The sequence below is a fragment of the Canis aureus genome, chromosome 19 (assembly GCF_053574225.1).
Source record: "Canis aureus isolate CA01 chromosome 19, VMU_Caureus_v.1.0, whole genome shotgun sequence".
In the NCBI taxonomy this organism is placed as follows: Eukaryota; Metazoa; Chordata; class Mammalia; order Carnivora; family Canidae; genus Canis; species Canis aureus.
The window spans coordinates 49,820,240-49,960,719 of NC_135629.1; the positions used below are offsets into that span (position 1 = coordinate 49,820,240).

The following is a 140,480-nucleotide window of genomic DNA, read 5'->3' on the forward strand; positions in this document are numbered from 1 at the left end:
TGGTGGTCAGGCGGCACTTGGCTGGGCGGCCCAGGTTGGCGGCTGGCGCTGGGCCCGGCCCGGGGAGCCTCTGCGGAGAGTCTGGGCCCATTAGGCAAAGCGTTAGTGACAGGCTGGGAGGGCGGGCGGTGGCGGGCAGGGCGGGGCCTGCAGCCCTTGGTATTTTCCGATCCCAGCTGCTCCGAGAGGGTGGAAAGTATTTGGGGACCAGGCTTGGGGGCGGTGGTGGTGGCGCCCCCGGCGGAAGCTGCCCCTGATTCATTCTCGGAGCGCGGGGTGGGGGGGCAGTACTCCCGCCGGCGTCTCCTGCCCCCACGCCCTGTCTGCAGAGCGCACTCCGGCACACACGCGTGCATCCATCCATCCGTCCGTGTGCCTTGGGGCCTGCTTTGCTCCCCGGCCCAGGGGCCCATCTTCTCCCCACGCCTCCAGCTGCCAAGAACTTGGCCTTCCCTGGACACCATCTCCTGTGGGCCCGAGGGGCGCACCATTGGTAACGGGGGTCCTGGCTCCGGGGCACCTGCGTGGCGGTGCCCCATCCATGAGAGACCCGGGCCTTTTGTGCCTTTGGGGATGGGGAGTGGCCTTGGCCCCGGCCCGGGGCTCTGTGCAGGGGAAACCCCACAGGAAACGGGCCTGGCCAAATGGCCGCCCTTCCCGTTCTCGTCCCTGGGACACGAATGTGCTGTCTCACTTCCGGAGGCGGCCCAGGGAGGCCGGCCGCCCTGCAGGGCCTTGTCTGCTCCCGGTTGGTGCCCCCAGACCCCGAGGGGACAGGGTTGGGCTGGAGCCTGATGGGAAAGCGGGTGGCCAGTGTGTGTGTGTGTGTGTGTGTATACGGGAGGGATCGGGGGATGGAGCGGGACCCCTCGCTCCACCTGTCTCCCAGTGGTGGGCGCCACCAGCTCTGGGCACTGGGGTCCCACCAGTGTTCGGAGTCTTCGTTTCCACCATCTTTTCTGTTTCTGTGTGATGACAGCGTAGCCCCGTCCTGAGTACACGTATCACTTCTGAGATCCTTGCCACGACATTATCCCCGCTTTGCGAACGAGGAAAGGGAGACCCAGAGAGGCTGAGTGACTTTGTAGGAGTCGCCCAGCTACAGAGCTACAGAGCCAGGGTTCAGATCTGCCCAAACTGGCTTCAGAGTTGGGGTGTCCTAGCCACAGGGCTCTTACCATTACGGAGATCTCCATTTACTGAACACGGAGCAGCTTCATGGCCTTGTAATGTGCAGCTCACAGGGTCTCTCCTGCTCAGAAGGACCTGAAGCTTGGATTAATGCTCTGCTTCAGCCTCTTGACGTTCTTAGCTTGGGAAGGGGCCCCACAGTTGCATTTTGCACTGAGTCCTGGAAGTTCTGGAAGGTGGTCCTGGCGCTGGGCACTTGCTAAATGACACATACACTCTTGGCAAAACCTCCCCGTGATAAGCAGTTGAGGCCCTTGGCTCTGTCTTACAGAGGGGGAAACTGAGGCTTGGAAGGCATTTGGGAGATGGCCGAGTGGGGATTTGCACCTTAAGCCCAGTCTGATACTCTGCAGTTGCGTGTACCCAAGGGAAGAGCGGGGCACCCACTGCTGGCGTCCGCGCTGGTGGGGTGCAGGCTGAGGCCTGGCCACTGAGGAGACCAGGCCATGGGGGGAGGCCCTGGTGGTTTCCTCCTGCCCTTCAGGCTTCTAGGAAGTGGCGCCAGCTGGGGTGAGATCACTTCCTCACCCGCCTGCCCGCCACCCCCTCGACTTCCTCTCCTCATGGCCCCATTTAGCCCGCCCAGGGCTCGCTAGTGGCGGGGAAGGGGGGGACCTGGCTCTGGGAGTCCCTGCAGCCTCCTTAGCCCAAAGGGATCCTTTGGGCATCTCTACGTCTTTGGGCCTGGGACTGAGCGCGTGGCCGTGTCGGGGACGTCCAGTCTGGTGGTACAGCGTTCCCTGCGTGTGGTTCTGGAGAAGAGCTTCCCTCAGTGGGCAGTGGCAGGCAGGGGACCTGGAGGACAGATGTCTTCAAATCTCATTACCTCCTTTGCTCTCTCTCTCTCCCCCAGGTGCCAGCTGCTGGCCCCACCCGGTGCCCCCCCACCCCTGTGCCATGGCCGGCTGGGGTTCCTGGGGATGGGATTTGCTGCCTGTCACAAATCACATTGCCAGGGATTTCCAACCGACCCTGAGCCCTGCCTCTGGGGCTGCCACCACCACCACCACCACCACCAGCACTGCTGCCGCCACTGCTGAGGACACTGCCTGGGGATGGGGTTGAGGCTGGGGTGGGGGTGGATGGCAGAGAGGCCCCTGCTGTCTTCGTCTGGCCTGGGGAGCAGGGCTTAGCTGCTTGTGAGCAGAGTCCACACCAAGTCGTGTTCACAGTGGCTAAGTTCCGCCCCCCGGGACCCCGCCTCCTCTGGCTCTGCCGCTGCGCCTGTCTGGGCCTCCCTGGGCTCTGCCTCCCGTGCCTACTGAGCTGAAACACAGTTGATTTGTGCAGACTGGCTCAGTTCAGCAGGAACAGGAGTCGAGCCCCCTCGGAGCCTGTGGCGCCGGCCTTCCTTGGGTGGGCTGCTGCCTGGGGGAACGATGAGGACCCTGACCCAGATCTGTGTCTGGAGGTGGGACTTGCGGGGAGGGACGTAGCTTGGGATGGGGTAGGAGGGCCCGGCTGTCTGCTGCAGCCTTCCACCCCTGTGCAGTCCTACCTATCCCTGGATCTACCCTGGGCAGAATATACAGGTGGGTGGTTGGCCCTTTCCATGGGAAAGGAAAATCAGCTGTATCTGCCCCCACCCAACCCCCCATCCCCCAGATAGACCTCCCAGCCTGGAGCCTTGGCACTCTCTCCCCCAGGCCTGGTGGGGCATGGGCCAGGCCTATAGCTTCCTGGCAGCCGGTTACCCAAGAGGAAGCTGCCTTGGCCCCCAGACCGTTAAATGCCAACTCCAGCTTCCGGAACCAGGCTGGCCTGACCTGAGTGTGCCTGGCCCCTTCTCCCCGAGCCCAGCAGCTTCCTAACTTGGGGGTTGGAGCTGTGACGTGCTCCTGGCACGTAGGGCAGGGAGCAAGGTCCCTGTGGGCCCAGAAAAGACACAAATCACATCCTGGGGTGTCTAAGAGTTGAGGCTCTGTCCCATGTCAGATGGGATGGGCTCTTTTTAGAGGGAGACTGGGGAAGCAGAAAGAAGCCTCCTAGGCTGTCAGGGGTGGCCCACCCAGGGTGGGGACAGACACAAGCTTGGGGCAGGGTCTGTATTGTGTGTGGCTCCTGTTGTCCAGTTAAATAAAAGCTGCTCCCTGCCTCATTCCTGAAGGTCTGGTAGTTTATGGTTTACTCCTTCCTCCCATCCCCGTTTTGGGTGGGGAGGGTGGGTGGTCCTCATTTTACTGTTCTGCAGCCTGACCTTCTGACCTCACAGATCCTCATCCCTGTCTGGTGTTCTGAGGAAGGCCACCGTCTAGTCATGTGGGCAGAGAAGGCTGGAAAGGTGACCCTGAGGGAAATCCTTACTTTCAGGGCAGATGCAATGACAGGTAGCACTGTTCTGGGAAGGACCCCAGACAGAGGCCATATGAGGAATGTCCCAAGCCCAGGGCTGAGGGGGATTGAACCCAACCCAACCTGGCAGTGGTGGCAGTCGAGGGTGACCCTGAGGGAAACGCTGGGCATTCAGAGATGGCTGGGACCTGAGGATGTTGAGCTAGGGATAGCTGGGGGTGGCTGAGACTCAAGGGACAGCTTGGGGTGCTGGTATCTGAGAATCCTGGCAGGGAACTTGGGTTCGAGCTGTGCCTGTGTCCCGAGAGAATCCCTAGGCCCAAGGGGGACGTTTTTTGGAGGACTTTGAGAGCAGAGGGGCACAGCTAATGGGGGGACCCCCTGAAGCCCAAGGACCGCGTCTGCAGGCAGCTCAGACAAGGGTGAAGGAAATGCCAAGCGCTTCGCGCCCGCCGCCTCTACCCGGTCAGGCCTCTAGGCGGCGCTACGGAGCTCGCCGGCCAGCTGGAGTCCGCCGGCACATACCTGCGGGAACAGGCGAGGCGGGGCAGATGGGCCCGCCTCCAATTGGCCCTCTAGGGCGGAGGGCGGTGCCACCAGCCAATCGCTGTGGCCAGCGCTGCCGACGCCCCGCCCACGAGTGCGCGCGCCGCCTCCGCTCCCGCTGGCGGCCGGCCCCGCCCCTCCGGGAAGCCTGTCCTCGCCTGCCCCGGCCCGGAGAGTGACCCAGACACGCTTTGTTCGCCCAGCCCGTCAGTCTCCAGAGGCAGGCAGATCCCCGGGGAGGCCCTGCGTCTCAGGGAGCCGGGGAAGGCAGGCAGCCGAGGGCCTCCTCCGCAGCCCCCAGGGCCTCGCCGCGCCCCGTTTGGGGGCTGGAAGGCCTCCGGTGCAGCGGAGCCCCGCCGCGCCCCGGCCGCGCCCTCCCGGGCCACGCCCGCCCGCCCGCCTTCTCGCCGGAGCCCGCCCACCAAGGCCCAGCCCCAGCCCCAGCCCCGCGTCCTGTGTGCGTGTGGTGGTGGCGGAGGAGGGGGCGTCTTCCCCACCAGGTGCACCCAGCACCTGACACGGCCTCGGGTGCTCAGCAGCTCGGACGCAAGCACCCCCAAGAGCGGTGTCTGGAGCCAGGGCGCCCCCTAGTGGCCATTCCCAGCAGTGCGGGGGCCGTGCAGCCCGACGTGGGCGGGGGCCGTGGCTCCCGCACAGCTCTGCCTCTTCCTAAAATGGGTAGCTTTTCCTTAAACTTTGGCACCTGTCTTCTCGTCTGTAAAATGGAAAGGATGGTCTCCCGTCTTGTAGGGCCGTTGGGACAGGTGTTGTAACAGGTGGCAGGTATAAAGCGCTTCTCTTGGGGTTTGCCCCACGTGCTAATGTCTACGCTACCGCCACTGGGGGAAACCAGCTGCTCCCATTCCACCCCTCGCCTGGAGTTAGCCCTGAGCAGCGAGCTGAGGCTAGAGGTTTTCTATGGAGGGACCAGAGGGCCTTGGTCTGGGGTCGGGACACACCTGATTCTCAAAAGCCATGTTCAGTATTAAAAAAAAAAAAAAAAAAGGAAAAAGGAAATACAATATACGGTTCAATAAATAGAAAAAAAAAAGTTACAAAATGACAATGATTTTGTCCTTAATTACAAGAGAAGAAAAGACAGGGGGGTGATGGGGGTGGGACACTCCCTCCTCCCCGGGCCAACACAGGGCAAGGGAGACCCGAGAGACAGCAGCTGATATTCAGAGCCACAAATAGAAAGGAAAAGTAGAGGGAAATCCGGGAAGAGAGAGTAAGATGAAGGGGTGGATCAGGGACACAAAGGAGGAGAAAGACAGAGCCAGAGCCAGAGCCAGAGCCAGCCAAGATGCCGACCTCTCTTCTTTCCAGATCTGGGCTGGGGGTCCCTGGCTCTCCTGGGCTTGTCTCCCCCAACACCAGGTTTGAGGACAGCATGAGCCCGGCTCAGTTCCTGAGCTGTATGTCCAGTGACTAGCAGGTAGGGGGTGGGACAGCAGTGACCCCTCGAGGCTGCCCTGGGACCCTGGCATCCTCAGGATTGGGAGTCCTGGCCGGACGGGGTGGGGGTAGGGGGGTGAGGTATGTGGCTGAGGCCTGAGGCCTCTTTAGATCCTTCAGTGGGGATGAGCCATCGGTACCAACTGGGCAGCCTGGCTCGGGCACAGGGCTGCGGAATGGGGCCCCTGAGGCAGTGAGGGGAGGGTATAAAAGGAGATGTAGACGCCCTAACCAAGTCCCTAACCAAGTCCGCGGGCCACTCAGAGTGGGGTGTGGGGAGGGTCTGCTAAACTGACTTTTAAGAGCCAGTTTTTGGAGAGTCCTGCCTCGCAGCCCCCACCCCTAGCCCCAGTCCAAGCCAGGCCTGTGAATTTGGGGAGGGAGAGCTTGCCTATTGCTTTTGGGGTGCCCAAGGCGGGGTCATACCGGCTGCCCAAGCACACACTCCCTTCCAGGCCTCTGGGTGGTGGTATGGCTTCTGATCCTTGCGTCTCGCACACTCGCTCGCACACTCTTAGGCACGCATGTGGCAGGACGCGTCACCCCCCCCCACCCCATGTCCCCTCCTCCAGCAGGGCTTGGGGGGACAGCAGGCAAGACCACCTAGCTCCGGCCGGGCCCCTTCCCTGACATAATACTGAAATGCCACACAGGCCTCCAGCGGTGAGGCCCCTGATGGAGAGAGCTGGTGCCACAGGAGCAGGGGCGAAGGGGGTCCCCGCCGCTGCCGCCCGCGGCCCCTCAGCCGAAACGCTCCCGTACCAGGAGCATGAGCTTCTTCTTGCCCTTGTAGGTCTGTTTCAGGTTCTCCAAGAACTGGGCGAACTGCAGGTGCCCATCAGGCGCCAGCAGGAAGGTCTCACGGGCCTGGCCCAGGAACTCGATGAAGTCGCCATAGTGCCGCGGGCTGATGTGCGTGAGGCGGGAGTGGCTGGTGGCGATGTAGGCCGCCACCGCGGCGTCCAGGAGCTGACAGAGCGGCGCCCGGTCGGCGCCCAGCGGCTTGGCGGCCCGGCGCGCCCCCAGGGGCCCCAGGCCAGGTGCTGAGAGGGTCCAGCGGCGCAGGATGTCGGAGAGCATGGGGGCGCAGTGGATGCTGCGGATGATGAGGGGGACGATGGCCGAGAGCTCGTGGCGGCCCAGCGAGTGGCTGAGCGAGCAGGCCCAGAGCACGTCATTGACGGCGGGGTGGCTGTCCTGGTTGAAGGCGATGCTGAGCTGCGCCAGGGCCAGCGTGGCCAGCTTGTAGGCCCGCAGCGGTAAGCCGCGGTGCTCCATGTAGCGGGCCACGGTGAAGAGGTGGGCATGGCCCAGGCCGCCGGCCGCGGCGTCCAGCACGATCTGGTAGGCTGCCTCGAAGGCCGCGTGGTTCTTCTCGCAGAGGGTGAGGGCGGGCAGGGCGCAGTTCTGCGGGTCTTTCATGGCGCACTGCAAGGCCAGGGTGCGCGCACAGGCCCAGAGCTCCTCCCGCCGAGGAGCATCCAGCTGCAGCCGCGACAGCGTGGCATGAGTGGTGCCCGTCACCGCCACGATGGTGGCAGCCTCCACTGGTGTGAATAAGGAGTACCAGTTCTGCATGATATTCATCAGGGCTTGTGGGCCTGGGGGAGGCAGGAGGACAAAGCTGGCCTGGGGACCGCATGGGTGTGCACGGGTTTGTCCCTCCCACCGCCATCCCCACCAGCCAGGGCTGAAGACATCACCCCGCCGCTTCCACCCCAGGCCTGACAAAAACTGCACTTCACCTTGCCAAATGAGCAGGGGGCAGCTGGGAGGGGTGGGAAGAGCATGCATGGGACTACACTTCAGGGTGACTGTCCCTTCTCCAAGCCACTTCAGCCTGGTTAGCCTCCAGGCCTCTGTCCAGCTGACCCCCCAACCTGCAGCCCTGCCAGCCTAGCCCTGAGCACGGGCCTGAGCCAGGGCAAAGGCCCTGCTTCTCTCTCGTGCCTGCCTGCTTCCAGGGTCACTCGGGAACTCTCACCGATCTCTGTGGCGCAGCTGACCAGCCAACGCACCATCTCCCTCCGCCGCCAGGTCATGGTGTTCAGGGTCATCCTCATTACCTGCAGGACAGAAGGGAAGAGAGAAGGGCGTTACCCCAGAACCTTGCGCTGGCCATCGGAGGGGGATCGAGGGGGATCGCCATCGGAGGGAGATTGGGATCCCAAGGGGCCCAGGAGACTAGGAAGTTAAAGCCATGTGATCTGGATAAGTGGTCCCACCTCCTGGGACTGCAATTTCCTCCTCTGTAAAATGGGGATTAAGAGTCTCTACCTCCAGGCTCTTCTAGGAAATGAGTGCAGTTTTTCAGGTAAAGAGTCTGCACAGTACCTGCTGTTCCATGCTTCGTGTCAGCAGATTCCCTCGTGGCCCCAAACAAGGCACCTGCCCTGTCCCCACCTTCTTCGGGTCCCACCCCCAACAAGCCCCTACCCTACTTGCTCCCCCAGACCCCCTCTCCAGGTCCTGTCTGGTGGACTCTGCCTTCTGGAAGCTCCTAAGGAGGGAGGAATGGGTCACCTCTCTAAAGGACCCCTCCCTTGTCTCGCCTCCCACATACGCCTGAGGATGGTTCCACGCCCCCACAGGAGGTTCTTTGGGAGGAACTCCCTAATTCCACCTTCTGCAGGTCCCCTGCCTGCCGGTTCTCCCTGGGCAGGTCCCACCCTATCCTGCAAGCCTGCCCCAAACTGTTCTCCCTTCTCTTCCTTCACTTTGGCCTCACTTGGAGGTCCCGCCCCCTCCGGGTCCCACACCCCGCCGCCGACGCCCCACCTACAGGCAGCACCCGTGCTGGTCTCTGACTTGCCCCAGCAGGAGAGCCCTTGCCCGGCCCCTGAGGATGGCCCCAGCTCGCAGGCCCTGCCTCAAGGACTTGCAACCACAGACCTGGTCTGCAGAGGTGCTTCAGAGCACCCCCCGCCTCCGCCCCCCCCACCCCTTCCAGCAGCACCCTTTCCTAGGACCTTTCCCTTCTAGGCCAGTTCCTGGGCAGCATCCCCCCTCCCGTCCTCCCTCTGTCCCTCACCTGCAGGCCCAGCTCCAGCGCAATGCCCAGCAGCGTGGTGTCGGGAGGCGCGCTGGCCGGGGTGGCCGTTTTGCAGGCGTCCTGCGCCAGCTTGAAGAGCAGGGCAGGCGAGTGGATGTTCTGCTGGATGGAGCCCAATACCGCATGCAGCCACTTGGGGTCTCCTGGGGTGCAGGGAGGGAGGAGGGCTCAGTCAGCACCCCTGGCGCCAGCCCCTGCTGCTGCCTGACCTGTTCACACAGGTTCCTCCACCCAGGTGTGCGCGTGTGAGGCGGAGGCACCCGGCAGTGGTTCTGGGAAGATCCAGACCACTCTTGGCACTCCCTCTCTTCTCTCCTCTCCCCACCACCCAGTGGAGAAGGCCACCTCGGGACCCCTCATGTTAAGGGCAGTGATTCTGGACCCAGAACACCGGGGTTCAATCACTAGCTATGTGATGGCTAGCTGCCCTGTCTGTAAAATGGGTTATACTGATGCAATGGTGCCTGCCTCACAGGGCCTCGGTGAGCCCATACTTGAAAGGCTTTAATGTGCCAAGAGCTATAGAAATGTGAACTTTTCTTGCTATTATCACTGGCTCAGATCCTACAATTATCACGTCAGCCACACAGGCTTTCCTCTGTTCCTCAAACTTACAAGGCACAATCCAGCCTCAGGGTCTTTGCACTGGCTCTTCCCTCTGCCTGGAAGGCTCTCCTAGCCTGGACTGAACCCTCCCCAAAGTCATGGGAAGCCCTAATCCCCAGCAGGGTGGTATTCAGAGGTGGGGACTCTAGGAGGCTTTTGGGTTTGGGCGGTGTCATGAGGGTAGGGCACCACGATGGCATTAGTGTCCTCCTGAGACGAGGAAGAAATTGGGAGCTCTCTCTTCCTCTGCATTGTGAAGACATGACAGGAGGGTGGCTGTCTGCAAGCCAGGAAGAGAGTCCTCCCTGGGAACCCACCATGCTGGCACCCTGACCTTGGGCTTCCAGACTTCAGAGCTGTGAGAAAATAAATGTCTGTTGCTTAAGCCACGTGGTCCGCAGTGCTTTTATGGTGGCTCAGGGTGACTGGATGCCAGACCTTGGCAACAGCTCTGCTCTCTTGGCTTAAGCCAAGCTTGCTTCTCCCCCTCCGTGGCCCTTGTTTCCTCCTTGCCTACTGCGTGACATCACTAAGTGTTTGACCTCGTTTAGGGTCTGTCTGCCTCCCCCTAGAATGAAATGCCACAGGGCACGGAACCTGGAACAGTGTTGTTCAGTCCTCAACACCTGGGACAGTGCCTGGCCCATCTAGAAAGTGCTCAAGGAAAACTGAAACTTGCTGAAAGGATGAAAAGAAGAGGAAGGGATGAGGGAGAGAAGGAAGGAGAAGGTAGAGGAGGATGGTGGGGGAGAGAAGGGGCAGCCGCCGTCCTCACCCTTGGCAGCTGTCAGCATGGCAGAGGCCAGCTCGCACTGGCGTGTCTCCAGGTGGCCAAGGATGAACCAGCGGGGGAAGCGGTTGCTCATGATGGAGTCCAGTGGGTTGGGGTGAGGTTCTCCAGCTGGAAATGCTGTCTCCAGTACAGGCAGCCTGGTGGGGGCAGAGGAGGGAGAAGCAAGCCCATGGTGACAGGAGGTTGGGGTCTCCTGCCTCAACTGGAGGAGCCTCTCTGCTTGGGCAAGCCAACCCGCAGGCATCCAGGAAGGCGGAAGATGTGTGTGCAAGATGTTCACTGGAGTACTGTTTGTGCTTATCACTTGGAGGTTGATTAAATAAACAATGCTCTATCCATGCATCAAGGACTGATAAAAATGTGAGGAGACTGCTTGGGTCCTGATGCAGCCCCCTAGTGGTCCTTCTGTCACCCCCACTTTCCTTTCTTACTCTGCTCCAGCCACTGTTCCCCTCAATATCCCTCAAATACAACCCGGCAGTCCTACGACAGGGCCTTTGCATATGCCTGGAACCCCCTTCCTCAGACATCCTTGCAGCTTTTCCCTCACCTCCCTCAGGTCTTTACTCAAATATTTTTCAGTGGGTTCTTCCTGGCACTCCCACCTGTGAAATTCCCACCTCCCAACTCTTCCCATACCTTTTTTGTTGTAGGTCACCATCTGACACACAATAGTTTACCTGTTAGTGAATTTATTTAATAATTATTTAAAATAATTTATTATTTTATCTCCCTTACTAAAATATCAGCTCCACGAGGGCAGGCATTTGTGACAAGTTTGTTCACTGCTTCATCTCCAGCAGCCAGAACAATGCCCAGTACACAACGGGTGGTAGGACAACAAATGTTTTTGGAATGACTTTACATGCCCGCTAGGGTATGTTGCTAAACGGCTCAACTCTACATACGTATTTTGTATTTAGTAAGTTCCTCAAATTCGTTAGATATGATCAACAGCATTCAATTAGCAGCAAGACTATGCTGGTTTCAAATATTATCGAAATCTCTTCGACATGTGACTTTGGACACACCTTAAGCGCATCTATGTGTAAAATGAGGGCAAACATGTTTATTTCTCTAGGTTGGTAAGGTTACACAAGGTAATGTGAGTCATAGATTTGGACCAGGGGTCAGCACCATCTTAAAAATTTTTTGCACCGGTTCAGACAGTTAATATTTTTGGCTTTTCGGGCCCATTTGGTCTCTGTCACAATCACTCAACTTTGCCATTACCACGCAAAAATAGACAATACATAAATGAATGTGCGTGGCTGTGTGTCGATAAAACTTTATTGCTGGACACTGAAAGTTGAATTTCATATACTTTCCATGTGTCACAAAATAGTCTTTTATTTTCAAACGCTTTATATAAAAAGCCACTCTTATCTAAAGGGGTAACAAGTGCCAAATCTGGCCCATGCACTGTTATGGGCTGGTGCCTACCTGCTTTAGAAATTGGAGCTCTTCACAGATTACTCTTTCTAAATATTCTGGAATGATGCACTCTAAGTGGTTAATAGAAATCTCTGGGTGATGAGATCAGAGACTGGGGACAGAATTCATCTTATTTGTTGGGCATGGTGTACTACCCAGAGGGCCTTTTAAAATTTTGCTTCTGTGATCCGTTGGTATAAATGAGAAATTATAAGTTTATTCACTGCAATATTTTTTGGGAAATAGCATCAATTGTCTATCAACTCTAAATTGGTTCTTTATGGTACATCCTAACAACAGTTCACATGCTGTGCAATACAACCAAGCCTTTAAGATGCACATTCAGTGAAAATAAGGTGCAAGACAGACACAGAATGTATCATGGGTGTAAAAGGGAGACCAGCCTTCAATTTCCAGATTACGGGTTTGCAGAAATCTCGATTCTTATGGGATAGAGAAGACGACAGTGGTGACACTGCTTGTTTTTAGAGAGATTTGGCTAGGTTGGACAAAAGTGTTTGGAGAACAACTCTGAATCCTGTGCCATGTGGCGCTCTCTCAAATTCAAAATAATAATACTCGTGTATATTTAATAATCAAAAGCACGGGGCAACTTGGAATGCCAGCCTGAGGGCGACTGAAGTAACCAAGTTGTGGGTTCAGGTGGGAGGATGGGGCTCCAAGGGCGACTCTCTCCCTCCAGTGCTGCCCATTCCCAGGGCCGGGTTCCCAGCTGCACATTCTCACCTCATGGCTCGCAGGGCCAGGCGGTAGGCCAGGTCGGGGTCGTGGGGCAGCAGCGCGGTGAACAGGTAGCGGGCACAGGTGTGCATAGGGACGCTCTCTCGGAACAGCACCTCACCGAAGCCGCTGAAGGGACCCCCTGCAGGGGCATGCTGAGCTCAGCCCCCAGGTGAGAGCTCATCTCCACCCCTCCCAGAGTCTCCTGACGCCCCAGGCCGAGTAGAGGATGGGCTGGCCCCGGGATAGAGCGGCTAGGGCTAGGGGCTAGGGAGCTCCCGGAGGGTGAGGGGCTGGGACAGAAAAGCGCTGGAAAATCCTTAGGAGACCCTGGGCACCCCTTGGTGGCGGACAGGACACAGAAACAAGGCGGACCGGAAGGCGGAGGAGGGGCTACACTTGCTCCAGAGGTGGGGCCTCACAAGGACTAGGCTCCTGGACTCCAAGGGGGGCAAGAGGCGGGGCCTCTTCCCAGCCAACAGTATTGGCTGCCAGCACTTTCTAGGGAGCGGAGCCAAGGGCTGATCTCATCTGTCAGGCACTGCCAAAGTAGCAGCGAATTGTAAGGACCAGGAGACGAAGCCTCCGGAATCCAGCAGCCACCGGCCACCAGAGGAAGGGGCAGACCCCGCCCCCCGGGGAGAGCCAGCCCCGCCCCCGGGGAGAGCCAGGCCCGGGGGCGGGCCCTCACCTTCCAGCAGCAGCCCCGCCTGCTTGCGCAGCACCTGCACCAGCCGCTCGTCCAGCTCCACCTCCTCCAGCAGGGCCAGCAGCTGCTCCTCGCTGCGCACCACCTTGTCTTGGGCGTACAGCCCCTCCGGCAGGGCCCGCTGCTGCCCCAGGCCCAGCAGAGCCACCTCGAGGGCCAGCGCCAAGTAGGACTCCCCAGGGCTCCCGGGCACCGGCACGTGCTGGTAGGCCGCCTTCCGCTTCTCGGGGCCTGAGTCTGTGGGAAATGGGTACCAGGGCTGCTGGAGGGGGATGCTGCCTCCTTCTGGCAAGCGAAGTCTGTCAGCTCCTGGCACTGGTCAGGGTGCTCTAGGCACTGGTCAGGCCTCTGCGAGGCCAAATGTAGGGACGTGACCAAGGGTAAGAGTGTGGCCCCATTTTCTTTTCTTGGGGCACTGGGCTGGGGTGGGGGAGGGGAGGGGGAGATGTCCCATGTCCACCCAGGGGCCCCAATGTGGGTACCTGGGTAAAGGGCGAGGGTCTCCTCCTCTAGGCGGCAGGCTTCCAGCAGCGCCCTGCAGAGGCAGCCGATGGGGTCCAGGGGGTGGCCCACCCATCCTTCCGTGTTGGTGATGCAGGTGTTACCTTTCTGCAGCAGCTCTGCACCCAGTATGAAGGGCTCAGTGCCTGCCCACCCCCAAGTCTGGGGCGGGGGGGCTTCTCTCCTTGAACCTAGCCCAGTCTCCCAGCACCCGCCCAATGCCCATCACCCAAACACCCACCCAGCAGCCGTCCTGCCTGCCTGCCCCGGTAAACTGTAGCAGCCCTCACCTCCACAGCCTTGGCCTCCTGTCCCACAGCCAGACCTCGGGTGGGCAGTAAAACTGGGTGCTTTCTACAACATCCCCCCAGTGCCATTCTCTTCTTAATCCCTTCCATCTCTCCCCAGTGCTAGCAGCTTTCAGGGCACCATGTGTCCACTTGTCCCTCTCTGAAAGCCCCATTCTCCAATCTCCTCCCATGAGCCATGCTCTCTCCTGCCTCTGGGCTCCTGCCTCTGCTGTTCCTTCTACCTGGAACACTGTTCCACCCTCCCCTTCTTCTGTGAGAAACTCCTATACATCTGTAAGATCTCAGCATAGCTCTCACCTGCTCTGGGGACAGGGGGACTTTCCCTGTACCTGTAGGCCGGGACAGGACTCTGCTGGGGTCCCAGGTCCCCCAGGGTTAATTTCCTGACTACTGACCTATCAGCCCAACCCATCACCCTGACCATAAAACTGGTGGCCTCCTTCCTTTGGTCCACAAAGATTTTTTTTTCCTAATACAAATCTGAATTTGTTGCTCATGTTTAAAAATGAGTAAATTGCATATCACCTAATCCAGATTTCTGACCTGTCTTGAAAACTTGGAAGATCTGGCCAGACTGGGTTCCTGAAAGACTTGTGATTGGCACCCGCCCTGTACCTCAGGTCTGGAAGCCTAGAAACTGCGAGTCCCAGGCCCCTTTGTGGGAGGCCGGGAGGCTGGGATAGGATGAGGCCCTGATTCTCCTGCAGCCTCCGTGAGCAGGTGTGTGGCTGTCTGCAGGGCACAGACATGAGGTTTTGCTAGCAGGTTCTGAGTGCCCTCTTGGGAGTGGCCCCCCAGTGGGGGCTGCAGCCTGCTGAGCTCACTGGCACCCCAATCCCTGTGCTTCTGAGGTTCAGGCTCTTGAACCTGAACAGTGGCTTCCCTAACTTTCAATCCCGCAGCCCTTCTGGTACTTTTGTGAGCCCTCAATCTCCTGTATTAAACATTATTTTTAGGCACACCTGGGTGGCTCAGGGGTTGAGCGTCTGCCTTTGGCTCAGGTCATGATCCTAGGGTCCTGGGATTGAGCCCCACATTGGGCTCCGTGTTCAGTGGGGAGCCTGCTTCTCCCTCTCCCTCTGCCCCTGCTTGTATTCTCTCTCTCGCTTGCTCTCTCAAATAAATAAATAAATAAATAAATAAATAAATAAATAAAATCTTAAAAAAAAATCTTGTTGGCTCAAGACTCCTTCAGGTGGTCTGGTTTTCCTGGTGGGACCCCAAGAGGAACCCACAGATGCCAGGGTTGCCACAGTGCCCCACAATCAGCATTGGTGTCTACAGCCCCGGGGGGAATAGGACAGTCGTGGCACCCACCTTTTTTTTGCTGCTTGTAGCTCTCAAGCTGATGCCGCCGCTGGAGCCGGAGAGTGTTGACGATGGCACCTGCCAGCCGCAGGGCCTGGCGGGGGTATCCGTGGGCACGCAGGGTGTCCACTCGGGCGCAGGCAGTGGGGAAGGGCTCGCCCAGCCACAGTGGACGGCCCTGGGGATCAAAGGTTGGCTTTTCACCACTGATGGTGCCCGTGAGACTGGGGCCGTACGAGTCGCTGGCCAGGATCCTCTGCAGGTGGGCGTCACTCCAGTGCAATGATCCCGCCTGCAGGGCGCGGCCGAAGACGGTGTGGCGGGAACCTGTGGCCACCGCCTCCTCTTCTTCCTCCTCTTCCTCTGGGCCTGCAGGAGAGGCGCCCACATGGCCTGGTGAGGGGGCCCTGGCTGAGGCAGGCTCCCCTTGACCGAGCGCCAGCTTGGGACTGGACTCTGGGTACAGCAATGGGGGCGGGCATCATCTCCCTAAATCCTTTAAACAGCCCTCCAAAGATGTGTGTTCACATATGCGAATGTGTTGGGGTAGCTATTGTAGCCCTTTGTGCCAATGGACCATGGAGGGTGAATAACTGTCCGTGTCTCTCTGTCCATCTTGCCCCCTCCCCAGACTCTATTCCTCTCCTCCTCCCTCGGTCTCTGTCCCCATCTCCCATCCCTCTTTCTCCTGTCTGTGTCTTTCCCTTTCCCCAGCTCTGCCTCTCTCTTCTTGATATCTTTTTCTTTTTCTCTCAGTCCCTCCCCCCCACTCCAACCCCACCCCCACCTCCATGGCCAGGAGGAGGCTGAGTCAGGAGACCAGTCCAGAATTACAAGGCGTAAATCTTAAGCATTTCACTTCATGTGCTTCACACTGCCCATGGCCCCTGCCTGGGCACTCCCTCCCTCCCGGTGGGGAGGATAGGCAAGGCTGGGGGCCGTCTGCTCTCCCCTAGAGCACCATGATGGTAGGTGAGGCCGTAGGCCAGTATTCTGGGGGGATGGCAGGGACCCTCTCCTACCTGGGCTGACTGCCACGGTGGGCTGCAGGCTGGGTCCGTCGAAAGAGTAGTTCCCCTCTTCCAGCGGGCACACATCCAGCTTGTCCCACTTGCCAAGCAGCTGGAGCCAGCTCGCCCGCTCCTCTGGTTTGCAGTGGGGGCTCAGGACGACACACACCCACAGGGCCCCTGGACAGGGAGGAGGCTCAACAGTCATTCCAACAGTAGCCGCACACACTCGTGGAGTGCCTACCATGCGCTGGCAACTGGTCTCTGCTTAGCCCTCATCTCTAGTCTCTGAGGTTGGAACTGATAGTCTCTTCACTTTACGGCACAGAGAAGTAAAAGTAGTTGCTCAAGGTCACACAGCTGGAAAGTGGGAAGCCAGGATTCGAACCCAGGCTTCCAGACTCCTCTTGCTATTTTTTCCCCCTATAGCACTCACCACCCTGTCATTACAGGGGTCAGTAGACCTCTACCTGTGGATAAAATTGAACCTGCCACCTGGTTTTGAATTGTCTGAAAGCTAAGACTTACTTTTGCATTTTTATTTTTATTTATGTATTTATTTATGTATTTATTTATGTATTTATTTATGTATTTATTCATTCATTCATTCATTCATTCATTCATTCATCCATCCATCCATTCATGAGAGACAGAGAGGCAGAGACACAGGCAGAGGGAGAAGTAGGTTCCATGCAGGGAGCCCGATGTGGGACTCGATCCCAGGACTCCAGGATCACGCCCTGGACTGAAGGCAACGCTAAACCACTGAGCCACCCGGGCTGCCCATTACTTCTGCATTTTTAAATGGTGGGGGAAAAATACATCAGAGGAATAGTTTGTGACCTGTGAAAATTATATGAACTTTCCATAAATAATGTCTGTAAATATAATTTTATTGGAATGCTGCCCTGCCCAGCTGGTGGCATGTCTGTGGCTGCTTTTCTGCGGCAAGGGACAAGATTGAGAGGCCCTGACGGAGACCAGTGGCCCACAAAGCCAGAGTGACTAGAGGCCATTACAGAGAAGGCAATAGGACCTCTGGACTAATGCGTCTGTACTTTTTTTTTTTTTTTGTCTGTGTCCCCTACTGGAGTGTCAGCTCCACAAGGGCAGGGTTTTAATCTCCCATTTCCCAAAGCCCGGCACTCAGGACAGCACCTCCTGCATCCGAGGTGCTAATGACCACAGGAAGGATCCAGGGGCCCGACGCTAATGTCGCGGTGAGCACGACCCGGTAGCCAGAGCCCCCAGGTCCACTGTGCGCCCGGGCCAGGCCTTACCCAGCTCGTCCCACAGCTGCCGGCACTTGTCGGTCATGCCCGCGCCCTGCTGCCGCCACAGGGCCAGGCGCGGGTCCTGCAGGAACTGCTCCGTCATGAGGATCAGCATGCGCGCCCCGTTGGAGTCCCGCATCCGCAGCATCTCCCGCACCTGTGCCGGGAGGGGACGGGGACAGGGGTGGTGAGGAGGCGGCGGGGCGCCGCGCCAGGGCCTTAGGTCCCCGGCCCGCGTGCCCGCTGTGCCCGCCGTGCCCGCTGAGCCTCGCAGCACCTTGCAGAACATGGAGCGCAGCTGCTGGCTGGCGCCGTAGTAGCCGCCGTTGGACAACAGCTGCTTCACCTGCTCCTGGATCTGCTCCTCGTCCAGGTGCCAGCAGTTGGCGTCCTCGATGCCCGCGCCCGCCGTGGGGTCTGGGGCGCCTGCGCAGAGGGAGGAAGCGGGAGGCTGGGGTTTCCCCTCTCCCAGCAGCCCCATCTGCCCCCAGCCTGGATCCACCTCGGTTCCACCTCGGTCCCACCACGGTCCCAGTCAAAGCCCCTCCCACTCGACCCTGCGGTCAATTACCGTCAAGGTCAATTACCGCCAACTCCACATTCACCCCCCGCCCTACTTAGCCATCCATCGGCTCACCCCATCCACCTTCCCACACCAGCAGTTCACCCCAACACCCCATCATCCACCCATCGCCATCCTCAACTATCCATCCGTGCCACCCACCGCTCCCCCACGCCCCCACTTCCATCCTGCCCCATCCTCCCACAGCCTCTTAGAGCTCCAAACCCTCCCAAGAGCTCACACCACCTCCCGGATTATCACCCACCTGTACCCCACCCCTGACACCCACCAACATCCACACATACCCTTCATGCCCTCCCCACCTACACTCCTGTGCTCTTGGGGAACCCCCAATGATGATGATTTCCGAACATTCATCTGCCAGGGGCCAGGTCAGGTCCAGGATTTGCCACTTAGTAGGTGGGACCTTGACTTCAGGCAATGGCTTCCCCCCCACCCCCCACTCAAGGATCAAGGGGCCCTGAGGATTCCAAGACGGATGCCCCGTGCTCAGGCCCCCGGGTGCCCTTACCGTGCACCAGGTTGATCTCAGAGCCCAGCAGGAGGATCTCGTCTGCCAGGCGCTGGGCAGTGGGCAGCACCTCGGTGTGGTGGGCGCTGATGAGGTACTGCACGAACTTCTGCAGCTGGTCTCTGTTCATCTGGGACAGCGTCTCGGAGATGGGCAGCCGCAGCTCCACCTGGCGGGCATGCCGAATTCGGTACAGCGACAGGGCCACCACATGGGCACAGTAGAAGAGGTCACGGTTGTCACAGCCACAGCTCACAGACGTGATCTTGCAGCGGTCAAAGCTGATGGAGACGTGGTAGAGGCGCTCCGGCTCTCCGGGGCCCCCCAGCTCCCGGATGTTTCCGCTCAGATGGAACCCTAAGACCAAAGCCAAACCAGTCGCCGCTGTGTCAGCCCAGAGATGGGTGCTCGTCCACAGTGCGCGGCAAGACCCAGGTGCAAATCCCATGGAGTAACCTGGCGCAAGCCGCTTAACCTCTGTCCAATGTGAACCAATAGTGACATCTTCCTCATGCGTTTGTAAAGGATTAAATGAGCTAATATTTGGTAAGTGCTTAGAGCCCTGCAGGCATACAGTAAGTCTTAAATAAATGCTTATTCCTGCTCTAATTCTGAAGAATATCACAGTGAAAGGGGCGCCTGGGTGGCTCAGTTGGTTGAGCCTTTGGCTCAGATCGTGATCCCAGGGTCCTAGGATCTAGTCCCGCATCTGGCTCCCTGCAGGGAGCCTGCTTCTCCCTCTGCTTGTGTCTCTGCCTCTCTCTCTGTGTCTCTCATGAATAAATAAATAAAATCTTAAAAAAAAAAAAAAAAGAAATCACAGCGATGTTGTTGAAGGTGGTTTTCTCAGCCCTTGGGTTACCATGGATAGGGCCTGGGCTCTAGGAGCCCGGTAACTTCCTGGGAAGATGCCCAAGGCCTATGACACTTGCGGGTGAGGGGCTGATGTGGCAGGCGAGGGGCCAGGCCACCCCATCACCCCCTGCCCCTCCCTGGCCCCTGGGGAGCCCAGATGCCAGGCTTATCCAACTGGTTGGGCAGCTCAGGCCCCAGCCGGCCCTGGCTGCGTCATGCCGAGAGACGGCGGCTTCCTCATACCGGTTGAAGATGGCCAAGCCTGTGGCGGGCTGGGCCATGTCCAGGCAAAGGGGGCCCCCAGGCTGACAAGGTTCAGGGAGGGTCATCTTGGCCAAGCCCCTGCCTCCAGCTAGGAGACGTGGCATTTCCACATGGGAGGTGGAGTGTTCCCTGTTTTCTGGCGCAATCTTGACATGTCCCCTCCTGAGACCCACTACCTGAGGTCTAGAATCATCTTTCACCTCTAGCTCCACACCTCTGCCCCCTACCCTCATTTGGACACCACTGCTTGAGGTCTAAGACCACCCCTCACCCTGATCCAAACTTCTGCTCGAGGCTCCCACCTACACCTCGTTGCCTTAGGTGTGAGACCATCCCTAAACGTCTGATCCCAACTTCTACTTGAAATTCTCTGCCTGAGGTCTAAGACTCCTTCTCATCTCTGGCTCTAAATCTTTGCCTCCAACCCTCCCCTAGGCCCCTGCTTCCAAAGGTCTGGGGTCATTTACCTCTGGTTCTCGACCTTGGTCCCATAGCATCCCTGGGTCCCTCTGCCTGAGGTCTGAAATCTCTTGCTTCTGGTTTGCAACCACTCCTCGGCGCTGCTTCAGAGCTGCCCTCCTCCGTGTCACCACCTCTTCTCCCACCCACCAGTCTAACTGTCCAAGGACTCTAGGACCACCTCTGCCTTTAGCTCAGAATCCTGTACCCAAACCCCATAGTGGCCCTCCACCTCGGATCTAGAAGTAACTTAAGTCCTCCACCCTTCCCTGGTCCCTGCCGCCTAAATTCTGGAACCTCCTCTCCCCTGCTTTCTGGTTCACCATCCTTCCCCCCCGCACCCCATCCCCAGCCCCATTTAAGTCCGCTGCCTGAGGTCTAGGCAGATCTCTGATCCTAGGCTCACAATATCTTGTAAAATCTGGGCATGGATGCCAGAGGTCTGGAACGTCCCCTGACCCTGGCCCAGGCCCTCCTTTACTCCTTCCTCCTTCAAGCCTGCTCTGGACCTCCTGACCTCCATGGCCAGCAGGGGTGGGGGGCGAGCACTCACCCACTTGCAGCACGCGGTCCACAGCCCCGCTCTGAAGCAGGTGCAGCCCTCGGGTGAAGGGCACCCGGGCATCATGCTCGCCCTCCGGGGGTTGGTAGCCCAGCGACGAGTACATACAGATCTCCCGTTCGCTGCGCGGGAATGACCAGAACACAATGCGCTTCTGGACCGGCTCTGGCACCCGGGAGAACCGCTCCTCAACCTGCGGGGAGGGCGGTGGGTTAGAAACCAGCTTGAATCCTAGCTTTGCCAATTAGAGGCAGTATGACTTTGAGCAAGTCACTTTGCCTCTCTGAGCTTGTTTTTTTTCAAGTGTGAGGTGGGGATTGTTAACAGCACCCGCCTCCGGAGTATCATGAGGATTAAATATGCATTAATATACATAAAGCGCTTACAGTAACACCTGGCCTGTACTTAGTGTTCTAGAACTTTCTGTGACTTCCCTCCTGGATGTCAGGTCCCAGGGTCCTAGTATAATGTAGCCCCACTTCCTGGGCTTTGAGGGGGCAGGAGAAAAGGAGACAAAGTGGTAAGAATAGTGATCAGGCCTCTATACTCTCCGCCTACACAATGCTAAATGCTTTGAGCCTGTGATTTCCCATAATTTTCATAGCAACATTTCAGTAATACTAGTTATCACCCCATTTTGCAGCCCAGAGACTCTGAGGCTCAGAAGTGGGGTGAATCCACTTGCTTAGTCTCACAGCTGGTGAGCTCCAACACCCAAGACAGGCTTCGTTCTCAGCTTCCAAGGGCCTGCAGGAAGGGAGGGTGTCCTCACCAACCCTGTGGGCTTCGAGCAGTAAACCAAGCTGATTGAACCTATGTTCCAATCAGCTTGCTACTCACTGGCTGAGTGACCTTAGGCAAGTTGCTCAACCTCTCTGTGCTCTAGTTTCTTCAAAGTGGGAGGGATAACAACAACTCCAAAGGACCCCAGAGGATTCTGTGAGCTTCTGAGGAGCAAGAGCTGTCCTAGCACCAGGCCTGATCCGCGCAGGTACATGGGAACCATCAGAGATGGTTTTAGGATTATGCTGGGTGTCTCACACCACAATAAAGGGGCAGTGACCTCCCAGAACTCCCAGTCCTGGGTTTCTGGGGGAAGTGGGAGGACCAGTGACTACTGGCTCAGGCCTCAGGGACAGTTGGCAGATGACTAAGGAGGGATTTTCCAGGCCATGAATCAGAGCCTGCCCCATCCACACTTGGCCCAGACTCATCAGTCCCGGCAGACTTCCTAACTCTGGAGAAGCCAGGGAGCAAAGACACCCCCTCAAAGCTAGACAGAGGCAGAGCCTATGGGGACTGCAGAGGGCTTGGTCCAGGCCAAGCCCCATCTTTACTCCTCAGAAGTCCACTCTGAGGCTGGAAGAGGGGATTCTAACCACCCCAGCCCTGGGGCATTGGGACAGAACCCCCAGAAACTACAGAAGTAGGTTCCAGGTGCACCTGTCCAGGTACTATGACCCAGGCCGTGCCCTTGCTGCGGACCTATGGAAGGACTGGAATGGCTGGGGGGCAGAGAGAGGATGAACATGGGGGAAATGGGGAATGTGAGAAGTACCCTGACACTGGAGGGGTTGGGCAGTCTCAGGTGGGAGGTGGTCCCAGAAGTACTGAGGGAGGGAAGCAGGACTCCAGGGAAGGATCTGGGGTGAGGGGGTTCCCCAGGGAATAGGTGGGTTCTGGAGGCACACATCAGGGACAGAAAGGAGTATTTTGAGGCTGGGATCTGTAGAAATGGGGGAGTTAGGTCTCTACTGGGGGTGTGGGGCAGAGATCTAGAGTCGCTAGGGGATGAGATCTGGGGTGTCCCCCAAGTGGGGGCGGCTTGTAGGAGTGAGGACTGAATGGGGTGCCTTAATTGGGAGCTGAGGATGAGGTGGTAAAAGAGGGTACCCAGGGTTGTGAGAGGAGGAAGTTCCTGAGCTGGGATCTAGGGAGCCGAGGGCATCCCTGTGTCTTGTGGGCTGGAGGGCAGAGATGGCAGGAGGAATGGGGGAGTGAAATGGGAGGATAAGGGGGTGTTTCAGGGCGGACTTAAGGACCCCGGAGACCTCTGGGAGTGTCTCGTATGGGGGCAGGTTCCGAGGCCCGGGGTTGGGCAGGGGAGGAGAAGGCAGGTCGGGAAGAGGCTGGGGGTGCGTCCCTCCCCCACCTCCCCTCACCCCTCGTCACCTGCTCGAAGGCCCAGCTCTCGGCTACTCGCTTGGCGCTGAGGTCCAGCAGCGCCTCGGGCCGGCCCCGGCCGCGCACGGCCCCGGCCCCGGCATCGCGCTCCTCCGGTCCCGCGGGGCAGCCCCGGCTCCGCTTGGCCGCGGGGGGGTCCATCGGCCGGGCCGGGGCCGGGGCGGGGCCTGATCGGGGGTCGGTCCGATGCCCGCTTGGCTTCGCCGGCTCCCGCGCCCCCTACCCGCCTTCCAGTTCGTCTTCTGCGCTCTGCCGCCCCGGGACCCCAGCCGCACCCACCCCCGCCCCGCGCCGGGCCGGCCGGGTGATGCGGCCCCTTTAAGACTCTTCACAACAATGAAGCTGCCTCAGTCGCCGCTTTATCCTCCGCCGTCGTCCCGCCCCCGTCGCCCGTCCCCATTGGCCCCCCCCTCGGCCTCCGAGGCTCTCCTCCACTATTGGCTGCACCTCCAGACTCGTCAGCAAGCTCTCGCTTTTCACTGGTCGGAGGTGCTGCCTGTCTTACGGCGGAAGCCCAATCAGAGTGCTCATCGGGCTGCGCTGTCCATCATGGGGCGCCGGTGGCCAATCAGGACGGGAGGACCCCCGCGGCGCAGGCCTTATGCGGAGTTTCGGGGCGGGCCCTGGGTTCATTCACAACATTCCTCTCCCGCCCCCCTCCGGCTGGACAGCGCGCCCCGGGCAGCTGGGGCTGCGCCCACACACGGCTTTGTTTACTGAGGGTCGCTTCCGGGCTCCGCGAGGGGACAATCAACACGGCTCGGCCGGGGAGCGAGACTGAGCGGCGGGATTCCAAGGCAGCAGCTCAGCCCCTCCTCCCTTGGGCTGTGTGCGGCGAGAAACCCTCTCAGCGTCTCTGGGCGCGGAGTCCAGTTTTGTTGTTTGGGGGGTGGGGTGGGGGATCACAGACCCCCTCGGTAGGGCTCTTGGGGGCTGCAGACCTCTTCTCTAGAAACGGAGCCTCACCCAAGCCCCAAGCTAAAAACCCTTCACCCATTCTATGCCCTGGATACTACGTTGAATCACAGGAAATTGCTGATTTTCGACCTACTAAAATTTGAGGCAATTTCCTAAGATTCAACTAATAGTTGTCAAATCTGATCAGCTCCGATTGTTCTCCTGACCCATTTCGTCCAGGCCACCCTCTCTGGCCCGGAAGCCGCCCGTGGTCGCGATCGGCGGCCACGCCCCCCGCCCCCTCCCGCCCCGCTACCCACGCCATCCTTCCTCTCCACTGTCCTTAGAAAACCCCACATTTCCCCTTCGCCATACTTTTCTCCGTGATCACATTTCTTTATCGAGTTCAGCAGTTGCTTAATATCTGTCCCTTCCCCTCTCCACCGAGACCCCCAGTGGCAGTAGTTTGTGTAACTGGTAGCACAGGAGCAGCATCAGGCATACAGCAGTCACTCAGCCCTTAACTTACTGCCTGAACCAACTCGTCCGCGGCTCCCACTCCGCTGAAATGTCTACAAAGCAGGAACAACCCAAGCTGGTCCCTAAGTGGCCTGATTGCTGCTCCCAGTCTCCCCACGGCATCTGGGAACTCCGGCTTTTTCCTTCCAGGAATTTCCAGCTGCACTTTCTGGCTGGTCCCCAGCCCACCATTCAGTAAACTGCCTCCAACCTGTGCTGTCCAGTAGGGTCACCACTGACCACAAGTGGCCTTTGAGTCCTTGAAATGCGGCTGGGCGGAATTGGGTTATGTTGCCAATATAATTTTCAAGGACTTAGCAGGGGAAAAAAGGGAAAATAGCTCATTAAGAATTTTTAATATTAAGGGCTGCTTGGGTGGCTCAGTTGGTTGAGCCTCTGCCTTCGGCTCAGGTCATGAACTCCCAGTCCAGGGATCCAGCCCCACATGGAGCTCCCTGATGAGTGAGAGCCTGCTTCTCCCTCTAAGTCTGCTGCTCTACCAGCTTGTGCTCTCTTGTTCTCTCTCTCTCTCTGTCAAATAAATAAATAAAATATTTAAGACAATTTTTTAATATTAAAAACAAATTTTTGTGTGGATTACATGTCAAGATGATAATATTTTAGGTAAGTTTGAGTTTACATTATCAAATTAATTCCACCTGTTTTTATTTTTATTTTTTATTTTTAAAGATTTTATTTTATTTATTCATGAGAGACAGAGAGAGAGAGAGAGAGAGAGGGAGAGAGGCAGAGACACAGACTGAGGGAGAAGCAGGCTCCATGCAGGGAAGCCCTATGTGGGATTCGATCCCAGGACTCCAGGATCACACGCCCTGGGCCCAAGGCAGGCGCTAAACCGCTGAGCCACCCAGGGATCCCCCTATGTTTTATATTTTATGTGGTATCAGAATATTTAAAGTTAGAGACGTGACTTGCACTGTAATTTCTATTGGACAGCAGAGGTGTTAGAAACCACAGCCTGCCACAGTGACAGCAGCAGAAAGGACACAGATAATAGCCCACTGACTACCTTCGAGGTGCTCTGGTGGTTCCTGCTCATTATCACGCATAAGCCTTCCAAACCAGTGCGGCAAAGTGGGGATCGTGGTCCCCATTTCTCAGATGAGGAAACTGAGGCTTTGAGAAGGAAGTGCTTGCCTGAAGTCACCCAGACTGGGAAGCCCTAGACTTATTGCTGCGTGCCTTTAAAAGACAGACTGGGGACGCCTGGGTGGCTCAGGGGTTAAGTGTCTGCCCTTGGCTCAGGGCGTGATCCTGTGGACCCAGGATCGAGTCCCACATCGGGCTCCCTGTATGGAGCCTGCTTCTCCCTCTGTTTGTGTCTCTGCCTCTCTCTCTCTGTCTCTCATGAATAAACAAATAATTAAAAAAAAAAAAGATAGACTGATGGGGAAGGAGTAACTGGGGTGTGGGGAGAGTCCAGGAGGACTTCAGCAAAGCCTGTGTGTCAGGTGCTCCCCCTCGCAAACTGGACCCCGGGGGCGCCCTTACCAGCAGTCCTCCTCGGCATCTGGTGCATGGCTGTGCCAGCTAAGCCTGGGTCCCGGTCCCCAGAGCATGCTTCAGTGGGCGTCCTGAGATGTTGAAGTCGCTCTAGGCTGTTCTAGTTCAGTGACTACTTGTCGGAGGAACTGAGAATGGGTGATAACAAACACAGTGAGGATGTTTATTGTCCAAAAATAGATACTAACATCGTCATCATGCCCATCTCATGGGTGAAGACACAGGCACAGGAAGGTCAGGTGAGGGGCACCTGGGTGGCTCAGCATTGCGTGTCTGCCTTGGCTCAGGTCGTGATCCCAGGGTCCTGGCATTAGGCTCCCGGTGGGGAGCCTGCTTCTCCCTCTGCCTGTGTCTCTGCCTCTCATGAATAAATAAAATCTTAAAAAAAAAAAAAAGTGACTTGCCCAAGGCCCCCAGCAGGGAAGGGTAGGGCCAGCATTCAAGCCCCGTGGGCAGGCTGGTTCTGCCGCCTTGGCTGGGGATCAAATCCACAGAGTTTGGGAAGCACCAACATTCTATTCCATTTTCCTGATTTTAAGGATGAGGGGAATGAGGCCCGGAGAAAGAAAGCTGCCCAAGGCCACCCAGTGATCTCAGGAGAATATGTGAGGTCAGAAAGGCCCTGGGAGTCTCTAAGCCCGTTCTTCGCCTTAGCAACACTTTGAGGAGAGGTTGGGAGCGGGGTTCCAGCCATACACACGTCTTCCCGTCCTCCCTCCTCGCAGCCAGGGAGCTTGGGCTTCAAGGAGATGGAAGCCACATTTATCCGCCAGGCCGCTGTGAGCTCACTGTCTAGGCATCCACAGCTCCTGACCCCAAACCCACATGTCCTCGAGACCCATGGGAAATAGGGTGGCCCTGGAGGCTCAGTTGGAAGGGGATAGGGCCCCTGGCTCTGTGGCCACCCCCCAACCTTCCAGGGTCCTCGGTGGCTGCCAGCCCCTTGCACAGCCCCTACCCTTGCTGACTCAGGCGGGAAACCAGCCGGGCAGTTTCACTTCCCGGTTCCGATGCAGCCCCTCTGGCCTGCCCAACTGGCAAGCTTTACTTCTTACATGTCTTTTCTTCCCTTTTGGAACACACTTCACGGGCTCAGTGTCAGGGCCCCCCCGGGACGAGTGGGCATTCAGGCCGAGGGGGATGGTGGAAGCAGGAGGGGAAGGCATAATTGTGTCTGAAAAGGCGCATTTAGTGACTGCTCCAGCCCTGCAGAGAGGGCCAGGGTGAGAGGCAAGAGAGGCCAGGCTGAGGGGCTAGTCTGGGGCTCCACTCTTTGAACAAAGGCAGCTCTCCCAGCCCTCATGTTCCAGAATTTTCCATGCTGAGTGAGGGGTGTCAGGATCCCCATTTAATAGATGGGCAAACAGAGGCTCAGAGAGGTGACAGGACTCGCTGAAGGTCCCATAGCCGGAAAGTGGCAGAAACTGGCACTGAACTCAAGGCGTAGGTATTTTCCAAAGTCTGGGGCTCTTGGCTTCAGCACCAGTGGTGGGCTTCTAAGTGGGCAGGGGGTGGGGGGACAGGCATAGAGGGAAAAGTCATGCGGGATGGTGAGGCTATTTGGGGAGGCCAAGAGGTGGGGGGGAGGGGGAACAAGTGGGTTGACATTCCAGACCTCATACCTGTTGCGCCTGAATGCCTTTCCTCGCCCCTGGGGTCCTCCTCAAAAGGGCTGGCGTCAGAGGGACAAAGACGGCTGGTTTACAGGAGTCCCTGGCCCGCCTGGGCGCCGCCGGCCTCAGTGGGGTTGGCCTGGGTTCCAGGTGCCTCCTGGTGGCCGAGGGAGGGACCAGGAGGCACTGGGAGCCCACCCATTCCCAGTCCTCGCCCTCCTTAAAATTCTAGATGAAGATGAACAAGGGATTTAAAAAAACAAAACAAAACAAAACACACACACACACACACACACACACACACACACACACACACAAAAACAAAAAACCCCAAGGGATTTCCAGAAGAGGGAGAAATCATGATTCTCGCAGACACACAAAGATGGACACGTGCTAACATTTTTATTGAACTCATGTGGGAACCAGGCAGATGTTATAGGCGATTCAAAAGAGTCTGGAGAGCAGGCACTTTCACATTATCAGACTGTTTGCACAAACAAACGTGCAGATGGGGGCAACTTGTTTTTTCCATAGGGGAGGAGGGTTGTCAACGAAACCTCTGCTGGCCGGGATGGAATTTGCATGTCTACAGATAAGTGGTTTTATATTGCTAGCAGTTGCTTACAAATCTCCAGAGCTGAGAGTTCAAAGACAATGCTATGAATCAGATAACCCGGAAGGGTGTGTTGTATAGAGATGATGCACTGAATAATCAGAACTGATTCATTGAAATGCAAACTTTTCCTTGCAAAAAAGGGAAAACAATTCATTACTGCCTTCATTCAACGAACACCTGTTCATTAAGCACCTCCTGCGCACCGTCCTAGGTGTGGGGAGACACAGCAGTGAACAAAGACGCAAAGGAGAAAAGTCTATAGAGTGGTGCCAGCCGAGTGACCACTCCTGGGGTGGAAGTGCGGGAGGGCAGAGGAAGGCTCTCCAGGGTCACATCCGGGAGGGGCGGGAACCACAGCAGGAGGTAGGACACAGAGGATGGGGAGGTGGTCCGGAGGGGGCAGACTGGGCTCTCCTGGGTTTTCCCCACTAGAATGCCAGTTCTCAGCTCTACCTAGCAGGTGGAGCATAAATGCCCAGTGGGCAAAGTGGCTCCGTCTCAAAAGGCAGAAGCCACTTGCTTAGAGGAGACATTGCTGTGCTGTGGGCCGATGGCAGGGAAGTCTGGGATGCCTGAGGGGCGCGGGGCTCAAGGAAGGGTGTGCACGCCGTGTGCGCATGCATGAGACACCACTGAACTCAGACCTGCCCTCCCACCCCATCTCCCTGCCCCCTAAAGGTGAGCATTGGGGCTGGGGAAACCCCAAACCAGTCTTTCCATCAAATTTGGGCTCTGCTGCCACAAGTTCCGACTTTTTTTTAAGATGTAAATTAGGAGGTTTTTTTTTTTTTTTTTTTTTTTGCGTGAAATTGCTTATACATTAAATCCGTTTAAAAGCATACATTCAGAAGCACCTGGGTGGCTCAGTTGGTTGAGCATTTGACATTTGATTTCCGTTTGGGTCATGACCTCAGGGTCCTGGGCTCCAGCCCTGCATGGGTCTCTAAGCCTGGTGGGGGGAGGGGTGTATGTGTCTGCTTGGGATTCTCTCTTCCTCTGCCCCAGCCCCTGCATGCTCTTTATTAAATAAGTCTCTATTTTATTTATTTCTAAAAGATTTTTTACTTATTTATTCATGAAAGACACACAGAGAGGCAGACACAGGCAGAGGGAGAAGCAGGCTCCATGCAAGGAGCCTAATGTGGGACTTGATCCCAGGTCTCCAGGATCAGGCCCTGAGCTGAAGGCGGCACTAAACCGCTGAGCCACCGGGCTGCCCCTAAGTCAGTCTTTAAAAATATATTTTTAAAAGAGTACAGTTTAGTGGTATTCAGTATTCACACTGTTCTGCAACCACGTGGGTCTAGTTCCAAAACTTACTCCAAAAGAGGACTCCAGCATCCATTACCAATCACCCCCTCCCCGACCCTACTCCCTCAAAACACTGGTCTGCTCGCTGGCTCCCCGTGGATTTGCCTGTCTTGGACATTTCACACAAATGGAGTCCTGGCACCACACGGCCGACTTCTTCCATTCAGCCTGCTTTTGAGGTTCATCCATGGTGTAGCGTGCGGGCGCATCGTACCTTTTGATGGCAGGGGCATACTCCCCTGCACAGGTACACATGCTACCTGCCGTCTGTTGAGGGATACCTGGGTTGTGTCTCTTTAGGGGACTGTAACTAGCACCGCTGTGAACATTCATGGACAAAGCTGTTGGTCAAATCCCTGTTTTCAATCCTTTTGGGCATGAGATTGGGTCATGTGATCTTTCTAGGCTGAACTGAGGAGCACCAAACTGTTTTCCATAGTGGCTGCCCCCTACTTTGTAGGAAAATTTTAGTAGTTTAAGGACTTTTCACCACCACTGTGTGGGACCAAAAAAAGCTGTCTGGGGTGGGTTCAGCTGGCTGGGGAAGGGGAGGCCAGCAGGGGATCAGGGTGCAGCTGTCTGTACCCACAGGTGCCACTGCATCCCCCAAAGGTGGCAGTTCAGTGGCACCCAGAGTGCAGCCCTGTTTCTGGAGCTGCGACTTGCTCCTCACACCCCAGTAGGGGGAGGGCAGGAAGGCTGTCAGGGTCTTGAATGATTCACAGGCACTGTTCAGTCCAGCAGACTGCAGACAATGATGGAGGGGCCCAGGAGGGAGCAGGAGAGAGGCTCTACAACATGACCTAACCAGGGCATTGCAGGGGCTGAGGTGGTGTGGAAAGCACTAGAACAGTGCCTGCACCACTGGCAGTACTACATAAATAGAAGCTGTTTGGACTTTGAAGATCAAGCACCCCCCCCCCCCCCCCCCCGCAGTTTCTAAGTGCATTCTGGTTTAGTTGGCACTCAGATCAGGTGGTGTCAACATCTGTCATATGGATGGAAAGTAGCTCCCTAAGACGCCTGGCTCATCTCTGGTAAAGGTGGTGATCTGGGCATCCTTTGGAGGGTGTGCAGGCAAGTTAGGAGGCTGATGGGATCACCTGGGGCCGGAGGGGCAGGAGACTCTCCTCTGGCTCCTGGGCTGGAGGTACAGATGCCTATTCATCATTCCTCTCGGGGCAGGCGCATGGCTGGTCTCTGATGAAAAGTGCTGGGACTCACCTGGTTGGGGCACACCTGGTCTGCAGCCCCAACACTGGCCCACTCACAGGAGCATGGGAACGCAGGAAGAATCACAGTCAGGTTTATTGCTCTGGGTTAAACCAGTGGAGACAAGACCTGGGGAGGGGGAGGGGAAAGCAGGAAGTAGGCAAACATTTCCTTCCCTTCTGGAGTCCTCGGCACCCTGACAAGCTGACCAGTGCCTTCCAGATCTGCTGATCACCTGCTCACGGGCTTTGCCTCCAATGAAATCTGAGGTGTGTGCCACCTGAGGCTCTGGAGAGCACGGCCTCTCCTTGCAGTGCCACCTGTGGGGCCACCTGCAGAGGTCTGAGCACGGAGGCTGTGGCGATGGCCTCCAATGGGCCAGTGCCCTTAGGAAGGTGTCTTGGTGGAGGAAGAAGAGGCTGCCTCCTTCTTGGCAGTGGCCTTCAGCAGCGCCAGCTTCTTGGGCAGGCTGCTGTTGGCCTTCATTACAACGTCATGTTCAATCTTCTTCCGGATGCTGACCTCCAGATCCTAAGGGGGCAACCACAGGGCAATGAGACTGGGACCTGAGGTGGGGGGTGGGATGAGCAACTCCCCCTGTAGCAGCCCCTGAGAGTCTGGGGTTTATGTCTTTCTTCTGCCCTGCACTCTTTGGGGTGTTACATACAAAAAATCCTGTTCTTGTCTCTGGACCTCAGCTTTTAAACCTCTGCTCATCCCCATTTTACAGATGAGGACACAGGTTCCTGCAGTGAGGAGGCACCTGTCCAGGGTTCCCCCAACAGGTGAGGGATGGGAGACTAGAACCTGGCACCTGGCATGCCCAGAGCCTTTGGTCCCAGCTTCCAGGGAGCAGTCCTCTCCTGGCCCCTGCCATTTCCACTTGGCCTAGGGCGAACTGGGGCCCCAAGACACAGAGATGTGAGCAAGCAAAGGCACAGGGATTTGGGTCCAAATTTAATTTAATTTAATTAATTTATTTATTTAAAAAAAATTTTTTAAATAATTTATTTATGATAGTCTCACACACACACACAGAGAGAGAGAGAGAGAGAGGCAGAGACACAGGCAGAGGGAGAAGCAGGCTCCATCCACCGGGAGCCCGACGTGGGATTCGATCCCGGGTCTCCAGGATCGCGCCTCGGGCCAAAGGCAGGCGCTAAACAAACCGCTGCGCCACCCAGGGATCCCGGGTCCAAATTTTAATCAAATTTCCCGAACTGCCCTGTCCTACATGACTTCCAACAATCATGACCACCGTGACTATCACACACCTAGAGGCAGGGGACACAACAACAAACAAGACACAGAAAACATCTGCCCCCAGGGAGCTAGCACTCAGCATGTGTGTGGTTTACAGATGACATAAACGCCCGTGACCCACTAGGTTTAAGTGAAGGTAAGCTCTGCTATTGATGAAAAAACATGGGACGTGTGAGGGGTGGATGTTATTGGGGACAGCCAGAGGCACTGCCTGCTGTCAGACTAGACCCTGAGAAACGGAGCTGTGTGGACTTCTGGGAGAAGAATCTGGGCAGAGGAAACAGCCAATGCAAAAATGCTACGGTGGCATAAGGGGCAGTTAAGGGGCCAGTGAGCAAGGAGGAGAGTGGGAGATGACAAGGACAGATCACGCAGGGCCGCCCTGGGGAGGATTTGGGCTTTTCCTGAGGTGGGAAGACACTGAAGGCTGGAGCAGTGGATGGAACAGCCCAGACTCGGTTGCTCACTGGTGCCCTCTGGCGGCTGTGGGGAGAGACAGGAGATGAGGAAGGAGGTGACTGCACTGGTGCAGGTGGTAGTTGATGGGATGGGACCCGGTGGCGAGGGTCATCGGAGGTGGGAAATGAGTGGATTCTAGATTAATGCTAAAAGCAATAAAGGATGGGATTAGACCCAGATGAGAGAGAAGGGGGAATCAAGAATGATCCCAAGTCTCTGGAGTCTTCCTGAATCAAGACTGTGGAAGGGTTATGTCCGGGAGGGAGAGGGGAGGATCAGGAGCTTGGTTTGGGATATGCTGAGTCTGAGATGCCCAAGAGGCAGTCTGCCTCCCGCTGCCGGTGAAGGTATGAAGACCACTGGGTGCCCAGGTCTCAGAAAACCGACATTCTCGGGAACCTAAACAAGTTGCTCAAGGTCATACGCATTAATTAGCGTGGAGTACAATCTGAACTCAAGTCAGACTCCAGTAAAACCAGTTTCAAATCTCTTTAAACTTCTGAATAAATTCTACGCCATCCACTTCTGTAAAGAAGCTGCATTTAGACACAACCACAAAAACGAAGAGCAACGCAGCTAACGTTTCCTTGTGTCCCGTGCTGTTCTCAGCGCAGGGCGTTAAGTCCTTGCACTTCTGGGAGAAAGGTGCTGGCACTACGACCATTTACAGGTAAGAGACGCAGGGGGAAGAACTACTAGCTGCTGATGGGAGCTGCGAGCGCACGCAGCGCTGCCTCTCCGCAAAGCCGGCGTTTCCACTTCGCCACGCCTCCTCCCCTCCCGACTCCTACTAACGCTGAACGCCCAGAGCGGCTGAGGTGCCTGCTGAACACTTTCTGCACGTCAGGCCTTGCTGCTGCGAGGCCTGGGGAACGGTACGTGACGTGCGGGTATCCACGGCGCAGGGGCCGAAGCGGAGGCCCACCGGGTCCGGGCGCCAGCCTCCGCCCCTCGCCCCCTCCAGGCCCCTTCCCTCGCCGCTCGCACGCCCCACTCACCTTCTTGAGCTTTTGCTGCTGCACGATGCGCGCCTTCTTGGGGGCGATCACACGACCTGGGAAGAGATGCGCTCGCGTGAGGCCGGGGTGCCCCAGGCCCCCTCCGCCCCCCAGACCCTTGATAGCTCCTCACCACCCTTCCTGGGGCCCCGGTTCCGCTCCGAGGCCGCCGCCGCCGCCGCCTTGCTCTTCCCCGGCTTCCGCGCCTGGAACTTGCGTTGCCCCTGCGCCATGATCGGGGATGCGCCGGAAAAGGCGGGGCTGTGAGTAATGGCAGCCGGAAGGCGAGGGGCACGACGGGACACAGCGAGGCGGCGGGGCGCAAAGGCTCACGGGACACAACGTGGCAAAGCGTTAAAGAGACAGATGCCCCCAGAAGGCGCGGATCGTAGGCAGCGCTTTGCAAAAACTTCAAGGTTGTAATGTAAGAGAGTATTTACAAGGCGCTCACTTGTTTTGTAAGACTTAGTTTTATGGGCAGCCCGGGTGGCTCAGCGGTTTAGCACTGCCTTTAGCCCAGAGCGTGATCCTGGAGACCTGGGATCGAGTCCCACTTCGGGCTCCCTGCATGGAGCCTGCTTCTCCCTCTGCCTGTGTCTCTGCCTCTCTCTCTCATGAATAAATAAATAAATAAAATCTTAAAATAAAAAAAAGACTTCGCTTCATGCTTTGTACATAAAATTTAATCTAGCACTAGGGTGAGACGAGTGAGGCACTCACTGGTGCAAATTTTAAGGGTGCCTAAAATTCCGTAATCAGTTATCAATAGTATTTTCAACATTTAAAAATAAAATTTCAGGGGTGCCTGGCTGCTTCAGTCAGTGGAGCACGTGATCCTTGGTCCCAGGGCAGTGAATTTGATACTCACGTTGGTTGCAGAGATTACTTTAAAAAATCAGTATTAAAATATAAAATTAAGGGGACCTGGGTGTCTCAGTTGGTTAAGTTTCCACCTGATTTCAGCGCAGTCAGGTCATGATCTCAGAGTCGTGAGATCTAGCAGCATGTCGAGCTCCATGCTGACAGTGGGGTCAACTTGGGATTCTCTCTCCCCTCTCCCTCTGCCCTGACCCCCAAGTTGCACTCTCACTCTTTCTCTGCCTGTCTCAAAGAAGAGCCAGCTATAGCCTACGGACCAGCTGCCTACTACTTTAAACAAGGTTTTATTGGAACAAGGGCCAGTGTCAGGGGTTAGGTAAGGTCAATTCGTGCAAAGGCAAGTGTCCAGTCCGTTTAATATCTTGATCTTTTGTTCATCATGGATATCGTTTTGCATTTTTGCATTAATTTTTAGTTTTAAAAAATATTCCATGAAGCTATTATTTATCTTGATTACTGAGCTTTTCAGTGTCCCATTGAAAATTCTGTATCCCACGCACCACCCTGGTTCTAGCCCTGAAGCAACCTAAGAGGGCAGTACTAATAATATCCGTGTTTTATAAATGAGAAGCATGGGAAGGCGAAGTGGCTTGGCCAAGATCACACTGCAGAGAAAGTGGCCGAGCTGGGTTCTGAACTTGGGCACACTGGCTCCTGTTACAGGGCCCCTAAGAGCCATGCAAAGGTCCTGTGTGCTCTCCCTGGTTTGGGGAAGGAGTGTTTGGGGGAACAGGTAAGTTTGGGGGCAGGCCATTCAATAAGTTTATTATAAACCCTAAGAGGATGGGGGCTGGATATGGAGAGTCAGGTTGATTACTTCTGGGGTCCGTATAGGGTCCCTACCCTCAGGAGGCGGTGGTGCTTAGGGCTGCCTGGAGGTCTTCAGGAGCAAAGACGCCCAGCTCTGTGATGATGCCGCCAGTGATGAGGTCATGGGGGGTGACATCGAAGGCAGGATTCCAAACCCCAATCCCTGAAGGAGAGAGAGGGGAGGCAAGAAGGCAGGTATGTGGCTCTGTGGAGGTTCTCAAGCTGTTGTCACCTCTCTCCCCCGTGGTGGTCCTTGAGAGTCTGGGGGTGCTCATTCTCTAAGTGCATGAAAACAGGAGCTTTGGCACCTAGTAATGAGTTTAGACCCCGCATGCTCCCCCACCATTCCTGGGCTGTCATCATCCAAGAGGCTCAGGAATCTTACGTACATCTACCCCACTTTTGCTGGCTCTGAGGGTCTCCATAAGAAGCTCTAAGAGCTTAGAGCCTTTGCATGGGCAGTTCCCTCTGCCTCTGGTGGGCACATGAATCACTGTTTCCTTTCCTTTGGATCTTTGCTCAAATGTCATCTTCTCGGCAAGGACTTCCACTCTGTCCACATCTCCCTGTGTGGACACTCCCCATGCCCATCCTTGTCTTGTTTCTTTCTCCTCAGCTCCCACCTGCTTCTAACATACACTGTGGTTTTGTTATTTGTTTCATTTGTTTCCCGTCGCCCCTGCTGGATTGTCAGCCCCACGAGCCCAGGGATGTTCATGTCTTTTTTACTCCTGTATCCTCAGCGCCTTAGCATCGGTCAGGTACTCAAAAATATTTGCTGAATGACTAACAACCTTTTACACCAGAGGTGGCAAATGGGTGGCCTGTTTTCTCTGCTCACAGGTCTTTGAAGACCACTGAATTAGCTGCCAGCTTTCAAAATGTAGATGTTGGAAAAATCAGAATACCCGTCCCCCAGGTTCTGCATTCCTGTGACCACTGGCTGGAGCAGGCTGTACATGGCCTGTGTCTCTCATCCTTGTTACCCTGCAGTCCCTAGTTTTATTTCAGGGGATGGGCAGGTGTTGCCAACACTGCTTTCCACAGTCTTATGGATTTTGGCTAGTGTTCCTTCTGCCTCTGGGAAAGCAGGGATATTAAAAAAAAAAAAAAAAAAGAGAGAGAGAGAGAGAGAAGAAGAAGGAGGAAATATATTTATAGAATTAACATATCTGTTTTTTAAAAGCTGTAAGGAATTGGCAGCACAGAACAATGTGGACTGTTAGGATGTCCCTCTGTGTAGTTGTATAGCGTGATTTTTACCTTGGCTCCATACCTGGGGCTCTGGGGTGGCAGCCCCATAGTACTTTCAGAGCCTAGGGATTTTAATGGGATCGCTTTTATAAAATATTGTCAATCATAATTGTTACTATCTAATGAGCACTAAGCAAGGGTCAGGCACTGTCTTCCACGTCACATGGGTGAATTTACTGGTCACCCTGGGGTTTGTCAGGTGGGTTGTAGAGAGGGCTCTTCTTACAGATGCAAACGACTGGGGTCCTGGGGCAGGGGGTGGGGGGGTGGGGGGGTGGGGGAGGGAACTCAGGCATCTGGCTCACAGCAGCAAGGTGGAGTGGAGAAGCTGAGAACATCAGTGTCTCTTCATAGGCACTAGGTGAAGCAGTATTCTTATTTTTTCTTCAAGGGAGGAAATCCAGATAGAGACTAGCAGGATAACTTGCCCTAAGTCCCCTAACTCTGACCTTGAATCTGACCTTCAGGATGCTTCTGTTCCAAGAAATGGCTTGAAGGAGCGGTTTATGCCCCAGAAGGCTGGTTCTACCCTAAACCTAAATCCACCTGCCTCTGTGATAGGGCCAGGGTGCTTAAAGGGAGGTGCCTGGGTGCTCTGGTGCCTGTCTTTAAGGGGATGGCTTACCGGGGGCTGCAATCCTGACCCCGTTGACATCTGTCAGCTCCTGCCCTGGGCGCTCCTCAATGACGATCTCCTTTCCTGTCTCCAGACGGAGGTCACACGAGGAGCTGGGGGCAGCCACGTAGAAGGGGATGCCATGGTGCTTGGCAGCGATGGCCAGCTGGTAGGTGCCCACCTTGTTGGCCGTGTCACCGTTGGCAACCACTCGGTCGGCTCCCACGACGACAGCTGGGGAGCAAGATGCTGGGGTCATAACCTGGCCCTGGATGTTTGGAGCCCTGCCCATTGGCGCCACACCTGCTGACCTGACACGCCCCGGTGGGCCATGGCCGCTGCTGCCATGCTATCGGCGATGAGGGTGGCGGGGATCTGCTCGTAGACCAGCTCGAAGGCTGTCAGCCGGGCTCCCTGGTTGTAGGGCCGGGTCTCCGTGCAGAAGGCATGATCCAGACGGCCCAGGGTGTGCAGTGAGCGGATCACACCTGTGGGGCCCGGCCAACCAGAAGGTCAGGATGAGACAGAAAGTGACACATGGACAGGGTGGCTCATTGTTTAGGAGCACAGCTCAGGGGTGCCTGTGTGGCTCAGTCAGTTGGGCGTCCAACTCTTGATTTAGACTCAGGCTATGATCTCGGGATCGTGGGATCAAGTCCTGTATCGGGTTCTGTACTGAGCATGGAGCCTGCTTGGGGTTCTCTCTCATCCTCTGCCTCTGCCCGTCTTGCCCTCTCTCAAAATAAATAAAGTATTAAAAAAAAAAAAAAAAAGTACAACTCACCAAAGGCTTACCAGGCACAGTGCCATTTCCCCAGGCCCTTGCAGTGATGGTCTCCTCTGCCAGGCACATGTGTGCAGAGAACACCTTCCCCGCAAGGCCTTCCCTGATCCCTGATCTCTCATAGCAAGCCCCCACACCTCTGACCCCTTCCTGGCTCTTTCTCTTTAGAACTCATCACCTCGGGACCCAGCATACGTACTTATGGATTGGTTGTGTTTGTTTCTCCTGCTTTCCTGTTCCTCAGGGCAGATTTTTGTCTACTGTGTTCACTGGTGGGTCTCCAGTGCAGGACTGTGCCTGGCACACGGCAGGGGCTCAGCAAGTGTTGAATGAATAATGGAATGCACGTCTGCAGGAATGGTGGGGCTGTCGAATTCTTAATTGATGTTTGTTGAGTGAATAAATCGGTGTCTTGCCATCAAGGCCTCAGTCCCCAGGCACAAGGGCAGGGCCCGGGCAGGTAGGCAAATCTCCTGGGGAATTCAGGGTCAAGAGGAATCTGTTTCCTTGACTCCCAGGACCTCTTCCCCACTCTCCTGGTCACAGCTACCCCAGTCTTTCTTTTGGAGGGCCACTCCCTTCTCAGCCCTTTTGGAGTTCGCATCCTGCCGTTTCTGTAGGCACATGGCTTGGGCTGGGCCCACTGACTAATTGATCCTGGATAGGCAAGTGACCCTATCAGAGCCCCTGAGATACGAGGAGACTTTTCTGGCACTGTCAGCATAGAGACCCTTGGCTCTTTTCCTCATGATCTGAACCCTAGAAGCCTCCCTACTAGCCTGTGGGGGCATGAGAACGATGCCACCATGGAGGACAGAACTGAGGAACAGGGACAGGTGGATCCTGATGTCACTCTTTGACCCCTGGATCCAGCCATACCTGAAGCTAACACCCTAAGCACTTCTGTACAAGAATACATTCATATCTTTTTGGCGGGTAAAGTGGTTAGGGTTTCTCTAGTGTTCAAAAGGCCCTTCCCCGTTCCCATGGATGCCCACTCACCCAGAGCTGTGCCATAGCCAGCAGTGGCCAGTGCACCGGTGTTACAGTGGGTCAGCACGGTCACCTTGCCGCCCCCAGGAGCTGCCCGCTCCAGGAGGTGGCGGGCTCCTAGGTCCCCAATGCTCCGGTTGTCCTTGAGGTCTTTCTCCAGCATGTCCTCAGCGCAGCGGATCACTCTGGGGCCAACAAGGGGCTCTCAGCTACCAGGCTTTGGGCCCAGGCTAGCCCCTCCTCCCTAGCCAACAGCACTGTACAGGAGCCCTCCAGCTCAAAGCCTCTCCAGGCTGTGGGGCCTGCACTCTTCTGCCACTGTCACCTGTCACACCACTGGCTCACACAGCACATTTACCTCATGTGTGTGGGAGAGCACGGCAATAAACAGGACAAAAATCTGGCCCCGTGGAGTTACCTGAGGGGGTGGGGAAAGCAGGTATCTGAAACCTGATGGGGAGAGTTAGCTCTGTGGAGAGCTGGCCTGCAGAGAGCACGTGCAAAGGCCCTGAGGCAGGAGTAAGCTTCGTTGCATCAAGGAACATGGCAAGCATCGACTTAGCTGCAGCGCAGAGGTGTGTAAGAACCAAAGGGCAGGGGCGGGATGAGGACAGGAAACAAAATTTCTCAAAAGCAAAACCAGGAGAATGCAGTGGCTCTGAAAAGGACCTCCACGGTAGTTGGGGCTGTATACGGTCTGGGGAGGCAGACAAGGGATTGAGAGCAAGGATCTTGGGGCGGTCTCCAGCTGCCCCGGGGTGGGCTCTCAGTCCTGCTTGTGTGGTTTGGGGCTGATGCGCCGTGCCTCAGTTTCCCTATATGTCAAAGAGGTCACTCTGCGAAAAAGTGAACTCCCAGCCTCCCCATGGGGCAGCGCAGGGCACAAGGCCGCCTACCTCTCCCGGACCGCCTCCTCCGTGGCGCCGTCGCGCTCGGCCTCCAGGGCTGCGGCGTCGGCCAGGTGGCGGGCAGCGCGGGCCATGTTGACGGCGGTGGGCCGAGCGGTGACCAGGAAGCTCAGCGCGTCGCGCACGAAAGCCACCAGCGCGGCGGGTCCCGGTCCCCCCGCGCCCGCCTGCAGCTCCACGGCGAGGCTGAGGCAGCCCACGAGCGCGATGGCCGGGGCGCCGCGCACCTGGGGTCGGGGTGGACGCGGCGTCAGGCGGGGGCGCCCTCCTCCCGCCCCGGCCCCGCCGCTCGGCCGCGCGGCCCACCTTCATGGCGCGGATGGCCTCCCAGGCCTGGCGCACCGAGCCCACTGGCTCGTAGCGGCTGCGCTGGGGCAGCAGCAGCTGGTCGAGGATCTCCAGGGAGCCCCGGGAGTAGCGGATCGCCTCGAGCGCCATGGGGCCGCCGCCTCGCCCGCCGCCGCTCGGGAGGTGCGGGGTCCAGCCGCGCACGCGGGCGCTCGGAACGCGGAGGGGCGGGGCCGGGGCGGGGGCCGCCCCCGAGGCGCGTGCGCACAGCGATCCCGCAGCACCGGCGGCCCGCGGGGCCAGCCCCGCTTTACCTGCCGCGTTAAATCTGGGCAGTTGGTCGCCTCCCGGAAAGCACAGATGGCACCGCTTATGGGACAGCTATTGGATTCTGGGCCCTGTGTTTAGCGTACGGCTGACCAGAATTAGGGCCTCATCGCATGACCCCCAAATGTCCGGAGGGCTCCCTTTGGCGCCCGAGTTCAGCCAGAGCAGTGCTGAAGGTGGTCTGAAGTAGAGAAAGGCCCGAATTGGGGGTCCCAAAGACTAAGGAAGGCGTCTTACTGTTTGTTGCCTTGAAACCTTCCCATCCCTGCAGGGAGCAAAGACTGGTGACGCCCGAGCCCTCCCCGCCCCCCCCCCAGGGCCAAGTAAGAATTTGGCCAGGACCTCAGTCCCTAGAGGGCCCGGGTCTGTCTGGCTCACGGCTGTATCCCCAGGGGCTAGACTAGTGCCTGGCATACTGCAAATACTCCCATCAATATTTGTGAAATGGGGGGACTCCTGGGTGGCTCAGCAGTTCAGCATCTGCCCTTGGCTCAGGGGGTGATGCCGTAGTCTGGGATCGAATCCCACATCCGGCTCCCTGCATGGAGCCTGCCTCTCTCATGAATAAATAAAATCTTAAAAAGAATATATTTGTAAAAAATAAAAAATACATATTTGTGAAATGATCTTCCTTTTCCACAGTTTAGGGGGAGGTGGCCGGCTGGGTCTCTGGGTGGATGCCCTGCTGTTTCTGAGCCATTTTCTGCTTGGTTTACCAGTTCCTTTCAAAAGATGCATCAGGACAGGAAGGAGGGGAGCTCTTCCACGACCTTGCGGGGCATCCCCACACATGCATGCTCCAGGCCCAGCTGCTTCACGCACCTCCTATGTTCCCAGCCAGGCCTGCCCTGTGTGGATCCTGCCGCCTGGTTCCCTTTCCACCCTTCACATGCAGCCTGCATTGCCTCCTCTGGGAAGTCTGCTCTGACTGCAGACCAACCTGAGCCACCACCCTGAAACCCTCCTCATGCTGGGTGGGGATCAAGGCTGGGGCCACAGCTGTGGCAGCATCACACTGACTGCTGAGTGTCCAGGGAAACTCAGTGGGGTGGGGGTGGGGGTGGGGGAGTCAGCCCCTGGGCCCATCTAGCAACCTGAGGCAGGGACAAAGCAGCAGGGCTTTAATGTTGGGATGTCGTCCCACAAGGCACAAACACCCTCTCCAGGACCAAATAAATAACTCCACCGTCGCAGGAAGGCGAGGTCTGGGGAGGGGGGCGGCGTCTGAGCTCTCCCAGGGGTGGTGGGCAAGCAGGGCTGCAGTCTGAGGGGCCTCCTTGGGGGCGTGTAGCAGCCTCTGGAGCAGGTCTGGTCCCCAGAGCTGCTCATTCACTCTCTGAGTCGGAGTAATCAGCCACAAGAGAGGAGCTGAAGGTGCATGGCTGTGGTGTGTCCTGGGGGGTGGCTGCCTCCTGGGAGGAGCCTGGTGGGGACTGGGGCCTGTCCTGACATTTCCCCTCCTGCATTGGAGGCCCCCTGCTTTTGGGGGTCTCAGCTGTCTCTGCAGAGCAGTCTTGGGGGGATGTGGGCCCGTCCTGGGTGTTCCTCTCTGGCACCCATGGCTCCCCAGACATGGGGGTCTCTGTTGTGGGCTGGGGGCTCTCTGAGACCTCCCGGGATCTCCGCCGCACGATGCCCAGGTCCCCTACAGTGATGGGAGAGCTGGCCGGTGCAGATCGGCGGTTCTGGGCCAACTTCTTCAGGACACTTCCGGCTTTGCTGCTGCTGGTGGCAGGTCCCGGGGTAGAGGGGAACCAGGAGCGGCTGATGATCTCTGACCGCTTGAGTTTCTGCTTGTCCTCGTAGGCTGGGGGTTGGGAGGGAAGAGAGGGAAGGTTCAAAGCTGTTCTCTGCCTGGGCCTGGCACAGCCTCCGCAAGGCTAGGGGCCCCCATCTCTGCCCACCCAGTCCGCCATGCCCGCTAGCTCCCCACGCACAGTCCAGGGTGTGGAACTTGAGCAGGGCGGCCAGCCTGCGGTCGTCTTCCGTCTCAGGTACCAGTGGGATGGCCAGGCTTGCCTTAGCCTGCAGCGCCTGGTCCCTCTCTTCCTCCTCCTGCATGGCTTTTTTCTTTTCCTGTGTGGTGGGGGACAGGAAGGGGGGAAGGCATGGTGGGTGTCAAAGACCTGCCTCTTTCTTGCCCACTACCCCGGGGTGTGTCACTCCACTCAGCTTCCTCCTCTTCGAGCCTGTTTGAGGGAAGGGCCTCACACAGTGCCCAGGACACAGAAGTCACTCAGCAAATGCAAGATGCAAGTGTCATTCATACGTGTGCTGTTCAGTCCTCTGTTGGTTCATTCCATGAATATTTACACAATGGTCAGCTTGTACCAGGCTTTGTTCTAGACACTGGGGACGCAGCAGTGAGTAGACACAAACCCTTGCCCTCACAGAGCTGACATTCTAGTAGGTTAGAGAGACAGAGTAGTGAGGAGCAAAAGAACGCAGGGAAGGGGATAGGGAGTGAGTGAGGAGTTCAACTGTAAATGTGGTGCAGAAGGGAGGGAAGGGGCAGGCAAAGTCTCCCTGAAAAGGCCACATTTGAGAAAGGACATCTGAGTGAAGAAGTCAAGTGAGCATCTGGTGGAAAAACATTCCAAGGTAGAGGGAACAGCCTGTGCAAAGGCCCAGAAGCAAGTGTGCTTGGAGTGGTGGAGGAAGTGAGGAAGCCAGTATGGCTAAAACAGAGAGAGTGAGGGGAAGGTGGAGACAGTGGGGAAGGGGAAGGTGAATCATTTGGGCTGTGGGCCATGGAGAGGACTTTGGGTTCTATTTTAAGTAGGAACCATGGAGTGTTCTGAGCAGAGATGTGAAATGACTCAGGTATTCCCACGTGCCTCCTGGTGGCCACATGTGGAACAGATGAGGGGACGTGGGAGCCTGGAGACCAGGGCAGAGAGACTGTGCTGGTCCAGGCTGGAGATGATGGAGGCTGTGGGAGTGGTAGGACCCCAAAAATTTGCCAATGGGAGACAGGGATGAGGGGGAGTCAAGGTCGACTCCAGGTTTCGGGGCTTGAGTCCCTGCAAGGACAGAGATGCCTCCATTGCTGAGAAGGGGTGGCTTAGTGATGCACAGGGGCTTCTGGGGGTGTTAGGCTTGAGTGTCCTTAGATACCTCATGGGGAGATGCCCAGAAAGCAGGGGACACACAGCTCAGGGCACAGGCACAGCTGGAGGAATATGTTTTTGGTTATGAATAATTAGTGAGAAAACTAGCAGTTTTAGTCCTAATAATGACCACAGAATGATCAGAAAAGGAAGCAGGAAGGGACAGGAGCTGTGGGATGGTGACAGCTTGTGTTCCATGGGGGTAGCTGGGGAAGTTCCTGCCTGTCGAGAGTGGGCACAAGGCACAGGCACTCATATGACCCTGGGCCCCGACTCCCTGTGACGTGTGGCTCCACCGGGTATCTTTCAGAAGCCACTGCAGTCACTGACAGCAGTGTCCCTGGGGACAGGGGTCAGCGTTTGCACCTGGACCCTCAGTGACGCTCCATGCCAGGGCAAGTGTCTTGCTCAGGCATTCCTAAATATGCATGATTACTTTTATTTTTTTTCCTTTTTTTTTTTTAAGGTTTTATTTATTTAATCGAGAGAGACAGAGACAGAGACAGAGGGAGAAGCAGGCTCCATGCAGGGAGCCTGACATGGGACTCGATCCCCGGTCTCCAGGATCACACCCTGGGCTGTAGGCGGCGCTAAACCGCTGAGCCACCCGGGCTGCCCCCCACGATTACTTTTCATTGTAGGTGACTTTCCCTTTCAATTTTTGTTTTCTTTTAACCACAGGGCACTGCAGAGAGGGTTTTGGCAATTATGTAGGGGTGCGTTGATGATATCTGGACTTCATTTTGGGATGGTTGAGTGGACCTATGAGGTGTGTGTTAGGAGCTGAGCAGCAGAGGGGTGCCCGGTGAGCTGGGGCTCCCCAGGAGACAGAGGCTACTCCTGAGGTAGGGATGTGGTCAAACTGAGGCTCAGAGGGCCAGATGACCCACCTGCAGATAGGACATGGTGGGGAGAGGGCTGGCCCTGCATGCTGCCCCCCTTGTCAATGACCCCCTCTTCGAGGTCCTGACACTCCCCCCATGCCCTGCTCACCCGGAACCTCTTCCGTAGCATGCTATTGAGCGCGAAGTCATCCTTCCAGGCGCTCTGGGCCTCCTGGATGTGGCTCAGGGTGGGGAGGGCCTTCTTCAGTGTGCTCCGGTCGGCCTCGCCATGCTCCAGGCGGAACATGGCATCCGTCTCCAGCTTTTGCTTCTTCTCGTGCTCTGCAACAGCCAGAATGCGGCAGGGCTGGCAGGCTCCCGCTCGGGGCCGGGGTTGGCCTCGGGGCCCACCCTCCACGCTCACCTGTCGTCAGCACCTGCTCATTGTCCGCCATGTCCCAGCGCTCCTCCTTGCGCTGGGCGCCACTCACAATCACATAGTCACAGTTGGCGGGGTCCGTCTGCATCTCGATGTAGTTGACGCAGAGGTGGCATTTCATCCGGAACCTGGGTGGGCAGAGGGTGGAAGTCAGGACAGCATGGTAGCCCTGGTCCACCCGTCACCCCTGCTTCCTTCCCTTTGTGTGTGTGTCACTTGACAGGTGTTCACTGAGCACCAACGACACACCAAACTCTGTATCTGGGGTTATGGCTGTGGGTGAGACAGACTGTCCCGTCACCCCGGAACTGATATTCTATCTGTTCTCTGTTCATTTGTTCACTCATGTATTCAACATGTCCTGCTCTCTGTGGCAGGCTTGGCAGCAGCTGGGGACACAACAATGAAGAATGCCAGCCTGCTCTCGGGGGGACTGACATTCCAGCAGGGGCCATACTGGCAGCAAATGCACAAGTGACCACTGTCAGGTGGTGAGCGCTGCTTTGGAACAGGCCTGAGAGGTGGTGTTGGAGCAGAAACCCAAGGAGGGAAAGGGAGCCTTACAGATATCTGAGAAGAGAGTTCCAGGCTGAGAGCATCGAGGTCTTCCTGGGGTGTGTGAGGGACCTTGAGGGGGAGAGTGGGAGGAGGCGAGGACAGGGAGAGGACTGGGCAGAGTGTGCAAGGCCTGGTGGCCATGGGGAGGGCTCAGGAAGTGGGAGCCATGGAGTGTTCTAGACAAAGGGATGTGCACTGATTGACAGATTGGGGCCATTTCGAGGACAGGACTGAGGATGTGGCCATCAAGGAATGGCTGCCCATTCCACTCAGACTCCTTTGTGGCCCTCTCACCCTGCAGCTACCTGATGTGTCCCTCTGAGACACCCACCGGGCTGCCTATACCTGTAGATTGGGGTTGTGTAGTAATTGCCAACCTTCTTCTTTTCTGCATTGTAGCGAACACCTAGAAGGAGAGGGAGAAGATGGGGGCTCAGTGTCTTTTCCCTGGGTGGAGGGTGGACAAAGGGGTATTCCATCTCCCCAGAGGGGAGACACCTCTGGAGAGCCCTAAAACTCAATGTGGGAAAGAGCCGTGTGCACGCTTGATGACAGGTCCTCAAGCCACAGAGGAGGGTGGGCAGCAGGAGGGCCCAGGTTCAAATCCTGACTCCACCACATTCCAGCTACAAGACCTTAGGTTGGCTACTCTGGCCCTCTGGGCCTCAGTTTCCCCATTTGTTCAATAGGGATGACTACAATGCCTACCATGTAGCGCTGATATGAGGACCACAGGAGCTAACTACATATACAGATCACTTAGCACAGGGCCTGGGATGTGGCAAGTGCTCAAGGGTCAGCTTTTATTATTTACATCTGTGTTTTTTGTTTTTTCACTGATAGGTGATAGATACCCTTGATCTGTTTAATCATGCTCACTGGTGCTGTGGCCTGAGTTTTCCTTTCCTGGTGGCTACTTCAGTTCCTGGCCTTGAGGGTGACCTGCCTCTGGTGTCAGGCTGTGCCCTGCTTTCTGTCCCCTGAGGACCTGGTGGCCCCAGATGCCCCTGGCTGGGTCTGATCAGGGGGACCTACTGGTGGGGAGTGTGTGTGTGTGTGTGTGTGTGAGAGAGACTCATCCTCCTCAGCAGTGGGGTGGCCCAGCTCCTCCTTCCTGCTCTTCCATGGCCTCTGTGGGAGGGGCCCGACCATTGTGCCAAGAGCTACCACTCTGGTTTACAGAATGGGCTGCTGCCTGGGGCCAGGTGCTGCGTGAAGAGCTGAGTGTCCTTGGTGTCACGGAGTTGGAAATGGAAGTCAGGCGGGTCAAGTCACCTGCCTGAGTCTCAGAGCTGCCCACGGGACCCTATCTGTCTGTCTGTCCATCTGTGGCAGGCACAGGGGTCCAAACGCTAAAGGTAACAGCAGTTTGAGTTTATAAGCCTTCACGTGCTACATAATTTGTATGTTACACAGGTGGGAACTCATATCATCTGAATTTTATGGATGGGTAAACTAAGGCCCATAGAGACTAAGTCATCTGTTGTAGGTGACCCAGCTCAGGAAGTGGCAAAGCCAGGCCTCCTGACTGCTCTGCTGTGAGGTGTCCACAACCCACTAGTCACTGGGGGTGCCTGTCTCCTCTCTGATTTCTGATCAGGGGCCGGTGGTGGAGACAGCTTCTCACAGGCCCGGCAGTTAAGGGTTCACCATCTGCGGGGCTGAAAGGTCGGGGATGGGATGAGGAGCAGAAGGGCAGGTGAAGCTCACCCATGCCGATGTGGTTCTTGCAGCCTTCACACCAGATGTTATAAGGCATCTCAAACCTACACAAACAGAAAACGGTTTATTGGCGCCCATCTGCTTGGGCTCTCCCTGGATCTGCATGCCCGTGCCTCCAGCCACAGCCACGCTGCAAAGGGCATGTGCGTGGGGAGGATAGAGTGGTGGGCATTCTTACAGCCAGGCCAGTCCTGTCATCCTGCTCTCCCACGGGCTCACTCTATCGGGGTGAGTCTCCGCTGGTGCTGCCCCGCCTTCACGTCTCACTTATCAGCTACACAAACTAGAGTGGAGGAAGTGAGCTGAGGGGAGCAGTGGCCCAGCTAGAGTTTAGGAGAGGTGCTGTACTATTACTACCTTTCTTTTCTGTGGTTCTATTCGGGACATGTGATCTGGCTGTCCACGTGCAGGAGTGACAAAGCTTTTGTCTGAAAATACCATTAAGTGATGAATAGTGCGGTGAAGTAAAGACGCTCTCCATATGAGCCAAGGGCTCTGCAGAGTGGGAATGGGTGGTGTGCACAGGCCTGGTGGCGGAGCGTGGTGGGCTCTGGAGCTGGAGGTACGGGGTGGCGTGTTTCCAGGTGACTTTCAGTTCTGTGCTTCCTAAGGCGGGGACTCAGATCTTGATTCTTTTTCCACAGATGTTTTTGCCCCTTGTGATTGGCACTGGATCCTCTGCTCAGGCCCAGGTTGGACCGCAGAGACAGGTCAGAGTCCACGAAGCAGAGAGGGGCTTGTCCTTCTGAGGCAATGCAGGCTGGCTTCTGCTTCCTGTCGTGGCTGACCCACTGGGGCGTGGGCCACAAACAAAAGGGGAGCCCTGCAGGTAGGGCCACTGTCCTGGCTCAATGGCAGTCATGGCTGGGATTCTTTATCCTCTCTAAACCCGTGCCCTTTGCCCTGTGACTCTGCAATGCTGCCTGCCAAGAGGTGGGATAAATACCCTCCCAGCTCCCTGCAACATGACTGGCTTTGGGCAATCAGTGAGACAGAAGTGACAGTGTGCCGGCTCTGGGTCTTGGCCTCAAGGGTCCTTTCCTGCCTGTGCTCATTCTCTTCTGGAACCTGGGTGCTGCCATGTGAACCAGCCCGGGCTAGCCTACTGGAGGATGAGACACCTGTGGAGTGGAGTCCAGTCGTACCAGCCCAGCCAGTCCCTGGGGACCAGCCAGTCCCCAGGTGACCCTCGAACATGCCAGAGAGCCCAGCCTGGGTCGGCCAAGCCCAGGTACGGCCAAGCCCAAGTATGGCCAGCTGAGCTGCAGAACTGTGAACAGCACACAATACATGTTTATCATTTTGTTACATGGCAAAAGCTGACTGATACGGCAACTTCCTGATTTCTGGAATTAAGACCCTGCAACACTGGGCAAAATCAGGGGCACTGAATTCTCCCAAAGACCCATGCCAGGTAGCACAAAGTGCAGGGGTCCTCAGGTGGTGCCAGGGCCTTACCTGATGATGAGGATGCCTTGTGACAGCTTCCGAGCCCGCTCCCGTAGCGGGTGGCTGTTGTGGTAGCGGTTAAGAGAGCCATGCTGTCGGAAAGGACAAGGGAGCAGGTGAGCACAGCCATGCCAGCTCCCCCAGATTGAGAGGCCGCTTGCTCACGTCCTGTGGGGGTTGCTAACAGCAAACTGCAAGGCACTAAAGGTCTTGGGGCAACAAGTGGGGTTGGAATCAAAAATACAGAAGTCTGAATCTATGCTCTTCCATTTAGAATATGCGAGAGCTGAAAGAGCTTAGTGACCCTGGGGAGTGACATCACTTTTTGTTTGCTGAGCCTGGTGTCCCCCAACCGTCCACCAAGGACGGTGACTGTAATGGCCTCTGGTGATGGGGGGAAGACAAGGTGAGGGGGCAGCACTGGTCAGATTACTGGGTACTCCATGTGCCTCCTCTTGTTTTTTTCATTTCAATTTATTTATTTATTTTTAAAAAAGATTGTATTTGTTTATTCATGAGAGACAGAGAGTCAGAGACACAGGCAGAGGGAGAAGCAGGCTCCATGCAGGGAGCCCGAAGTTGGACTCGATCCCGGGCCTCCAGGGTCACGCCCTGGGCCGAAGGCAGTGCTAAACTGCTGAGCCATCCAGGCTGCCCTGTTTTTTTTTTCATTTTAAAGGTTATTTTGAGATTTTATTTTTAAGTCATCTCTATGCCCAGCATGGGGCTTGAACTCACAATTCTGAGATCAAGAGTCACAGCTCTACCTACTGAGTCAGCCAGGCGCCTGCATCATCTTGTTTTAACCCCTCCAGGCCCCTGGAATGTTGAGGCGTTTTTTTATTTCCCCCTTTTGACATATGAGGAAACTGTGGCACAGTGAGGCCAGTCATGTGCCCGGGACGTGTAGCTGGGATGCATCGCTTTGTTCCCAGGCCCTTACGGAGTACATATGGTGTGGGCCACAGAGTACGGAGTGCCACAGTGGTGAATGAGAAAGATGGACATCTCTGCCCTCAGGCAGATGTTCTAGATGGGGAGATGGGCAACATCCAAACAAATGAATGGCACATCAGGGAGTTACAGGGCGACAAATAAAAATAACATGCTAGGTGATGTGACAGAGAATGAGACAGTGGTCAGGGAGGCCCTCTGTGGGGAGAGATCCAAAGAAAGGCAGTGCCCACTGCCCTTACCTTTTCTGGACTGAAATCTGGAGGGTAGTACTTGTTTACACCTTTCCTTTCACCCTGGGAAGGAGAAGAGAGAGGTGACTCAGAGAGGATGTCCTGGAGGAGACCCTGTCGCCCAGCCTTGCAGGGTGGGACCCAGATGAGGGAGCCTGGGGGACATCCTAGAGAGGCCCTAGGCTCAGAGGGTCTGAATGGGGACAGAGATTTGGGGACTGGAAAACCACTGTTGTCACTCTGGAAAACTCCATGAGAATCAGACTCTCCTGAAGCAACGGCTTTCAGTGTTTTGGGGACTATGACAGACAGTAAGATGCATTTAACACCTGCCACTGCAAATGCACACATAATAGAGCTGAAACATGGCACAGGTTTCATGAAAGAATGCTCACCCTAGCTGTGAGAGTCTTGGTTTTTATTTATTTATGTTTTAAAGATTTTATTATTTATTAGCGAGCAAGAGACAGAGTGGGCATGAGCAGTGGGGAGAGGGGCAGAGGAAAAGGGAGAAGCAGGCTCTCCACCTAGCAGGGAGCCCGATGTGGGAGCTGGATCCCAGGACCCCGGGATCATGACCTGAGCTGAAGGCAGACACTTAACCACCTGAGCCACCGAGGTACCCTGGGTCTTGCTTTTTCAATGCTGGCAGCCACCCAATAAACTGAAATAATGACCCACCAAAGGAGTGGGTCTCAGACTTGGCTGAATGTTATATCCACCTGAGGAGTCTCTAAAACACTGATGCCTGGGCCCCACCCCCAGAAGTTCCCCTGACAGGGTCTGCTCTGGGGTGTGGTGCCTGGACTTTTAAAAGGCATTGTGCAAAACAGGTGTTTGAACAAATCCTTGTGCATGCGTCTTCATGGCAGCACTAGTCACAACAGCCAGATGGTGGAAACAGCTCAAGTGTTCACGAGTGGATGAACAGATACACAGAATATAGCAGATCCAGCCGGGGGAATATTATTCAGTAATAACATGGAATGGAGTTCTGATGCCTGCTACAAGTTGGATGAACCTCAGTGGAAGAAGGAACCCACAAAAGGCCATGTATTGTATGAGTCCACTTATATGGAATGTCCCCAACAGGCAAGTCCATGTAGGCAGGAAGCAGGTTGGTGGCTGCCAGGGGCCGCGGGAGAGGAGCTGGGGAGTGACCACTCGAGGGGACAGGATTTCCTTTTTGGGACGATGGAAATGCTTTGGAGCTAGATAGAAGTGCTGGCTGTGCCACACTTAGTATGAAAATACTAAGTGTCATTAAATCGCACACTCTCCAACAGTTAATGAATTTCACTTCCTTAAAAAAAAGAAAAGAAAAAAGCTGCCTAGGTGATTTTAGCACATGGCAAAGTTTGAGAACCACTGCACCAAAAAGATCATGATCCAGAGTTTGGAAATACCACCTATCAGGTTGGGGGTGGGGAGGGGTGGGGGGAAGGGCTCCTTCCCTGACACAGACCAGAAGAGAAACCCAATAAGCACAACGCTGTCCACTTACCATCTTGGGAGTTGCCTACCGGTCCTCTCCTTCAACACGGCTGGACTGAAAAGACGGTAAGACACGGACTGTGCAATGTTAACTACCCTGGCCAGTCCTGCCCTCCTGGGCAGCCTGGTGGAGGGGCCACGGCTTTCCGGTGAAGATTCCGTGGGCTATGTGCGGTGGCAGCGGCTCAGACGATCCTCCCAAGAGCGGTGTTTGTCTGTTTAGAAAGACAGTATCCTCTTCACTCTCCATCCAACATATATCTCATCTTTCTGCAGCCCTCATTATCTCTTACCTGGACCAGCACAGCTGCCTCCTCCCTGGTCTCCTGGCTTGCCCTTGACTGCCACGCTCGGTTTTCTCCACAGGAACCAGGAAGAGATCTTAAAATATAAATCTGAAATACTGTTCTGCCTAAACCCCTCCATTGATTGCCATTGGTTTGAGAAACAAGTCCAGCCCCTCCCCATAGACTGTGGGGCCCCCACCTGCCTCTCCAAGCCCGCCTCTTACCCCTCTCCCTCTCCCTCACTCTGTTCCAGTCATGTTGGCTCCCTGGATGCGTTCAAAGGCTCGGCAGGTGCAGGCCAACTGCCTGAATGCTCTTCCACCAGCTGTCTGTTCTTTGTCACTGGTCTCAGCTCAAACATCATCTCTGTCAGAGGCCTCATTTGACTACCCGATCTAGTCACTTCTTCCCTGGGGTTCCTATCACACTGTGTCAGCTGACTTGTCTACAGTCTGACTCCTCCGCCAGGTCACGCTGTGCTGTATCTCCAGCACCTGGGATAGTGCCTAGCCCCTGATAAATGCTGACTGCACAAACCACTCATAACTGATTAAAGTTTCCTAAGAATTAGTGCAGGTGACACAGGTATCAAATGCAAGTCTCCTTAAGCTGGGAGTGGGCGACCTCCCTCCTCTTGTATGTTTGGAGGAGAGACTTTCAGGTCAAACAAAAGGAAGTTCTACTTGACACCAAAGAGAGACGCTACGAGACACTGAAGTATATTCTAGAATGGAGACTGGCAGATTTTCTCTATCAGGGACCAGAGAGTAAATATTTCTGGCTATGGGGACCAAACTGTCTCTGTCCCAATGACTCTACTCTGTTGTCATAGGTAGAAAGCAGCTGCAGGCAATATGTGAGCGTTGGCTGCATTTCATCAAAACTTTATTTATGGGCACTGAAATTTGAATTTCACATGGTTCTCACCTGTCACAAAATATTATACTTGTTTTTGTTTTTTTCCAACCATTTATAAAGTCAAAACCATTCTCAGCTGGCAGGCTGTACAAAATCAGGCAGTTGCCTGGTTCTGACCTGTGGGGGTGGCCTGCTGGCTCCCTGTGCTGGAGTCAGGAAGCATCTAATGGTTTCTGCCAACTTAGCTGTGCACTCTCTACCAATTACTGAGCGCCAGGTGTGTACCCAGTCTAACATCACTGCCTCGTTCGCTCTGTATTATGTTACTATGATCTCTAGTTGATGAACGAGAACACGGGGGTTCAAGCAACTCCCTCAGGGTCAGAGGCAAGCTGAGGTGCAAAGCTCCAGATGTAAACGTTCCGCCATGACCTTGAACATCTCTTTACCTCAGATCCTCCATTTTTAAAGTATGCCCCTGGACCAGATTTTCCCAAGGTCGTTTCCAACCTAAAAACGGTTTTGCTAACGAACGAAACAGCTAAGTGCCTACTTAGGCTCTGGGGCACAGTTCCCTGGGCCTGCATCCCAGCTCCATTCCTTCCTAACTGGGCGACTTCAGCCAGCGTCTGAGCTTCCCTGAACTTGTATTTCCTCACCTGTAAAGAGTATATGTTGGCAACAGGACTTCCTGGGGTTGCTGGGAATGAAATAAGACATTGGGAAGTGTTCGCAGGGCACCCCATTTACAGGAGCTGGGGCTCTTACAGGGGTCTTACCAGCCCAGTGACTGGCACTGGTGTGGGGCTATAGGATGAATGTACAGAAATCTCTAGTCCTTGGTGTCAGGAGTAATGATAAATCCCACTGGCTTAGGGCATCGTGCTCGGTTTGCAACGTGACTGCTTGCCAGCGTTTTGACTTTGGCAAAGCATATCTCTCTGAGCCTCAGTTCTCTCATCTATAAAGAGGGTTTATAAAAGTATCAATCTGATAAGGTTGTCGTCAAAACTCAGTGAGCTGAAGCACAGTCCAGCGCCCGACGCAGAGTTAATTATCTCTCATGCTAGACCGTTTTACAAGCATTAAAATCTTCACCATAATCCAATTAGGTAGGGGCTCACCAGTCCCATTTTTCAGATAAGAAAGCCCAAGGGCCCTTCAGGCATAATATGGCCCGGGGGCGGGGGGGGGGGTGCGCTGGGACTGAGGTCGCGGCTGGGGCCGGGGGATTCCAATCAGGGGTCGCGGCTGGGACGGGAGCCGGCTCCGGACATGGGCCCACAGCCGCAGAGCCCCGCGGCCCTCAGCGAACTCGTCCCCCATCGGGCCGCTCCGAGGTCGGGGGAAGCAACGACCAGACCCCGGGCCCTCTGCGGGCCTCACCGCCCCTCCGCCCGCGCGTACTTACCTGCCCTCCTCCTGACGTCACGCCGTGCCAGTGCCCGGAAGTGAGGGCCGGGCGCGCAAGGGGGCGTGGCGCACTCGGCGCGAACGTGGACGCTGGCGCGAGGCGGAGCTAAGCGGCACCGCTGCGCTGATTTGATTGGCTGAATGCCAAAAGGAGTAGACCAATCCGGGCTTTGTCTTCCCAACTGTGGGGCGGCCCCGCGCCTCCCAGGCCCCGCCCACCCCGCCCGGCCCAATCCCAGGCCCGCTTCCCCGGGGGCGCTGGCTGGCTGGGTGCCGCGGCAGCGCGAGGCTGTGTCCACTGCAGCCTGCCGGCCAAATCAAACCCGCTCCCTGCCTTTGGACGGCTACCGATCTAAGACTTATTTTTCCATTTTTATTTATTTTTTCAAGAGAGAGCAAGAGGTGGGGGGAAGGGAGAGAGACAAGCAGACTCCTCGCTGAGCACAGAGCCCCAAGCGGTATTCGATCTCATGACTCTGAGGTCAGGACCTGAGCTGAAATGAAGAGTCCCACGCTTAACTGAGCTACCCGGTGCCCCTATTTTTCCATTTTTGAATGGTTGTGGGGGGAAAAAAAATCTAAAGAATTACCTTTTGTGACCTGTGAAAATACTATGAAGTTCAAATTTTAATGCCCATGAATAAAATATTGGAAGACAGCCATGCCTATTCATTTACCCAATTGTCCATGGCTGCTTTCCCACTACAAGAGCAGAGTTGAATGGTTACAATAGGGAGTGTGTGACCCATACAGCCTAAAAATCACTATCTGGAGAACAGTCAAGTGGGCTGGCCCTTCCCTTGGAGTCTTCAGGCCAGCCTGGATGTGCCTTTTGCACAGGGGAGTGGCTTTTGAGTTTACTTTCATGCTCTGTAGGATCCATCAATCTGTTTCTTCATTTGGTTATTCAACAGCCCTTTAAATAGGTGCCTGCGGATGAGACTCAGAGAGCAAACGACACACCCTTTCCTCTGATGAAGCAGATGCTTCAACTGGCAATTGACCAAGGGCAGTGTGAGAAATACTGACAATACTACTACTACTACATTATCCGCTGCCAGGCCTTGTTTTAAAGCCCACACAAGTTGGCTGTCATGTAATCATGTTGCTGAATACTGAGTGCTCTTAACTCTCCAGGCATCCATTCATCAGTGCTCACCACTCATATGTATCATCATCTCAGGGAATGCTGCTCCTAGGAATCAAAGACTATATTTTACCCATTTTACAGATGAGGGGACAAGCCCACAGCTGTTAAGTAAGTGGCCCAAAGTCACACAGCTAGTGAGGGGGTGGAGGATTTGACCTTCATCTGCTGATGCTACACCTTGTTCCTTTAACCTCTGAGCTATGCTGCTTTGGGTTTTATGCCTTAAACCTAAGGGCCTTGGGAACCCAGAAGAGTCTTTAACAAGAGTGGAGTGTTTGGGAGTGGGCAGGAGTGAGGCAAGACCACTGGGAAGGGTGACTCCTGAGCTGGACGAAAAGGAAAGAGGCAAGGAAGGGAGAATAGGGAAGAGTAATGCTCACAGATCCTTTATTTTTTTCTTTCCTCTCACAGATCCTGATGGACAAGATGGAACTGAGGAGCGGCATTCGACCCCAGGAATCTTGCTTACCACATCTGGATTTTGCTTGAATCCTTGTCTTGTACCTGAATGAAGAGATACATTGGAAAAGCCACAAAACGCTGCCTTGTGAGTTATATTTAGAGGAGGGGAGGTATGAGAATCTTTGGCTATCAAGGGACATGAAGAGCCTCTTATCATTCACACACAAGGCAGATGATGGAACCCACACATCAGCCTGAGATATGAAGAGATTGTTCTATAAAGATGTCAAATGCAGGCCAGTTCCTGTGGGGCCTAGGGAACCGACTTAGGGAGAGGAAGGTAATTATCCAGTCTGGGCAGAGTGGCAGTAAGGGACCTGAATTCTAGCTCTGGGGATCTCATCTCTGTTTGCTCAAATGTAAAGTGGAATATCTTGGCTCTGACCATGGGAATGAATGCAATAAATGCTTATAAATGTATTTGCAAAACATTTTGAGTAAGAAGAGAACACTGTGGGCTGGGAAAGGCATTCCAGAATCATGCAGGTTTTGGGGACAAGGGCAGAATGCCTGCGGAGGAGGCAGGCTCTAAGTTAACAGAAAGTTCTTGACATTAAAGCTGAAGCCCGGGGCAGCCCGGGGTGGCTAAGCGGTTTAGCGCTGCCGGGGCCCTGATCCTGGAGACCCGGGATCGAGTCCCATGTCGTGCTCCCTGCATGGAGCCTGCTTCTCCCTCTGCCTGTGTCTCTGCTTCTCTCTCTCTCTCTCTGTATCTCTCATGAATAAATAAATAAAATCTTAAAAATAAAAGCTGAAGCCCATTTCCCTGCTATTGGCACCCACCAACTCTATTTCTAAGGTCAAGGGCCACAGAGAACCTCTTAGTTTTGGGAGTGGGGACAAGTTGTTAACTACTGTGTGGCCAATTTCATTATCCAAGATGGAGATAATGACTTTTAATTGGTTAGAGAGGTTTCATGGGATGACATTGGGAATGCACTTAACATGATGCCTGGTCCTTCATCTAGATTCTGCGGATGTTGAATTGGAGGAAGTCTTTGGCTCAGCAAACAGGCTCCCCCCCACACCTTTCCCATTGTATAAATTAATTGATGTTTATCAGAGTTTATTTTTTTTTAATTTTTTATTTATTTATGATAGTCATACAGAGAGAAAGAGAGAGAGGCAGAGACACAGGCAGAGGGAGAAGCAGGCTCCATGCACCAGGAGCCTGACGTGGGATTCGATCCTGGGTCTCCAGGATTGCGCCCTGGGCCAAAGGCAGGCGCCAAACTGCTGCGCCACCCAGGGATCCCTGTTTATCAGAGTTTAAATGAGAAGACCAGCAGTTTTAACTTTCGGTCTTCTTCTTTTTTTTAAAGATTTCATTTATTCATTCATGAGAGACACAGAGGCAGAGGGAGAAGTAGGCTTCTAGCAAGGAGCCCAATGCGGTACTTGATTCCAGACCCCAGGATCATGCCCTGAGCCAAAGGCAGACGCTCAACTGCTGAGCCACCCAGGCGTCCCTAACTTTTGGTCTTCTGCATCGAGGACACCTTGAGGTTGAGTCAGTCAGTGCATGAATTCATGATTGTAAACATTGGTCTGTAGGAGCAATGACCTCAGAGAAAAGAATTGTTTCCAGGATATCACCAGGGACATACTAAAAATCTTTTGAAAATGTATGGGAGTTTGATATAGGTTTGATATAACTGTTACGTTCAGGCAATTGAAATTTGAAAATTTGAATATCTCCCTACCTGTATCACCCCCTGTGTCAAATACAGATTTTTACTACAGATGGTTCTTCTTAAGAAGTGGTTGTCCAAAAGAAATGAATACTGTTGACAAGTTTTTAAAAAAGACTTTTGTTTATTTATTGATGAGAGACACAAGGAGAGGCAGAGACATAGGCAGAGGGAGAAGCAGACTCCCTGAGGGGAACCTGGTGTGGGACTTGATCTCAGGACCCCAGGATCACAACCTGAGCCAAAGGCAGACACTCAGCCACTGAGCCATCCAGGCACCCCACTACTGACAATTTTTAAGAGGAAGTCTATCCCTTCGTTGCTTCTGTGATGGATTCTTTTTTTTTTTTTAAGATTTTATTTATTTATTAATGAGAGACACAGAGAGAGGCAGAGACATAGGCAGAGGAGAAACAGGATCCCTGTGGGGAGCCCAATGCGGGACTTGATCCCAGGACCCCAGGATCAAGACCTGAACCAAAGGCAGATGCTCAACCACTGAGCCACCCAGGTGCCCCTCTGTGATGCAGTCTAATAAATCATGAAGATGCTAAGAAATAGAACCCTTGGGATAGAAAGCCTCAGCACGAAGTTCACTTTTAAGTTCCATTTCCTACTGACATTTCTTCATTGCGTCCACCTGTTCTGAATTGTCTGTGTTCAGGTGATGTTACCAAAAAGCAAACTACAAGCATACAGAACAAACTTCTGGGGTAAGATGAGGTGCAACATGGCGAGGGCGGGGTGCAGGAATCAGGTTTCGGGACCACAGAACTGCCCCCACTCCCACCCCAGCTCCACGTAATAAATCCCTTCTCCTGCTACCAGCAGCACATAAATAAGCACCCTCCAGAAAGGTGCTGCTCATGAAGAGCGGACCCGGTGAGGAAGGAGATGCTTTATTAAATGAGATCACTGGTGATGGTAAGAGACAGAAAAAGGTGTGAAATGGGATGCTTGGGTGGCTCAGGGGTTGAGTGTCTGCCTTTGGCTCAGGGCGTGATCCCCGGGTCCAGTATCGAATCCCACATCGGGGTCCTGTGAGGAGCCTGCTTCTCCCGCAGCCTATGTCTCTGCCCCTCTCTGTGTGTCTTTCATGAATAAATTAAAAAAATCTTTAAAAAAGAAAAAGGCGTGAAATGAAGGGAAAGGGGGAAAAGAGAGGGAAACTCTAGTACTTTCTAGAACATGATCTCACACTCCAAGCAAAAATGTGTAGATCGCCTTTATTCATTACTTATCCAAATAAGCCAGGTTCTCTTCCTTCCTTCCTTCATTCAACACATATTTATTGAGTGCTACTAGTTTTCTTTTTCTTTCTTTCTTTCTTTCTTTCTTTCTTTCTTTCTTTCTTTCTTTCTTTATTTATTTATTTATTTATTTTTTGCTGCTAGATTTCTAACATTGTTCTAAACAGGAGGATGTAGCCATATGTAAGTCAGTCTTTTTTTCTCTTGAGCTTACATTCTAGTGGGTTCAGGCTGGATTGTCCTGGGCAGACCAGTCTCGGGGAACAGGATCTCAATTCCTTATTTCAAGTTCCTGTTCTTTGAAGAGAGGACATAGAATCTTCTGACCCATTACCCCAACCCAGCAACTGCATTGTACACAGAAATGTACAAGATAATTAACTAAAGGGATGATCTATGACTTTTCCTATGAACACAAGCTAGGTCAGAATAATTTATGTGGATGCTTGGGACATTCCTATAATTTAGCTCCACATCATGGAGCATTTTACAAGGCCGGTGTTTAATTTCATTTTATTTTTCCTCACAGAAACACCAGGGTGTCTTGTGCTTAAATACCACAATTTCCCACAAACAAGCCCCTGCCACTGCTGTGTTAAACACCACCATAATTTACTTGTTAGAATCAGGAATAATAATGAATTTGTCTGAGTGGTAAGAACAGCCTGGAAAAATTGACTCTGAAAGATGTGTCTGAGGGACCAGGCCAGGAGGCTGAGAGAAGTAACAAAAGACATTTGGAGGTGAAGAGGACACCCGGAGGGAGGTGGGGGCTTTAAAACCCCAAAATTCCAGGGGAGAGGGAGGATCTTGTCAGAATCTGAGCACTACGAGGGGTGCCTCGGTGGCTCAGTTGGTTAAGCATCAGCCTCTTAATTTCAATTTTGGCTCAGGTCATGATCTCGGGGTTCTGGGATGGAGCACTGCATCATGTTTTGCACTCAGCGGGGAGTCTGCTTGTTCCTCTGGCCCTCTCCCCAGCTCATGCTTATGCGCCCTAAATAAATAAAATCTTAAAGAAAAAAAAAAAAAGAATCTGAGCACTTCCAGATCCTTAGAAATCATCTCACTATTTTCATCTGACAGAGGGGAAAAAAGAGTCCAGGGAGGTTAAGTGACAAGGCCATAGGGCCTGTGATGGCAGAAATGGGGACAGACCCAAGGTTTCCTGTCTTGGCCAATGCTTGGTGCACTCTATGACAATCACCTCTTGTTTCATAAACTCCAACTGGACTAGTTTCCAGAAAACCGGCTATTTTAAGAATCTGCTTATCATTTAGAGAGAGAATTAATATAGCAAATACTTTGAAGCACAGAACAATGGTGAGAGAATTTAAAATCTATTTAGTGATAACCGCTTTTAATTTTCGGCTCTGGTCAGTGGTTTTCAACTGGCTTCTTGCCCCCCAGGGAGCATTTGGCGGTGTCTGGAAATATTTTTTGGTTGTGAGATCTTGAGGATTGTAGCGTTCATTGCATCTAGAGAGTAGAGGCTGGACATGCTTACAGTACACAGGACAGCCCCTCCCCGCCCCCCAGCCCCCCGAGAATGATCTGGCCTCAAATGCCACTGGTACTGATGTTGAGAGATTCTGCAGTAGAGGCACAAAACCCAAAATGGGAGCTCAGGTTGGAAGCTCAGGTGGGTTGTCTTGATCATGGTGGGGGATGCCAAGTGGGCTGAAGAATTTACCAGCAAAGGCACTGTTTCAAAGGTCAGTATCTTTGGGCCTAATTCTCATCCTGATTATGGTCCACATGGTGTCCAGTGCATTCCGGGCTGCTATTTCCTGCTCTCCTCCCCACCCCTGCCAAACCACAATGGCTCACCCCACCCCCAGATTCTCCATGGGGGTTACTCCAAGATGGGCACCTTTTCCTCCTAGTCCTGCTAGGCACTAGCCGAATCCCTTGGGCAGGTCCTTTCACTTCTCTGGGCCTCAGTTAACTTCCCTGTAAAAATACGGAGAATGATGCCACCCACCTCCTAAGGCTGTTTGGGGAGGGCCCTTCACCCCATCACTCCTGCCACAAGGGCCTCGCGAGCGCTCCCCACGGAGCCCGCCTTGCTTTCAGTTTTCTAATTCTTCGGCTTCTGGGATAGGGGCTGTGAACTTGTTCTACAAATGGGGGAAACCGAGGCCGGAGGGGCTCAGAGAACTGGACCACAGTCTCGCAGCTCTGAAGGAAGGGGCTGGCCTGAAGGGGGGGGGTCTTCTCCAGAGCTCCCGGAAGGGCGCCCAGCACCCCCCGTGCGCCCAGACGAGCTTCTCCCTCCAGCGCCTCTGCGATCCCATCTCCCCGCTCCGCAAGGCTCCCGGCGGCGGGGGCGGGAACAGCCTAGTCCGGAGCTAGGGGCCCGTGGCTGGCTTCGAGGCGCATGCGCGCGCGCTCGCGGCTCCGCCCTGACGCCGGCGCGGTTGCCCGGGCAACCGGGGCGGGGCGAGAAGGCGACCAGTGGCCGCTATTCGTTCTTTTGGCGGAACTCCGCGGACTTTTGCCTAAACTCCGTGAAGCTTCTCCGGGTTGTTCCTCGTCCCTTCGTTCGTCCACTTCCAATTGGACAACAGCTGATTTCGTGTCTCCAGGAGTCTCTACGGTTAATTAAATGCCCACCACGGGCGGGCGGATCCCGGGCGGCCACGATTCGGTGCAGGTGGCGACCACTTTGAGGAACCAGCCCCAGTCCATCCCCTTCACCTTCATACGTCCCTTTTTCTTTCCTCTTTTGCCTTTGAGTACTCTATAATTTATTAACGGCATCTATAATTTATCTGACTTCTCCGGCCAGATCTTGCTTAGTCCAAATCACGAATCTGAATTTTGAAGAAATGACTCAGGGGTGACTAATTCCATTAGAAAAGCAGTCTTTGCTCTGCAAAGGAGCTCGTAGCAGAATTTCTTTAAATAGAAAATGTCCTCAGTGCACTGACAGCTATTCACTTTATGGAAAAATCATTTAGATACAAGACCTACCCCCCCCCCGCTTTTAAAGATTTTTATGAGTTTATTCATGAGAGGCACACACAGAAAGAGGCAGAGACTTAGGCAGAGGGAGAAGCAAGTCGTCCCTGCCCCCCTTTTTTGCATTTAGACATAAACCACTGTGTATGGTTGGCTGTGCAGTTGTGCCTGGCTGAGGGCATGGGAATCCCTAAGAATTTCAGGGGCTGAAATCTGCATTGCTGTGTCCCCCAAGTTGGAGGACAATGCACTTTCTAGTTTGTCAGAGGGGGTGCCTTTTTCTATTTGCATGAAGTTGGGAAGTTTCCGTGTGTGCCTTACTGCACATAATTTAACAGTAACCAGTTGCATGGCTTTGGGCTTTATAGAATGCTTATAACAAGCTTTTTTAGTGTGTCATTCCATTTAATGCATGCCACATATCATGTGGACCCAAGTCTTTGGTTAAAATTAAACATAGTGCAAAGAAAGTCATGTAGGAGTGGGTATTAATTCTCTTTCTGGGCTCCCTCAGGTCATCTGGGGCCTTAGATTCCTTTCATCTTGTTGTTCCTTTGTCCCCTAGGCGTTGTCCTCACCTATATGGTAAGAGCTTGCTCACCTCCATTTCTAAGTTCCAACCAGCAGGAAGAGGGAAGAGGAAGTTAGGGCAAGTAGCTTGTGTTTAAGAAGATAACCTCCAAATTTTCTCTCATGTTTGCTGGGATTCTATTGACCCAAACATAGTCACGTAGCTACACCTGGCTGCAAGGTTTCCTGGGAAATGTACTTACAGCTGGGAGCTATGTGTTCCCCCTTCCCCTAAAATTCAGGAGGTTCTATTACTAAAAGGAATAAGGAGAGAGTGGATTGAAGATGAGGACTGGGTCTTCACATTTTTTTGAAGAAACAGCAGACATAAGGTGCTTGGCTTTTGGTTGATGAAGAAGAGTCTTGTTATATTTCATAAGCAGCACCGCATAGTGGAGAAGCCAGGATTCAAAACTTGCCTGTGCCACTTACTGACTGTGTGGTCCCAAATTATGTTACCACTCAGCCTCAGTTTTTCTAATCTGCAAAATGGCTCACATACTTTTCACAGGGTACATTGAGGGTAAATGGGAGAAACATATGTGAAACTCTTAGCACAGTGCTCAGAACTTGTGATGCCCCCACCCTCAACCTGTAGCTATGTAAAAATATCTTACCTCTTGCTTCACGTATCACTACTATTTCCAGGAAGCTGCACAGAAGTATATAGCCAAAGAAAAAAGAGGCGAGAGTGTAGAAATATTAGTGTCAACACCTTATTGCTTTTAGAAAAATATGTGGAAAGCATGCCTATCATTTAACCTGTTATGAGCAAGAGACAGTTAATTTTAAAGGAAATAAAATTTAAATGCTATTATAAAAATTGATACAAACATCAAACAAACCAACTTGAGGGACATTCTACAAAATATATCACCAATATTTTTTTAAAGATATTATTTGTTTGAGAGAGAGAGGGAGAGAGAATGAGCTGGGGAGGGGCAGAGGGAGAAGCAGACTCCCCGCTGAGCAGAGAGCCAGGTGTGGGACCCGTTCCTGGGACTATGGAATCATGACTTGAGCTGAAGGCAGATGCGTGACTGACTGAGCCACCCAGGCACCTCAGGCACCCCAGTCACTAGTAATCTTAAGAGAAAAATCAAGGAACTGCCACGGATTGGAGGAGACTCTCAGTATTGTCTGGGCACTATTCTGCAAATCTAGTTATTCAAAATAAAAAAAAAATTAAAAAGTGATCCACAAATTTGAGTTTATTCAATTATTGCCTTTTTAACCCTTAGTGGTAAAGATGGCAGCTATCTTCCAAAAATCTGTTTTTGTTTGCTTTGCTTCCACAGCAGTGGTGCTGTTGCTGCTTACCTGGCAGCCTATCTGGAGGCCACCTTCCCTTCCGTTGCCCAGGGGTGGCCATGGGACACTGTCTTTCTGGTGGAAAATGAGCAATGGTGAATGAGGTGTGGCATTTTGGAGTGTGAACTTCAAAACACCAGATATAATGCTCCTCTGTGCTTTCTTCCATTTTCCTGGAGCTAGAACGTGGATATCCCTCCAGCCCAGCACCAATCCTGCAGTGGGGACAATGCCCTAGGTGACAGCTATTATGTGTTGTGTCTTTCAAAAAGATATGTTGAAGTCCTAACCCCTAGTACCCATGAATGTGACTGTGATTTTGTGATCCAAAGATATTTGGATATCCAAGATATTTGGTCTTTGTCTCCAGTTCCTGGCACAGAGCTTCTAAAGCCCTTACGATTTCCTGAGTGATTGGGGTGATAGGAGCATCTTTTGTTTTGTTACAATATTTTATTTTTATTCCCTTGTTCCTGACACCAGACCCATCTAAGAACCTGTGGAATCTCCAGAATGATGAATATCTTTTGTAATCTAATGAGATGACTGGTGGCTGGGGGCTCCTGGGTAGCTTCAGGATGGGTGCTGGTTGCCAGAAAGACCAAGGCATGATGACAGGGTTGGAACTTTCAGCTCTATTCCCCTGGCCTCTGGGGAAGGAAGAGGGACTGGAGGTTGAGGCATCACTAATGGCCAATGCTTTAATCCATTATACCTATGTCATGAAACGTCCATAAAACCCCCTTAAATTATGGGGTTTGAAGAGCTTCTGGGTTCGGGAACACAAGCATGTGTCAGGAGGGTGGTGTACCCCAACTCCACAGGACATAAGTTCCTGCCCTTGGGAACCTTCTGGACTTCACCCTGTGTACCTCTTCATCTGGGACCATTTGTATCCCCCATAATATCATTTATAGTAAATCAATAATAGTAACTAAATCATTTTCCCCAAGTTATGTGAGCTGTTCCAGCAAATTACTGAACACAAGAAGGGGATGACAGGAACTCCTAGATTTCTAGACAGATAGTCAGAAGTATGGGAGGCTCGGGACTTGTGATTGGCATCTAAAGTGTGGACAGCCCTTAACCCATGGGGTCTGATGCAAACTCTGGGTAATTAGCGTCAGAATTCAATTGAATTCTCAGACACCCAATTGATGCCTGAAGAATTAGAAAATTGGTTGTTGGTGTGGGAAGATGCCCCCCTGCAATTTGGTGTCTAAAGTGTTGTAAGTAAAACTATTTCAGTAGTTTGGAATTAGGGTCTTTGCAGGTATCACTGAGTTAAGATGAAGTCTTTAAGAGGGTGCTCTAATCCGATATGACTGGAGTTCTTATAAGAAGACACTACAGAGAGAAACAGAGAGAAGAAAGCCATACGAAACCGGAGGTAGAGGTTGAAGTAGATGTGGCCACAGGCCAAGGAACCCCAGGAGCTGGAAGAGCGCAGGAAGGATCCTCTCCTAGAGCTTTTGGAGGGAGCACAGCCCTGCTGACACCTTGACTTCAGACTCTTGGCCTCCAAAACTTTGAGGGAAGAAATTCCTGATGTTTTATGCCACCTAGCATGTGGCCATCTGATACAAAAGCCCTAGGAGTTGAACATAGTAGCAGATCAAGAAAATGGAAAGAATATGGGTCCCGCAGGACCAGAGGGGCTCTGCACACACATCCTCTGACATACACATACTTTTATGTTCTTTAAACTGCTACATTTTGGGGATATCTGTTATACCAACTTAGCTTTTCTTTCTTTCCTCCCTCCCTTCCTCTCCCTTCCTTTCTTTCTTGGCTTATTAGTGAACTTCATAACACTGAACATGCAAGTTTCCTTCTCCATCTTTTTTAAAAAAATTATTTATGAGAGAGAGAGAGAGAGAGAGAGAGAGGCAGAGACACAGGCAGAGGGAGAAGCAGGCTCCATGCAGGGAGCCCGATGCTGGACTTGATCCCGAGACTCCAGGATCATGTCCTGGGCCAAAGGCAGGCGCTAAACTGCTGAGCCACCCAGGCGTCCCTTTTTCTACAACTTTTTTAGAAAGTGAACTTTCTCCTTTCTTGGAATTTCCCTCATTTACTACTCTAGCTTTGCCGCTGACTGCTTCTGAGTGTTGCTTTCGAGGGAGAATTGTAGAAGTTGTAAGAGATAGATGTGACAAAGTTGGCATCCTGTAACACCAATCAGATTATCCTTTTTTTTTTTTTTTCTGGGAAGGTCTTGTAGAAAACAGCATGAATCAACCTCAATTATTTGTAAGTAAAATTAGAATAGTTTCAAGCTGTCACTTTTCTCTGCCTTACACACGTTATTCAAATAAGTTGGCAGAAGAATGTTGTTTGGGTTTGTATCAGGGAGTTATGGGGATGTGATTCTGCGTCTAAGTCGGTGAAATTTAAAATAGAAAATTCTTTAACTCTTAGAGGTGGGATAGTGGGGTCATCGCGAGGGCACATGCTGCTGCTGGGCCATCTGGTTGGTGCTCTCTCTCTTCCATTTCCTGGCTGTGTGCCCTTGGGAGAGCTCCTTAACTTCTCTGTGCCTTGTTTTCTTCATTTGTTAAATGGGGTTTAGCTTAGTTCGGGTTCCACTGACACAAGAACTTGGTTCAGGTTTTTTATTTTGGAGCTGCCAAGGAAAAGTCACATGGGGCAAAGTTAAACAGGCAAGGAAGACGTTATTTGAGATTATTGCAATCAGGGAGGGAGAGAGATTGAACTTGACTCCTGATGCAGAGGAACTGCTAGGGATTTATAGCCGATGGGCAGCATGGGGAATCTGTGGGTGGTCAGTTATTAGCAGGAACTCGGTTAGGTGTCAAGGGTGGGGGGATTCTTATTAAACTGGGCTCAGCAGGCCAAGGGCAAGGCCTAGTTGGGAAGAGAGTGCAGAGAAGCCTCACTATGGTTTGGTTGGGGAGTGGTCCTCTTTAGAGGTGACCCCGGGAGCGGGAGTGAGAGAGTTGGGAAACTGTGACCAAGAAGGAGGAAAATCCAAGGGAAGGTGTGTCACCAAGGTCACTGTTGTGGGTCACAGGATAAAGATTTCTCCCAACAGCGTCCACTTGAAAGCTGGAGGTGCGGACATTTATCCAGTGGGTGGAGGGTTGAAACCTGGAGTCTCTCTTTTTAAACTTTCGGTTCTGAAATAATTTTAGATTTATGGGAAAGGTACAAGGAGGGTCCAGAGAGATCAGCATGCCCTTTAACCCAGTTGCCCACATGTTAATGTCTTATGTAACCAGAGGATGGTTATTGAAACTAAGAAATCAACATGGTGTAACACAACTAACTAAACTATGGACTTTAGAAAATATTTTATTTATTTATTCATGAGAGACATAGAGAGAGAGGCAGAGACATAGGCAGAGGGAGAAGCAGGCTCCCTGTGGGGACCCCGATGTGGGACTCAATCCCAGGACCCCGGGATCATGCCCTGAGCCAAACGGAGACGCTCAACCACTGAGCCACCCAGGTGCCTCAGCTATGGAGCTTCTTAAGAATTCACCAGGTTTCCTACTAGTTTCCTCCGTCTCCTTCATCTGGTCCGGGAGCCTGTCCAGGACATCACGTTCCACTTCGTTATCACACGTGCTCGTTTCTGCCAGTCCATGAAAGTCCCTCAGGCTTTGCGTGATCTTAACATCTTTGAAGAATTCTGACCAGGTTTTTTTTTTTTTTTTTTTAAAGATTTTATTTATTTATTCATAGAGAGAGAGAGAGAGAGAGAGAGAGAGGCAGAGACACAGGCAGAGGGAGAAGCAGGCTCCATGCAGAGAGCCTGACGTGGGACTCGATCCAGGGTCTCCAGGATCATGCCCTGGGCCAAAGGCAGGCGCTGAACTGCTGGGCCACCGGGGCTGCCCCTGACCAGGTTTTTTGTAGAATGTCCTTCTTGATGTTATTTCACAATTATATTGAAGTTATGCTCTTTTTTTTTTTTAACTCAGTTGTTTGCAGAAATATGACTCTAGTTTTATACCTGGAAAATCCGTTTTAAAAATTGTGATAAGATAGACAGAATATAAAATTGACCATTCTAATAATTGTTAAGTGTCCAGTTCAGCAGCATTAAGTACATCCACACTGTCTTGCAGCCATCCTTTCCATCCTACCATCCACCTCCAGGACTCTTCTTTTTTAATTTTCCCCCAGGACTCTTTTCAACTGGAACCCCATCCCTAGGAAACACATACTTCCCCTCCCCTTCCCCCTCACCCCAGCCTCTGGCACCCACCCTCTACTTTTTTGTCTTTTACATAAGGACCCAAATCCCATGCGCGAGAACTCCGCCCTCCTGAACTAATCACCTCCTGGAGGCCTGGCCTCTGACTGTCATCACATTGGGAGATAGTTTTCAACATGCACATTTTGGGGAGACACATCCAGTGTACAGCAGTCTATTTGAAGGTCTCCTATTACGGGACATGCTTTATGTTGATTTTTTTCTTTCTTTCTTTTTTTTTTTTTTTTTGCAAACACAAGAGGGTTTATTTACAAGCTCGAGCTTGGGTCCAAGTATACCCAGCACAGCGGAGCAGGGACTTGGACCGCTTTATGTTGCTATTATCTGTGATCATCACACCCACATTCTTTAGCCTCACCCTTTTGGGCTGCCCTGTGGAGTTGGCAGGGGTGGAGGAACTGGATATACGTGTGGTACAGGCTTGGGATGTGATACTGTCAACAAGAGGGGACTCAGAGCTTGTAGGAACTGTCCTCCTGCACTGAAACCAGAGGGAACTTAGGGGGAGGGACATGGGCCACCAGCGGGTCTGCTGCAACAGAGATAATGATGAAACAGCCCATCAGCTCATGATGTGGTCAAGGTGAAATGGATTCACGTGATGCTTGGTATAGAGCAAGCGCTCCGTGAGGGTTAGCCAGTGCTACGAGATTCCAACATTGGGCAGTACCTGTCTCAGATCCTCAAACTGTGGACCCCACCAGCTTGCCCAGGGGCACCACCTTTATTTCTTGGGAATTCCCGAGACCAAGGAAGCTAAGCAGTTGCAGTAACACGCCGACCAAACATTTTGTGTCCCTCAAGAAATAATTCAGCAATAACAGACCAGGAGTAAAATGATAGAAGCCCCACGATCTAGGAACCTCCAATCTTCTCTTGCCTGGTAGTATAGTCTATTCCCCATACAGCAGCCAGAGGGAGCCTTTGTTTTTCCTTTTCAGCAAAGTTTTCAAATTTGTAGGTGACTTTTTTTTCCCCCGCTTTAAAAATAGAAAAGCAAAAAAAAACAAAAAAAAAAAAAAAAAAAAAAAAAAAATAAAAATAGAAAAGCAAGAATTCGCAAAACATAAAATTAACCAGTTTAAGATGAACAATCCAGTGGCATTTAGGACGTTCATGGTGTTGTGCAACTACGGCCTCTATCTAGTTCCAGAACATTTTCATCACCCCAAAAGAAAACCCTGCACTCAGGAAACATGTTGAATGCAGTAACCAGCACTCCTATAGTTTGGGGGCTACCTGGAAGGTGTTGTATGCATAGGGTTGGGGTTGCATTTTTTGCCACACCCTTATACTACTACTTAACTTTGCTTTTCTTCCACTTCTCACTTAGGTGCAAGCTGAGCAAAAAATTAATTAAATCACCCATTGATTTATTATGGACAATCATTTATTTTGTGCAGGCATCAGACCAGATGGTGAAGACACAGGGATGGAAAAACTTGCCCTTGCCCTCAAGGTAGTTATACTTGGTAGAGGAGACAGATGAAGCAATTAAAACATGGTATAATATACCAGAGGCCTGCAAACTATGGCCCCAGGGCCAAATCCAGCCCCCCACCTGTGCTTGTAAATAAAGTTTTATTGGAACACAGCCATGCTCATTTGTTTATGTATTGTCTGGTTACTTTCACACTACAAGGGCAGAGTTGAATCACTGTGGTGGAGACCATCTGGCCCCCAAAGCTGAAAATATTTACTCCCTGGACCTTTAAAGAAAAAAGCTTGCCAACTCTTGGTATATATAATCATGGCAAATTTAAGTGTGGACAGAAAGCTTTGGAGACTGAAGAGGGGCAGTTAGCTGGAGGTGGGAAGAATCGCAGGGGTAGAAAAAGCTTGCAGTGCTAAACCTTAGGTCTATAAATACATAAATCTTAAGCATAGCTCTTGATGAATTTTTACACATGTATTTACCCACATAACCACCACCAGGATCAAAACAGAGGGTTATGTGGAGCCCCCAGGAAGCTCTCCAAACCATTCGTGTAAACCGCATTGTGCTGTAAGTTGCGCGTATCATCCAGCCTTTCACTCTGCTGCTGTGTGGGCCCAGCTTCCTCGCCCTCCTGCTGCCTGGAATCGCACCGCTGGATCAGATGATCCGGCCTCAAAAGGCTCAGAGCTCCTGTGGTACTCACCAGGCGGACTCAGAGCCATGCTGGGACTCTAGCGCATGGTGCCCACAGGAGGGCACAGGAGATCTGTCGCGGCAGCTGGATTTTTAGACATTGCTTCAGAAGAAAACCTTTTACTTACCCCTTCCTTTTAATTTGCTCCATAAGTGTGATTTTATTCACCAACCCTACTTGGATGATGACAAAGAGGATGATTTTACATTTTATTTGGAAGTGATCTCAAGACTTACAAAAACGTTGCAAAAATAGTACAAGGAATTCCATTCATGGGGTATATACCTCACAAAATTGGAAACAAGTATATTGGAAACAAAAACTGGTACACAAATGTTCACAGCAGCGTTATTCAAGGTCGCTGAAAGGTGGAAATGTCCATAAATGGTTGAGCAAAATGTGGGTGATCATACAGTGGAGGGGTGGGTAAAGGAAGTCAGACATAAAAACTCACATATTCTAGGATTCTCTCTCTCTCTTTTAAAGATTTTATTTATTTATTCATGGGAGACACACAGAGAGAGGCAGAGACATAGGCAGGGGGAGAAATAGGCTCCTTGCGGGGACCCAGATGTGGGACTCCATCCCAGGACCCCGGGATTACGACCTGAGCCAAAGGCAGATGCTTAACCCCTGAGCCACTCAGGAGCCCTTGTAGGATTCTCTAGATGAAAAGTCCACAGTAGGAAAATCTATAGAGACAGGGACAGGGAGAGAAGGGGGATGGACACGGAGTTTCTTTCTTTTCTTTTCTTTTCTTTTTTTTTGGCACGGGGTTTCTCTTTGGGGGATGGAAATGTTCTGGAACAAGATGGAGGCATTGATTGCACAACATTGTGAATGTACTGTATGAATTGTGTACTTTGAACAGGTTAATTTTATGTTATGTGAATTTCCCCTCAATAAGATTAAAAAACATAGCACAAAGAATTCTCATATATCATTCACCTCGATTTCTCAGATAGTAACCCCTTATAAAACTAGAGTATGAGGACCAAAATCAGGAAATTAATATTGATGAGATACTCATATCTAGTGGAAAGACTGGTTTAATTCCAATATTATCTAAAAGAGCTGCAACAGAGAGGTCAAGGTGGTGGTTACTAGGTGTCTTCACTGTGTAGTTAGTAATATATTACTGGTCCAGTGGAGGGGGAGAGATGCTTTGAGATTTTGCAAATATCTCAATTCTCATTACACTTTTGATCACTAATTTTAGCATCTACTGATGGTTCTTGCCTGAAACAATTTCTTTCTACCTGGATTTTTAAAAAATATTTATTTATTTATTTGAGAGAGAGGGAGGAGGGGAGCAGAGGGAGAGGGAGAGAATCCCAAGCAGAATGCTTTGAGCATGGAGCCGACATGGGGTTCCATCCCATGACCCTAAAATCATGACCTTAACCAAAAGCAAGAGTCAATTGCTCAATTGACTGAACCACCTAGGTGACTCTTGGTTTATTATTATTATTATTGTAGTAAAATATCATAACATAGAATATACCATTGAAACCATTTTTAAGGGGCACTTAGGAGGCTCAGTGGTTGAGCATCTACCTTCGGCTCAGGTCGTGATCCTGGGGTCCTGGGATCGATTGAGTCTCATATCAGGCTCCCTGTGTGGAGCCTGCTTCTCTCTCTGCCTGTGTCTCTGCCTCTCTCCGAATAAATGTGTCTCTCATGAATAAATAAATAAAATCTGCCTCGTGTCTCTCATGAATAAATAAATAAAGTCTTTTTAAAAAAAAGAAACCATTTTTAAGTGTACAGTTCAGTGGCACCAAAGTATGCTCATGTCATGCAACCATCACCACTATCCACCTCCAGAACTTTTCCATCTTCCAGACTGAAGCACTGACCCTGTGAAACACTGACTCCCCTTCCCCTCTCCCTGCCCCTGGCACTTGCCATCCTCCCTTCTGCCTGTATGAATTTGACCCCTCTAGGGCCCTCATGTAAGTGGCATGATGCAACATTTGTCCTTTTGTGTCTGGCTTATTTTTCTTAACATAATGTACCTGGATTTTTTTTTTTTTTAGCAGAGAAATTGTATTTTTATTCCCTGCCTTAGAATAAGCACAGGTGGGATGGGCTGGCCCCTAGGTACGAATTCATATCATGAAGATTTCTCATGTTTTTTCATGTCTCCTTAGCAACTCTGTTCTCCTCATTATCTCCAATACCTCTACCCACATGCTGGAAGAACAGAAAAGACAGGTAGAAATACAGGGAGCACATTCATTTGCTCTCTATAAATTTGAATTAGTGCACTATTTTCAGAATAGAATTAAACACTTCTCCTTTTGCCCTGGAATGTTTTAGGGATTTGAAATGACTTTCTCCCCCCCCCCCCCAACTTTTTTTGCTTGTTTCATCATGATCATTATTTGTGATCTATCTACAGCATTTAACCTTATGATCACTCTTTGCCTTTAAAAGTGTTCTCTTCTACAGCATGGAGGTTCCTCAAAAAATAAATAATAGAACTACCTTCAGATAAGTAGTCACAGTGCTGGGCATTTAACCAAAGAATACAGAAGTACTAAATGAACTGGATACATGTACCCTGAGGTTTATGCCATATTATTTACAATAGCCAAGTTATGGAAGCAAGTGTCCATCAACTGATGAAAGGATAAAGAAGATGTGGTACACATGTGGTATACACAACGGAATATTACTCGGCCATAAAAAAAGAATGAAATCTGCCATTTGCAACAACATGGATGGGCTAGGGGGTATAATGCTAAGTGAAATGAGCCAATTGGAGAAAGATAAATACCATATGATTTCATTTATATGTGGAATTTAAGAAACAAAACAAACGAACACAGGGGAAAAAAAGAGGGACAAACCAAAAAACAAACTCTTAACTCTAGAGAACAAAGTGGTGGTTACAAGTGGGGGAGGAAAAAAAAAAAAACAAGTGGGGGAGGATGGGTGATATATGTGATATAGGTGAAGAGGTTTAAGAGTACAGTCGTCGGGATCCCTGGGTGGCGCAGCGGTTTGGCGCCTGCCTTTGGCCCAGGGCGCGATCCTGGAGACCCAGGATCGAATCCCACGTCAGGCTCCCGGTGCATGGAGCCTGCTTCTCCCTCGGCCTGTGTCTCTGCCTCTCTCTCTCTCTCTCTGTGACTATCATAAATAAATAAAAATTGAAAAAAAAAAAAAAGAATACAGTCGTCATGATGAGAGCTGAGTAATGTATGGAAGTGTTGGACCCCTATATTGTACACCCAAAACTAGTATTACACTGTATGTTACCTACACTGGATTGAAAATAAAAAATATAAAAACAAAACAAATGCATTTTCCTCTATTGTGTCTTACTTTTCTTTTTCTGACAGTTTATCTGGCAAGTGGTTTCAGGAAGCAGCAGCAGAGGAGTTGAGAGGGAGAGGCGGGTTGGGAGGGAAAGTCAATACAGGGTGCATTATTGAGTTGGCCCCCACTGGGGTAGTTGGTGAGGACACACTTCACGATGACTCTCAGGGGAACGGGACAGAGTCTCATTCCTTGACTCTCATTCTCTGCTGGCTCTGCGTTTCCTCCTGGGGTTTTGATCCCCTCTGTACCCTGGCTGCACCCACTTAGATAATAGCCTTCTGAGGCTTCAGAAAAGCTTTGAGGCAGAAAAGATGAGTTACCATGGAGTGCACCTGTGGCAGGAGGCATTGTGGTTGTAGATGCACAGAACTTCCAAGGTGACACTGTCATTTCTGTGCTGAAATTGGAGGTGAGCCAAAAGGACAGGACACAGGGCCAAAAGGTGCCTGCCTCATCTTTTCAACTTGGTATCTCTACAGGGTCGAATGGTGTCCCCTCAAAAATCACATCCACCTGGAACCTCAGCGTGTGACCTTACTCAGAAACAAGGTCTTTGCAGATGTAATAAGCTAAAATGAAGCCCTCCTGGACCAGGACAGGCCTCATATTCTTCACAGTTCTCTGGAGAAACAACTGATAAGACCTCTGTCCATATCTATCCCTACTTCTCTCTATATATACATATTGACAAATATCTGTATCTACCTAGGAAGAGATGTAGCATAAGGTGGTGTCTCACATGATTAGGGAGGCTGAGAAGTCCATGATCTGCCATCTGCAAGCTGCAGACCCAGGAGCTCTCCAGGTGGTATAGTTCCAACCTGAGAGCTGAGAGCTACTGTGTGTGTTCCAGTCTGGGGCTGAGGGCCTGAGAACCAGCAGCACCGAGGGCAGATGTCACAGCTCAAATGACCAGGCAGAGAGAAGGAAAGAACAAGTGAATCCCCCCTTAACTCCATTTTTGGGGGGTGGGACTTGGCTACTGCAGTTGGGGGGCCAAGGGCTGGTCTGGATCCATGCTTAAGCTTCTCTCCACAATTGGGTTTGTATCTACTCTGCCTGTGTCTATTCTGGGTTGTAGGCCAAAGAGTAGCCATGGCTGGGGGGGCAGAGGTCTCCCCAAGATGATGATGGAAACAAGAGGGCAGGTGGAAACTCCTGTCTAGAGGTGTAAGCTAAAAGTGACACAGGGATTCTTTTACTACATTTCATTGACCAAAGCTGGTCATGTGGCCCAATTTCAGGGCATATTAGCCAGGTCTTTTTTTTTTTTTTTTTTTTTAGCCAGGTCTTCTAGGGGCGCCTGGGTGGCTCAGTTGGTTAAGTCTTCGGCTCAGGTCATGATCCCAGGGTCCTGGAATACAGCCCCAAGTCCCATAGAGCTCCCTGCTCAGTGGGGAGTCTGCTTCTCCCTCTGCCCCTTCCCCTGCTCATGCCCTCTCTCTCAAATAAATAAATAAAATCTTAAAAACAAAAACATGTCTTTTATTTTCTGTATGGTGATCCTCAGACATTTGGTGCCTTGCTGACCAGGGAAGGACTGCCCCTCCCAGGCTTAGCCAATTCCTGGAGATAGTAAACAACTTGCACCCAAGTGCACCTTTCATATGCAAACCAACAACCCACCCAGACCCACATCTTAGCCCCCTCCTCTGTTGGGTTCTCACACTCTGGGTCCCTGATCGCCTGCCCTAATCACCCCAGGACCACAGGTATCAGACCAATAGGGGCAGCCTGGATGCCCCACAGCCTGCTGAAATTATTTAAACCTGCCAATCCCCAACCTGCTTTCTCTGCCTCACCTGGTGCTTCCCAGAGAGACCACAAGAGAGGCTCCTGCCCATACTTTCCATCCCTCTGCCTCCTGGCTGGCCCTGGTGCTTCCCCCGTGGGTGGCCCTGCATAGCAGGCATGCCCTCTCTTCTTGGAAACTTTGGGTAATAAACCATCTTGTTAATGGGAATCATCTTCTGATCTATTGGACTTAATATATGTTAAGCTTCCTCTTTTTCTTTTCTTTTTTTTTTTTAAGGTTTTTAATTTCTTTTATTTGAGAGAGAGGGCGAGCTCACCTATGAGCAGGGGAGAGGGGCAGAGGGTGAGGGAGAAGCAGGCCCCCTGCTCGATTCCAGGACCCTGAGATCATGCATTAGCCCAAGGGAGACACTTAACCAACTGAGCCACCCCTAAGCCTAGTCTAAATATGCTATATATGAAAACACAAGGGACAGGGCCTCTGCCTCTAGTGGTTGACAACAAAAGCTTGTGATGCAGGGTGTGGGTCAGGGGGAGGGATGAAGAAATGAGACCAACAATTCAATCTACTGCATTGGTCACTAGTTCTCTTTCCCTCGCTGGACAGGAACCAGGAGAAGCCACTGTGTTTTCCAAAACTTAGCATAACACCCAGAGCATAAGCACTCTACAAATGTATACCAAACAAATCAATTAATAATAGGAAGCCCGACTGCCTTTGGCGCCCTGATAGACTTGGATCAGGTGCTGGAGCTTCGCAGACAGCTGAGAAAAATGGCTTGATCCCCCAGCTGGGTGTTTTGACCCAGATATGGGAAGAGAGGAAAGTGTATGTTTTCTTGCATAGCTTCTGCTCCCTCTCATTTTCTGTCTCCACTTGACATTCAATCACTCTGGGATGTCACAGTCCCCACCCGGCATTTGTCTGGCGTGCTGTGAAAGGGCACTCTGAACAGCTCTATTTTGGGATGTTGGCAGCATTGCTTCCCAACCCATCCACTCCCTCCACTCAATCTGTTCTCACTGGAGCAGAGAAGTTTCCACTTGTCACGGGTGTTGTCCAGGGCCCCTGTTTTGTCTTGCAGATGCCTCCGCGTGGACATCCTGTTTTACTTCAATTTTTTTCTCGCCAGCTTCAAAATATTTGAACAGCCCACGTTCCAAGATTCACGTCTGTGCTAAGGTTCCCTGGCTCCAAAGTGTCTTATGCAAATCTTGAAGGAGTTCCTGCTTTCAGAGGAGGAAGACAGCTCTCTGTTCTGGAGCACACAACAGTTGTGGAATAGATGCTTGCAGGTAGAGATGAAACAGGTGGGTCGTCCATGGCTCATGTGTAGCAGTAACCAAATATTTTCTAAGAGTCTCAAATTTTTCTTTCTTTGCTTTTTTGTAAAAAAGATTTTATGTATTTATTCATGAGACACACACACACAGAAAGAGAGAGAGAGAGAGAAAGAGAGAGAGGCAGAGACACAGGCAGAGGTAGAAACAGGCTCCATGCAGGGAGCCCAACATGGGATTTGATCCTGGGTCTCCAGGATCACACCCTGGGCTGACGGCGGCACTAAACTGCTGAGCCACCCAGGGATCCCCCTTTATTTTCTTTATTAGGCTCTAATAAGTTGGGCTTTTTAAAGAATATTTTATCCATTCATTTATGAGAGACACACAGAGAGAGGAGGCAGAGGGAGAAGCAGGCTCTCTGCAGGGAGCCTGATGCAGGACTCCATCCGAGGATCCAGGGATCACAACATGAGCCAAAGGCAGACACTCAACCACTGAGCCACCCAGGTGCCCCTCAAGTTATTTTTAATATGAAGGTGCCCCTCATATTATTTTTAATATGTTTAGATCCATAGGAAAATGACAAGAACAGTACAAGAAATACCCACAAACCTTTGCCTAGAGTCCCCAGTTGTTAATATTTCTCATGCTGGGGTCATCTCTCTCTCTCTCTGTCTCTGGCCATCTCACTGTCTCTTTGTTTCTGTCTCTCTTCCCCTCTCTCTCTACTCATACATATATGTATGTCCATATACACAAATATAACACTACTACTACTAATTATTATTGTGATGATGATTATTATTTTCCTGGGCCCTTTGAGAGCTACAGACACCCTGACCCTCTGTTCCCAAATACTTTACCATACATCTCCTAAGGACAAGGACATTCTCTTACGTAACCACAATATAACTATCAACTTCAGGAAATTTAGAATAAAAAGAAAAGTATTCATTTCAGAGAGAGAAAGGGACAGGGCAGCAGGGAGGGGCAGAGAGAGAGAATCTCAAGCAGACTCTGTGCTGAGCATGGGGCCAACAACAGGGCTCGAGCTCATGACCCTGAGATCAAGACCTGAGCTGATGGGATCCCTGGGTGGCGCAGTGGTTTGGCGCCTGCCTTTGGCCCGGGGCGCGATCCTGGAGACCCGGGATCGAATCCCACATCAGGCTCCCTGCATGGAGCCTGCTTCTCCCTCTGCCTGTGTCTCTGCCTCTCTGTCTCTCTCTGTGTGACTATCATGAATAAATAAAAAAAAAAAAAAAAAAAAAAGACCTGAGCTGAAATCATGAGTTGGATGCTTAACCGACTGGGCCACCCAATCATCCCCAGGAAATTTATTATTGATTTAATTCTATTATCTAATAGCCCATATTCAAATTTTGCCAAGTGCCTGGGTGGTTTTTTAAAAAAGATTTTAGGGATCCCTGGGTGGCGCAGCGGTTTGGCGCCTGCCCGGATCCCGGGATCGAATCCCACATCAGGCTCCCGGTGCATGGGGCCTGCTTCTCCCTCTGCCTGTGTCTCTGCCTCTCTCTCTCTCTGTGACTATCATAAATAAATAAAAAATTTAAAAAAAAATAAAAAATAAAAAAAATAAAAAAAATAAAAAATAAAAATAAAAAAGATTTTATTTATTTATTTGGCTCAGAGAGAGAGCACAAGCAGGGGAGTGGCAGAGGGAGAAGGAGAAGCAAGCTCCCTCCTGAGCAAGGAACCTGATGTGGGGCTTGATTCCAGGACCCTGGGATCATGACCTGAGCTCAAGGCAGATGTTTAACTGACTGAGCCACGCAGGTGCCCCATGACTGGGTGGTTTTTTTTAAAAAGGTAAAGTGTGTAACATCTGTAAGGGTTGCAGAAAAAGCACACAGAGCAAACACTCCCTTCACCAGCAGTCCCAATGGCCAGCACTTTAGAGCTATTTGAGAGCTCACTGCAGACACAATGCCTGTTACTGTGTAACACTGCAGGCTGGGTTTTGACATCCAAGAACACTGTCCTGCAAAACCATTGCATGACTATTAAAATCAGGAGGGCGGGCAGCCCGGGTGGCTCAGCGGTTTAGCGCCGCCTTCAGTCCAGGGCCTGATCCTGGAGACCTGGGATCAAGTCCCACATCGGGCTCCCTGCATGGAGCCTGCTTCTCCCTCTGCCTATGTCTCTGCCTCTCTCTTGCTCTCACTCTCTCTCTGTGTCTCTCATGAATAAATAAATAAAATCTTAAAAAAAAAATCAGGAGGGCAAGTGTGCACCAGTATGACCATCAAAAGCCCAGACTCATTCCCATTTCAACAGTGGTCCCAACAATCAGGGTCATGTGTCACATGTAGGTGTTGGGTCCTTTTCACCACTTTTGGCCTCGGATGATCTCTTGAACAGTGAAGATCAGTATTTCGTAGAATGCCCCTCGGTTTGGGTTTGTCTGATGTTTCCTCTTAATTTATGTATTTCTGGCAGGAATGTCATAGGAGTGGTGCTGTGCTGGCTTCTGGGCATGGGTGGAGGCTTGTTCGCTCCTGCGCACTCTTGGCTTTTGTCTGAAATGGGTATAAATGAAGATAGTGCTAGTTTAGCTATGACTCCAAAGAGTCCTAAGGGACTCCCTTACTGGGATGGGGGTTATTGGGAGGGACATTTCACTCATTTGTTCTCAACCTGGATTGGCTTTCCTCCTGGGGACATTGGGCAAAGTCCAGAGACGTTTTCATATTATTTTTATTTTTAAAAGATTTATTTATTTGTCAGATAGAGAGAGAGGGTGCTAAGAGTAAGCACAAGCAGGGGGAGTGGCCGGCAGAGGGAGAAGGCTCCCTGCTGAGCAGGGGACTCAATCCCAGGACCCCGAAATCATGACTTGAACCAAGGCAGATGCTTAACCAACTGAGCCACCCAGGCGCCCCTTGAGACATTTTTAATTGCCAGGAATGGGGGCACAGGAGGAGGTACTGGCCCTCCTGTGTAGAGTAGAGGCCAGGGATGCTGTGAACATCCTATAATGCACATGCTGGCCCCTGCTGCAGAGAATGATCTGGAAGGATCTGTGCCAAGGCTGAGAAATCCTGGTCTCTGATTGTATGAAACTTGCCCCCAGGAAGGCCCCGGTGTGAGTGCTATTCCATGAGGTTCAGGTTTAGTAAAAATAAGAAGGTTGGAGAGTGAGGTCTGAGGATGGAGAGAATTCTAGAGCACAGAGGAATGGGGTTTGAGCTCAAACAGGATACAGCAGAGAGTAAAAAAGAAATGGAAACCTATTCAAAAGTAAAACAGCCAATTTTGAGAGATTCCAAAGTTAGATATTCTAAAGCAGGTCTTTAATTCATTTGTTCATTCATTCCTTCAACTGCTGTGTGCCTCTTAGGGGCCTGAGATACAGGGGGTGAATAAACAAAGCTCCTAGCCTCATGGGGCTTCAATCTGAATGAGAAGGGATGGATTACAGTAAGTATAAGTATTTTAAAAATGTGGCAAGTGCTATGAGAAAAAGAATCTAAAACTGGGTAAATAAAATAAATAAATAATAAAAATAAAACTGGGTAAAGGGGTCAGGGTGTTTGTGAGGAGTAGGTTGCAGCTTCAAATGGGGTGGTCAGGGTGGACTTCAGTGAGAATGTGAGACCTGAGTAAACTTGATGTTGGTGAGGGAGGAAGCTGGGAGGAAGAGCTTTCTAGGTAGCGGGAATAGCAAGGGCAAAGGCGCTGAGGCAGGACCGTGCCTGGCAGGTTTGAGCAACAGTGAGGCCACTATGGCTGTGGAATGAGCCTGGGGAGAAGGAGGTGATTAGGGCAGGATGATGATGGGGGAGATGGTGTAGGACCTTGTGAACCATGGGAAGGACGTTAGCCTTTACCCCAAGTGAAGTGGGAGCTATGGAAAATTCTGAACAAGAGAAGGATGTGACTTGACTCAGGTGCTCACAGCATCTTCTGGCTGCTGCATGGGGAGCAGACTAGGGAGTCCAGTGTAGGAGCCAGGAGATCTGGGCAGAAACAAGGCACCAGCCCCAGGGGGTGGGGGTATGATGGAAGCTCAGACCAGAGTGTAGCATGTGTTTGGATTATTTTAGATCACTGCTGTTCACATTTTACACTTTAGTATAATAGCTGCATTTTTATGCACCACAAATTTATTGGAATGGTTTGGGCAAATGAAATGTACTCCGAGAAAACCAGGCAGTTAAAACGAAGTCCAATGTTACTAAATTTAATATATGGAGAACTTTAGGACTGTGCCTGAGCTGTTATTATAATTATTTTTCTTTTGCAAAAGTTTTTTCTTTCTTTCTTATTCTGCCCCAGGCACTTAGGCATTTACATGAAATGTTTGCCTGACAACCTCTCCTATTCTAATTTGATGAATGTGACCCTTCAAAGTGAGGACACAACAGCAGACAGGAGAGCAAAGGCTCGAAGTAAATTTGGATATAATCAGTTATGTGCACGGAACCATTCCCTGTACTGAGGACTGACCAAACATAAGCAAACAGGCCATTTATTAATTTCAGTGAGTTTGTTGGCAGAAAGAGGCTTGAGGGTGTTGCCAATACCTCTGCCAAGTTTAAATTTAGGACAGCAGGTTCCCTAGGAGTGGAGAGATTTTTTAGAATCCTTGCTCCCATTCACACTATAACCTTTTCCTGATCTGCAGGGATTGCTACGTGAGGGGAAATTATCCCCAAGTTTCCTTTCTGCTCTCCTGTCCCAAATTATCCAGACAGAAATTACGATCAAGAGATTTTTTTTTTTTGATGAAAGAATGGATTGCAGAGATTTTTCCATCTAGCCTTTCAAATGGGGAAACTGAGGCCCAGAATAGCAAAGTGACTTATGTGTATCACTCCTACGAGAGGCTCTTAGCTATATCCTCCTTTAAAGAGATTCCTTGGGGAAAAATTAGAGCGGGAGACAAACCATGAGAGACTCCTAACTCTGGGAAACAAAGGGTTGTGGAAGGGGAGGTGGGTGGGGGTTGGAGGGACTGGGTGATGGACAGTGAGGAGGGCACTTGATGGGATGAGCACTGGGTGTTATACTATATGTTGGCAAATTGAGTTTAAATAAAAAATGTAGGGCAGCCCCGGTGGCTCAGCGGTTTAGCACCGCCTTCAGCCCAGGGTGTGATCCTGGAGTCCCGGGATCGAGTCCCATGTTGGGCTCCCTGCATGGAGCCTGCTTCTCCCTTCTGCCTGTGTCTCTGCCTCTCTCTCTCTGTGTCTCTCATGGATAAATAAATAAAAACCTTAAAATAAATAAATAAATAAATAAATAAATAAATAAATAAATAAATAATGTAAAAAAAAGAAATAACACATGGGGATGTGGCATATAACATAGGAAATACAGTCAATAATATAAAAATGTTGAATGGTGACAGATGGTAAATTTATGTTTAGTGGTGATCATTTCATAATATATATAGGTATTGAGTCACTATGTTGTACACCTGAAAATAATATAATATTATGTGTCAATTTATACTTCAATAAAAAAGAAATATAAAAAAATAAAATAAAGAGATCCCTCGGTGGTCACTGTGTAATAAATGACTTTCCATGGAAATAAATGACTCTCTCATGGAAACAAATGGGATCAGCAAACTGCTGCCCACTGATCTTGGTTCTTCACTAAGTTCTGTGAGTTTTTCTTGCAGAATGAATTATACAAGCTGTAGCTGTGGAAAATGAAATATAATGTCTCCAAAATGTCCTCAAGAATTCTTCCTTGGTCCAGAAAGTAGACTCAAGAGTCAGCCAAAGGCTCCACTCAGTGGCCATAACAAACAAACTGGAAACTTCAGTAGTTTCCCCCAGGACCCATTTCTGTAAAGCTGGTTAGCAGGGCTCACCTTCAAGCAGTGACTCAGAGAGCCAACCTTCCTCCCCTGTGCACCAGCACCACCTCCCACGTGGCTCACCTAGCCACATCCCGACAGGTGCATCTGCTCTTTACTGCCTCCACCCGGTACTGATAATCTATTGGCTAGAATGAGTCACATTGGGCCAGTTCCAACGGCAAGGGAGTCTGGGAAATGTATGAGAACATAGGGGTGAGCATCAAATATGGCTTATTCTTTCTATTAGAGAAAAGAGGGACCTGCCTTTTAGTATCTTTAATATGGCAAGGGAATTGTGTTTGGATACCTCCAGGGTAATAAAAAGGGAAAGAGCCCTTTCCTTTTTTGAAAAGCAGACATCTAGAGATGCCACTGCTCTTGACTTTCCATAGCAGGCAAGCCCTGCGACTTTCACAAGACCAAGTAAGTCACATTTGTTTGAGGACGGTGTTCTGCTTAGATATTTGAAACACAGGATAAACACAGTGAGGACAAGTCAGTCATGATAGGCTGAGTATTAGGGGCTTGAAAACAGCAAAAGTTTGCTTCTCTCCTATATGACCTGTTACAGTTATCTACAGCTGAGTAAGAAACTGTCCTCAAACTTACTGACTCAGAGCAATCATGATTGTTATTCCTTGAGATGCTGTGGTTGACTGGGCTCAGCCAGGCAAGGAAATTATGTGGAGTGAAAAAAGCCAATCACAGAGGGATATATATTGTGTGATTCCATTTATATAACATTTGTGATATAATTACAGAGATGGAGGACTGATTAGTGGCTTGAGAGTAGCAAGACAGAGTCTTATAGTGATGGTACAGTTAAGTATCTTAATTGTACTGGTGGTTACACAAAGCTGTGCATGACAAAATTGTATAGAGCTACGCATACCCCAGATACACACACACACACACACACACACACACACACACACAGTCATACACATTCATGAATGCGTAGGTAACTGATGAGATCAGAATAAGCTTCACCAATTGTAGAGGTACCAATGATGCCAATTTCTGGTTTGATGTTGTATTATAGTTATGCAAGATGTTACTCTTGGGAGAGGCTGGGTAAAGGGTGCACAGGGAACCTCCCTGTACTTTTCTTTGCAACTTCCTGGGCATCTGTGATTATTTCAAAATCAAAAAGTTAAAAATGTAGGCGGTTTGGTTCTGGAGTGTGTCCTTTTTTTTTTTTTTGTAAAGAATTTATTTATTTATTTGAGAGGGAGAGACAGAGAGAGAGAAAGTGAGCACAGGAGCAGAGGGAGGGAGAAGTAGACTCTCTGCTGAGCAGGGAGCCTGATGTTGATCCCAGACCCTGGGATCCTGACCTGAGGCCAAGGCAGATGCTTAACTGACTGAGCCATCCAGGCGCCCTGAACTTGTCCTTTTCTGCAATGATTTAATCACAAGAGCCACATCTCACCACTAGCACCACAAAAACAAACAGAGCACGCTGAATGCAGAGCCTGGAAGAAATTTTGTCTGAAAAGAAGTTGAACTAGTAAGTGTAGAAGAAGCGTAATGAGGTTGTGGATGTTTTTCTTTTTACATTTTTTTGTTCTCCACCCCCCCACCCCCCAGCTTGAGTTCCTCCTAAAGCAGATTCCAAGACAGGGATTTGAGGTCAAGTAGTTTATTTGGGGTGAAGGAGAGGAAGATAGTGAAGGGTGTGTTTCAAAGAATTTCCCCTAGAGCAACTGAAGCTTTCTCCTGCTGGGAATGAGCATAGGGCACTGGGTGCCTCCAAGCTGTCCCCACTGAAGTGCGAGAGAGCTGGGGTATTTATCCACCAACTCCATCAGTTCCTGCTGGAGAGCTGCACCCTGGGGGCATTAATTCCATGGCCTCTGTGGGAAAGCAGGATTCAGCAACAAACAAAAGCCCCCAACTAGGGCAGTTGGAAGACAGGCTGGTGTGCACTGAGGGGTAAGGACAGGGGGCATGGGATAGAATCTCTGCAAGAAGTAAAAGCCAGAAAGAAAATGCAGCGTGTGTAGTGTGCAGAGACTACTTGCTTACTACATCCACAGTATCCATCCTCTTTTCAGCAGAAACCCTCTCACCCTACGCAGGCATTTGTTGGGGATGACAAGGTGCTCCGCTAAAAAAACAAAACAAACCAAAAACAAGAAACGAAAACTTAACTAAAATCTACATTTCCTAACCTTTAATGCAGATAGCAGCGGCCCCATGAAATATAAATGGAAGCTATTGAGAGGGGCTTCTAGCAAGTCTTTAAAGGTGATGCCTCAGTTGGGAGATGTGCCCTAGCCCTCTTCCTCTTAATAGTGCCACAACATGGGTGTGATGGCTGGAGCTGTAGCATCCATTTTGTAGCTATGAGACACATTCTTGAGGTGGAAGCCCAGCATGAGAGAACAGAAAGTTAAAAGACCTTTAGGTCCTTGGTTAACTGTGGAGCTGCTCTACCAGCTGTGAGCTGCCTACTGCTGCAAACCTACGTGAGAGAAAAGCCTGCCTCTTTCTTGTTTAGCCACTGTTTGAGTTTTCTAATCTATGCAGCAGAATTAAATTCTAATTGGTAAACTTATTCACATAATGAAAGGGGAAATGATTACTAGTAGAATCCTTCCTTCTTCCTCCTTCTCCTCCTCCTGTGTCTTTGCTCAGATGTGCTTTGAAGGGTCTGAAGGCTCAGTTGCTTCTTCTGTGAGACGCTGGTGATTGGTATCTGCCTTGCTGGGCTGTGGCTAAGATCAAGTGAGATACTCTACCCAAAGTACCTAGAACAATGTCTGGTACATAGAAAGGACCCAGAAATCATCATCCCTTACTATTCCAAAGTGGAGTAAGTCAATCAGAAATTACACTGCCTGGCAATAGAATACTTTTTTAGGGTGCTGTGCTCCATGTTTTGATTAATGTGTGGTTCATCATGACTATCCCAGAGGAAATGATGCACCATTTTGCTTTTCATAAATCCCTAGGGAGTGCCTGGGTGGCTCAGTGAATTAAGCATCTGCCTTTGGCTCAGATCATGATCCCAGGGTCCTGGGATCAAGGCTGCGTCATGCTCCCTGCTCCAGGAAAGTTTACTTCTCTCTTTCCCTCTGCCTGCCACTCTGGCTACTTGTGTTCTCTGTGTGTGTGTGTCAAATAAATAAATAAATAAAATCTTAAAAGATCCCTGGTATTAGCTATTTTTCTTGTTGTGTGAAACAGTCCATTATTTAGTTGCTCTGATTAGAGCTGAAAGAAATTGCATTTAAGTAAGGTTTTTAACTAACAGAGTAGAATGTTATCCAAATTTTGACAAGTGGAATTTCCTTCAATCTAGTTCATGTGTTCTTTTGACAAGATTCTTTAGTTTTTGAAAGCCCCTTCCTTGCTTTCTGACACAAGTAAATATTCTAAGCTCTTCTTGTTAGTGCCCAGAACAAAGTCTGACACCAAATGAATGAATGCATGCATTTTACTCATTCCTCTGCTTCTTCCCTCATAACTCTCTCTTTTTAAAAGTTTTATTTATTTAAGTAATCTCTATATCCCACATGGAGCTTGAACACACAGCCTCAAAATCAAGAGTCCCATGCTCCTCCAACTGAGCCAGCCAGGCACCCTCCTGATAACTTTCAATTTACATCATCTATCAAGTCAGAAATTGGAACTTTCACATTATAGGGGATGCTCAAAAACCTCTCTGAGGTGATACCTTCCACTGACATCCCTTCGTTGTAGCTAAGCCCAGTCTGGTCACAACTCCTGGATCTGTTAAAAATAGCTCAATGCAGCCTCAACTGCTCCTAGTATCATGGCTATTTTTAGGACAGAGGAGGGGGTGAAGGAAAAATATGACCAAGGGTCACCTCCAGGGAGAAGCATCCCCTTTCACTGGCTCAGGATGAGGGGCCTTACCCACTGCCCAGAGATGCCCACTCCTGTGAATGACTCAAGTCTGGGAAGTAGATGGTCACATGACATGGTTTCCCTCAAAACTGTTTTCTGAATGCCAGGGAGATTTCCCGCTCTGCTGGGGTTGCAAAAAAACACAGTGCTCCAGGGGCAAATCGGTGAGGCCACTAAAATTCTATGCAGGCTCTGAACTTCTGAACTGCTGAAGAGTGGTCAATCTATAACTCAAGGAATATATGGATCAGTTCATTCATTCAGTTCATTGTCGTAAGTGCTGTTCTAGGTTCTGGTCTCCCAGCAGGGACTGAAACTGATAAACGTTCCTGCCTTGACTGGGTTCCAGCCAGGATCCCAGTCAGGAACTCAGATAAGATAATAAGGAACTAAACTATACAGTATGCCAGCTAATGGGTATGGAGAAAAATGATGCAGGAAAGGGGTTTGGACAGCGCTGGGATAGGGGTTTAGATGAACCATGTTTCTGATACTCTGACATTGGGGGCCTGGCTGAGCCTAGGAACACTGTCCCTCACAGGTTTAGCCAATTCCTAGAGCTAGTAAAGGGGTCTAATCCAGATTCCACATCCCAACTATCTCTTTTACTGGCTCTCATGCTCTGGGCCACTCTCCACCTGCCTTAGGGCCCAATGGCAGACAAGTAGACACAGTTCTTATGCTCTAGAACCTACTGAAATTATTCAGACTAGTCAATTCTGATCCTGCCCACCCTGCCTCATGTGTTCCTTTCTTCAGGAACCATAGTAAAGTCTCCCACCCATGTCTCTCTTTGCTCTCTTTGCCTCCTGACGGGCCCTGGTGGGCTCCCTGGGTGGCCCTGCATGGCACCGTGTGCCCCCTCCTCGTGGGAACTGAGAACTGAGAATAATAACTATCTTTTTTGTAGTGGTCATCTCCTGATCTGTTGGCCTCACCATACCTGATAATAAAACCCACATTTAAAAACCAGGGTTTGTGCATTTTAGGTGGGGTAGCTTGGTATGGCTTCACGGACATTGAAGAGATGAAATAAGCCACATGAATCTCTGGGAAAGAACATTCAGGCAGAGGGAGCAGCAAGTGCAAAGGCCCTAAGGCTGGATCGGGCCTATCTTGTTTGTGAAACAGTGAAGAGGTCAGCGTGGCTGGATCAGAGTGGATGATGGGAGCAGCAGGAGAGGTGATGGCGGGGATGTGAGGAAGCAGAGTGTGCAGAGCTTTGTGGTGCGTAGGTAGGGTTTTAGCTTTTGCTTTGAGGAGGTGGGAGCCATGGAGTGTTCTGAGGAGAGGAGGGACATGATCCAATTCAAGTGCTCTCAAGTGCCCCCTGGCTGCTGTGGCTGGAAGAGGCAGGAGGAGTGGTGCTGGGAGCCTAGAGCCCAGAAAGGTGACTGTGCTGGACCAGGCAGGAGATAGTGGGGGCTGGATCAGGGTGACAGCAGTTAATCAGGGACTATGAACATGAATATGCAGGCTGTCCCAGTAGCCTGGGTACAAATTTTTTTCCTTTAAATTTCTTGTTACTTTGAAAATTGTCTTTGGGAGAAAATAAATTAAATGCCCAGTTGTGTTATTTACAGATTATTTCACTCCAAATGTGGGCTGGCAGGGTAAAGCAGTCAGGGTTTTTGTTTCCATGCTGCAGTAATGGGCTCGCTGGGTCTCAATTTAAAGGATGGGTGATATAGAAATAATATCAGAGATGCTCAGAATTGACCAGAAGCTGGAGATGCAGGCTTGGAGAAAGGAGAGAAACCGAAGGAGCTCTGGGAGTCTAGTGGGTACAGTGAGGATTGTGCACTGCCGATGATAATGGTGCATGGCCGCAACCCTCAGTAAATAATCCTGGCTGCCGGTGTCTGCATCTTTTTGCCCAAGGGCCTTGTTTAAAGTTGCCAAGGCTGGAAGTGCCTGTGAACAAACAGCTATATCCCACCCCTGTCACCATCAGCAGCCCTCAGCCAATGACTAATAGCAGCTGGTGAATCAATGCCCCAGCTCCCTCGGCTCAGGTTCCCACCTGGCTCTGAGGGGTGTGAACTATGCAGTCCCACATCATTCCCCAGCAAAACTGAGCCTCAGTGGCCTGTGGGGGTAACTGGTTTATCAGTGCACTTGTATGGACTGCCTTTCCATTTCTGTCTCCCATCCCCAATCTGGGACTGGCATTTCCTGGAGTCACTTCCCAAGTAAACAATTTACCCATGAGTCCTTGGGTCAGGGTCTACTTCTGTGGGGAGCCCAAGTGAAGACACTTGCATGGGCAGAGTGTCCAGACCCAGGAATTTAGAATCTACATTGAAAGGTAAGGGCTGAGAAGTGGTATCAATATCAGTATCTAGAAATTTATCCCAAATTTCCCAGTTGCCTGGAGACAGCAGCCACTGAAACAGGAGCTGGGCACAGTGGGTTTCCCCAGGTCTGGGAGCACAGCTCTGTTCAGAGTTCCTTTCTTTCTGTTAGTACCCAGCTAACACTGGACATTGTGGGGAGTGGGTGGGGAGCTCCTGGCCAGGGCCCAGTGCATCCCTTCTCCTGGTCACGTATGTATTATCACAGGATGCCGGTGCACATTCTGGCTGGATAAAATGTTTGTAGGAAGTTTATCCTCAGCATGGCTGTGTTAGACAAGTCTTCCTTGGGGGCCAGCAAGAGGATTCAGAACCCAGGTCACATGGACAACAGCTCTGGCCACATGCTACCCCATCTCTGTCCTTCAGACATTCCCAAATGACCCTGGGCCACTCACCCTGGAGTCAAAGCAATGAGCCGGAGCAGGGGTTGGCCGAGCGTGGATCCCATGCCTGATCCAGGAGGAGACGCTGGTGTTGGAACAGCTCTTGTGCGAAGATGACTCTCAGAGGGGAATTCCCCCACCCAGCCCCCACTGAAAGGGAAAAAGGGGTGCTGATAAGAAGGCAGAAGGCTAAGTGCTGGAGAGCCAGAAATACAGCCAATGTCAGCTCTCCAGAGGGAATGAGGCGCTGTCATCTTTGTGATTTCTCTGTTGCACTTACAACAATTTTACAGAGATTTCTTTTTTTTACAGAAAGAAAGAAAGAAAGAAAGAAAGAAAGAAAGAAAGAAAGAGAAAGAAAGAAAGAAAGAAGAAAGAAAGAAAGAAAGAAAGAAAGAAAGAAAGAAAGAAAGAAAAAGAAAGAAAGAAAGAAAGAAAGAAAGAAAGAAAGAAAGAAAGAAAGAAAGAAAGAAAATTGTATCCTGTTCCACCAGATGTTACTGGTGTCCTCCCACCTTGGACCACCCTGGAGGTCACTTGCAAGCAGCTCCCTCTTACACCAACAACTGCCTTCAGCCCTCTGGATCAGTTTCCTAGGTTTGTTGTAACAATGGACCAGAAATAGTGGCTTTAAAAACAGAAACTAAGTTCTGGAACTCAGAAGTCCCAAATCAAGTTGTTGGCAATGTTAGTTCTTTCTGGACACTCTGAAGGAGAACTCGTCCCATGCCTCTCTCCTGGCCTCTGGTGGTTTCCAAAAATCCTTGGCATGTCTCGGCTTATGGCCATGTCATTCCAATCTCTGCCTCTGTCATCACGTGGCTTTCTTCTCCGCACATGTCTCTGTGTGTTACTTCTTCTTCTCAGGAGGGCAATCATTGGATTTAGGGTTTACCTGAAATCTGGGATGATCTCATCTCGAGATCCTTAATTACATCCTAAAAGATCCTTTTTCCAAATGAGGTCTTCACAGGTTTTGGGGTTGGGGGACGTGGACATTCAGGCCATGGTCCTCAGCCTGTGTGGGTAGAAGTTCATATGTTAAAATCCTAACCCCCAATGGGATGGCATTTGGAGGTGAGAATTTGGGGTGTAATTAGGTCATGAGAGTAGAGCCCTCTTTAATGGGATTAGTACCCTTATGAAAGAAACCCCTGAGACCTCTCTCTTTTATACCAACAGCTCCCCTCTGCACCAACAACTGCCTTCGGCTCTGACTATATTAGTCCAAGTGGAGACAGAGCAGTGAGTCGCTGTCTGCAATCTGGAAGAGGGTCTCACCAGGACCGGATCATGCTGGCACCCTGATCTTGGACTTCTAACCTCCTGTTGTAAGCCACCCAGCTTATGGCAATTTGTTATATCAACCTAAATGACTAAGAGCAGAGGCTAGTCAGAAATGCTGTAAAATTAATGCCTCCCAGTGGCCCTCAAACAATATGGGACAGGTGTTGAGGGATAGATGTTCCTTACTTCTTAGTGGGACAGTTCTGAGGGGTCTACTACATAGTCCTTCAGAGTGTCCTGACAGGATTGAGCCCTCATTCCTAAGGGAGGGGAATGTACTTGGGGCACATTGACTCTAAGATGGTCCCTAAAGGTGTCTGCCTCCTAGTATTCACATCTCATGCAATCCCCTTCCCTGTAGGGTGGTTGGTTATACTGCCTTCTAACCAACAGGCTGGGGCAAAGGTGATGGAATGTCAGTTCTGTGGTTATGCTACCTAGATGGGCTTCACTAGTGGGCTCTCTTCACTAGTGGGCTCTCTCTTGGTGGCTTTGATGAAACAGTCACTACGATGGGGACAGCCATGTGGCAAGGAACTGAGGACAATGCTAGTCAACAACCAGGAGGGAACCGAAGTCCTCAGTCTAACAGCCTGCAAAGAACTGAATCTGGCCAGCAACTACATGATCTTGGAAGTGGATCCTCAGCCAATCAAACCTTTGGTTGCAACTATAGTGCAACATCTTTGTAGACCCTGATGCAGAGGGCCCACCCAAGATATTCCTGGATTTGTGACCCTCAGAAACTGTTAGATAATAAATTGTGTTTTATTTTTGTCATTGTTTATTTATTTTATTTTAGAGGAGGTGGCAAAGGGAGAGAGAGGGAGAATCCTAAGCAGACTCTGCATTGAGCAAGGAGCCCAATGCGGGGCTTGATCCTGCGACCCTGAGATCATGAGCTGAGCTGAAACTAAGAGTCAGATGCTTAACCGACTGAGCCACCCAGGTGCCCCTAAAGTGTGCTATTTTATTTTATTTTATTTTTTTAAATTTTTTATTTATTTATGATAGTCACAGAGAGAGAGAGAGAGAGAGAGAGAGAGAGAGGCAGAGACATAGGCAGAGGGAGAAGCAGGCTCCATGCACCGGGAGCCTGATGTGGGATTCGATCCAGAGTCTCCAGGATCGCGCCCTGGGCCAAAGGCAGGCGCCAAACCGCTGCGCCACCCAGGGATCCCTTATTTTTTTATTATTATTTTTTAATAGTTTTTTTTTAAGATTTTATTTATTTATTCATGAGGGACACAGAGACAGAGAGAGAGCCAGAGACACAGACAGAGGGAGAAGCAGGCTCCATGCAGGGAGACTGATGTGGCACTCGACCCCAGGTCTCCAGGATCATGCCCTGGGCTGAAGGTGGCGCTAAACCGCTGAGCCACTGGGGCTGCCCTAAGTGTGCTATTTTAAATCGCTAGTTTCGGGTAACTGTTATACAGCAATAGCTAACCAATACCATGCTCATCATCACAACTTTTATTGACTTCACTTCTGTATCTTGCTTCTCCACTCCTTTACCCTGCTAGTTATTCCCCAGTAAACTACTTGCACTGAGATACTTATCTCCACGGCTGCTCTTGAGGAGATCCAGACTAAGACACCTGTCATTAGGATTATGGGCCATCTACTTTTGTTTATAGAAAACGCAGTGCATGTTGGAAAATGTCAAAGAACAGAAAGTGTCCTAAAGGTTTTACTAGTGTTCAGTTAGGTGGATTCACACCGAGCATCCATCCCAATGTCCTTCTGAGATATCTGTAATGCAGAGGCTGGACAGCAAAACATGGCACCTCAAAGAATCCCTTGCATCTAGAATGCTGGAGGTGAATTGCGTCCAACCAACTGGAAGCACACTAAGTTTGGAAGGTGTTGTGAGCTGGAGGCCAGCTTTTCAGTGCTTCAGCTTACTACTACTATACTACTAATAAGGATGATTGGTGAGACCTTGGTTTTCCATTTTTATTTTCTAGCAGAATTCTGATACCCAGGGCCTAGCTTTGGGAGTTTCAAGGGAAGTTTTGGTCCAGCTTCCAGTCTCAGAATCATGACCCTAGGACTGTGGCTTTGCAGTTAACATTTTGGGAAGTGGCCTCCAGTAGATACCCTTCTGTGTTAATTAAGGTAACAGAAGTTGCTATTACAGCTGGGTTTTAGGGCATCAGAAGGATGAATTTTGCTCATGTGAAGTCAGCAGAGTGTTTGGCAAATGGTTTCCCCTGTGGTTCTGAGACATCCAAGATGCCGAGGTCAAGATAAAATTAACCATGTGAGAGATTTGTTAGGGATGGTGATGGTGTGGGGAATTGAGGATGAAGCCAGGAGGCTGGGAGAGCCATGGGCAATGTGTAGCAGGAAGAGGGTGAAGCGGGGGCGGGGGGGGGGTAGGAAGGAAGGTAGAATGGGAGCAAATTAGGTGGCAGGGTAGGTCTGAGAGATCTGGCCAGGACTTTGAGTTCATTTTCCTGTCCCAGAAGAGTCCTGTATCTCCCAGGACCTGGCCTGCCTTAGTGTCCCTATTCCACTCAGTAACTGGTAGGGAGCAGCCCATGGGAAGCATGGCCTTGGCAGTGGTAGACTTCAGAATCCAGCTGCAGGGGTCTCGTTTTTTCTCCAAAAAATGCTGAGAGCAGGGTTAATCTTAATCGCTGAGAGGTGGAAGCAACCCATGTGTCCATCAGTGGAGGAATGGATAAACAATATGTGGGGTACACACACAGTGGAATTTAATTCAGTCTTAAAAAGAAATGAGTCGTGACGCCTGCTACAACATGGGTGAAACTTGGCAACATTGTGCTGAGTGAAACAATACGCCAGACAAAGAAAGACAAATACTACATGATCCCACTTCTGTGAGGTCCCCAGAGGAGTGACAGTCATAGAGACAGGAAGTAGAACGGTGGGTGCCAGGGGCTGGAGGAAAGGGACAGGGAGTTAGTGTTCAATAGTGATAGAGTCTCAGTTTTGCACAATGAAAAGAGTTCTGAAAATGGACAGTGTTGATAGTTGCACAAGAATGTGAAAGTACTTCATGCCATTGAAACGTACACCTAAAAGAGTTCAGATGGTAAATCTTTTGCAAGTGTGTCACAATTTTAAAAGGGGGGATTTTTTTTTTCTCCTGTAGCTTACCCTGCCTGATTCATGGAATCTTTCGGTTTTACATGCTTCATTCAACTGATGGGTAGGTAACAAAAGCTTCACGTGGCTTCTATGGCAAGATTCTCATCCTCAGAAGCTTGAGGTCATGCATTTCCCCCTTTCCTTGACATTCTAGTGAGTACTGACCTGGCTTTCTTTCCTGGGGAACTTTCCCTTGCAGCCAGAGGATGTTTTGTCTGGACTATGGCAGCTGGAAATGCCTGGGAATCAAAGTCCCTTTTAGTAATGCCTGACAGAAGGTGGTGGGTCAATACCCCAGCTCCCTCACCCCTCAGGTGGGCATACTCTCAGGGGCATGTTCTGCACTGGCTCCCAGGCTTCCCCAGAGAGTGATCCCTTCTAGTTACCCACGTGGTAGATCTCTGGCCAATGCATCCTTTCCTGGGTGCCTTCTTTCTCCATCTTACTTCCCTATTCTCCAGTGATGCGTCCTGTGGGCTGCTTCCTAAACACTTGACTTATCATCAAATCCTGGTCTCAGGGTTGACTTCTGGGAGAATTCAAATTAAGATACTCTCAAAATAGACTGAATATGTTAAGTCTATCCAACCTGAACGTGTGTGTGTGTGTGTGTGTGTGTGTGAAGACACAATTTGGAAAGGCAACATCTTACAAAGAGTTGGCACTGCCCCAATACAAGACTTTGTCTTGATGTCTCCTGTACCCAGAACAGAACCCCCAGTAGAGCCATGTGTCCTAGAAATGATTGAGTTGGTTTGTGATCTGAAGTGAGGTGAGAAAACTAAAGAATTGCATTTGCTATCAGCTCAGAATTGCTAACTGTTTCTTTTATATTTTGAAGTGGGTCGAGGAGGCATTGGCAGCGCCCCATTTCCCCTCTCAGCATGCAGCTGGATAGCACTGCAGACACTTCTGAGTGCAAAGAGCAAACGTACACCCATTATGTGCCCACTGACACCATCCAAGAATTTCCATTTTCTGACCCCACTTGGAAAATGACAAGGCTGTCAATATCTGTAAAAGCCTGAACAATTTCTTTGCTAAACACAACTTCAACTGGAAGAAAACCATAGATTTTCTTCCAGCTCAGGAGCACCTGCCATACTTGGCACCACACCTGGCGTGGCTGCTCTGGGGGATAATGGAGGGCTGCCTGCCCTCCTGAGTCACAGCCTCTCCGTAGGCACACACCATCGTCAGAGACTGCCAGCCTGCTGATAGGAGTCTCATTGCCCCTGTGCCAACCACCGACTTCCACAGAACCCAAGTCTTGAATCACTGCTCCTTCATGGGGGTTGGTCAAGAAATAGAAGCAGAAAACGGATTCTTTTTTATTGTACAGAAGTTGGCTGGCTTTCAAGGCAAATGCTTTTAAGACAAATGCTTGATTGGGCTTTGGGTAGAACTTTCTCATGTTTTTGCTCACTTCCAGAGATCAACCAAGTGTTGGCAGGACTTTGGGACCATCTGAATGAGGGGGACGTCAAAGCCCTGTGGTCACCATTATGGATTTTGTGAAAAACCGGAGAACTTTTTTGGTCAAATCGCCAGGCTGTGAGAGATCAGAGACTAACTCTGTGGAAATTTTTGACTCTAGCAGAAGACTTTTGCAGCCTGGGGTGGAATGATAGCAATCTGCAGATACATAATTAAAATTTACTTTCCTCAGGGGCACCTGAGTGGCTCAGTCTGTTAAGCAGCTGCCTTCAGCTCAGGTCATGATCTCAGGGTTCTGGGATCGAGCCCCACATTGCACTCCATGCTCAGTGGGGAGTCTGCTTCTCCCTCTCCCTCTGCTCCTCTCATCTCCCCCTCCACCTGGCCCCGCTTGTGCTAGTGCTCATACCCTCTCTCTCAAACAAACAAATAAATAAAATCTTTAAAAATTTACTTCCGGGCAGCCCGGTAGCTCAGCGGTTTAGCGCCGCCTGTAACCCGGGGCGTGATCCTAGAGACCCAGGATTGAGTCCCGGGTCAGGCTCCCGGCATGGAGCCTGCTTCTCCCTCGGCCTGTGTCTCTGCCCCTCTCTCTCTCACTGTGTCTCTCATGAATAAATAAATAAAATCTTAAAAAAAAAAAAAGAAAAGAAATTAGTAAGAAAAGAATGTAGGCTCTTTAAAAAAATAAAAAATTTACTTCCCCTATTAAAAGAGATTTATAAGGTGTTTCTTCTTCTTCTTATTTTTTAAAGGTGTTTCTTATTGATACAACTCCAGAGTAGCAGGAAATATTTGACCCCAGCTTTGTGTGCCCATCTCCCAGCTTCTTCAAGCTTACCTGCTATTTGCTTACACTGGTGACCTTCAGAGGGTCACTTATGGGCCCTGGAGCCAACTTGCTCATATAGGAGGGCCAGAAGTGCCTGGGAGTGTATATATCTCACCTTGCACCTGCATCCCAGGTGGCCAATTGCTGTTGGATTTAGGAGGCTGTTATGGACTGAGTGTTTGTGTTCCTGCAAAATTCATGTGTTGAAGCCTTAACCCCAATGTGACAGTATTTGGAGATAGGGCCTTTATGAGGTAGTTAAGATGATAAGGTATTAAAGATGAGACCCAAAAAAAAAAAAAAAAAAAAAAAGATGAGACCCTGGTCAGATAGGATCGGTGTCCTTATAAGAAGAGAAAGAGAAATTAGAGCTCTCTCTCTTTATGCATGTACAGAGGAAAGGTCATGTGAGCATACTGAGGGAAAGCAGCCATTACAACCCAAGACAGGAACCCTCGATAGACTTCTAACCAGTTGGCACCTTGATCATGGACTTCCAGCCTCTGGAACTGAGAGAAAATACATTTTGGTTGTTTAAGCCTCCCCACCCCGTCTCATTACATGGTACCTTGTTATTGCAGCCCTAACAGATGAATACAGGGTTCCAAAGCTAAGCTCCCTTGCCTGAGGTGTAATTTATGCCCTAGAACTCTCTGCTGGATCAGTCTGAGGTCAGATCTGCACTTCACATTGAATACTTGTGTTGCTCCCTCCCTTTGCCTGTTCTGATCCCCACCCTCCCTTCGTGGTTATCTGGGAGTGCTGCTGCTTCTTCTCCTTCTCCTTTTTTTTTTTTAATTTTTATTTATTTATGATAGTCACAGAGAGAGAGAGAGAGAGAGAGAGAGAGAGAGGCAGAGACATAGGCAGAGGGAGAAGCAGGTTCCATGCACCGGGGGCCTGATGTGGGATTCGATCCCGGGTCTCCAGGATCGCGCCCTGGGCCAAAGGCAGGCGCCAAACCGCTGCGCCACCCAGGGATCCCTCCTTCTCCACCTCTTCCTCCTCCTCCCTTTCTCTCCTTTTCCTCCTCCTTTTTCACAGGGAGCAAAGGGAGGGGCAGAGGGAGAAAATTTTTGTTTTTAAAGATTTTATTTATTCATGAGATACAGAGAGAGAAACAGAGACACAGGCAGAGGGAGAACAGGCTCCCAGTGGGGAGCCCGATGTAGGACTCCATCCCAGGACCCTTGGATCACGACCTGAGCCAAAGGCAGACACTCAATCACTGAGCCACCCAGGCATCCCAGAAGAGAGAATCTTAAGCAGGCTCTATGTCCACCTCGGAGCCGAATGTGGGACTCCATCTCAGGACCCTGAGTTCATGACCTGAGCCAAAATCAGGAGTTGGCACTTAACTGACAGTGCCACCCAGGTGCCCTGAGTACTTCTTAATAAATCATTTGCATCTGAATTCTTGTCTCAAGTTCTACTTCTGGGAATATTTGACCTAAGAAATTAAGTGATGCAGAACTTCACCAAAGGTAACCTGAATACTGAGTTGAGGACACAGAAGCTGCTGGGAAATGAATCCCACTTGCAGAGATTTGATAATTTCTATTAGTGGGAGTTCCTTGGCTATTAGTCAGATTAAGCAATGTCAGCTGCTACAGTAGGCAATTCCTGAAATCTCAGTGCCTTTACACAACAAAGGTTTATTTCTCACTCACATGCAGTCTGAGGTAGGTTGGGCAGCCCCATCTTCCATCTTATAGCTGTACCAAATGGAATGCATAGTTTCTGAGGTTATTGGGTAGAGGAGAAACACCAGTTCTTAACTGCTTTTGTCTGGAAATGGCATGCATCATTTTTGCTCACAGTTCTTTGGTTGAAACTACTCATCTGACCCTAATCAAAATGCAAGGGATAGGGGCACCCAGGTGGCTGAGTCAGTTAAGCATCTCTTGGTTTTGGCTCAGGTCATGGTCTCAGGGTTGTGAGATTAAGCCCCATGTTGGGCTCTGTGCTCAACATAGAGTCTGCTTGAACTTCTCTCTCCCTCTCTTTCTGCCCCTCCTCCTGCTCTCTCTCTCTCTCTAAATTAATAAATAAAATCTTTAAAAAATGCAAGGAGTATTAGGAAATGTAGAGAAGCACACAGGCTTTTTTGGGAATCACAGTTTGTTCTTATAGTGGAGTTGCATCTTATATGATGATTAGGTTCTGAAGACAGTGAGAAAGGCAAGAGCTGCATGTGACCCACATTACCTTTGAAAATCATTTAGGAAGGCAACATCAACATGATTTGTAGGCTCATATTGTCTTTCAGTACAGAAAATAATAACAGAAAATGTCTTTCTTCTGCATTTGCAGGCAAAAATTAATAAATGCTTCTATGGGATGCCTGGGTAGCTCAGAGGTTGATCATCTGCCTTTGGCTCAAGATGGGATTCCAGATTTCCAGGATCAAGTCCCGCACTGGGCTTCTTGCACAGAGCCTGCCTCTCCTCCCTCTGCCGGTATCCCTGCCTTTCTTTCTGTGTCTCTCATGAATAAGTAAATAAAATCTTTTTAAAAAATTAATAAATGCTTCTAAAGTTTTTGAAATTTTGCTAATTAAACTAAAATTTGAACGTACTTGTGAATTTCAGTGACAAGGCATATGGTTTCTTCTTGAATAAGAAGCTGGACTAAACCCCAAAAACATGAACCATAAAATGTTGACAAGTTAGACTTCATCAAGATTAAGAAATTTTCTTCAACAAAAGAGACCACTGAGAGAACATAAAGTCAAGTCCTGCGCTTGAAGAAGTATCTGCATTGCATATACTTGTCTCAAAGGACTCATATTCAGCATATATAAAGAATTCCTGCAAACTTGTAAGACAGATACATGAATAGCAAAATAGGCAAAAGCCTTGAACAGGCTGGGTGATTCTGCTTCAGGTTGTGTATTATTTGGGTTTAGTTGGTGTCAAGTTGAGGACTGGGTTTACTCTTCTCCAGGGGAAGCAACTCCCTGGGGTATGCTCTTCTCCTGATGAATGAATGGAGTGCAAGAGCTAAATTAAATCATACAGGAATATTTAAAACCTTTGTTCACATCTGCTAACCTCCGTTGGCCAAAGCAAGTCATCTGAACAAGCCTAGTGTCAGTTAATTGGGGAAATATACTCCACCCACAGTGGGAGGCCGTTGTACAATCACACGAAAAGAGTGTGGGTGTACTGCATTTCTGGAAGTGCAATCCCATCGATCATAGCTGTCATGGTTAGGTTATGGGAGGAAAAGAGGTCCTTACTCAATGGACAACAGATGTGAGAGATAGTGTGAGTTCTTCTTCTTCTTCTTCTTTTTTTTTTTTTTAAGATTTTTATCTATTTATTCATAGACACAGAGAGAGAGAGAGGCAGAGACACAGGCAGAGGGAGAAGCAGGCTCCATGTAGGGAGCCTGATGTGGGACTCGATCCTGGGACTCTAGGATCACGCCCTGGGCCGAAGGCAACCACTAAACCGCTGAGCCACCCAGGGATTCCCAAGTTCTAATGACATCTTTGGCAGCCCTGGATCCAGTCATGCTTGCAGCTGGATTCAACTTTGGCATTCCCAGAATCACCAATTGATATATCCCCCTGCCGCTTCCCTTTATGATAAAGCTATTTTGGATCAGGATCCTGTCACCTACAACCACATGATTCCTAACATACACTCTCCTTCACAGTAAATTCAAGTGTTCATTTCTTTTCACCAACAACAGCACTAGGTATTAATATTCTTTTTCAGTTTTTGCCAAATTTCCAGTATTATTTGCCAGTAATATCAAATACCTTCATATACCTACTGACATACCTACTGACCATTTGTATTTCTCCTTTGTGAACTGAATTTGGCTTACTTTTGGGATGCGCTGATTCTTCAAACTGGAGTTGGGTTTGCAACAGGGATACATTTCCCAAGTGTTTGGGTACTGAAATGGTTTTGCTGTTGATTATAATATCCCCCCAGGCTGAGAATGTTTCTACCCTTATGTAGCCAATGTCTCTTGTTGAAATGAGCACAGAATGACTTGTGTCACCTTTTCCTAACAGCATCAATGAATGTTATTTTGGGTTAGAGAGCAAGACAGAAGGTGAGACAGCTGTCACAAGGTCCCCGAAAGTGGTATCATATATCACAATTTCATGGTGACTGGTCTTTGGAAGCATGACACTTTCCTAGGACAAATCTAATGCTTGAAAGAGAATGTGCTATTCAAAAAACAAAAACAAACAAACAAAAACAAACAAAAAAACACCCCCTCCCCCCAACAAAACCCTGAATATATGAATCCAACTAATTTCGGGAAGAGGGGAACAGCACAGAAAGGGGAACATTGTTTAGGAAACAATTCATTGTCATGTGAGATCTGAGACTAGAATTTGGGAATCTCAATGCTTAGCTCCTAATTCTTAGGGGGAGGCAGGGGTGTGAACTGGTTGAAATCCTTGCTCCACAAAGTGTGTTCCATGGCTTAGCAGCACCAGTAACACATGGGAACTTTCTAGAACTGCAAATCTCCACCTCTGCCCTGGATTCCTGAATCAGAACTTCCTGCATGGGCTTTGGAGCATGATAAACTAGAGTGAATTCCAGCCTCTGTTATGCATCATTTTTACTGCGATATTTCTCAGTCCAGAGACACTTTCAACCTGAAATCTAGCCACACAGATTGTGATAGATCACAGGTTGTGACATATCATTGCCTCTGCTGTTTGCCCAAGGTGGTTATCCCTTTCTTTCTAATTGGTCAGCGGGGAGACGGATAGTACTGCAGTCACCATGGGATTTAGCAGCAGTGGTGTATTTAGAACACTTCCCCATGTGTGGGAGGCTGATTAGCTACATTTGCTAAGTACCTAACAGCTGCTATTAGCCTTTAATGATCTTAATTCCCAAAGTAGCTTGGTAGCAAAAAGAGCCGTTCTCAGATTTTTCCCTGCCAAGGTTCCCAGGGGACAGACATTTGCTTTCAGCATCTGTGTGTTAGAGACCCGAATGGAACATTCTCTGGATCCTGAAGATTTCTAGCCAAGGGGGTTAGTAACAAAGCCCATATTTGGCAGAGGGATGAAACCCTGGTATTGAAATTGCTTTGACTTTATCCCATGGGCGAACAGAGTATGTTCTCTCAAAGTGTTTGCCTTTAGAGATGAACTAGAAAGAAGGTTTTTGTTCTATGTTCAAGAGCAGTTTGCCTTCTTTGTACTAAATTGCCAGTCAGGTGTTTTGTGAGCTTTCTTGTTCACAGTTCTGGGAATGCCTTTGGCATCTCTCCAAATAATTACTTTGCAGGTAAATGCAAAGTCACCTTTTTGAAAATGGATTTTTGGCTAAAGTTTTAAAACTCCAGCTGTACCACTTACTAGCTGTGTGTAACTGGTCACATCACTTAGTCTTTCTATATCTTAATTTTCTCATTTATAGAACGAGATTAATACTAGTAACTATAACAATAATAGGATTAAGTGGATTAATGCAGGTAAAGTACTTAGAATAGCGCCTGGCATATCATATGTAAACGTTAGCTGGTATGATTTTACTATTAGTGCGAACAATTGTCAAGTCACATCATGCTCTTCCTTATCCCTGCCCTCCATGGCAGGTGTTGTCATCTCCCCCCAGGAATCCCTCCCCTGTTCATACTTTTGGTAATAGAATGCCCTTGAGTTTTGGCAGAGGACATGGTTATTCAGCTTCTCTTGCAGCTGGATATATAAGGACATGAGACCAAAGCTCCAGCAATAGAACATAGTAACAGCAATACATAAATCTCTGTGTTGCCTCCTTTAGAGGAAATGCTTGTCCTCTGCTTTTCTTCCCCCCACCCTCATGACAGCTGGAATAAGGACATGGTGATAGGCCAGGTTGGGCATGTGGTTAAAGACATATGCTAGGGGCACCTGAGTGGCTCAGTGGTTGAGTGTCTGCCTTTGACTTAGGTTGTGATCTCAGGGTCCCGGGATTTAAAGTTTATTGGTCAGTTAGTAGACCCTAAGGAAGTGGGTCTGGTCCCATCTAGCCTGTGGACATAGATGAGGCCACATTAACATAAGTGCCTGAATTTCAATAACTCCTTATTTTCTGCCTGTAGGACCTCATTATCTCTTCTCCCACATTGTGTTGGAAAATTCTTTTTTTTTTTTTTTTTTTAGATTTTATTCATTTATTCATGAGAGACACACAGAGAGAGGCAGAGACACAGGCAGAGGGAGAAGCAAGCTCCATGCAGGGAACCCAATGCGGGACCCATCCCGGGTCTCCAGGATCACGCCCTAGGCCAAAGGCAGGTGCCAAACTGCTGAGCCACCCAGGGATTCCTCTTTTTTTAAATATATATTTTATTTATTTATTCATGAGAGAGACAGAGACATAGGCAGAGGGAGAAGCAGGCTCCATGCAGGGAGCCCGATGTGGGACTTATTCTGGGACTTATTCTCCAGGATCACTCCCTGAGCTGAAGGCAGACGCCCAACTGCTGAGCTACCCAGGTGTCCCTGTGTTGCAAAATTCTGAGGGATTAATTTGTATCCAGGTAAAGGTCTATTCACAACAGGTTTGTTGCTGTTAAAGTCCCAATGACAGCCACTTTGTTACCTTCTCTAGTACTTTCCATGGGTGCCCTGCTCTTCTGGATGCTAGGGCCCATGATCCTTGTTAATGGCCTTCTTGGCTCTCATGGCACCCAAGTTGCCAAGGTTCCTTGCGGGGGGAATGGTTTTTCCTTTAAAGCTGTCAAGATTACATTTCAGTGTGGTGGGCTTTCGATCACTGCTGTTGGAAAGTCTGCTAATTAACCCTGACGTTCCTTTGTAGGTAAGGTGTACTCTGGCTGCTTTAACGATCTTTCTGTCTTTGGTGTTTACAGTTTCACCAAGATGCATCTAGGCATCCATTTATTTGTTTTATCTTGCTTGGGATAGGTTATGCTCCTTCAATTAGTGGACTTTACATTTTTCATAAGTCTTCAAAAATTTGCAGTTCTTATCTTTGAGTTTTGCCTTTCCTCTATTTTCTCTATTACTTATCCTCCTGGGTCTTTGATTAGATGTCCTCAAATCAGCTAGGATGAAGTTTCCACCACCTCACAGAATGGATGTTTGAACTAGTAATGAAATTGTTCCAAAAAATGAAATTACATCTTCTCTTAGGTATCTACATGGGGAACTGAAATTCACACTTGCAACATCCTCAGGGGTTCAACCGAAGAAAGTCCAAATTCCTAAACCAGGAGTTGGCAAACTATGGCCCACCAACCAGATTTGCTGGCTGCCTGTGTTTGTAATTAAAGTTTTGTTGGCACACATTAAGTTTATTGGCCATGCCCACTCACCTACATATGATCTATGACTGCTTTTGTACTACAATGCCAGAGTTGCAATATAGATGGGATAGCCTGAAAACGAACAAACAAAATAATTTATTATCTGGTTCCATTTTTTAAAAAAGATTTTATTTATTTATTCATAGACACACAGAGAGATAGAGGCAGAGACACAGGCAGAGGGAGAAGCAGGCTCCATGCAGGGAGCCTGATGTGGGACTCAATCCTGGGTCTCCAGGATCACACCCCAGGCTGCAGGCAGCCCCAAACCGCTGCGCCACCTGGGCTGCCCTATTATCTGGTTCTATACAGGACTTTGCCAACCCCTCTATAGATCAAGCTTTCAGTCCTTCCACAATTTAAGAGCAGTTTTTCAAATATATACCCCACTACTCCACCACATAAACTTTCTGGCTAATTAAAACTGGTATGTACAAAGTCCACTAAGTCATTAGCTCTAATTTTTTTTTTTGTCCCCACTACAATTAAGGGGGAACTAAGACCCCGCCTGTTCCCACTTTTCAGTGGAAAACAATTGGGTGGTAAAAACAGTGTCATCCTAAAAGTTGGAGAATTGTGGGAACATCTGCTTTAGCAATACACGTGTAGATGATTCCTATTTTCACTCAATGCATACATGACTTAAAGTCTACTTATTGAAAAATTATAGACCAAACATACTGCTGATGCAAATGAGTGTTATTAAGCCCTGTAGGATTTGCCAAACACCCCACAACAAATTATATTGACAATAACAAGCTAAACCCACCACGATTTATCATTAGCTAAGCAAAAAGAACAGCATTTGAAAACCATGGCCAACTCGGGATGCCTAGGGGGTTCAGTTGGTTAATTGTTAGCTCAGGTCGTGATCTCAGGTCATCAGATTGAGCCCTGGGTTGGGCTACAGGTTGGTTGTGGAGCCTGCTTAAGATTATCTTTCTCCTTCTACTACTTCTCCCCTCCCTCCCCTAAAAAAAATGGTCTGGGTTTTTTTTTTTTTTTTAAGTAGGCTGCACACCCAGTATGGAGCCCAACATGGGGCTTGAACTCATGATCCTGAGACCAAGACCTGAGCTGAGATCAAGATTGGCATGCTCAACCAACTGAGCCACCCAGGCACCCCCACCCCCCAAAAAGAAAGAATCATGGCCAACTCAAGATAACACAAAGACAAAACATTCCTTTAGAAAATTATGGAAATTCCTGCCATTGGTGTACATGTGTGTATAATGCCATGGAGTAATATTTGGCAGAAAGACTTATAGGTGGAATACCACATTTAAGTGCTCAATAAACTATAGTGTGTTTCTCTCTCTCTCTCTCTTTTAACATTTATTTAAGAGAGAGAAAGAGAGAGTGCGAGCGAGTGCATGTGAGTGGGGGAAGGGGCAGAGGGATAGGGAGAGAGAGAATCCTAAGCAGACTCCATGCTGAGCACAGAGCCTAATAATACAAGGCCCTATCCCATAACCCTGAGACCACCACTGGAGCCAAAATCAAGAGTTGGAAGCCCAACTGACTGAACCACCCAAGTGTCCCAGAGTGTCTATGTTTTGGGAGGTAACTTGACAGTGATTCCATTTGTTCTAAACTCTTCCATATAAGTTCTAGATAGGCCTTGGCAAACAAGTGCTTTCAATTCCTTGGGTGTTTGTGTTTGCAGTGAACATGGATGTACAGATAGGTCTTTGAGACATTGATTTCATTTCCTATGGCTATATACCCAGAAGTACAATTGCTGGTAGCTCTATTTTTAATATTTTAAGGAATCTCTATCCTGCTTTCTTTAGTGGCTGCCTCAATTTACATTCCCAAGGGTTACCTTTCTTCCACATCCTCACCAACATCTGTTATCTCTTGTCACTTTGATAAAAACCAGGCACCTTTCCTTGGTCTCAAACCATTTTGGAGCTGCTGGAGAGACTGCCCCTGTTCTCCCTGGAGATCTCAATTATGTGAGTCATAGCTCTTTTTGTTTTTAATACCCTTCGGTATGTGGGTGCCACACTTTCATCCACTTTATGATCAAAACCAAACTTGGAGCCAGGGTCCCTCTGCTCTCCAGGTGACCATAATATATGGAGAAGGAAAGCTCAATTTTTTCTGAAGCAGCTTTGCTTTACGTGGTTGAGAGAAAACAAAAAAGAAAGATAACTAATCCACATAAAAAGGGAAAACACAAAATAGAGGTTTCCCAACCTCAGATTTTACCAAAGTTGAGCTGAGACTGGGTGGTGTCTTCCAATGTGGATATGACCCCTTGCCTTCTTTTCTTACCATCTGTCTTCTCCTGGACAAGGGGCCCTGATTTTCCTGTGCCAGACAGCTCTGCATGCAGGCTTTGGGCTTTTGTGGGAGGAGAAGCTGTTAGGATTGATGGCTCTGGGAAGCAGAGAGGAAAGGAAGGAGTGGCAAGGGTGCTGGTCCTAGGAAGACCCTTGAACAGGTTCTGAGGCTACATGGATGAAGAAAAAGTGGTTTTCCTGAGACTTTGGGAGACCCAAAGGGCCCAAGCTACACTGCTCTGGGGTAAGATGACACAGAGGAATCACAATGTTGGGGAGGTACTTCCTACTGCAGAAACAGATCTGGGAAAGGATGCATTTTTAGGAATACTGTTGGTCCTACAAGATGTAAAGAACTTCCAAGGATCTCTCATTGCAGGAAAAAGAAGTGTGAGCTTGGGCAGGAGAAGTCACTCATGGATGTGGATGTCACCAATGTGTCTGCTCTTGGGAAACTGAGCTCTGGTAGGGGTTGGGGAGTCTGAGACTCTTATTCAGAGATTAGGGGCTCAAAGGGAGGCCAAGTGGTCCCAGGTCACTGGTGGTCCTGGTTCCTGGCAGAAGCACAGGCAAACCCACTCTGGAGGGATGCTTCCCCAATATCAGATTTAGACCCACAAGACTCCTACTCAACAAGACTGAGGGATGGGACTTAATAGTGTAAAGAACTGAATACCCGAGGAAGATTCCATGGCCGCATGGAGATCAGTCTTGGAAAGCAGTGGGTGAGTGTCTTGGGAAGCATCTCTTCTAAGTTAGGAACAAGGCTCAGGTGAGTTATTCTTTTTTTTTTTTTTTAAGATTATTTATTTATTTATTCATGATATACACAGAGAAAGAGAGAGAGAGAGAGAGAGAGAGAAGCAGGCTCCATGCAGGGAGCCCAATGTGGGACTCGATCCCGGGACTCCAGGATTACTCCCTGGGCTGAAGGCAGGCACTTAAACTGCTGAACCACCCAGACTGCCCAGGTGAGTTATTCTGTTGTCATTTAGCACCTTATTTTTTTTTTTTAATTTTTAAGGTATTTATTTATTTATGATAGTCACAGAGAGAGAGAGAGGCAGAGACACAGGCAGAGGGATAAGCAGGATCCATGCACCGGGAGCCCGACGTGGGACTCGATCCCGGGTCTCCAGGATAGCGCCCTGGGCCAAAGGCAGGCGCCAAACCGCTGCGCCATCCAGGGATCCCATTTAGCACCTTATTATAGGATGAGCCATCATCCTGGCTTGCCATGGACTTTCCTAGTGTTAGCGCCACAGTATCCCAGGAGCTCCTTCAGCTCAAGGAAAACCAGAATGGTTGGTTACTCTCTTCCTTAATGGTTTCATTAAATCAGAAACCACAGCAAGTCAGTAAGTGTGTGTATAAATTGATGAGTTCATTTGTTCTATAGATATGTATTGATTCTTGGTGTATTCTGTTGGGGGCACAGCAATGAACAAAGACCACATGCTTTCTGACTCATCATGTTCACCTTCAAGGAGGACACAATGGTGTGTAATTGCCAGTGGTGAGTTTCTCTGATGGAGATGCTTAGGGAGTAGAATCAGGAGCCTGGTTCAGAATGAGGAGGTAGAGAAGACCTCTCTCCAAAGAAACATTTTGATCCTGATGATTCCAATACCAATATCAATATGTGAGTTTCTTCCCCCATCACCAAGCAATTCTAGATGCCAGCTGGGTGTCCTACAATTCAACCCGATTCTGACACTCTCTACCTGAAGACAGCATTAGATTCCCCAGGTTAAGGGCCGAGGGCCGTAAGATTGCCCTCACTCCAGACACCAGTTGCAATCTCAGGTTGATACTTATGCTTCTGACCAATGGGTATAAATCAGGGGTTCCCATTACCCCCTCCTTTGATGAATTTGCTCAAGTGTCTCACAGCACTCAGGAAACTAGTTTACTCACTAGATTACTGGTTATTACAAAGAATATTAAATGGTATGAATCAAGAGCCAGATGAAGAGAGACATAGGGTGAGGTCCCAAATGAAAGAGCTTCTGCCACCACGGAGTCTGGAAGCATTGTGGTTTACTACACCGGAAACTCTCCAAACCCCATTTTATGCATTTTATGGAAGCTGCATTACACAGGCATGATTGAATAAATCATTAGCCATTGGTGATTGAACTCAACTTCCAGCCTCTTCCTTCTGCGGAGGTTAGAGGGTGGTGCTGAAAGTTCAACCCCCTGATCACATGGTTGGCTGCCCTGGCAACCAGTCCTCATCCTTAAGTGTTTTCCAAAAGTCAATTCATTAACATAACAAAAGATACCTTTATCATGCTTATCACAGGAAATTCCAAGGGATTTAGGAGCTCTGTGCCAGAAAGTGGGACAAAGATCAAATATATTTTTCTTCTTATAAATCACAATATCACAGATCCTAAGATTCCCTATCTGTTTGTCAATCCCAGGAAATTCCCACGATTTCCTGCCTGTTGATCAAGTACCTGGAATCGTCACTGGCCAGGTGCCTTATCACCTCAGGAAATCCTCATGTTAACCCCCCCACTACCCCACAAGTGAGAAAATGGTCTCCTAGGCAGCGAGGTTAAAGTTCTCTCTGACTATAGATCACATCGCTGGGGGTTTATTCCCCAGGACAAGGGAAGAAAAAATCCAGACCCTGTATACTGATTTCTGTACAACTCCCAGCAACTGTGAACAGAACACTCAGGGGAATGTTTCTTCCCTTTTGTTGCTCTGTAATAAATCCTCAAAAATATTGCCCTGAAGCAATGTGGTATAACGCCTAAAATTAAAGGTCAATATTATGGGCGTGGCAGCCTTACCATCCGGCAAAACTGGGAGGGGCCGAGATGGCCTGAACCCAGTTCTTCCCCTACCCCACTCCCACCCTGAAGGACCCCTGGCCAAACAATCCTCCTTATCAAACAGGCCAACCACAGTCCTCACCCTTGGAATTATTCAAACAAGCAATTACATCTTCCTGTGAACAGGAAGAGCCACCTCCACCTCTTATTACTATAAAACTTGTCTCCCATAGTTCCTGTTGTTCATTCTGTTCCCTAGAGCAACCCCCTTGCATGGCCCTGCCCTTCTTTCCCCAGGCTGTGAGTATATGTGATTAACCTACTGGTCTCATCTGTCCAGTGTCAGGTGTTGCATGCTCAGCCATCCCCTTACCCTAAGGCAGGAACCTCCCTCAGCAATGAGGTGCAGGGCAAGCGATTAAAACAAGCAGTGGGTTTTGTCCTTCCCTCCTCTTCGCGTTCTCACCACCCAGCAAATCTAAGGGATACCACACACCCCTGTTAGAAATACTGTAGTTGTAGGCCTTGTTTAACAGGGATGGGGCTGCCCCATGCAGGGTGGATAGTTTTTGTAAGTACGCGCGCATGTAGGGTTAAAAAGCCCCCCCCCCCGCCCCCCCGTGGAATCCTATTAGGCCATAAAAAGGAACAAACCATGGACCCTCACAAGAACTTGCTCACAAGAACTTGGCAGGATTTCAAGGAATTATGCTGAGCGAAAAAAGCCAATCTCAAAAGCCCCATGTGGTGTGATTTCATTTATATAAGGGTCTCGAGCTGACAAAATTATAGAGATGGAGAATAGATTAGTGGTTGCCAAAGGTAAAGGAAGGGAAATTTGTGATTACAAAGGGTTAGCATGAGGGAATTCTTTTGGGGAGATGGAACAGTTCGTATCTTGACTGTGATGGTGGTTCTACAAGTCTATGCATGGGATAAAATTGTATGAAACACAGACACACACATGTGCACATACACACATGTGCACACATGGCCTTCCAGGCCATGTGCTTCCATCACCCCCAAGCCACAAAGCTTCTAATTTCCCAACTGCCCAATGTAAGATTGATTATACTTTTACTTATTTTGATTGAAAAAATCAATGGCTGCATTGTTTCTAACATCACAGTGGCTCTGCACTTTTACAAGGAGTAGAGAAATTCCATGTGATTAACCCCTCAGTCAACAAATATTTGTTGAGTACTTCACACTGCGTAGATTGTCCATACCTCCTTGGCTTTCAACTTTCTTATGCACATCAAGGCTTTTTGTCATCTGCAACTTTTTTTTTTTTTTTGTAATCTGCAACTTTGACTCAGCCTCAGGGCTTTCTCAGGCTGCAGGAATTTATGAGGATCACATACGAGATTTGCTAGATTGTAGGGGAGTAAATAACCCAAGAGCAGCCCTCATCCAGTGATGCTTGGAGCTGGAGGATAAATACCCCAGCTCCTTCACCCCTCTGGAGCAATAACTCTGAGGTGCAACTTCTACACTGTCACCCAAATTTTCCCAGTGGAATTGGTGGTCAGTGGTAACCTGTTCACTAACACACCTGCATTGACCTCCTTCCTTTTCCTGTTTCATGTCTCTACTAATGCATCCTGGGTCCACTGCTCAAATAAACTACTTGCTCTTTAATCCTTGTCTTAAGCTCTGCCTCCGTGGGATCCCATTTGAGACAAGGCATCACACTTGGTACTGTGGTGCCTATTGGTTAAACAGAGGGGAAGTCAGATATATGCACAATGGCAAAAGAAGGGTATTAAGTTACGTTGGGTCTTTGCCAGAGGCCAAGTGCTTTTACCTTTGTTTTTCTCACTTTTCCCCAGTGGCAGATCACCATGAAATATCAGCTTCATGTGTGTTAAGAAATTGAAGAACAGAAGTGCCTGGCTAAGAAACCTGGGTCCTTGAGTGACACATTGAACAGAGCCACCCATGAACTAGGACTTCCCTCTCTGGACTGTTTGCAAGAGAGAAATAAACATGATTCTCATTAGACCATTCTATTGTGGGGCCTCGTTGTTACAACAGCTTATCCTGGTATCCTAATAAATACATTATACATAATGAGAGAAGTAGAGGTGAAGGAAGATTTTCCCTTTCCTTTTGGAATTTTTTGTACTGTTTGAATTATGTAACTACACACACTCACACACACACACACACACACACACCAATGGGATTATCTAGAAGGTTATAGGTCAGTTTTCAGCTCCTCCAGCAAATGTTTTTTTCAAGTGTGGTTTAATAAATGAAAATCATGGTGTTCTAGGCTGAATTGTGTCCCTCCCCCCAAATTAAAATTTTTTTAAAGATTTTATTTATTTATTCATGAGAGATGCAGAGAGAGAGGCAGAGACACAGGCAGAGGGAAAAGCAGGCTCCATGTGGGGAGCCCCATGTGGGACTCGATCCCGGGACCCCAGGATCACACCTGAGTTGAAGGCAGAGGCTCAACCACTGAGCCACCCAGGCGTCCCCGCAAATTCAGACCTTGAAGCCCTAACTCCCAAGGACCTCTAGATGTGATTGTATCTGGGGATAGGGCCTTTAAAAATGTAACTGAGTTAAAATGATGCTGTTTCAGTGGGCCCTTATTCAATCTGACTGGTGTCCTTGTTAGAAGAGATTTAGACACAGAGAGACACCAGGGATGTAGCCACACAGAGAGGCAGCCCCGTGTGGATACAGAGAAGGAGGCCATCTGCAAGCCAAGGAGAGAGGCCTCAGAAGGAGCCAGTCTTGCCAACATCTTGATATTGGACTCCTGGCCTCCAGAACCATGACAAAACAAACTTGTGTTGGTTAAGCCACCAGGGACATGGTATTATGTTATGGTAGGCCTGGCAAACTAATGCACATGGCTCACATTTCTTAGAATCATACATTTGATGAATTTGAAGACTTGAGGGAACCATGGGAACCCATTCGTCACTAGCACACTGTTAGGAACAGAATTCTGTCCTCCGCAGATCAGTATATTGAAGCCCTCGCTCTTGATGTAACTATATTTAGAGATGATGTCTTTAAAGAAGTAACTAAGATTAAATGAGGTCATAAGGGTAAGACCTTAAACCCATAGGACTAGTGTCCTTATAAGAAGAGGAAGAAACCTCAGAGAACAAATGCACAGAGGAACAGCCATGTGAGGACACAGTGAGAAGGCAGCTATCTACAAGCCAAGGAGAAGGGCCTCAGGGGAAACTGCCAACCTCTTGATCTTGGACTTCCAGCCTCCAGAATTATGAGAGAATAAACTTGTTATTGACGTTATACAGTCTATGGTACTTGACTATGGCAGCCCAAGCAAACTAATACACATGCCCTCCATGTATCCCTTCAACCATCTTTTCTTTCCCATGACTTTTACTTGGGATTCCATTTATTTCTGGAGAAAGCTGATTTCTCTTTCAGCTTCTGGATGGAACATGTGGCCCAGTTTAGGCTCATCAGTATATCCCATCTACCTATAGTCATTGGCTCATAGATGGTCAGGTGTTTGTTTTTGTTTTTAAAGATTTTATTTATTTATTCATGAGAGACACAGAGAGGGAGAGACACAGGCAGAGGGAGAGGCAGGCTCCCCATAGGGAGCCTGATGTGGGACTTGATCCCCAGACGGGATTACGCCTTGAGCCAAAGGCAGATGCCCAGCCGCTGAGCCACTCAGGCGTCCTTGATGGTCATATGTTATAGACTGGGCCAATCTGAGTGATTCTCAGGAAAAAACCATTCTATACCCCTCCCTGGTTGTGGACAGAAGACATGAAGTTCCAGGGCAGCAGGCAGCTATCTTCTGGCCCTGAGGATGGATGACCTTCCTTGGAACTAACACCATGAAGCAGAGAGATGGGAAGAAGTGAGCCTGTTGTTGACATGGTTGCACTGGCAAATCATGCCTCTCTTGGAAACCTGCCTTACTCTTCATTTATTATATTTATGATGTCTGCTTTGGCTGCTATAACCAAATGCCATTGATTAGGCAAGTACAACAATAGAAATTCAGTTATTTTAAAGTTTTTTAATTAAAATTTTTTTTTTTTTAGTGATCTCTACACCAAACACAAGCCTTGAACTTGCAACCCTAAGATCAAGAGTCGCATGCTGTTCTTGACTGAGCTAGTCAGGCACCCCATGAAATTTATTTCTTAGATTGTTGGAGGCTAGAAGTCCAAGATCAAGGTCCCAGCAGATTCAGTTTCCATTTTTTCTTCAGAACTGTCTTCCAGGCTTACAGATGACTGTATTCTCACTCTGCCATTACAATGGCCTTTCCTCAGTGCACAGAGAGAGCTCTCTCTCTCTTTCTTATAAGGACACCAGTCTTGTTGGATTAGGGCTCCAGCCTTATGACCTAATTTAACCTTTTTATCTCCTCCAAGCCCTTCCTCCAAATACAGTCACATCAGGGGTTAGGGCTTTAAAATGTGAATTTTAAGGGGGCATAATTCAGTATATATCAACCAATAATTCTCCTTAATGTTCAGTTCAGTTTGAGATTTTAGTTATTCCTAACCAGAAGCCTCCTAAATGATGTAGTGGAAACTTAAGTGATTTTTAATAAGTTTGAGCCTCATTTTCTTCATCTGGAAAATGCTTAAGACACAGGAAGTCCCTGCTGGCCTCTAACTATTACGGTGCAGAGTAAGCAAAATAATGTAGTTGTGAATATTTGGGAAAATAGGAGGTTCATGGAAGATATTTATGAAAATTAATATAAACAAGAAAGCTGCCAGATGAGAGGCAGAAGTAGGCACAGCAAGGCAGGAGAAAAAAGGGAAAGTGACACTCTGTTTTCCCAGAGAGACAGATAAATTGCGACACGAACACGCATACTTGGGGTACGCATGCCTGACTCACAAATCCAAAAATAGAGCTTCAGACCCTATATGGAGAGTGGATAAATATAGCAATATTAGCTGTGAGTGACAAGTCCAATTAGAGGACAGAAAGATGATTTAGAAGGTCTTCATGCAAAACATCTTGAGTAGCTATAAAAATATTTGATGTTTACAGCTCAAGAAAGGGATGAAAATTCAGAGGAGGTAGTTCATGATCTGCCTGTGTATCTGCTCAGTCACAAATGCTGTCAGTGCCTGGTTCTCAGTCATCACACCCTGGTCTACCTTTCAATGGGCAGCACCTGCTTTCATTTGCCTGAAGACTTTCTCTGGCCTTTGGGGATGCACACTCTGATCTACACGGTTAGGCTGGAAATGCCAGGGAAGAATGACTTCCATGAATGACCTTCAACCGTGGCTGGTAGGAGGTGGTGGATAAATACCCCAGCTTTCTCACCTTTCAGCCGACAATACCGAGGTCTGTATTCTCAGCTGCTTCCCAGAGGTCCCCAGTGGGATTACCCACCATGGGAACTTGCTTATAATACATTCTGCACTGGCTGTCTTCCTTCTCTACCTCACTTGCCAATCCCCTCCTGGGTCTCCTGGGACCACCTCTAAAATGAACATTTTGGGGTACCTGGCTGGCTCAGTGAGAAGAACACACGACTCTTGATCTCAGGGTCATGATTTTGAGCCCCACGTTGGGTGTAGAGATGACTTAAATAAATGAAATTAAAAAAAAAAAAAAAAAGAACAACTTTCACTGAAGAGTGTCTAAGAGTTTGTCTTTGAGGGAGCCCAAACCAAGACACACACCCTGCTGCCACCTGCATATATTTTGCCAAGAATAGTAAGTCCCTATGATTTTCCATAGTGTTTCACACTGTTCAAGGTGCCTTCACATACAATGAGATGTTACTCAGCAATAAAAAAGAGTAAAATACCGACAGACACTACAACAGGGATGGATCTCAAATGCATCATGCTGAGTGAAAGAAGCCAGACTCAAATGACCACATACTGTATACTTTCATTTACAGGACCTCCTGGGGTTGGAAAAACCATAGCGACAGAAAAATAGGGCATTGATTGCTAGGGGCTGAGGGTGCAAGAAGGGGTTAATTCCAAAGCATCACAAAGGAGCTGTTTAGGGTGATGGAATTGTTCTGTATCTTGATTTTGGTGATGGTTCCATAACAATGTATATTTGTCAAAGCTTATAAAACTGTACGTAATAAAGGGTGAATTTGGCTATAGATAAATTATACCTCAATAAAAATTTTAAATATCTACTTCCTTTAAGAACAGAGCATCACCATCATTGTCTTAGTCAGTTGTCATGACAACCCAGCAGCAATCAGGCATGCTTACTCATTTTTCAGCCAACTGTTTCGGGAGGTGCCTGCACTTTGCAATTCTGCTTCCTCCTCTCTGTTCACTCTAAACTCTGCCTCCCAACCCACCATTCCTCTCAAATTGTTCTTGCCAAGGTCACTGGTGACCTCATCTTTTGCTCAAGCCCATGGCTAATTTTCAGCCCTAACTTCCTCGACCATTTTTACCACTTGGCACTGTAGATAACTCCCGCCTTGGAACTCGGCCAGCCCATGGCTTTCGAGAAGCTGTTCCATCCCTCTCACCTTGGCTGTCCTTGGTGGCTTTGTTTTCTCCTCTTTCCCCATCTGCCTGCCTTTCCCCTACTCTTATTTCTCCCCAACCTCCCTAGGGGAGCTCATTCAGCCTTTTGGCACCAGCTATCCCTCATGACTTCTGAACCTGTTTTACATCTTGGCTCCTTATTTCCTGTTCTCCTGGATTTCCAGTATAATGCTCAGAAACTGATTTTGCAGCCAACAGAAATGAGATTCAATAAGAGAAGCTTATTTCTAAAGTTTCCAAAACAAAACTTACATTTCAGTGCTACTGTCACAGCTTTCAGCCCATTTACTTTACTTTTTTTTTTTTTTTTTTTTTAAATCTATTCACCAGTTGACAGACATGTGGTTGTTTGCAGATCTTGGCTATCGTGAAGAATGCTGCAACGGACATGGGAGCAGAAATCTCTTCAGAATCCAAATTTCCTTTCCTTTGAGATATACCCAGAAGTATATCCTTTGAGATATACCCAGAAGTGGGATTGCTGGATCATATGGTGGTTCTATTTTTATTTTTTTGAGGAACCTCCATGCTATTTTCCATAATAATATGGAAATTTTCTATCAGTTCATATTCCCACCAACAGTGTATAAGTGTTCTCTTTACCTCCTTGCCAACACTTGATATCACATGTCTTTTTGGTAAAAGCAAAGGATCATAATGTTGACCTCCCATGGTTCTAATGGCTTTATGATGACCGGTCCTAGTTCCTCTGATCTTGCATTATCATGCATTATTTCTCCTTTATCACATAATTATCACCACCATTTTGCTTAATTTCTGTTACATACTTCCAAAAATCCCAAATAGATACAAGCATATGTATTTAGATTTTATTTTTTATTTTATTTTTAATTTTTATTTTAGGGATCCCTGGGTAGCGCAGCGGTTTGGCGCCTGCCTTTGGCCCAGAGCGCGATCCGGGAGACCCTGGATCGAATCCCACGTCGGGCTCCCAGTGCATGGAGCCTGCTTCTCCCTCTGCCTGTGTCTCTGCCTCTCTCTCTCTCTCTGTGTGACTATCGTAAATAAATAAAAATAAAAAAAATTTTTTTAAATTTTATTTATTTATTTTTTAAAGATTTTATTTATTTATTCATGACACACACACACACACACACACACACAGACAGAGACACAGGCAGTGGGAGAAGCAGACTCCATGCAGGGAGCCCGACGTGAGACTTGATCCCAGGTCTCCAGGATCACGCCATGGGCTGAAGGCGGTGCTAAACCACTGAGTCACCCAGGCTGCCTTGTATTTAGATTTTAAAATAATATTTGATATGTAATTATTACTTTGCTTTCCCCAAAGTTTATAAAAATGTATATAGTTAACAACAGAGTAAATTAATGTCCATTTTCCCACATCCTAGCCCATACAGGATAGTATTATATATATATTTTATTTATCTATATGAGAAAGATTTTATTTATCTATATGAGAAAAGATTTTATTTATCTATATGAGAAAGAGAGAGAGAGTACACAAGAAGGGAGAGGGTCAGAGAGAGAAGGAGAAGCAGGCTCAGCAGGGAGCCCAACTCAGGGCCCAATCTCAGAATCCCAAGATCGTGACCTGAGCCAAAGGCAGATGCTTAACTGACTGAGCCACCCAAGTGCCACTATATATATATATATATATATATATATATATATATATATATATATATTAATGTACAGGAAAGAGACAAGCTTCCTTGAGATCCACCTGGGCTGGTAAACAAGATTTTTCTGGTATCCACTCTCTAGGGTGTGATCCTACCAGTATCCCAGTTCTCCATAAGGAAAATCAATTGCTATTCATCACCTACTCACTAGGGACATGAGGCCTCATCCCTCACCCTGCAGGGTCAGTAAAACTAGCCATCCTTACCGTTCTACAAGTTTTTGTGCTGCCATCTTGCATGCCTACCTCCTGGCTCTTGGCTATCTCTGACTCCTGGGCAACGCTTTATTTCTTTAGAGATCATTCATGCATGTGTGTGTGTATGACATCATTAATCATTAGGGAAATGCAAATGAAAACTGCAGCAAAATATGACTACCCACCTCTGCTAGAATGGCTATTATCAAAAAGACAGGCAGTACCATGTACAGGTGAGGCTAGAGCGACATGCCCACTGCTAGTGGAAAATAGTCTGGTAGCTTCTTCTGGAGTTAAATTTACACTCACCAGATGACCCGGCAATTCCACTCCTGGGTATTTACCCAGGATAAATGAAAACACATGTCCACACAAAGGCTTATACGGGAGCATTCATAGCAGTTTTTTCGTAATAGCCAAACACCGGCAGCAAGCCAAATGTCTATCAACAGGTGAGTGGACAAACTGTGGGTCCGGCCATAAAACAGAGCACAGTAAAAAGGAACAGATATTGATAAACAGACTAATATGGATGAGCCTCAAAGGCATTATGTTGAGTGAAAGCAGTGAGACAGAGAGAGGACATGTTTATGTGTCCATTTAGATAAAATTATTGAATCGTTGAGTTTAAGCCATAGTGACAGAAAACAGATCAGTGGTTGTCTGGGGACAGGAATGGAGGAGCATTGACTGCAAACAGACACCAGGGAGCTTCTAGGGTGATGTCAATGTCCCCAATCTTGATGATGTCGATGGTTACATGGTGTACACATTAGTCAAAACTCATCACACTGGACATTTAAGGTAGATGCTTTGCATCATAGGTAATTTGTACCTCAATGAAGTTGATTACAATGTGTTGTATGCTGCATCCAGCATCCTTATTTGATACAATGACAGGCTTTTTTCCACATCCTGTCCAACTGTCAGACTCCACCTAGAAGCCTTCAGCATGTCTTTTGCTGGCCCAAAATGTTCAGAAGACCCATTGTGTGCAGGACACTATTTAAAATTCTTACTTATTTGTTTATTTAGTTAAAAAAACATTTTATTTATTTATTTGAGAGAGAGAGAGAGAGCATTCACAGAGGGACAGTGAGAGGGAGAAGTACACTCCCTGCTAAGCAGAGATCCTGATGCTCAATCCCAGAACACTGAGATCATGATCTGAGCCAACGGCAGATGCTTAACTGACTGAGCCACCCAGGCTCCCCCTATTAATTTAATTTATTATTATTATTACTATTGTTTTGAGGGAGACAGAGAGAGAAGCAGAGGAAGAGAGAAAATCCAAAGCAGGCTCCATGGTGGGTGTGAACACGGGGCTCGATCTCATGACTCTGAGATCACGACTTTAGCCAAAATCAAGAGTTGGGTGCTAAACCGACTGAGCCACCCAGGTACCTTTGTGCTTACCTATTTTATAATCATTTCATTGAGATGATTAGCCCATTTGAGATTCTTAACCTTAATTATTAATTCTTAATAAGGAGGAAGCTGAGGCTCAGACTGAGCAATGCTTATGGGTTGAACTGTGTCTCCCTGTCTTAGTCTGTTGGGGCTGCTATCTCAGAGTATACAGACTGCCGCCGACCTTTACTTCCCACAGTTCTGGAGGCTGCCAAGTCCAAGATCAAGGCACAGGCAGATTCAGTGTGTAGTGAAGGCCGGCTTCCTGGTCTGTAGATGCTGTCTTCTTGCTGTGGCCTCATATGGCAGAAGCACTGAGAAAGCTTTCTTTCTCTGGGATCTCCTTTATAAGAGCACTGCTCCTATTCATGAGGGCCTTTTTTCAGAACCTCATCACCTCCGAAAGAACTCATCTTCTAATGCCATCACCCTGGGGTTAGGCTTTCAGTAAATGAATTTTGGGGAAACACATTGATTGTATGGCACCCCTCCAAATTCATATATATGGAAGTCCTAACTCTCAGTACCTTAGAAAGTGACCCTATTTGGAAATGGGGTCACTGCAGATGTGATTAGTTAAAATGAGGTAATTAGGATGGGCCCTAATCCAATATGACCAGTGTCCTTATAAAAAAGGGGGAAGTTTTAGAGAGGACACCATGTGAGCATGAAGGCTGCCATCTGCAGGCCAAGGTGAGAGGCCTGGAGCAGATCTCTCCCGCACAGCCCTTGCAAGGAACCAACCCAGGTGACACCTTGACTTTGGACTTCTAGCCTCCAATACGGTGAGTGAATACATTTTTGTTGGTTAAGTCATCCAGTTTGTGGTATTGTGTTCTGGATGTCCTAGCAAACTAAAACATCAGCTGAAAAAATCATGGAAGTAGGAAGTGGCAGAGAGGGGGTCTACACATAGACAGGTTCAATGTCAGAATTTGAAAACATCACTGTGTGCCCTTACTTGGTTTAAATGATGGCTCGGGCAGGCAGGGAATGAAGAAGATCTTTTATCTCACATTTTTGTTTTTTGCTTTTGTCTCTCCTAATTGCCCTTCCCTCACTGTTACCTGCCATTGGACTCTGCCCAGGATAGATAAGCGGCAATTTTCTTGTCTGGGCAGATGGCAGAGGCATTCACTGTGGCAATGGTGGATGGTGTTATATGTCCCATCACTGCTGTATGTGTGCAGCTTCAGCTGTCGGGCTGGGAGAGACCTCTGCCACCCTGGAGGGCATTATAAGTTTGGCCAGCTGTCTGCTCTGTTGACCGAGAGAAATATGATCAGGAGAATATAAATAGTGTAGTAATCGCTCTTCTCTCTCAGGAGGGCTGGCTCTAAATCAGATGTCACAATGGATGTACATGTGTAGGTTGAACAGGCCTTAAGAGTTACTGGGGATTCCTTGAAGAATCTAATTTTACCTTTTGTATGTTTCCTTTGGTGGCCGGAGAGGGAAAACAAAACAAAACAAAACAAACAAACAAAAAAACATCAACAACAACAAACCAAAACAGGTCAAGCAGACTGCTGAGAAAAATGACCCAAATTACAGGGATTCAGAAAGTAACTGATGATGAACTGGCAATTGAGAATTGGTTAAAGAAGAAAGAGATGATGATGATGATGATGATGGTGATGATGGTAGCAGAAGCTAACATATAATGCATGCTTGCTGTTGTTCTAGTTCCATATTATGTTTTAAATCTGCATTAAAAAAAAGATATTTATTTATTTGAGAGAGAGTGAGCATGAGCAGAGGGACAAGCAGAGGGAGCGGGACAAGCAGACTCTATGCAGAGCACAAAGCCTGATACAGGGCTTGATCCCGGGACCCTGAGATTATGACCTGAGCCAAATCAAGAGTTGGCCACCCAACTGACTGAGCCACCTAGGCACGCCCCTCAATCTGCATTTTGGATTTAATCTTTACCATAACTTTTCATGTTAGGCATTATTATCATCCACATTTTATAGCAGAGTCCACTAAGAGCCAGAGAGGTAAGTTAGCCTGAATACTAGCACGAGGCAGAATGAGGACTCAGATTGGCATTGAGGAGGACTGCAGATGCCATGCTCAGATTTTTGCCGCCCCCATTGTTTCTACAGATAAGTCTGTATTTCAATATTTGACTCAGAAACATATGGTCATAGTATATATAGGGCATACTGGCATTGAAACAAAAGTTTAGTATCCACAAACAATGGTACAGAAACATTTAACAGGGCAAAAAGTCAAAATATTCATACCATTATGCTTTAGGGGTAGATATTAAGGAGAATAATTATGGACAATATGTGTTGTAATAGCACAAAGGTCAAGCTACTGTAACAAAGACAGCCAAAATACAGTGGTCATTCTAGATATAAATTTCTTTTTCTAGCCATCAAAAAAAAAAAAAAAAAAAAAAAAGAAAAAAGAAAGAAATCTTAGCATTTGCAGCGATGTGGATAGAACTAGAGAGTATGGTGCTATGCAAAATAAGTCAATCAGAGAAAGACAATTATCATATGGTTTCATTCATATATGGAATTTAAGAAACAGAACAGAGGATCATAGAGGAAGGGAGAGAAAAATAAAATAAGATGAAATCAGAGAGGAGACAAACAAAGAGAGACTTTTAACTATAGAGAACAAACTGAGGGTCACTGGACGGGGAGGTGGGTGGAAGGATGGGGTAACTGGGTGATGGGCCACTTGATGTAATGAGCACTGGGTGTTATATGCAACTGATGAATCACTGAACTCTACCTCTGAAACTAATAATACACTATATGTTAATTAATTGAATTTAAATTAAAAAAAGCTATTTCTTTTTCATGTAACAGCTTGAAGGTAAGTAGATGTCTTGGATGAGTAGATGGTTCTGCTCCTTTGAGATCATCCAAGACCCAGCTTCCTTCCATTTTGTGGTTCTATCATCACCCAGGGTATTGTCCTCCTGTGTATAATTGAAGCTGGTCATCACTATGTCTATGATACATAGACCAGAGGAATATGGAAAGAGAGAAAGTTGAGGACAAGTGGATTCTTTTTTAAGTCGGTAACCTGGTAGTCATATACATAATTTCTGCTCATGTTCTATTGGCAAGAACTTAGCCACACCTAATTGCAAGGGATACTGGGAAATGCTGTCCTTTGCCTTGTGCCCAGCTAAAACTGTTTTACTGTGGAAGATGAAGAGAATGGAATTTGAGAGATAACTCAGTTGTCTGCCTCAGCTGTTCAGGTGGGGAATAATCTCTAGGTTATTCCTAGTTACCAGAAAAGTTGTATATATTCTGGAGTATATGTGGACATGTGTATGGATATATGTAGGGCTAATCTATAGGGCTGGTCTACTGGAAGATGAAATACCACATGGAGCAGAGATGAGCTGTCCCAGCTAAGAACTCTAGACTAACTAGCTTGCCAATGAGATGTGAATGGGCTACATCATCCAGCCCAGCTATTCTGGAGCCTCAAATGAAACATGAGTGAGAGATGGGAGAAAGTTCAGACATCCTCTCAGGCTTCAGCAAACTTGGTGTCAGGAGACTAGCTTGAGGAAATAGGACTTTTTGATGTTCAGGTGTTCTGCTTTATTTTTGTTCTTTTGTTTTGACATTACTCTTGAGTGTTCTTTGGCTGAAGTCCAGAGTGAATGGGCTCTCCTAGTGGCTTTAAATTATACATGGGACTTTGGAGTCTCACACCCCATCTGAGCTCAATGAGCTTCTCTCCTCCTACTTTCTCAAGTCCTGAGGAGGAAATATAAAAAGAAGGAGTGACTGATCTTGTCTTCTTTGAAGAGACAAACTCTTACTTGAAATCTGAGTCTAGATGTTCCCTTGAGACAGGATTTGGGGGCACTTGGATATTCAGCATAATCACATGGGTCTGGCCTACCACAAGAACTAGCTGGATGGGGACACTTGGGTGGCTCAGTGGTTGAACATCTGCCTTTGGCTCAGGTCATGATCCCGGGGTCCTGGGAAGGAGTCCCACATGAGGCTCCCCACAGTGATCCTGCTTCTCCCTCTGCCTGTGTCTCTACCTCTCTCTCTGTGTCTTTCATGAATAAATAAAATCTTCAAAAAAAGAGAAAAGAACCAGCTAGATGTTTAGTTGGTAGGATGGGCCAGAAATAGAAATACTGGAGAGAGAGAGACAGAGACAGTGACAGAGACAGAGACAAAGAAGAGGTCAGGCAAAGGTGAAAGGAAGCCCAAACCTCTGATATATTGTTTTTGGCCCAGGCCATGAAAGCTCTTAATGCAGGAATTTTGACAATTCTAGGCTCAGAGCCATGCACTCACACCCTCACACTTTTCTGAAGGTGGGTAAAAGAATGGGGAGAGGGGATACTGGCTGGCTATCATGTATTAGTTATACAGGTTGTGCACTGCACAAATCTGGGGACTACTGTAGCAGTATGCAGCAGACCTGATGTGATGCCAATCTCTTCCTTTTGTGTCTCTGATTCCACTTGACTCATATTCTGGAATGGAGATCTCAAAACAGTGGTTATGAAGTAATTGGTTGGAGTAGCACATGATCATTTTGTGAGTGATACATTATTGCCATTCTGAATATCTGCTTATTCTCTACTTCCAGACTATAGTGAATGCTAATGGCCACACCTTATTTGCACATTTTCCCATCACGAAGTGGAGCTTATTTCCTTATGCCTATGAAAGAATGGGTTGGGTCATGTGTGTGGCATGCTTTGAACAATAGACTATGGAAAAATGATGGCATGAGAGTTTTGACTCTAGGCCTCAAGAGGACTTACAGATTCCGTTCTTGTTTTCTTACAACTCTTGTGCCACCATGTAAACAATTGGGTTAGGCTACTGGAGGATAAGATACCACATGGAGCAGAGATGAGTTTTCCCAGCTAAGAACCCAGCCATGAGACATATCAACCACTAGACATTAATAAAGACATAGTAGATGACCCAGCCCAAGCCAAACCACTAGCAGACTGTAGAAATCAACTGACTTGGCCACGATCAGATGAACTACTAAGTTAACCTAAAAAAATTGTGACGAGGGCAGCCCGGGTAGCTCAGCGGTTTAGTGCCGCCTTCAGCCCAAGGTGTGGTCCTAGACACCCAGGATTGAGATCGAGTCCCATGTCGGGCTTCCCTGCATGGAGCTTGCTTCTCCCTCTGCCTGTGTTTCTGCCTCTCTCTGTCTCTCATGAATAAATAAACAAGGGGACCCCTGGGTGGCTCAGAGGTTTAGCGCCTGCCTTTGGCCCAGGGCGTGATCCTGGAGTCCCTGGATCGAGTCCCACATCGGGCTCCCTGCATGAAGCCTGCTTCTCCTTCTGCCTCTCTCTCTCTCTCTCTCTCTCTCTGTCTCTCATGAATGGATAAATGAAATCTTTAAAAAAAATTTAAAAAATGAATAAATAAACAAAATCTTTTAAAAAATTGTGACAAACAATAAATCTTTTGTTGTTCTAAATCACTAAACATGGGGTGGTTTGTTACACAGCAAGAGCTAACTGATACACAAAGGAGGACTACTCTTGTCTATGCTCTTAAAGTTGAGTGTGGTCATCTGGTTTGCTTTGACCAGTGAGAAATGAGCAGAAGTGATGTGAGTCAGAGTCATTTCTAGGAGGGAGCATTTAAGAGCCAGGGCACAATTCTCCATGTCCCTCTTCATTGCTAAGGTAACCAACATTGTTTTGGATTGTGGGAGCTTCAACAATCTGGGAGCTCAAACAACAATGATGTGGGACAGAGTATACTGTGCAGGATATTTTATGAGTGAAAATGCTCTTCTACCATTTTGGTCACTGAGACTTTGGAGATGTTTGTTATCGCAGCATAACCTGGCTGTACTGAGGAATACGTCTTAGTTCAAAAGCCTGAGATGTCCTTCTCTGTCCCACATGAGCTACAGTTTGCACAGATCCTGGTCCTAGAGAGAGCTTTACATCATCTTCTCCTTCCTCTTAGAAATTACGCATTCTTCATTCTCATCTTCCCTCAGAAACAAACTTTATCTTCACTTAGCAAACCCCCTTTTCCTTGCCTTGAGGAGGAAGGAGAGGAAATTTTTTTTGGTTATTTAAAGAGACGGAGAACAAAGGAAGGCATTCATTGGGCTCATTCACTTGTTTAATCGACATTTTAGAGGAGCTCATTTTATTCATCCATTCACTCACTCAGTTATTCATTCAGCAAATATTTGTTGAGTACCCACTGTGTGTCACAAACAGCTGTGGGTGCTGGAAGTGCATCTATGAATGAGATGGAGTTTGCTTTCTGGTCAGGGAAGACTAAGCATAAACAGATAGCTATAAAATATAATAAATATAGTATTATGCAATGGTTGATGCATGAAAGAAAAGACAAAAGAGGGAAACAAGGTAAGGGGGTAGAGAGTGACTGGGGATGGTTTTTCAGATAGAGTAAATAGAAATGACCTCTCTGAATGAGTGACATTTCAACAGAGACCTGAACAAAGTAACAAAGTCAGCCAGGGGACTATCTGAGGGAAGGGAATTCCAGACAGAGTGAACAGCAAGTGTGAAGTTCCTGAAGCCTCGTTTTGTTCCTGAAAGTTCAGTGAGGACAGAAGGGGGAAGCACATTTGGTAAACATCTCCCATTTCCCAAAGGCATGATTAGGTGATCTTGTCACACTTAAAATCATTGTGGCAGAGACTGCTGAGTTGGTTCACCAAAATCCACATGTCCTGGTCTTCCTTGCCATCGGGGGCAGCCAATCCAGGGGGAGGTAAGTGAAGGAGCATTTTGTATACTCTTACTGGTCCAGCAAACCACTGTCCTCCCAGTTTCTTGATTGGATCAGCAGATCATCTTGCCTTTTTTTTTTTTTTTAATTTATTCATGAAAGAGAGAAAGGCAGAGACACAGGCAGAGAGAGAAGCAGGCTCCATGCAGGGAGCCCAATGCAGGACTTGATCCCGGGACTCCAGGATCATGCCCTGAGCCGAAGGCAGACCCCCAACCACTGAGCCACCCAGGCATCCCTCATCTTGCCTTTTGAAATGTTTCTCTTCAGGCATCATTTTTGTGAACACAATTAGAAAACTAATTGGAATTGTGGAGAAGGTGCCCAGAATTTGACTACTGGGCTGATTTCATTTTCTTTTTATTCTGAATTCAATCTGGTTCTGCTTGGTTTCACAGGTTGTGTCTTCTTCTCTGGGTCAGTGAATCAGTGGATTGTTAGAATTATGTTGCATTAGAAACACCCCAAAGTTCAGTAGCTTAAAGCAGTGGTCATATATACCCTTGCACCTGTGAGTCAGCCAGAGTTTGCTAATCTGGGTAGGATTCAGTTGGATGACTCTGCTCCATGTATCTTTCATCCTCCTCCTGGGACAGTTGTTGTCACAGCCGGAACAGAGATGCTAGAGGGCAGGTGGGAGGACTTGAGGCCTGGTAGGACTTAGGCTTGCAACTGGTTCATTGCTGCTTCCGCCCACGTGCTGTTGATCAAAGCAAGTCCAACGTCCACCCATGAGAACATGGCCAAGATAGGGATACAGGAGGGAGTGAATAATTGGGGCCAATTGTTCAATCTATTCATGGTCACCAACTCTTGTAAGAGACACAAAAGTTTAAAAGATGGTTGACTCAGGATGGTCTCATTGGCATAATGGAAAAAGCAGAACTTTTTGACATTTTCAAAGGACTTTAAAGGAAACCAGGATGGCTATTTATGTTCATCATGATGTGACTCATACAAGTTGTGTGATTTAAAAATAGGAAAATTCAATGCTAATTGCACAGACGTATGGCTTCCGGCATAACAATAATAATATCTTACATTGCACAGCTTTTTAGACTACACAGTGCACTTTAGTATTGGATGTCTCAGTATATACTCAAAACAACTCCCCTCAAGTATTATTCTCCTAGTTTTGAACAGGAGGCAATGGAATCTTCCGTGAATTGCCCAAGGCCACACAGCCTACCAGTGGCAAAGCCTGGAATTAAGAAAAGCACCTGATGTGTGGCAGAAGCTAAGGAATTTCCATACGTCACAGGTCAGCAACCTACAGCCCATGGGGCCAAATTCAGTCTGTAACCAGTCTTTATAAATAAAGCTTTATTACTACACAGCCATGCCCATTTATTTATACACTATGGTGGTGCTTCTACAGGTGGAATTGAGTATGTGTCACAGAGGCCATATGATTGAAAAAGCCTAACGTATTTATCTGGTCCTTTATAGAGATAATGTGCTGTCTCTTGACATCCATGATCTCATTTTTGATTTAATGTTTTAATCTGTACTATACTCACAAGTTTCAAAATCCCCTAAATATAAAAAGGTAAGCAGGGAAAGCCACCCCTACCTGTCCTCTTGGGCAGGGTCCCCACCCCCAGTAGAGGCCCCATAATTAGTTCTCATGCCTCTTTCCAGAGATGGTTTAGTATGCACAGAAGAAATATTCTTTTTTAATTTTAATATTTATTTATTTGTTTATTCGATTTTATTTATTTATTCATGAGAGACAGAGATAGAGAGAGAGAGAGGCAAAGACAGAGGCAGAGGGAGAAATAGGGTACATGCAGGGAGCCTGATGCGGGACTGGATCCCAGACCACGGGATCACGCTCTGAGCCAAAGGCAGAGGCTCAACCGCTGAGCCACCAGGTGTCTCACAAATATTCTTTTCCCCACTTTTCAGTGTGATTTCATATAATTCCCACAAAATCCCTGGAAGGTAAGAAGGATTAGCCCTATTTCACTGATGAGGAGACTGAGGTTGTCTGAGGTGATGCACTGGCAAGGTGGAACGGGATCCATTTACTATTCTAGACCATGGGATCCCAGGGCTTCTGCTTTCACTTTGCAGGCTAGGGACTCACCTAGCTGCTGAATTGGGGGCTGCACTCACCCATAGGGGAGCCCCCCCCACCTCCTTCTATTGGTCCAAACCACCACCATGGGCTGCTTTCTTTCTTTCTTTTTTTTTGGGGGGGGGCTGCTTTCTTCCTATTGCATCCCACCCTCATCTCTTTAAAAGTGAAAATGTAAATGGAACAGAATAGAGGACCCAGAAATAGACCCTCAATTCTATGGCCAACTAATCTTCAACAAAGCAGGAAGAATATCTAGTGGAAAAAAGACAGTCTCATCAATAAATGGTGCTGGGGAAATTGGACAGCCACATGCAGAAGAATGAAACTGGACCATTCTCTTACACCATACACAAAGATAAACTCAAAATGGATGAAAGACCTAAATGTGAGACAGGGATCCATCAAAATCCAAGTGGAGAACACAGGCAGCAACCTCTGTGACCTCGGCTGTAGCAGCTTCTGGCTAGACATGTCTCCAAAAGCAAGGGAAACAAAAGCAATAATAAACTATTGGGACTTAATCAGGATAAAAAACATCTGCACAGCAAAGGAAACAGTCAACAAGGCAAGAATGGGGGAAGATATTTGCATATGACATATCAGATAAAGGGTTAGTATCCAAGATCTGTAAAGAACTTATCAAACTCAACACCCAAAAACCAAACAATCCAGTCAAGAAATGAGCAGAAGACATGAACAGACATTTCTCCAAAGGAGACCTACACATGGCCAACAAGCACATGAATAAATGCTCCACATCACTTGCCATCAGCGAAATACAAATCAAAACCACAATGAGATACCACCTCACACTGGTGAGAATGGCTAAAATTAACAAGACAGGAAACAACAAATGTTGGTGAGGATGTGGAGAAAAGGAAACCCTTTTACACTATTGGTGGGAATGCAAGCTGGTGCAGCCACTCTGGAAAACAATGTGGAGGTTTCTCAAGAATTAAAAAATAGAGCTACCCTATGACCCAGCAATTGCACTGGTAGGTATTTACCCCAAAGATATAGATGTAGTGAAATGATGGGACACCCACACCCCAATGTTCATATCAACAATGTCCACAATAGCCAAACTGGGGGAGGAGCTGAGATATCCTTTGATAGATGAATGGATAAAGAAGAGGTGGTGTATATATACACTGGAATATTACTCAGCCATCAGAAAGAATGAATACCTACATTTACATCAATGTGGATGGAACTGGAGGGTATTATACTGAGTGAAATAAGTCAACTGGAGAAAGATAATTATCATATGGTTTTACTCATATGTAGAATATAAGAAATAGTAAAAGGGACCATAAGGGAAGAAGAGGAAACTGAGTGGGACAAAAATCAGAGAGGAAGACAAACCATGAGAAATTCCTGACTCTGGCAAACAAACAAAGGGCTGCAGAAGGAGAGGGGGGTCGGGGGATGGGGTAACTGGGTAAAGGGCATTTTTTTTTTAAAGATTTTATTTATTTATTCATGATAGTCACAGAGAGAGAGAGAGATGCAGAGACACAGGCAGAGGGAGAAGCAGGCTCCATGCACCGGGAGCCCGATGTGGGATTCGATCCCGGGTCTCCAGGATCGCACCCTGGGCCAAAGGCAGGCGCCAAACCGCTGCGCCACCCAGGGATCCCATTATCAAATAAGGTAAAGGGCATTAAGGAGGGCACGTGATGTGATGAGAACTGGGTGTTTTTTTATTTTTATTTTTATTTATTTAATTAATTTATTTTTTGAGAACTGGGTGTTATACCATATGTTGGTAAATTGAATTTAAATTAAAAATGAAAAAATAAAAGAAAATGTCAAGCATGCATAATGCAGAGAGATGACAATGAAAAACAATGGGCTCCCTGTCCTCATCAGCAGCTTCTTCAGCATCATTCTGCTCTTTGTGTTTATCTTTCCCTCCCTTTTTTATTGGAGATTTTTTGGAAATTCATATTACATAAAATTAACCATTTTAAAGTGAACAAATCTGCGAAGTTTAGTACACTGACAATGCTATACAACCACCCCCTCTGTCTAGTTTCAGAACACTTTCATCCCCTCCAAAAGAAACCTTGAATCCATTATGGTCATTCTCTATCCCAGCTGCGTTCCTTTTTCTTGGCAACTAGGAAGGAATTTACTTACCATCTCTATGGATTTGCCTAATCCGGATGTTTCATATAAATGGGATCATAGACTATGTGACCTTTTGGTGTCTGGCTTCTCTCCCTGACCATTGTATTTTTAGAGTTCATCCACTTAGTAGATGTCAGCTTTTCATTCATTTTTTTTTTTTGCAGCTGAATAATATTCCATTGTATGGATGTACCACATTGCGTTTATCCATTTGTCCCTTGGTGGATGTTTTGGTTGTTTCCTGGAAACATCCTATCACCTCACACTTAAATATTTCAATATGAATCTCTCATAAAGAAGGATGTAAAAAAATAACACGATGAAACAGATTTTAAAAATCAAACATGAATTCCTTAGGACTCCCTAACACCCAGCTCAAATTCTCCCTGCCTAAACCATGCCACTTTCTTAGATACAGGTGGTGATCATTTCACAGTGTCTACAAATATCAAATCATAATGTTTCCCTCCTGAAACCGATATAGCGTTCTATGTCAATTAGACCTCAATTAACAAAACAAAACAAAACAATGCCACTTTTCCTAGTAAGGTACATATCCCGACTTTGACACCACCTTAGGAAAAATATGGGGTCCCTTGGTGCCCCCAGAAGCCTCTTAGAAGAAAACATCACTCTCACTGTTAGATGGAGGCCCCCTTTAAATAGAATTTCGGGAGGGTCGCCTCAAGTTTTTAGAACCTAAATCTTTGCCTGTGGCAGACAAACCCGTGAACTTGCAATTGCCTTTTTTTTTTTTTTTTGCTTGCTTGAAAAGGCTGTTTTCCTTCTTTTTGCTTTTCTGTTCAAATAATACAACCCCTCGGGCTAAGGAGAGGTGGGAGGTGGATAAGGGGAAGCTGTTTGGGGAATGAACGGAAAAGACTCAAGGAGGGGGTTAGCAGCTGTCTTCCAGTGATTTTTTTTTTTTTTTTTTTTGTAAGGACATCAATAATTCAGGTTGCAATTGGCGGAGGGGAGACAGTTAAATTCTAAGCGTGATTCCACAAGCCCTGCTGCCTCACGCCTGTTCTACACGCCCCCTCCCCCGACCCCCCAAGTAAAAGAGGGAGAGCCCTCTTGTTAGCATCTTTGCTCCTTCAGAGAAGCCCGTCTGAAAGGAAGTGGACTGGAGGCTAAACAACCTCCTTCTAGAAACTAGGGTCCTACCCATTGCTGGGAGGTCGCCGTGAGCGGTGCTAAGGGGCTCGGAGAAAAGAGCGAGAAAATAATTTTCCCCTCCAAGGAGCAGTGGGGGTGGGGGGTACGTCCTTGGCTGGGTGTGCCTCCCCGTGCTGGGTCCCCGTGGAGCACTTTGCTGGAAATGACCGGTGGCTGATGAGCTGTCGGTTCTCCCCTCCCTCCTCCCAGAATCAGGGAAACCTCCTCCTCCTTCTCTTTCTCCCCCTGGCAGCTGGCACAGCAGCCCGGCTTGGCGCCTGCCTTTGTGGGGAGCCCTCAGCTCAGAACACGGCTGTTCCTGGCGTCCCCCCTTCCCTCTCGTCTTCTTCTTTCCATTGGATGGGCAATGGGTGCGTGGGCTTCAGCTGGCTCGGCTCCCCAGGCGCTGGCAAGGTGGGACCCTCAGGACAGCTGGAGGACCCGCTGCGCTGCCCACTAGCCGCACCGCCCGAGCCCCGGAGCCCATGCGATACAGGTGAGTGAGCGGGTCTTCCAGAGCTGGGGATGCTGGGGCCCGGTCCTGGTCCTGCGGGGAGTCTAATCCTTATCTCCTTGCTGCAACATCACCCCCGTCGGCAAAGGTGGAAGGAAACGCGCTGACCTCCCTCATCCCCTTCCTGTGAACGTATTTTTTTGGGGGGTGGGTGGGGTGGGTGGTGGTGGTTGGAGGAGACAGTGTATATCCAGATTTTACTTATTTCTGTCTTCAAAACATGCTTCACCTTTCTGAATAGTTTCTCTGCGCGGGAGGTGGGGGAGCAGACCCCTCCTTTCCAGCGCATACCTGTTTCTTAAAAATCCATTTTCTTTCAACGGCACTTAGCCCCCTTGTAGCATCTCCTGTCTTTGCCACCTGCCCTGGGCTCCTGCTATTTCCCCAGCGATTAGTTTCTGATCTAAGCCAAGTCTTACTTTTTCAGGTCCTGCGCCCCCACCCCGCCTGCACCCCAGGCTACATTAGCCTCTCTGTGCTTTGAGACCCAGGTAGGCTGGACGAGGGGGGCAGGGCTCGGGATCACGCGCGCCTCCCCTCCCCCATCGCTTCTGTCTTTGGGGGTTCCTCGCCCCCCAGACAAAAGTTGCCTATGCCGGTGTAGCCCGGCCTGGGTTTCTGTGCTCAAGGCTGCGTGAACGCGTTGGAAAACGGGAGATGGCAGATGGAGTTTAGGCTGTTGAGAATAATTACATCGTCTTAGGAAACCGCTTGCTCCGTTTAATATTTAATATTCCTCCTCCCCTTGCACCAAATGACAAGCAGCGACAGCGCTTGTCACCCCTCCAGACCAACCCCTCCCTTTTCTTTTGGACACAGTTGACTCTCGGGGTGGCTTTTGTTCCTCGAGAAGTGAGAAAGACTGGCAGCGGGATCTCTCTCCCTTCCCTCCTGCTCTAGCTGCCACAGCGACAGCCTCACAGGACACGTGCCGTGGCGACCCGAGGGGGCGGGAGAGGGAGTGGGCGGCTGGGCTCCTGCCTTCTGGGGGTAGGGGCTGGGGGCTCCTGCTTCTGGGAGCCTGACCACGAGAAGGAACCAGAATAGGATGCAAACAGTAGGACAGAGCACCTCTCCGGAGGCGATAGCCTCGCTGGGGCCGAACCCGAAAGGAGGAGGAGCGCGCACCTGCGCCCCCTCGCTCCTTAGCTCCGAGCCAGGGTCCTGGGGGTGCGTCTGCGCTAGGGATCTGGCTCCGGCCCGTGTCCCGTTCAGAGTCCACGACTTCAGAGCATCCTGGCCGTTTCCCACGCAGACTCTTTCAGGGACAGTCTTAGGCCCCTTGTGGGGGGCGGGAGATGTAGGGAGCCTGGGAAGCTGTGATTGATGCTGGCCCCTCTCTTCCCACTTGGCCTCTAAGCCATAGGACACCCCAAACCCAGGCTGCAGGAAGGCCCCGGGAACTCCAGACGTCTTGAGTAGCTGAGTTTATCCTTGTTGATATTTTGTTTTCCTCCAGAGATTTGCAGAGAAGCCTAAAGATGTCACTTGGGGGCAAATATCATCTTTCCTCTTGGAGGGGTTTAGTAAGAGGGATTTAACTCCATGCTATTGTGTGTCTGAGGTTCTCTCTGCCCCCACCCCAATAAATAAACAGAAAGATCAGGACCTGGGGTCCAGAGAGGGAGGGTGGATTTGACATTGAACAAAGTGTTGCAAAAATGACCTGCAAAGTAATGCCCGGTTCAGCTCTGAGGCATCAAAAACTCCGGCAGAGGGTTTTACTTATTTATTTTATTATTCTTTTTGAAATGTTAGCTTACAGGACCAGAGGGCCCTAATGACCTGAGGCAAGTGAGGGGAGATTCTATTCTAGGATCTTTCAATCCTCTCTGTCTTCATTGTGACAAGCAACTGGCTCTTGTTTTACTCCCTCTGGCAAGGCCAAGCCTGTCTGGCAGAGGAGGCTGACTGACTTAGGCACTCATCAGAGTCCCCAGACCTTTTCCTCAAATTGCAGACCTTGGGCCAGCAGCATCTTCTAGGAATGCAAAGTCTCAGGTGCCATCCAGCTCTGCTGGGTTAGAATCTGCATTTGAACACATCCTGGGCAGCCTAGGAGCAGCAGGGAGGAGATAGAGAAGCTGCCTCCTTGCTCAGCGGGGAGCCTGAGGTTGGCTTGATGATCCCAGGGTGCTGAGATCATGACCTGAGCCAAAGGCAGATGTTCAACAGATTGAGCACCCAGTTGCTCCCTTAGCTACTTTTTTAATAAGCAATTTTTTTCTTTTTAAACTCACTGACTTTCTTTTAAGATTTGTTTCTGTTTTTTTTTTAAATAAAAAAAGTTACAGTATTTTATGAAAATGGTATGTCACTGGGTATAGTTACACTGAGCTTTAAAGGAAAGGACAAGGACATTAGACTTTTGATAAATTGGCTACTTTTAAAATTACTCTCCAGAGTGAGGGGGTAGGTTCAATTTCTAATTTTCTTTTTAAATTATAAAATACACATAATGCACAATTTACCATTTTAACCATTTTAAAGTGCATACTTTTTTGGGAAGATTTATTTTTTAAATCAGCTTTACGCCCAACATGGGTCTCGAACTCACAACCTTGAGATCAAGAGTCGCAGGCTCCACCAGCTGATCCAGCCAGGTGCCCCTTAAAGTGTGTACTTTAATGGTATTTAGTACATTCACAATGTTGTGCTACCATCTCCTCTGTCTAGTTCCAGAATATTTCCATCACCCTAAAGGGAAGTTCCCTACTAATGAAGCAGTCACTCTGCCTCCCATCCCTGGCAACTGCCAATCTGTGTTCTGTTTCTGTGGGTCTCCCAATGCTCCCATACTTCATATAAATGGGATCATACAGGGGCCCCTGGCTGGCTCCGTTGGTGGAGCATATGACTCTTCATCTTGGGGTTGTGAGTTTGAGCCCCACATTGAATGTAGAGATTACTTAAAAATAAGATATTTTTAAAAAGTAAATGGAATTATACAATGGGTAGTCTTTGGTCTGCCTTCTTTCTCTTCTTCTTCTTCTTCTTCTTCTTCTTCTTCTTCTTCTTCTTCTTCTTCTTCTTTCTTCTTCTCCTCCTCCTCCTCCTCCTCCTCCTCCTCCTCCTCCTCCTTCTTCTTCTTCTTCTTCTTCTTCTTCTTCTTCTTCTTCTTCTTCTTCTTCTTCTTTTTGTAGCTCTCATTTCCCTCTTCCCTATCACATGATCCACCTATCCCTGTCCTAAATTATGCAGGTTAGATGGAAGTAACAGAACCGTATCACTGGATCTACTAATTTGCACGTTGATTCTTAGTCACCAAGAACAAAGTGTAGGGGGGCTTGGTCTTCAAACATTTTTTTTAAGACTGGATGTGAGGGCTACTCACCTTTTTTTAATGTGGCTCCAACTTTTGTATCTAGTTATTTCTCTCCAGCAAGAACCATGGCTAAAATTTCTTTCAGCCTTAGGGGAGACAGTTTCTAGACAATTTCTTGAGAATTTTAAGATCCCAAGACACACAATGGCTGAATCACAGTGGCACCCAGTTGGCTTTCAATAAATATTTGTTGAGCGAAGAAAGCACATCAGCACTAATAATCACTGTCATAATGAATTACTATCATCACATATTAACATGTTGATACCACACACAGCTAATTACTGGCCAAAGGGGCAGGATGAGTGATGGGGACAGTGAAACTCTTCCCTTGAGAGGTCAAATACACATATTGAGTGAGGGAAAAAAATCCAAAGATGCGGAGAGTAGGCAAAAGTACCCACCTACCCCTGCCTGAGCACATTGCAGAGAGCAGATGCAGGATGGTTTAGTTCGAGAAGCAACAGTATAGGAACACTTTCCCCTAGGAGAAATCCCTCCCCCACCCCCGACAGTCTGTCCGTTCTTACTTTTATTTTTTTAAGTATCTTTTATTTATTTATTTGAAAGAGAGAGAGAGAGAGAGAGAGAGAGCCAGCATGGGGGCACAGGGAGAGGAAGAATCAGGCTCCCCACCTGAGCAGGGAGCTGGAAGGTGAGCTCTATTCCAGGACCCTGGGATCACAACCCAAGCAGAAGGCAGACGCTTAACAGACTGAGCCACCCAGGTGCTCCTGTCCTTTTTATTTTTAAACCTTCCAGCACAGATAGATTCAAGCAAGTTTGTAGGGGAAAAGAAGGGTGAGAGAGAGAGAGAGAGAGAGAGAGAATGAGTGGGCAATGGAGGGCCTGGACCATGGCTAGTGGGAGAGGAAGTACAAGGTGGAATCACTAGCCTTGATGATGAGTAGAATGTGGGGTGAAAGAAGGGAAGGGGGGACCCCACGGTGGTTGGGGCGATGAATTCCACTACATTTTGAATTTCTTGCAAATTCAATGACTAGAGGGTCCCTGTGAACACCCGAGTCTGGGCATCTCCCTTCTCTGCTTAGAACCCTGCATGGCTCCCAATCTCATTCGGCAAAGCTGAAGTCCTTTGGATGGTCCACAGGGCCCTGCACTCTTTGTCCCCATCACTTCCCTGTCGTCACCCCCTTCCATTCATCCTCACTCACTCCACTCCAGCCACACAGACTTCCTTGCTGTTCCTTGAACACATCAGGCATGCTGCGGCCACATGGCTTTTGCATCGGTTCTTCCTTCTGCCTGGAATGCTTTTCTCCACCCAGCACCCTCATGACTTCCTCCTCACCTCTTTCAGGTCTTTACTCAAATGCTTCTTCCTCCCTGGGGCCTCTTCTGGCCACCTTCTCTAAATGACATAGCACTCCCCCTTCCTTTCTCCTTTCCTGGTTTCTTTTTTCCTTTTGACATTCTGCATATTTTACTTGTTTATCTTTTTCTTGTCTGTCTCCCCCACTGGAGTGTCAGTTCCATGAGGACAGGGACTTGAGTCTCTTTTGTTCACTGCTGGGTTTCCAGCATCTAGAACAGTGCTGGGTACACAGTAGGTGCTCAACAAATACTGCTGTGTGAGTGAATAAGTGAATGAAAGAATGATGGGAGGATCATGAAGGAATGATCTGAATGAAGCTGGAAGAAAGAATTCAGCATGAGATTCAGTGGCTCACATGGATCCTGCCCAGCAGCCTGCACCAGGGGTCTCCATTCCTCTCTCCCTCCTCACTCCCAGCCAATGTCCTGGGGCTGCTCCTGAAATCCAGGGATCCCAGTGTCTTGGCAGTGCTGTGATCAGTGAGGGAGAAAGCAGGTGAAAACGACAGCAGCTGCGTGGTGGCGTCTTCTCACCAGGGGATGGAACTTTGCAGCCGTGCTCAGGGCCGTGTTGGCGGGCTGGTCTCAGCCTAGCCTTCGTCCTCTGCCATCTGGCCTGGCATTTTATTCTGCTCTGTTCTCCTGTATTTGGGGCAATTCTGGAGTTTTGCCCCAAGCAATGAGAGTTCTTGCTTGCCCTGGCTTTAGTTTTCATGTCACCTTGCTCTTTGCATCTCTGTGCCTATGTGGGGTGTGGGATGGGTCCCCACTGCCTGAATTGGGTAGCCTTTGTATTCATCTGGGCTTAGCATATCCTCAATAAGTGGGTGTCAGGAGGGGAGGCAAGACTGATACACTGGGGCCACTGGGAATATGTAAGTATCTTCATTAAGATGTGTGGGTGTTTTTGGATCACCTCTTTGATTTTCTTTTTACACATTTAGAAATTTTTAGCGATTACGCATACTATAAAATTTACCATTTTAGCCTGTTTTTCAGTGGCATTAAGTACACTCACGCTGTCGTGCAAGCATCCCCACCATCCGTCTCCAGAACTTTCTCATCTCAAACTGAAACTCTGTCCCCATGAAACATAGACTCACCATCCCCAACTTCCTCCCTAGCTCAGCCCCTGGGTCCCACCATCCTACTTTCTGCCTCTATGCATTTGACTCCTCTACAGACCTCATGCAAACGGAACCAGACAGGATTTGTCCTTTTGTGACCGGCTTATTTCACTCAACATGAAGTCCTCAAGCTTCACGTGTGTTGTAGAAGGTGTGAGAATCTCCTTCCTTTTGGGGGCACCTGGCTGGCTCAGTTGGTGAGCATGGGACTTTTGTACTTGTAGGTTCGAGTCCCACATTGGTATAGAGATTACTTAAAAAGAAAAAAAAAGAATCTCTTCCCTTTTTAAAATTTTAATTTAATTTATTTTATTTATTCATGAGAGACACACAGAGACGTAGGCAGAAGGAGAAGCAGGTGCCCTGCAAGGAGCCCGATGTGGGACTCGATCCCGGGAAGCCAGGATCAGGACCTGAGCCAAAGGCAGACATTCAACCACTGAGCCACCAGGTGTCCCGAATCTCCTTTTTTAAGGGCTGAATGATAGTTCATTGTCCGTATATACCACGTTTTGTTTATCCATTTATCTGTGGGTGGACATTTGGATTTGTTTGCTTGTTACCAATTCTCACTCCCACCAACAGTGCAGAGAGCTGCCTTTTCCTTACACCCTGGCCAGCACTTGTCATTCCTGTCCTTTTGATAATAACCATCCTAATAGGTGTGAATATCTCAGTGTGGTTTTGATTTGCATTTCCCTGATGATTAGTGACGTTTGGCACCTGTTTACGTACTTGATGGCCATTTGGAGGTCTTCTTTGGAAAATGGCTATTTAGTTCCTCTGCCCATTCATTGTTTTTTTTGTTCTGGATACTGAGTTGTATGAGTTCTTTGTAGATTTTGAATGCTGACTTTTTATCAGGTCTACAATTTGCAGACATTTTCTTCCACTCAGTAAGTTGCCTTTTCATTTTGCTGATGGTTTCCTTTGCCGAACTGAAGCTTTTTAGTTTGACGCCGTCCCATTTATTGATTTTTGCTTTTGTTCCTCCCTCTTGTAAGTTTTTACTTCTGGGGCAGAGCCTTGACACTCGCCCCATACCTGGCTACCTGCTCTGGAGATTGTTTGTTCAGGGCTCGGAAATCACTTTTACTATCAGCCAAATAAAACATCATCCGGAAGGTGACAAATGCGTTTGAAGGTCGGTTAAAAATGACATTTGGATTATCGTCATCCTGGCTGTTAGAAGCCACGGTCTGCTGAATTTCACACTCGTTGGCCTAGAACTCTGGAGGGGATACCGTTTCCATGAGTCTTAGCAACCCATCTTTGTCCAGGGCGAGATTAAGATGCTTTATTGACCAAGGTTTAAGCACACAGACAAGACAGGAAGGAGCAAAACTGCCTGGGAGAGCTTCAAACAAGCAGAAGAAAGTAAAGGCTGAGAAAGAACAAGAGAGATGTGGCGGGAGTGATTTCATGTGGAGATGTTATTTCTTAGCTCTCCCTCTTTTTATTTTTTATTTATTTATTTTTTCTCCCTCTTTTTAAAAAATATTTTATTTATTTATTTGAGAGATGGAGTGCACATGCCAGCGTGAAGGGCAGAGGGAGAGGAAGAAGCAGGCTCCCCGCTGAACTGGGAGCCCGACATGAAGCTTGATCCCAGAACCCTGGATCATGACCTGAGCTGAAGGCTAATGCTTACCTAACTGAACCACTCAGGTGCTTATCTCTCTTTTTAAAAAAGATTTATTTATTTATTTGAGAGAGAGAGAGAATGAGAGGGGGGAGGGCAGAGGGAGAGGGAGAGATACAATCTCAAGCCAACTCCCCACTGAGTGTGGAGCCCCAACCTAGGGCTCGATCCCAGGACACTGAGATCATGACTTGAGCCAATATCAACAGTTGGACACTTAACCAACTGAGTCACCCAGGTGCCCCTCTTAAGTCTCTTTTTAATGAACACTTTGGTGTTCTTGACAGGACTGCACACTTGTGTGTATTCCACTTGAATTCAAAGCTTCCAAAACACAAGGAAAGCATTCGTTAAATGGAACCGATGTTGCTTCTGTCAAGTAATGTATTAGTTACTACAACTGTGGACTGAGTTGTGTCCCCCAGATTCATATGTTGAAGCCCTAACCCCCAGTATGATGGCTTTTGGAGATTAGCCTTTGGGAGTTAGATGCGGTCACCAGGGTGGGGCTCTTATGATGGGATTAGTGTCCTTATACGAGGAGACACTGGAGGGCTTGCTCTTGCTGTCTCTTCCGTGTGAGGACGCAGCAAGAAAGTGACCATCTGCAAGCCAGGAAGAGAGTTCTCACCAGAAACTGACCATGCTGGTCTTAGACTTCCATCTTCTAGAACCATGAGAAAATAAATTTCTGTTGCTTAAGCCACTCAATCTCTGATTTGTGATGGCAGCCCAAGGTGACTCAGCAGATACAGCGTGCTGCTATGACAGACAGGCCTCCAAATGGATGGCAAGTTAAGTATGCACAATCCTGGGAGGGTGTTCCTGGCCAGCAGATGGCTCTCTTCCTCCATACCATGCCTCAAGATCATGGGGGACAATACCAACTCCCACAGATTGCTTATGTTTCAGGAGAAGTGGCCCTTGCAAGAAAATAGCTCAGTGCCGGACTCTGGGTTGGACCTCAGAGAGAGATCTTGGGAGTCCCAAGAAACTTGGATTCATATCCCTGGCTTGTCTCCTCCATGCTCTGGGAACTTGGGTGAGCCATGAGCCACTGCATCTCACTCAACTACAGTCTTATCTGTAACACGAGGGAGTAGATTTCCCACCTCCTCTGGGACTTGTGTTTAGGTGGAGAGACCTGATGTGTGGCTCTTTTCCTGCCCAACTCAAAACTTAGTTGTCGATAGGTAAGGCAGGTCTAATCCTTCTGAATGAATTTCCTATAATTATTTCAACTTTAAAAATATTTTATATGCTGTAAAAAACACGCAGTGCTCAAATGAATTTTCACACACACATATATACAATGTCCTCACCATCACCCAGGTCAAGAGTCAAGGAACTTCCATCCCCCCAGGGGTTGCCAGGTTAAGAAAATTAAAAAATATAGGGAACACCTGTTAAAATTGAATTTCAGATAAACAGTGAGTAGCTTTTTAAGGTAAGTATATCCCATGCAACTAGGCATCCTGTATTTTATCTGGAAATCTCACCAGTAAGCTCCCTTGTGTTCCATCCCAATCAGCAGCTCCTCAACTGAAGGTCAACAGCATTCTTCTGATTCTCATTACTGTAGAATCATTTTGCCTGTTTTTGAGCCCAACTTGGGGCTCAATCCCAGAACCCTGGAATCATGACCTGAGCTGAAGGCAGACACTTAACCAACTGAGCGATGCAGGTGCCCTGCGCATTCTTTTTCATTGCTGCGTAGTATTCCCTGATATGGATATTTCACAGTTTGTTTCCCATTTTCTTGTTGATGGACCTTTGGGTTGCTTCTAGTTGGATCTTTATGAACATGACTTTTGGTAGCGATATACAGTCAGGAGTCGAACTGCTGTTTTAACCTTTTCAATTTTCTTCCCAGTGGGGAGGGGGTGGGTAGAGGAAGACATACACCCACACCAGTGAATAAATTCAAGTCTTGTAGGGTTACATTCTGGCCCCTACCTGGCTTTACTTTTATTTCCTGAATGAAGGACCTCGAGGCATTTTTGAGTTCCCATGCCCTCTCTCTCTAGGAGCATCATGTGTCTTTCCAGTGTGTATGATGAGCCTGCGAAGTTCTAGAGAATGTTTTCAATGTTTTCTTTTTGCTTTTTTGCTTTGTTGCCATACTTTTACTAATTTTCAGTGGAGATAAACCTGCTTTACCAGTAATTATTAGCCCTTATTTCGTTCATAGGTGGTGAAGCCCGGTGCCCAGGACAGCTGTATAAATGTCCCTGTCCACATGCAGGGGGTCACAGAAGGCCCCCAGACTTCCCTGCAGTCCTCTCCCTCCCTACACCTTTCTCAGAGCTCCAGTACCAGCCTATATTAATCACGGCATCTCCAGGCACCATCTGGTTGCCATGGAAACCCAGGCTGGTCCAGGCATGGCAGTAAGGGGTCAGTCCCCCATCTCAGGTGTGGCTTCAATTTGGATTCAGGAAAGCTGTGGATACAGCGATACCTGGGTGCTTTGTAAAATTCTATTCTTACCACATTAACAATATGGCTCTCTGTGGCCTCAGGCTTCATGCGGCTTATTTTCTTCTATTTGCTTTTCCCCATTGTCTTCTCTTTGCACCGTCTGTTCATGGAACCTGGCTGCTTCTGGGGGAAGCAAACCCCACATGCTTTGCCATTTCTTCTGTGCTGTGGTTGGGCAAACAGAGAGACGGAACAGCACACCTGGTCATGGGGCCCAGCAGGTGCCAGGGACGGACACCTGGCTGGGAAGAGCCTGTTGGCTGGGGATGTGTTTGTTTCTCATGTGTACACATGGGACAGCTGGGGCTCCGTTGGAAGCACTCTGCAGAGCACACGGGATGGTGTTGCTAGAGCAGCTGTCCCCCATCCCCACTGCTGCCAGGCTCTGCCTGCCTGCCACAATATCAACATGAGACCCAGTGTTGACCAAGCACTTTCCTGGCCCAGTGCTGTGCTCAGGATGCTGCCTTCCCACAGGTTAGCTCACTGATCGCTCACGATGGCTCTCTGTGGTGCTTATCACCACCTCCACGTTGTGCAGGAGGAAACAGACGTGGAGGGTTCAGTAATTTGCTGAGGACCACACGGTGAGCTGATCGTGTGCTGGGGTAGGACCTGGCATCTTCTTTCCCACCATCCTTCATCCCTTCCTTACTTAGGAGAAGTCCGGGACCCCAGGCCATTGCAAGGTGCTTGCTGATGTTTTCTTGGGTAGACCCGTTCCTGAGTTTATTTATTCATTCAAGCAAGAAATATTTAAGGTGACAGGGACCCAACAGCAATGAGACAGATCAAGATCCTTGCCCACGTGGCGCTGACTTCCTCTGGGGGAGGCATATGTTATCCGAGGCTGCACATGATGAGCACCAGTCCCAGAGAGTGACCAGCCGCATGAGGAAGCCCGCATTGGAGGATGTGATGGGGAGCGCCTGCACCTGCCCATAGCCCTGCATGATGAAAGGGAGCTGGCCTATCAAAGATGAGGGGAACAGCATTCTAGGAAGCAGGAACAGCAGGTGTGGAGGTGGAGTGAGCTCAGCAGAGACCAGAAATGGTGAGGAGGCCCTTGAGTCTGGAGCTAAGAGGGCAAAGAGGAGAAGAGAAAGGGATGAGGTCAGGGAGAGGGGACAATAGGGTGTGGCTTTTATTCCTGTAACTGTGGAACTGTTGACTGCAGACTTTCAGAAAGACCCACCGACTCCACAGCAAAGGGCATGGTGGGAGTTGGCAGTGGGAGCAGGGAAG

The 140,480-nt window shown here is 49.1% G+C and overlaps 4 protein-coding genes and 4 long non-coding RNA genes across 13 annotated transcripts; 3 read left to right on the top strand and 5 right to left on the bottom strand.

Annotated features, from left to right (window-relative positions):
• Nucleotides 1–5,046: 5,046 nt before the first annotated feature.
• Nucleotides 5,047–30,480, bottom strand: ZSWIM4 (zinc finger SWIM-type containing 4). 3 transcript variants are annotated; one of them, XM_077859705.1, is made up of 15 exons: nt 30,349–30,480; nt 25,573–25,712; nt 20,452–20,653; nt 18,321–18,677; nt 17,504–17,652; nt 17,233–17,383; nt 15,965–16,132; nt 14,952–15,311; nt 13,305–13,442; nt 12,805–13,059; nt 12,120–12,255; nt 9,921–10,075; nt 8,519–8,682; nt 7,472–7,553; nt 5,047–7,088 (listed from the first exon to the last, which is right to left on the bottom strand). In XM_077859705.1, the coding sequence occupies exons 3-15, from the start codon at nt 20,564–20,566 to the stop codon at nt 6,229–6,231; spliced, it is 3,090 nt and encodes a 1,029-aa protein (XP_077715831.1). In that variant the 5' UTR covers nt 20,567–20,653; nt 25,573–25,712; nt 30,349–30,480; the 3' UTR covers nt 5,047–6,228. The 3 variants fall into 3 exon arrangements, with proteins under 3 accessions (XP_077715831.1, XP_077715830.1, XP_077715829.1); XM_077859704.1 differs by lacking the exon at nt 30,349–30,480 and adding an exon at nt 27,207–27,347; XM_077859703.1 differs by lacking the exons at nt 25,573–25,712; nt 30,349–30,480 and adding an exon at nt 22,633–23,002.
• Nucleotides 21,663–25,308, top strand: LOC144290459 (uncharacterized). The gene is made up of 2 exons (XR_013358097.1): nt 21,663–21,911; nt 25,018–25,308. It is a non-coding gene; the product is annotated as an uncharacterized LOC144290459 (long non-coding RNA).
• On the bottom strand, nt 30,415–33,478 carry C19H19orf53 (chromosome 19 C19orf53 homolog). Its single transcript, XM_077859711.1, has 3 exons — nt 33,190–33,478; nt 33,057–33,112; nt 30,415–30,867 (listed from the first exon to the last, which is right to left on the bottom strand). The coding sequence occupies exons 1-3, from the start codon at nt 33,287–33,289 to the stop codon at nt 30,724–30,726; spliced, it is 300 nt and encodes a 99-aa protein (XP_077715837.1). The 5' UTR covers nt 33,290–33,478; the 3' UTR covers nt 30,415–30,723.
• On the bottom strand, nt 33,078–39,813 carry MRI1 (methylthioribose-1-phosphate isomerase 1). The gene is made up of 7 exons (XM_077859710.1): nt 39,607–39,813; nt 39,289–39,527; nt 38,402–38,577; nt 36,927–37,103; nt 36,625–36,849; nt 34,779–34,908; nt 33,078–33,112 (listed from the first exon to the last, which is right to left on the bottom strand). The coding sequence occupies exons 1-6, from the start codon at nt 39,736–39,738 to the stop codon at nt 34,781–34,783; spliced, it is 1,077 nt and encodes a 358-aa protein (XP_077715836.1). The 5' UTR covers nt 39,739–39,813; the 3' UTR covers nt 33,078–33,112; nt 34,779–34,780.
• A 1,208-nt stretch (nt 39,814–41,021) lies between these two features.
• YJU2B (YJU2 splicing factor homolog B) lies at nt 41,022–53,344 on the bottom strand. Of its 4 annotated transcripts, none has more exons than XM_077859708.1 (11): nt 53,255–53,309; nt 50,992–51,056; nt 50,709–50,913; nt 49,214–49,267; nt 48,027–48,109; nt 46,557–46,612; nt 45,192–45,252; nt 44,274–44,416; nt 44,019–44,191; nt 41,853–41,991; nt 41,022–41,722 (listed from the first exon to the last, which is right to left on the bottom strand). In XM_077859708.1, exons 3-11 carry the CDS (start codon nt 50,709–50,711, stop codon nt 41,241–41,243), a joined length of 1,194 nt encoding a protein of 397 aa, XP_077715834.1. In that variant the 5' UTR covers nt 50,712–50,913; nt 50,992–51,056; nt 53,255–53,309; the 3' UTR covers nt 41,022–41,240. The 4 variants fall into 4 exon arrangements, with proteins under 4 accessions (XP_077715834.1, XP_077715833.1, XP_077715835.1 ...); XM_077859707.1 differs by having other exon boundaries at nt 50,992–51,079; nt 53,255–53,306; XM_077859709.1 differs by lacking the exon at nt 50,992–51,056 and having other exon boundaries at nt 53,255–53,344.
• Nucleotides 53,345–53,504: 160 nt separating this feature from the next.
• LOC144289357 (uncharacterized) lies at nt 53,505–68,457 on the top strand. Its single transcript, XR_013357272.1, has 3 exons — nt 53,505–53,737; nt 54,818–54,953; nt 68,301–68,457. It is a non-coding gene; the product is annotated as an uncharacterized LOC144289357 (long non-coding RNA).
• On the bottom strand, nt 59,138–60,182 carry LOC144289356 (uncharacterized). The gene is made up of 2 exons (XR_013357271.1): nt 59,794–60,182; nt 59,138–59,288 (listed from the first exon to the last, which is right to left on the bottom strand). It is a non-coding gene; the product is annotated as an uncharacterized LOC144289356 (long non-coding RNA).
• Nucleotides 68,458–88,231: 19,774 nt separating the features above from the next.
• LOC144289358 (uncharacterized) lies at nt 88,232–97,044 on the top strand. The gene is made up of 4 exons (XR_013357273.1): nt 88,232–88,444; nt 89,030–89,178; nt 92,259–92,315; nt 96,837–97,044. It is a non-coding gene; the product is annotated as an uncharacterized LOC144289358 (long non-coding RNA).
• Nucleotides 97,045–140,480: the final 43,436 nt, after the last annotated feature.

Excerpts from the sequence above, each read along its gene's own strand:
- YJU2B (XM_077859709.1), bottom strand. Across the intron at positions 45,253-46,556 it reads CAAGAACCACATCGGCATGG|GTGTTCGCTACAATGCAGAA; the intron begins GTGAGCTTCACC and ends CTCTCCTTCTAG. Across the intron at positions 41,723-41,852 it reads CAAGTTCCACACCCTGGACT|CCTACGAGGACAAGCAGAAA; the intron begins GTGCGTGGGGAG and ends CCCAACCCCCAG.
- MRI1 (XM_077859710.1), bottom strand. The coding sequence starts at position 39,738 with ATGGCGCTCGAGGCGATCCGCTACTCCCGGGGCTCCCTGGAGATCCTC. Across the intron at positions 38,578-39,288 it reads GAGGAGGCGGTCCGGGAGAG|AGTGATCCGCTGCGCTGAGG; the intron begins GTAGGCGGCCTT and ends TGTTGGCCCCAG. Across the intron at positions 37,104-38,401 it reads TGGCTATGGCACAGCTCTGG|GTGTGATCCGCTCACTGCAC; the intron begins GTGAGTGGGCAT and ends CGGGCCCCACAG.
- C19H19orf53 (XM_077859711.1), bottom strand. The coding sequence starts at position 33,289 with ATGGCGCAGGGGCAACGCAAGTTCCAGGCGCGGAAGCCGGGGAAGAGC. Across the intron at positions 33,113-33,189 it reads CCGGGGCCCCAGGAAGGGTG|GTCGTGTGATCGCCCCCAAG; the intron begins GTGAGGAGCTAT and ends ATCTCTTCCCAG. Across the intron at positions 30,868-33,056 it reads AGCAGCAAAAGCTCAAGAAG|GATCTGGAGGTCAGCATCCG; the intron begins GTGAGTGGGGCG and ends TTGCCCCCTTAG.
- ZSWIM4 (XM_077859703.1), bottom strand. The coding sequence starts at position 22,785 with ATGGACCCCCCCGCGGCCAAGCGGAGCCGGGGCTGCCCCGCGGGACCG. Across the intron at positions 17,653-18,320 it reads TGAGATCAACCTGGTGCACG|GCGCCCCAGACCCCACGGCG; the intron begins GTAAGGGCACCC and ends CCCTCTGCGCAG. Across the intron at positions 12,256-12,804 it reads GGCGGGGCTGCTGCTGGAAG|GGGGTCCCTTCAGCGGCTTC; the intron begins GTGAGGGCCCGC and ends ATGCCCCTGCAG.